The 121,191-nt window shown below is 44.5% G+C and overlaps 3 protein-coding genes across 4 annotated transcripts in view; all 3 read right to left on the minus strand.

Moving 5' to 3' along the window:
- The window catches only part of LOC115652425 (alcohol dehydrogenase 1-like), a 7,320-nt gene extending 1,143 nt beyond the window's left edge, over nt 1-6,177 (minus strand). Inside the window, exons 1-7 of the mRNA XM_030564426.1 lie at nt 5,587-6,177; nt 1,593-1,694; nt 1,209-1,350; nt 916-1,003; nt 610-829; nt 262-522; nt 48-183 (exon numbers count right to left, since the gene is read on the minus strand). Of these exons, the coding sequence (XP_030420286.1) occupies nt 48-183; nt 262-522; nt 610-829; nt 916-1,003; nt 1,209-1,350; nt 1,593-1,694; nt 5,587-5,604 (967 nt within the window). The 5' untranslated portion in view covers nt 5,605-6,177. The remainder of the gene's footprint in view (nt 1-47; nt 184-261; nt 523-609; nt 830-915; nt 1,004-1,208; nt 1,351-1,592; nt 1,695-5,586) is intronic.
- A 14,309-nt stretch (nt 6,178-20,486) lies between these two features.
- On the minus strand, nt 20,487-32,551 carry LOC115652424 (alcohol dehydrogenase 1-like). The gene is made up of 9 exons (XM_030564425.1): nt 32,149-32,551; nt 24,171-24,272; nt 23,784-23,925; nt 23,391-23,478; nt 23,085-23,304; nt 22,737-22,997; nt 22,522-22,657; nt 22,300-22,438; nt 20,487-21,445 (listed from the first exon to the last, which is right to left on the minus strand). Exons 1-9 carry the CDS (start codon nt 32,164-32,166, stop codon nt 21,421-21,423), a joined length of 1,131 nt encoding a protein of 376 aa, XP_030420285.1. The 5' UTR covers nt 32,167-32,551; the 3' UTR covers nt 20,487-21,420.
- Nucleotides 32,552-40,151: 7,600 nt separating this feature from the next.
- Nucleotides 40,152-120,613, minus strand: LOC115652426 (alcohol dehydrogenase 1-like). Of its 2 annotated transcripts, XM_030564428.1 has the most exons (12): nt 120,563-120,613; nt 97,730-97,930; nt 84,348-84,518; nt 82,373-82,464; nt 69,331-69,432; nt 68,666-68,804; nt 53,736-53,823; nt 52,912-53,131; nt 51,704-51,967; nt 49,062-49,197; nt 45,464-45,602; nt 40,152-40,859 (listed from the first exon to the last, which is right to left on the minus strand). In XM_030564428.1, exons 4-12 carry the CDS (start codon nt 82,388-82,390, stop codon nt 40,835-40,837), a joined length of 1,131 nt encoding a protein of 376 aa, XP_030420288.1. In that variant the 5' UTR covers nt 82,391-82,464; nt 84,348-84,518; nt 97,730-97,930; nt 120,563-120,613; the 3' UTR covers nt 40,152-40,834. The 2 variants fall into 2 exon arrangements, with proteins under 2 accessions (XP_030420288.1, XP_030420287.1); XM_030564427.1 differs by lacking the exons at nt 84,348-84,518; nt 97,730-97,930; nt 120,563-120,613 and having other exon boundaries at nt 82,373-82,520.
- Between the last annotated feature and the right edge of the window lie 578 nt (nt 120,614-121,191).

Below are 121,191 nucleotides of genomic sequence, written 5' to 3' on the forward strand. Positions count from 1 at the left end.
TGTTTACTCCAGATTTTTAGTGAGCAATCAGAATTGAATCTCCATACCTCCAATAATACTCCCTTTCCAGGTACGTCCAGTAAACAGCAGCATAGGATCAAAGGATAGCTGTGATCCTGAAGGAGGTGCTCCAACCATCACACAGGTGCCAGAGTTCATGTGGCAGGATGCCAGGGCAGCTACCTGGTTAAAAAAAAAAAGAAGCTGACAACATGACATGGAGTGAAACTTATGAAACAACTGCAGTGTGCATTTACATACCATAGTATCTGTGTGGCCAATGACTTCAAAGGAATAGTCCACACCATGGCCAGTCATCTCAACCAGCACCTCCTGAATAGGTTTCTTGAAGTCCTGAGGGTTGATGCACTCAGTGGCTCCTAACTCTCTAGCCTTGGTAAATTTATCTTTGTTGATGTCGATCCCAATGATCCGGGAAGCACCAGCTGATTTACAGCCAATAACAACAGAGAGGCCAACTCCTCCCAAACCGAAGATGGCACAAGTTGAACCAGGTTTAACCTGCATAACAACAAAACAGGGGACTCTGTAAGAATCTATCCATAGATTGAATTGTACTCCTGGAACATGGGGGGTGGGGGCGGTAACCTTGGCAGTATTGATGGCAGCACCATAACCGGTAGAAAATCCACAGCCAAACAGACAGACTTTATCCAGAGGAGCATCATCATCAATTCTTGCAATGGCAGAATCAGGCATAACTGTGTATTCTGAGAAGGTGCTGATCCACAGGAAATGGTGAATTGCTTTCCCTTTGCAGGTGAATCTGCTGGTCTTGTCCGGCATGAGGTTCTGGGATTCATAGAGGCTGTTAAGAGACGTAATATATGATGATGAGTATTGTCAGAAAAACTGAGGGTGAGATTCAGGCAACAGAAGTTGAAACAAACTCACTGTGTCTTCAGGCAACAGTTGGTGTCAGGATTCAAACAGGAGCTGCATTCCCCACATTGGGGAAGACACAGAGGGATGACTTTTTCTCCTGGGATGGGAGGGAGAAGAATATCTTGTCTTTGTCAGTAGGTGATCGAGAAGCACTGTTTTTAGTACTTTAAAAGCATTGTGCAAGGAATTTATTCACAAAGTTAAATTGTGGCTAAGCTTTGAAACATACAGTAATGGTCTGCTCCTGCACCACTGAAGTTTTACCATTGACTTCAATGGGTGCAAGAGCAAGCCCTCCATACCTGGTTTCACACATGTCACTCCTTCACCAATACTCTCCACAATCCCAGCTCCTTCGTGGCCAGGAATAACTGGGTAATCTATATTTGGAAAAGAACCTTTCAGAACATGGTCATCTGTCCGACAGATCCCTGTGGCCACTATCTGTATGGAAATGAAAGAACACATCTTGTGAAACAGTCATGTTTGCAAAGCTCACTGAGGCCTCTGAAGAGATGTACCCCTTGTGTCCAATAACATGACTGAAACAATGGGGAAAGTTACCAGGTGTCAATCAGCTGTGAAGCTGGATGAGTATTTTTGAGCTTGGTTATTTGAATATCAGGAACTTGAAGGGAACACATTTTTGCATCTTGTTTAGACAACTAAAAACAAAAGTAGGGTACCTTAACACGGACTTCATGAGCTTTCGGAGGTGCAACCTCTACCTCCTCGATAGAGAGTGGTTTACCCACTTCCCAGGCAACGGCAGCCTTGCATTTTATAACCTGTGAAAAATACAGTAGATTACATTTATGTAGGAACTGTTATGTAAAAATACACGGAGTGAATACATTGAAAAGCTACTATTAGGAATCCAGAATTAAACATTTTCTCCTGCAGTTACAATGCATTTGAGTCCCTTTGGAACTACTATTATCTGCGAAAAAGAACGAGGAGTACTCGTGGCACCTTGGAGACTAACAAATTTATTTAGCATTGTGGGCTATAAACTCCCTTCATCAGATTGAGTGGTGTAGCGAGGCACCCTGGCTCTCCACAGCATCTGAAAAGGATGAGCCAGTATAGATGCCGAGGTGGGTGGAGCCATCGCTGCCTGTCCCCGCCCCCTGGAAGTTAAGGGGCGGGACACAATGCTCAATTAGGTGCAGGCTGCTGGAGGGGAGAGATGCTGGTACTTGAGCTCCCACCGGGCCCAGCCTGCCCTGCGCCCACTATCCAGAGGAGTTGCCTGAGCTCCCCTATGGCCCATATCCTGAGGAGCCCATGGTCTGAGACCCACCAGACGAAGCCGGCGAGAGATGGGTACCTAGAGAGCGGGAGGTTGGAAGTGGCCCGGGAGTAGCCAACCCCAGTCTGACTCCAGGGGACCCCGAACCAATGTCAGTGTGTTGCGGCTAGGATCCTCACTGGCTGCAGCGAATCTTTGCCGCTGCCATGGCCCCGGGCTGGGACGCAGTCGAGTGGGAGGGCCTGCGTCCCACCCTCGGAAGGGTGGCAGACTCCCCCTGGCCTAGAGGAGGCCTTCTGTACTGTTTAACTCTGTATTTGCCCAGCCCCTGTTGAAGGGCCAGGACTCTTGATTTGCTTAGAGACTTTGTTTGCTCAGCCCCACTGAAGGGTCTGAGCCCTGGACAGATTGCTGCTGTGTAGCGAGGCGCCCTGGCTCCCCACCACGCCTGTAAGGGACGAGCCCCAGCACCGGACCCTTACAAGTGGAAAATACAGTAGGAAGATAGCTGTGTATATATATAAAAAATATATACAGAGAACATAAAAAGATGGGGTTGCCATACCAACTCTAACAAGACAAATCAATTAAGGTGAGCTATTATCAGCAGGAGAAAAAAACTTGTGGTGATAATCACCACGGCCCATTTCAAACAGTTGACAAGAAGGTGTGAGTAACAGTAGGGGGAAAAATTAGCATGGAGGGAAATAGTTTCTGTAATGACCCATCCACTCCCTTTGTCCTCACCCACAACTATTTCACATTTGGGGACAATGTATACACCTTCAAGAAAGCGGCACTGGTATGGATACCCACATGGCCCCATAGTATGCCACCATTTTTATGGCTGACTTAGAACAAGGCTTCATCTCCTAATGCCTCTACTCTGCTTGCACTATCCACCAGGATTTCAACAGTTTCCATCCAACCCTCAGCCTCAGCCTGGACCAGTCCACACAAGAGAGCCACTTCCTGGACACTACAGTGCTAATAAGTGATGGTCACATAAACACCACCCTATACTGGAAACCTAGACTGCTATACTTACCCACATGCCTCCAGCTTTCATCCAGGACACGCCACACGATCCATTGTCTACAGTCAAGCTCTAGGATACAACTGCATTTGCTCCAATCCCTCAGACAGACACACACCTGTAGGATTTCTATCAAGCGTTCTTAAAATTACAGTAACCACCTGCAGAAGTGAAGGAACAGATTGACAGAGCCAGAAGAATACCCCAAAGTCACCTACTACAGGACAGGCCCAACAAAGAAAGTAACAGAATGCCACTAGCTGTCACCTTCAGCCCCCAACTGAAACCCCTCCAGCACATCATCAAGGATCTACAACCTATCCCTCACTCTCACAGACCTTGAGAGACAGGCCAGTCTTCGCTTACAGACAGCCCCCGCAACCTGAAGCAAATACTCACCAGCAACCACGCAACAAAAACAGTATCCCAGGAACCTATCCTTGCAACAAACCCTGTTGCCAACTCTGTCCACATATCTATTCAAGGGACACCATCACAGGACCTAATCACATCAGCCACACCATCAGGGGCTCATTCACCTGCACATCTACCAATGTGATATGCCAGCATGTGCCAGCAATGTCCCTCTGCCATGTACATTGGCCAAACCGGACAGTCTCTACGCAAAAAAATAAATGGACACAAATCAGACCTCAAGAATTATAACATTCAAAAACCGGTAGGAGAACACTTCAATCTCTCTGGACACTCAATTACAGACCTAAAAGTGGCAGTTCGGCAACAAAAAAACCCTTCAGAAACAGACTCCAATGAGAAACTGCAGAACTGGAATTAATTTGCAAACTGAACACCATCAAATTAGGCTTGAATGGAGACTGGGAGTGGAAGGGTCATTACAAAAACTAAAAACTATTTCTCCATGCTAATTTGTTCCCTACTGTTACTCACGCCTTCTTGTCAACTGTCTGAAATGGGTCATCCTGATTATCACTACAAAAGTTTTGTATTTTCCACTCCATGCATCTGATCAAATGGGTTTTAGCCCATGAAAGCTTATGCCCAAAGAAATTTGTTAGTCTCTAAGGTGCCACAAGTATTCCTCATTCTTTTTGCTGATACAGACTAACACAGCTACCACTCTGAAACCTATCTGGGGAAATATTTTATCCTGTATTTAAGTAGACAACACGTTGCCACAATGAACAGGTGCAAAGTTATTCATCTAATATCTTTCACTGCATGGCTGGAAGTATCACCAAAACAACAGTTTGAAGGCTCAAAGCCTTATTTTCAGAGGTATAGAGTATCTACAGCTCCTATTGACGTCCATTCTAGAAATCAGACCCTGAATCCTGTGAAGTACTGAGCATTAGGGCACTCAGCACCTCATCGGATTAGTCTTTATGAATTCAGCATTGCCACTTTTGGAGACTCCTACCAGATACAGAGAAAATAATCCTGTACCCTGGGCTTCCAAGACATTTCTGGGGGATAGGTGGAGTTAGGGACTGAAGTACCACTGTAACATTACTTAATGTGTCCGAATAAAAGCAAATCACGATGAACAGAACTCTTCTAAAAAGACCACTCATCAAAATAAATATTTATACCTATGGACCTTTCTGTTTTGTTTGCCTGTATCCACATCTATCCTTTGTTTCCATTTTCACATGATCTAGAAATTAGGGTTAAGATCCTCACCTCTGCCTTTAGACCCTTTTACATTGGGTATGGGGGTGAGGGGGCACACAAACACCCTCACATCTCCGTGCAGGCACCGTGGAGCTAAGGTTGCCATCCCAAGGCCCCTTTCCAAACACTCGCATGACAGGGCTGCAACACTGCTGAGTTTCTGGAGAGTGCTACCTGTGCCCAAAGCAGCACAGGATTGTGAGGGTGTAACAGTGGTTTAAAGCCACCTTAGCCCCAACACGCAGAGATTAAGTGGTTTCTTCAAGGTCATATAAGAAATCTTTGCCAGCGCTAGATTTCCCAAGTTCCCACCCAGTCCTTTAATGTGAGAGAAAATGTCTTCTATTGGACCAACTCCTGCTGGTGGAAGCGGCTTTCAGGCTTCACTGAGGTCCTCTTCAGGTCTGGAGAAGGTAACCAGAGTGTCTGACTAAATATAAGTTTCCAAAAAAAAGTCCCTGAGCACTCAGCTCCCCCCGCCCCAAACCACAGAATTACTGTGAGTAAAGCTGCCTGGAGCCTAGCCCAGGGCTGCAGCTGTTTGGCCCAGCTGCGGAGAGGGAAGGCGCTGGCGTTTGGGACCGTAGCACGGTGCTCAGCGCGGTGCTTGCAGCGATCCCCCATTAGGAGCCCGGGGCCAGGCTCAGCGGCAGTAACAGTTTGCAGCCCCGCCCGGACCGATCACCGTGGCAGCGGTGCAGGCTATTTGAAATACCGACGATCAGGCCGTTAGTCTTACTTTGCCGGAGGTGCCCATGGGGCGCGCGCAGAGCCGGCCCGGCCCGGCCGCTCCCTGCAGGCAGGCAGACTCCGCTTCCCTTTGCCGAGAGTAAAGCAGCTCCAGGCGCAGATCACCGGCTGCCAGGCGCGGCGGGTCCCGCAGCAGCCCAGCCCGGGAGACGCGGCCCTCCCGCCTCTGCAGCAAACCGACAGCGCCCGCCGCGCTGTCCCGCCAACCCAGGAAACTGAGCGGGGCCCGGACAAAGCAGCGCGTGGCAGCCGCTGCCCTTTGGAGGGAGGAGAGATCCGGATCTTCCACGCAGCGGTCAAAGTCTTCAGCTGCGCTCCCCGTTTGCTTTGCGGGGCCGCTGACCCTAAAAGGCACCACGCGAGTCTCAGCATTTGTTCCCGGGTTGAAATGGGGCCTAGGGGGTTGCAAAATTACCACATTTCCTCACGTTTAATTAACAAAACAAAAATAAATAAAAGCAGCATCAAATTTCAGAATATTTAGCCTTGTGAAATGTGGAAATGAGAATTTCTTAACAGTTCTGTTGCCGGCACAGAGGGTGCCCCAGGCAAGCAACAGTGGTTCGTTGCCCAGAGTGCCGTTGAGCCAATAAACACACCAGGGTGGAGAAGCAAGCAAAGTTTATTTGCGATCTCAAAGCGGTGCAGGGAGGCTGATGCCTCAAATCAAGCACAGCTAAAACAAGCAGTTTGTTCCTTTATATCCCATGAGAACTTTTCTTGCTGACTAACAATCCCCCGTTTCCCCTCCCTCTTCTGTCCGGATGCAGCATTCTCTTCTCACACACTCCTTTGTCTTCCCCCTTCCTCCCCCCTCTCAGCTGTTGAGACATGTGTACTGTATCTAAAAGCGGCCTTGAAACTTGCTTTAATTTAGCTTCAGTGTGTTACAGCAGGGAACTGGCTGTTACAATCAGAAAACTAACTGCTGACTTTACATTTTGCAGCTATTAGTACATTAGGTTACACCAGGTTACACAAAGTGTTTAACATGGAGGTACACTGGTTCATTGAGGCCTACAACAGGAGGGCTTCATTGACACTTGTGGTCTACCACCCTCCAGAGTTACCTAGGGTTATGCCTAGTGACACCAACTCCCTCCTTTGAGAATACTCAACAAACTTTTGGCTGAGTGTTCTCACATTTAAAGGCTAACGTGATTTAGCTCTAGGGAGCTGGAGTGCTTTACAGCAAGCAAGCGAGAGAAGAGTAACGATACACAACATCACACCAGTGAGCAGAAGGCGAGCAATGCCTTCCCCTAGTTCTCCCAGGTTGAGTAACCAGCCCCAGAGGGAATTAGAAATAGTGGGTTTTCTTTTCTGGGCCTTCCACTGTTCAAAAGCCTGTTTGGCTGACAGGATGTGCTTGTTAACATTCTGTGTGCTTTCTGGGACATAAGTACAGCATTTATTCCCTATAAGGGCGCACACCCCACCCTGGGAAGCCACACTTCCACCCAGGAAGTGTCCACGTATGTCTTCATGATCACAGATCAGATGGTATTCCTGATGCATCTGTAAGGGCAGTGGGCCAAGTCTGGTACTCAAGATCACTCCGAATGGCCATCAGCTGGTCATTCAGGAAATCCCGAATTCCTAAACATACTAGATCCCACTGCAATGCCTTCCCAGCCTTAGTTATATTCAATAACATAGTACTATATTACATTTGTCATTTAACTATTTTTAGGTACTTGTAAAAGGCATTAACATTAATAGCATACATTATTAGTCACTGGAATGGTTTTAATATGGGTAAAATTTCTAGTAGCAGAACAAACTCTTTGGGTACTTGTTATTTAAAATTCAATTAGAGAGAGCTATACATGCTGAAGGATTTATTCAAAACACAGGGCGCAGCTTGTAGAATAAACCCCCAAATCCAATTAATACCACATTCCCAAACATGGGTCCCACAAATGTCCTCCCGCCAGTGTATAATTCTTTGTTTTTTCACCAGGGTTAGTTTTTAAGGTCCTTTTTAGTCAGGAATTTCTGGACTTTGGCAATTTTAGAGTGTTCCTTCTTCTTTCCCGAAACAGTCATGGTGCAGCATTTTACAGGGGAGAGGTTACCAGCACATTACCCTGTAATGGTTTTGCTTTTTCTAGAAAAATTTAAAGGCACAATAGATCTGTCAGTGGCCAAGGGAGAGGTTACTAGCACTTTACCTTGTACTTTTTCCCTGCTGTCCAGAAGGCACAGTGGAGCTAGAAGGCAAAATAGGCTAATCATCAGTAGGAGAATTCTCCCGATGTGGAGGGGTTTTTTTGCAGTGAGAATCTTGGGTCCAAGCAGTCAGTCTTTGGCACTCCACAGTGGTGTTGGTAGGTAGCAGGACTTAATAAGGGCCTTTCCAGGGTGGAGCTAGAGCAGTCTTTCGTTGGTGGACCTTTACATCAATCCCGTCTCCTGGTTTCAAGGAGTGGCAGGGCTGCTAGGGTCTTTGGGTAGCGCTTTTTTTACCTGTGAGAAAAGAAACTTAACACATTTTATTAGTGCCTGGCAGTGTTTTTTAGATCTCATAGCTGCGTGGGCAAATTTAAGCCCTCCTTTTTCTGATTGTTAGCCAAGTCTTAACTGTGAGCAGTGTTCTTGAATGGCGGTAGTGTTTTATCTATAGCCTGAGCTTGCTATTTTATTTTATTTTATTTTATCAGTTAATTTATTCTGTTTTTTGTTCTTCTTTCCTTTTTGGCTTCTTTTAACCTGCAAAGGAAACTTCCACTTTTTACTTATACACCTTTTTTCCAACAATGAAGACATAAACATTGTCATTATACAGTACATTAGTTTTATTATTTAATATATGCCACACACACCCTTTTACTAAAATAACCTTATTACAGAGCTTTGGAGCAACAAGCCAGGACAAGCACACCCACTTTGAGGAGTTCACTCAATACAACCTCTAGTCCAATAGCCTTTCACCATCCCCAGCCCTCTGGCTAGAAATCTGAGGTAGCCAGAAAGATCCCATGTACAATATGGGGAGTGGGTTAACTTTTTATGTCTTTGCTTTCAAAGACTGTTGGTATGCACATTTTAACAACAATTGTTGCAATTAACAACTTGGCCAATGAAGTTTCTTTTTTTTACTTAAGGAAATGCATTAGACTTTAGTATATTACATTTTCCTGATTTATCCAAACACTTTGTATTTTAAGTTGAACAAAACAAGTATCTGCATTTTAATTTAAACCTTTTTATTTAATTTTAAAATAGACTATTCTATGAAAATATTAAACACAACAATTCCGGCCACAAGACAAACACCACAGGACAGAACATAGAACACAAAACATAATTCCTATTGTGCCAGTAAATGCATGGTACCTTGAATGCTGTTTAGCTGGCATCAGTTTTCTCTGGTTATCTGAAAGACAAAGAAACAGAGGTCTACCCACCCCCTCTGGGCAGACAATTATCGCTTGAAATATACAAATACCCTTGTTGACTTCAGGCAAAACAGAGGAATTACCCTATATTTTCTTGTATTTGTTTCATAGGCAGCCCAGGTTTTCAATTACATAACACTGTATACATTCTTCAGCTAATTTAACTAAATTGTTTATAGCCAAACCAAATGATTGCAATCCAATAATTTATTTGCCTGAATTTATTTACAAACATTTTACAGACACCAAGAACTTTCTTCTTTAGCATTTTTACAAAGTTTAACTGCTGTTTTCTTCAGCAACTACAGAGTTAACTTCTCACTCTCCCTTAAATTACTTGCTTGTCTCCCAACAGCCACTTTTATCAACTTAACTCACCATTCCAAGTAAGTCCTAGGTATTTTAAATTCCCATGCTTACACTAACTGACTTCTTCCTTCCGCTATACCCTGAAAGTTTTTCAACCTGTTTCCCAACCTCTCTGTCTGTTGCCTGCCCACCTGGGCCCAATCCTGCTTTTCTTGCTGAACCGTCCCTTCCATGGGCACCAACTTGTTCCACTACCAGTTTAGCTAGGAGGGTGGGCTTTTTAACTAGCCCCCACGCCTCCTGGTCTTTTCCCTTAAACATTCTTTCTTACAGGACTACCCGAGTCCTCCTTCCTGAGGCTTGTCACCTGGACAAAAACACATGGCCCATTGGGCAAAGGCCATTTACTTAACATATAATCCAAACCCCTTTAGAGGGTTTATCCAGAGACCCATCCACCTGTCTGCTGACACTTAAGCAGAAAAGAGAATTACACAGAGCAGAGGAACTTACAGTCTAAGCCAGACTTTTCCACTTCTATACACTGACCACTACAGGGGACGGACGGGACAGAAGGATCTCAGTTCAACCTCAGAGCTTCCTCGCACGCATGGCTTCCACTCCGAGGAATTACGAACGAAAGGTTCAGTTCCGCCCACACTCCTAACGCCCAAATGAAGAGAGCAGAAAAACAACAGTAACCAGTTAAACAGAACAGAACCAGAACCAGAACCAGAACCAGATAGCGTTTTCTTATCCTATTAGGGCTCACTTTTACTCATGCAGTTCTCAACATATAACACCAACAGTACCAAGCAAAGCAAACATAAAATAACGAGGGTAAAACAAATAGATGGTGTAAATTCCGCAGGGCTCCCCCCTCCTTAATTGCTTACCAAACTGTGACAAATTTCTGTTACCAATCTATCCCTCGTGTCAGGTGATCAGGCTGACACTACAGGATCGTTGGGGGAAGATAAAGAAAACACACTATATAACTGAATTTTAAAGCTTCATTAATAAAATAATAAAACAACAATGGAGAGTGTTGGGAACACTCCCACATCACTCAGGAAAATATTAATGCCCCAAGCCTCTTTCATACTCTCACATGTACGTCCAGACTGGCCACTTCTGTGTATAATGTTCAGAGAAGGGGGAGAGGTGGACGGGAGATTATCCTGTATACAGCTTGTCCAGAATTTCTAACATGCTTCCGCTCTTGGGAGGGCTGTTCTCTTACACCCTGGAATCTCCTGTGGCGTCTCTTTCAGAGATTCCAGTCCAGGTCGGCTGTCTGTGGTTTCTTTGGTGTCACCAAGCCACACCGGCTCTGGGGTCACAAAGGCACACTGTTGGATCTTACTGGACAGTTAAGCTTTGCAAATGTAATCTCAGTTCTGTAACTTGTATTGCCTTTGGTTCGCCTTTGTCTATATTTTTTTTACAGCCAGCTGGGGCCGAAAGCAGTTTTTCTTTGTACTTAGCATAATCTGCGTTGATTCTTGACCTTGAACGCAGAGCAACTTTCTTTTTATCCCTGGGCCAGGCTGAATTTCAAATTAACCCGTTCCTTTCCTCAATAGACAAATTTGCTCACGCTGTGTCAGGGCTTTTTTGATGATTAAACGCTCCTCTTAGATGTATGATCTTATTTAGATTGAAGTACCTTCTAGTGGGCATTGTTTAGATGGATTTTCACACGTGTAAATATTCCTATTCCCTAAATACCTGCAGGTTGATGAATCATAATGTACGTACATGTAATATGCTGGGGTACCTTTAGGGGGTGAGGTGGAATGTTTAGACTGTTCCCCCGCCCATTTTCCACTTACACACACAGGGAGGGTGCCCTGTCCGCGCTAGCGGCTCATAAACTAAGGACTTTTCCCTACAGGGTACTCACACAGGAGAGGCTAATGAGGATGGCCATGACCCTCCTACACCTCCCTTCAGCAAAGAGCGTCGGCTAGTCTCTGGGAGACGGCGCCGCTTACTCTGATTGCATCCAGTGAGATGATCAGACTGTCAGTAGCCCACATGGAAAGGAAAGGGGAAGGGAAGAAGGGTACATACACTCCTAGACCCAGGCAGCTTCCTCACCGGACGATGCCAGGCCGAGTCAGCCCACCATGGGTCGGACCTCCTAAAGATCCACTAGTTACCAGGCTTGCATTACAGTAGTCCTGGTCACGAGCTTTTGCTTCACAGGGTACTCTGGGCGTCTTCCGGTAACAGTTACTCACACTGGCCCCCAGTACCATTCTGCATCTGATCTTGCTTTTTAGCTACAACAGGGAGAGAGTGCACTAGGACATAGGATCTCCCCTTTTTAGACAGGTCCCTCCTTTGTCCCTGCACTATCCCTAACCTGCTTTTGAATCCTTGCACTCCGCCAGACAGGGGGAAGAACAGGAGCTACGGTGGGGGATTTTTACAAGAGCTCTCCATACAAACAGCTTCAGAAGCTACCCGTTCGCTGACAAAACAGGAGTAATTGGAGGATCGTGTTATAATTAAGTGATCCTTCCGGTGGCTACCTTTTCTGGTCCTCTAGTTGATATTGAGGCCAGTCTACTATACAGAACTTTTTAGTTTGCTTTTAGTTAATGGATCTGATCCAAGCACTTCCCAATTCGCTAGAATGCATTCTAAGGGTGTACATCATGCCCTGCCTGTACTCTGTCCCTGCCCCATATCCTAGGGTGACACTGGGCGTCCCCAGGTCCTAATAGACAAAAATCCAGACCACTGGACTGTTCCTACCTTATCCAAGGGACCGGTTCCTCACCGTCGCCCTCAACTGCTTCTCCACTACTTGAGCGCGTTGCTCTGTTGTGCCCTCTGGGGTCGCTCACACCGCGTCTCCACCGAGGCCCCAGGTGAAGTCAGCGGTGTGCACTGGGCGTCGGTCGCTGCCGCGATCTGTTGACCGCCAGGAGGGGTCCGGGCAAGGCTGATTTTAGCCTCGAAGCCCACCCAGGGATGCCAAAACTGCTGCAGGCATAGAGGGTGCCCGAGGGAAGCAACAGTGGTTCGTTGCCCAGAGTGCGTAGCGCCGATAAACACACCAGGGTGGAGAAGCAAGCAAAGTTTATTTGAGATCTCAAAGCGGTGCAGGGAGGCTGATGCCTCAAATCAAGCACAGCTAAAACAAGCAGTTTGTTCCTTTATATCCCATGAGAACTTTTCTTGCTGACTAACAATCCCCCGTTTCCCCTCCCTCTTCTGTCTGGATGCAGCATTCTCTTCTCACACACTCCTTTGTCTTCCCCCTTCCTCCCCCCTCTCCGCTGCTGAGACATGTATACTGTATCTAAAAGTGGCCTTGAAACTTGCTTCAATTTAGCTTCAGTGTGTTACAGCAGGGAACTGGCTGTTACAATCAGAAAACTAACTGCTGACATTACATTTTTGCAGCTATTAGTACATTAGGTTACACTAGGTTACACAAAGTGTTTAACATGGAGGAACATTGGTTCATTGAGGCCTACAACAGGAGGGCTTCATTGACACTTGTGGTCTACCACCCTCCAGAGTTACCTAGGGTTATGCCTAGTGACACCTACAGTTCTATTGTGAATAAACGCAGGGCAGCCTGTGATTGCAATTTAAATATGCACTGCCTTGTTCACCTAGTGATTATGTAATGGCTAGCACCAGGATTCCTGACAGCAAGTACTGGCCTCAGGTCTGCGTATGAAAGCTCCAGTAGCCATACATATAATTTCACAATCAGAGATGCTACCTGCTTTTTTGTTATTTATCACAAAGGTACTCAACCTTTTTCTTTCTGAGGGCTATCTAACATACTCCACAACTGCTTCTCTACATATAAAAGCCAGGGCTGACATTAAGGGGCAGCAAGCAGAGCAACTGGTGGGGGCCCCTGCAAAGCTAAGTTGTTCAGGCCTCAGCCACGGGTGGAGGGTCTTAGGGCCCCAGGCTTCAGCCCCACATAGTGGGCCTTCAGTTTTCTGCCCTAGGCCCAGTGAGTCTAAGACTTCTGGTTGAGAACTGCTGTTTTATCATATGTAGGCTTCCACTCTGGGACAGTTTCAAGTAAGGTGCCTGCATTTTAGCCCATCAAAAAATAACACCTCCTCAAACAAGCACATTGAAAGAAAAATGGATTATGGTTTTAAATGAACTAGGGCAGAAGCCAAGATTTTCAGAGCCTAGGACAGGCTGTAGAAGTTCCCATTGCCCCAGTCTGGGATGTAGGGGTTTTTAAACCAACTTCCAAAACCTCTGCTTCCTTCCCCAGGCTGAAGAAGAGTTCAGAGTAGCTCAAAAGCTTGTACCTTCCACCAACAGAAATTGATCCAATAAAAGATATTACCTAACCCACCTTGTCTCTTTCATATCCTGAGATCAACACAGCTACAGCAACACTGCAAAGAAGAGCCCAGTCTGTCTTTTCATGTGATAGGATTTTTATTTATCATTGTCTTTAATTACATTTGCCATTAGAATGTAACTGTGAGCAGTCAGGATGAGCTCTACCCTGACATCTGGTGGTGAATTTTGGGGAGTGTGGAAAGGAATTTCAGGTATTTGCATTGGCACAGCCAACTCACCTAGCATAGCCCAGGGCAGGCTGGGATGGGTGTTTTGACAGCGCTGGGATCCCCAATTTCTTTGTTATTGGGGCAGGAAGAATAAAGTGGTGTTACCCTGACTATGTGAATGAGGAACTATGAGACTGCTTTATGACAGAAATGACTCAGCCTCAATTAAGCGGCACTTGCTAGACAAGGGACATGGGTTCCAACCCCCAATGAATTGAGAGAGATTGGGGACTAGTGTGTGTACCTGATGGTATGGTACCTGTTTGTGGTGTTTCTCCAATGGGATGCCGCATTGTTTCCCTCCTTTATTAAAAGGATCTTGCTACACAGACTCCGTGCTTGTGAGAGGGGAAGTATTGCCTCCTAGAGGCACCCGGGGAGGGTGGTAAGTAAGTGTCCCAGGTGACTGGGTGGGGGCTCTAGCCAGTTATGCATGGTGTTATTGAAACAGAACCCCTGGATACTGAACCCGGCCCTTGTTGCTGCCAACTCAGAGGGGCAGAAGTGTTACATAACTGTTATTTCACAGAGCAGTAGTGGACACAGAGGGGAAAACTGCTACCAAAGCTTACCTGCCTGTAACAGGTTGGGACTCCCCAGCTGGCACCTCCTGCTGGTGACTCTGGGAATTAGCTCTGTCCAGTAGAGCGCCCCCTCCGTCATTCTGCCCTCCGTTGCTGTCTCTGGACCCACGTTGCTCCCTGCTTGGTGACATCCTCTTCAAGTCCCTTAGTCCATCTGGACACTCTTCCGGGGGTACACGATCAGCAGTTATACACTCCAGCCATCGTGTCCAACCACCCTCTGAGTCCAATCCCTCTTGTCAGAGATCTGGCGTAATCTAATGGCCGCTCCCTACGGCCAATGGCTGGGTGTACTGCAAGGAGTGAAGCGGGGGACCCAGGCCTGCCCTCTTCCCTGGGTCCCGGCCCAGGGACCCTCTGGCAGCAGCCTCGCTGTCCTCCTTCTCTCCCTTTGTCTGTCTGCTTTCTTGGGCCGCTTCCCCTACAACCTCTTGCACCCACTAGGCCCTTCCTTTCAAGGCCGGCAGGCTGGCAGGTTACAGGCTTAAGCTCCCTACCCTCCCCGAGCCTGGCCACCACTGCGCTGTCCGCGGTGCTAGTCTCCTCCCTTGGAGCCTGACCTTCCCCCATCAAAGGCCTGGGACAGACTGACTGCTCCAGGCACCCTTTATATACATCTGAGCCTGGCCCTGATTGGCTGTCTCCAGACTGGGCCCTGATTGGCTCCCCATCTGTGCAGGTGCCCTGGCCTGCCACAGCCCACTCTCACAGGGAGTGGGGCAGTCTGCCCCACTACACTGCCCTACAGTTTCCTTCTACCCCCTCAAACACAAGACAAAGGGGCCTTTGTGCTACCTGATAGGTAAGGATGGGACTTTATTCCGTCCCTCTTCCTTGCAAACTCTCTGCTCTAGCATCTTTCCTTAGCAGCAGGTCTGTTCTTACTCTGTTACCTTCCCAGGGAACAGCATCCTCCGAGATCATCTTCACTGCAGTATTAACTCAAATTATATCTCGAGCGTTGTCCTTAACCTGACTCCTATCCACAAACAAAAATCTCTAGCTCTAGTTAAGTGGTGCTTTAAACTCAAGCTAGCTGGCCCATAGGTTGAAGCTCGTGCTGCTGACTCTCTGTCTTATAATACAGTGGGGATGCAGCTACAGGTTATGGTTTAGATTAGAGTTACCACAACTCATCAGCCACTAATCCAATCGCTGTGGTAGCTCCAGTGTTGTTTTGCAGCATGGCTGCTCCAACTTGAGCTAGTTGCTTGAGTGTTCTAACTTGGGCTAAGTGTTGCTGACAGAGTGTTGTCCTCACTACAAGTAGGAGGAAGAGAAGCTGGTTACTACAAGCTCTCTCAGAGCAATATGAAGATATCACCCTGATGGCAACCTGCACAACACCCACTCTCCTCTTCCCGCCTAAGTGCAATGCATTATTATTACCATCATTTGTATGATAACCTAATCAAAGTCTGATACAACAATGAAAGCCATTTGTAGAACAAAGAACATGAAACACCGGGGAAATAATGCCTCTTGTTGCCCTATTTCTCTTTAAGCCCTTTACATGTACCAGACTTCACAATTATCCCCAATGTACAGCATCTCTAGCCAGTCCTGATGACTAGTGGATAGGCCACAGCGGTTCTCAGACTTCATTGCACCGTGACCCCCTTCTGACAACAAAAATTACTATACATGACCCCAGGCAGGGGGACTGAACCTGCGTCCGTCCAAGCCACACAGCCCCAGGGGGGAGGCCAAAGTCCAAGGGCTTCAACTCGGGATGGGTGGCCTGTAACCTGAGCCCTGCCACCCAGGGCTGAAGCTGTCACACTTCAGCTTCGGACCTGGGTAGTGGGGCTTGGGCTTTGGCCCCGGGCCCCAACAAGTCTAAAACCAGCCCTGGCAACCCCCATTAAAACTGGGTCACGACCCACTTGGGGTCCCTACCCACAGTTTGAGACTTGCTGAGAGAAAAGTAGTGAAACTCAGAAGAGACCAGTAAATGGCATTGAGGCCAGAGAGCACTTTGGAAGGTGGCTGTCCTGTGTATAAGTAGCAGGCTGGCGGTAGCGGTATAGGAGCAGACTGCACCGTTAAAAATGCCTGGGATGACCTTTTGTTGCGATTGTTCCATTATTTATAATCCCAAGTGTTCAAAAAGCATGAGTCAGGCCTCAAAACATTTATGAGGTTTAATACAATGTTTTGGGTTTTCTTTTTAATTTACATTCTGTTTTTAGAGCCTTTAGGAAGCACTGAGGTCACGTTTTCAAGCTTTTTTCTGCAATCATAGAGCATGTCTACACTGCAGCTGCGAATGTGCTTCCCAGCAGTGGTAGACACCAGACACACACTAGCTCTGCAGCATGACAACAACAGTGTGACTGAAGCAGCCTGGGTGGCAGTTGAGAGAGCCATCTGAGTTAGGGTTGCCAACTTTCTGACTGCAAAAAAACAAACACCCTTCCCCTGCCCCCACTCACTCCATCCTCCCTTCCTCCTATCAATTGTTCGCCCCCACCCTCGGGATGTGGGAGGGAGCTCAGGGCTGGGGCTGAGGGGTTCAGAGTGCAGGAGGGGGTTCAGGCTGGGACAGGGGTTTGGAGTGCAGGACGGGGTTCTGGGTGCGGGCTCTGGGCAGCGCTTACCTCAGGCAGCTCCCAGGAAGCAGTGACATGTCTCTCCAGCTCCTAGGCATAGGTGCGGCCAGGAGGCTCTGCATACTGCCCCACCCGCAGGCACTGCCCCTGCAGCCCTTCCCGGGGTGGGGGCAGGATCATACCAACCGCTTCCAGGAATCGGGGGAAGCCAGCCTTAGCCCCGCTGCACCACCACCTGGACCTTTAATGGTGCTGACTGGAGCCGACAGGGTCCCTTTTTGAGGGGGCGTTCTGGTCAAAAACTGGACACCTGGCAACCCTATCCTGAGTACGTACCCAGGAGATCGGGTGTGATTGCACTCAGGCATCTGCTATGCTGGCCCATACCACCATGGCTAAACTGCTATTTTTAGCACACTAGCTCAAGCTGGCTAGTTTCTGTGCTGGGAAGCATGCTCCCATCTGCTATGTAAAACATACACTTTAAGTCTAGGAACCTTTTTAAAAAACAAAATAAAATATTGAAGCTCAGATTCTTGTGTAAGCACTTGAGTCTAGGTGCTGGGGATTTTAGAAAAACACTAAATATTGTGAGCTCACAAGAAAAAATAGCAAGAGCTGAATAGTGCTGTGAAAGCTGTTGTGCAACCCTTGTAAATAATCTTTTGGAACACTGACAATGTGTGATAAATGGCTGGAATGCCACAATTGTTTACAGACCAGTCTAAACAATTCTGGTTCTTGTCTGAAATGGCTGCTCAGTTATGTTTCTCCATGTTACCTGAATCTGGTTTCTTCTTGCTGGGATGCATGCACCTGGCCCAACGTTACGATTCAGGCTTTTCTTATTGTATGACTTTTACAACACTAAAAATGTGGTAGGTGGTTGAGCCTATAAGAAAGTCACAATCTCTACTCGGGAGAGCTCACTCTTACTTTAGACATAATAAACATGATGTATCCATTATTGCCAGCTTTCACAATTTTGAGTCTCATCATATTTGGTGTTTTTCTTGAAGCTCTAATTCCTGGAGATGTGTGTTTATGTGAAAATCACAGCTTTCATTTTTTTTAAGTACATTTCTAGCCCAAACATTGTGGAGAAAAGCTTGAAAAGATGATCAAATGTACCCTACAAAGTTCCGAAAACAAGAAGTTTCCCGACCCATAGAATAATTAGGTACATTTTCTGAGCAAAGTGCACAGTAAGCCTGAACAGCGATATGGCAGTAAACAAGTAACGTCTAATTCTTCAACCTCGGAATAAGCTGGTTTTAATAAACCGTTACTGTTTAAAAATGTGAAATGAGTATATATTAACTCCTCCACAAAAAATCATTAACTGAGAGTTGTGGTTTCTCAGGGACATTTCATATTGATAGAATCAATACAGATCAAGGACTGCATCAGTTAAGGCTACGTTAACATCCAGAGCAACCTCAGTTCACATGCTTTACAACACAAATATCATAACAACATCCATTCTTAATGGGATCATTTTGAACGTCTACTTGCTTAAATAAGAAACAAAAATTCTTACAGATATTGACCGAAATTGAGTTCTCCTCTCATTCTTGCAAGTAGTACCAGATAATCCCATTCTTTCCAAGCTGCACAATCTCTCAGACTGCAGCCATATTCCACTGTCTGTTTTCCCTTTTTTATAAAAAGGAGTAAAAGTTCTCAGACATTGCTGTATTTAAACAGTGCAAATAACTATGCAGGGTTTGACAGAAACATTGTAATAATGCTAACTGATGACAATTTTCATTTAATTGCTTTAATTAATTTCCAAAGCTTTGGGCCCATGTACAAGTTTTCTGGATAAAAACAAACTGGAACAACGTCCAAAACTACATTCCTCTCAGATCAGCCCAACAACTAATTTAAACAAGCAGGAGTACAAGATGCATATGAATGGTCCGGATTTTTTTTTAAACATAGTTTGATTTCAGAGTTATGAAAGTTGAAACTGCAAAATGAGCAATATGTCCGATGGCATAGCACCCTCGTGTATCTAGATTTGTGACTTGGTTACATGTCATCTATTGGAGTTAACAATTCAAGCATTTGGTGTTTGGTTGTTGGCATTCTCAGTCATTACAAACCTCGCTACCTGAGTGACCATAGACAGATGGAGAGGGTTGGGAGTTCAAAGGAAGAAAAACAGAGAAATTAAAACACTTGCATATGAATAAACTTGGAAAGATTTTAGGACTCCAGTTGAGTGCACTGAGCATCTTGCAGGTTCAAGAGAATTTAAAAAGGCAAATGACAAGATATAATGACTGATGTTTAAAAGATTATATACTTGAATCAGAACTAATAAAGAAAAGAGTTCTCTAATATCCTGCTAATGAATACCATATATTGCAATTTCTTTCACTACACCATTGAGTATTACGTAACATATTTAAAGATTTAAACATTAAACAAGGATTCTCAAATTTAATTACACTGTGACTCCCTTCTGACAACAAAAAAATACTATATGTCCCCAAGGGGGGGGGGGCGGGTATAATTCCCCACTCTGAACCTTAGCGTCCAAAAGATGGGGTACCAGCATGAATTTCTCTAAGCTCAATTACCAGTCTAGTATTTGTAGTGCTGCCACCAACCAGGAATTCCAGTGCCTGGTACACTCTGGTCCCTCCAAAACCTTGCCTGCGGACCCGCAAGACCCAGCCCCTCTGGATCTTAACACAAGGAAAGTAAATCCTTTCCCTCACCGTTGCCTCTCCCAGGCTTCCCCTCCCTGGGTTACCCTGGAAAATTACTGTGATTTAAACTCCTTGAATCTTACAACAGAGAAGAAAATCCACCTTCCCCCTTCCTTCTCTCTCCCCCTCCCAGACTCTCCCTGAAAGAGAAAGTAATCCTGACAGAGAGAGAAAATTAACCTCTCTCTCCTCCTTCTTCCCACCAATTCCCTGGTGGATCCAGATCCAGTCCCTTGGAGTCTCACCAGAATAAAAAAAAAAAGAATCAAGTTCTTGAACAAGAAAAGCTTTTAATTAAAGAAAGAAAAAACAGTAAAAATTATCTTTGTAAATTTAAGATAGAATATGTTACAGGGTCTTTCAGCTACAGACACTAGGAATATCCTCCCAGCCTAAGTATACAAGTACAAATTAAAATCCTTTCAGCAAAATACAAATTTGAATTCCTTCCAGCCCAATACACATTTGCAAATAAAGAAAACAAACATAAGCCTAACTCGCCTTATCTACCTAGTACTTACTATTCTGGATTTATAAGAACCTGTATCAGGGAGATTGCAGAGAAACCTGGTTGCACGTCTGGTCACTCTCAGAACCCAGAGTGAACAACCACCAAATCCTAACAGCACACAGAAAAACTTCCCTCCCTCAAGATTTGAAAGTATCCTGTCCCCTGATTGGTCCTCTGGTCAGCTGACAGCCAGGCTCACTGATCTTGTTAACCCTTTCCAGGCAAAAGAGATATGAAGTACTTCTGTTTATTAACTCTTACTCATCTGTTTATGACAACCCCAAAGACTGAGCCCACCCAAGCCCTGCTGCCCCCAACTGGGAGGCCAAAGCCACCTCAAGGAGGGAAGCCCAAGGGCTTCGATTCCAGGTGGCGGGGATTGGGCTTCAGCTTCGGACCCAGGCAGTGGGGCTCAAGCTTTGGCCCCAGCAAATTTAACACCAGGCCTGGCGACCCCATGAAAATGGAGTTGTGACCCACTTTGGGTCCTGACCCACAGATTGAGAACTGCTGCACTGGAGTTACCTGTTCCTGGATTCTTTTTTTTTTTAAACCACCAATAACTTTCTTCTCTTGGATATTCACAAAACCAAATTATTTCAAAATGGTTAAAGGACCATAACTGAGGAAAAATTAACACCTCACTGGATGCTAGACAAAGACCTAAAGAAACATTTCTCTCTCATCTCATATAAAATCAGGAAGTACAACAATTAAAAAGAAAAAAAAAGAATCAAGGTATTTCACAACATACTGGTGTTTGAGATGTCAAATACTGTAGATTTCATATGCTTATAATTGTACTAATTAAACAGCGAGGATTCAGCACAGAAAGGGACAACAGAGTTAAGGATTTAAAGAAATCACCAATGGAGGATCCTTTGTAGGATACTCTGGTAGAAAGCAGATTCATTTCCTTCTTAAATGCCTCTATTTAAAAGACCTCCAAACAACAGTTTGTATTTCAAATTCTGTGCTTAGAGAGATTCTTCCTTATTAATCAAAATCTGTCCAGATGACTCCAGCTTTTGTTTGGTCCCTTTTTTCTCAGCTATTAGTAGCAAAGAATCATCTAAGACTTTCCACACTTTGTTTTATGATTTCACGATATAGATATTGCAGGGAGGACATTTTGGATGAGATGTGTCATGCTGTTGACAACTCTCAGGCCGATCCTAAAACAGCAGGACAGTGCGGATACTGAAACAGAAAAAAAAAAGGTCAGGTTAATGACTGATGTTTGAAACATCAGTCTGTAACTGCTAACAGTTCTCAAGATTCAGGATAACCTCAACCTCCATTATAGCCCTACCAACACGCTATTGGCTGAACTACAAAAGAGGTGATTGCAAATTTAGCTGAATAGAAATGCATAAGGAAACACTCCTTTCTCAGGTAACATCTTGTCTTTCAGATCTTGTTCTGCCATATAGTTCACTCACAAGCCCATCTCTCCTTTAGCCATTAATCCCAGAATTTAGAGATGGAAAAGCCCCATGGGCTCATTTAGTCATTCCCTTTCCAGTTCATGGCAGTTCCCAAGAGTAAGTTTCCTAGTGCTGCAGCCCTTATGCATATCGTATTTTGAATATGTGGCTTCCTTTAAGAGTAATTGTTTTGTCATTATTGTAGACCTCCCTAATGAAACCCTGAGATGCAATCCTCTTGTTTTCATGTCAGGAATGTATATTATCTTACCATGTAAACATTTAACCAGACTACTGAATGGTTCTCTCCCTCCCAGAGAGGGTAAGTTTTAATTTCTCTATCACTTATCAATTTGAAATCCGGCTCCTGCTGGTTCTACACTACATGCTTTCTGTAAAGCAGGCTCTCCTAAACTGTGGCTCAAAGACTGGGAGTGGATGGGTCATTACAAAAACTATTTCCTCCATGCTAATTTTTCCCCCTACTGTTACTGGTCTGAGAAGTTGAACCTTAATAGAGAAGGATGCTGCGAATGCTGGAACATAAAACAAAAGCAGGCAGTGACAATAGTTATGTTTGCTCAGCTGCATCATAGCACATATGTAAGTTTAATAAAACCCACGCACCTCTTTCCTGACTGTAACAATTCAAATCCTTCATTGATTTTCTCAAATGGTAAAGTGTGTGTTATTAGCACATCTGGATTAAATTTCTTCTCCATATAACCAGACACTAATTTGGGGATAGAATCCTTAGTCTTCCAACCTGGAAAAACATATGATGAGTACTGAAATCACTAGTTGTTTACTCCAGATTTTTAGTGAGCAATCAGAATTGAATCTCCATACCTCCAATAATACTCCCTTTCCAGGTACGTCCAGTAAACAGCAGCATAGGGTCAAAGGATAGCTGTGATCCTGAAGGAGGTGCTCCAACCATCACACAGGTGCCAGAGTTCATGTGGCAGGATGCCAGGGCAGCTACCTGGTTAAAAAAAAAAAAGAAGCTGACAACATGACATGGAGTGAAACTTATGAAACAACTGCAGTGTGCATTTACATACCATAGTATCTGTGTGGCCAATGACTTCAAAGGAATAGTCCACACCATGGCCAGTCATCTCAACCAGCACCTCCTGAATAGGTTTCTTGAAGTCCTGAGGGTTGATGCACTCAGTGGCTCCTAACTCTCTAGCCTTGGTAAATTTATCTTTGTTGATGTCGATCCCAATGATCCGGGAAGCACCAGCTGATTTACAGCCCATAACAACAGAGAGGCCAACTCCTCCCAAACCGAAGATGGCACAAGTTGAACCAGGTTTAACCTGCATAACAGCAAAACAGGGGACTCTGTAAGAATCTATCCATAGATTGAATTGTACTCCTGGAACATGGGGGGTGGGGGCGGTAACCTTGGCAGTATTGATGGCAGCACCATAACCAGTGGAAAATCCACAGCCAAACAGACAGACTTTATCCAGAGGAGCATCATCATCAATTCTTGCAATGGCAGAATCAGGCATAACTGTGTATTCTGAGAAGGTGCTGATCCACAGGAAATGGTGAATTGCTTTCCCTTTGCAGGTGAATCTGCTGGTCTTGTCCGGCATGAGGTTCTGGGATTCATAGAGGCTGTTAAGAGACGTAATATATGATGATGAATATTGTCAGAAAAACTGAGGGTGAGATTCAGGCAACAGAAGTTGAAACAAACTCACTGTGTCTTCAGGCAACAGTTGGTGTCAGGATTCAAACAGGAGCTGCATTCCCCACATTGGGGAAGACACAGAGGGATGACTTTTTCTCCTGGGGTAGGAGGGAGAAGAATATCTTGTCTTTGTCAGTAGGTGATCGAGAAGCACTGTTTTTAGTACTTTAAAAGCATCGTGCAAGGAAATTATTCACAAAGTTAAATTGTGGCTAAGCTTTGAAAAATTCTGTTCCAATACTGGATCAAAGAATTTTGAGAAGGCAACCATTTAAAGTCAGCACCAAAATCATTTAAATTCATCTGGCCATCTTCACCGCATATCCACACAGTAATGGTCTGCTCCTGCACCACTGAAGTTTTACCATTGACTTCAATGGGTGCAAGAGCAAGCCCTCCATACCTGGTTTCACACATGTCACTCCTTCTCCAATACTCTCCACAATCCCAGCTCCTTCGTGGCCAGGAATAACTGGGTAATCTATATTTGGAAAAGAACCTTTCAGAACATGGTCATCTGTCCGACAGATCCCTGTGGCCACTATCTGTATGGAAATGAAAGAACACATCTTGTGAAACAGTCACGTTTGCAAAGCTCACTGAGGCCTCTGAAGAGATGTACCCCTTGTGTCCAATAACATGACTGAAAAAAATGGGGAAAGTTACCAGGTGTCAAATCAACTATGAAGCTGGATGAATATTTTTGAGCTTAGTTATTTGAATATCAGGAACTTGAAGGGAACACATTTTTGCATCTTGTTTTAGACAACTAAAAACAAAAGTAGGGTACCTTAACACGAACTTCATGGGCTTTCGGAGGTGCAACCTCTACCTCCTCGATAGAGAGTGGTTTATCCACTTCCCAGGCAACGGCAGCCTTGCATTTTATAACCTGTGAAAAATACGGTTGATTACATTTTTGTAGGAACTGTTATTAAAAATACACAGAGTGAATACATTGAAAAGCTACTATTAGGTATCCAGAATTAAACATTTTCCCCTGCAGTTATTTACATTTAAAATATCTTTTAAGAATGACACCAAACGAGTGTGAACAGTGCACGGCCAATGCATTTGAGTCCCTTTGGAACTACTATTATCTGCAAAAAAGAATGAGAAGTACTCGTGGCATCTTAGAGACTAACAAATTTGTTTGGGCATAAGCATTTGTGGGCTATCAACCTCCTTCATCAGATAGAGTGGAAAATACAGTAGGAAGACAGCTGTGTGTATATATAAAAAGATATATACAGAGAACATAAAAAGATGGGGGTTTCCATACCAACTCTAACAAGACAAATTAATTAAGGTGAGCTATTATCAGCAGGAGAAAAACCTTTTGTGGTGATAATCAGCATGGCCCATTTCAAACAATTGACAAGAAAGTGTGAGTAACAGAAGGGGGAAAAATTAGCATGGGGGAAATAGTTTTTGTAATGACCCATCCACTCCCAGTCTTTGATCCCACTGAGGGTTACCAAAAGAAACTACATCATCTGCTCAAGAAACTCTCTGACAAAGCACAGGAACAAATGTGCACAGACACACCCCTAGAACTCCAATCTGCTACCCAGGATCCATAAACCTGGATGCCCCAGCATCTCAGGCATTGGCACCCTGACAGCATGGTTGTCTGGCTATGTAGACTCTTTCCTCAGGCCCTACGCCACTATGGATCAGTATCCCCGATAACGTTACGGCGAACGTGGTGGCTGAACTTTGTCCTCACCCACAACTATTTTACATTTGGGGACAATATATACACCTTCAAGGAAGCGGCACTGGTATGGATACCCACATGGCCCCACAGTATGCCAACATTTTTATGGCTGACTTAGAACAAGGCTTCATCTCCTAATGCCTCTACTCTGCTTGCACCATCCACCAGGATTTCAACTGTTTCCATCCCACCATCAGCCTCAGCCTGGACCAGTCCACACAAGAGAGCCACTTCCTGGACACTACAGTGCTAATAAGTGATGGTCACATAAACACCACCCTATACTGGAAACCTAGACCGCTCTACTTACCCACGTGCCTCCAGCTTTCATCCAGGACACACCATACGATCCATTGTCTACAGCAAAACTCTAAGATACAACCACATTTGCTCCAATCCCTCAGACAGAGACACATACCTACAGGATTTCTATCAAGCGTTCTTAAAATTATAGTAACCACCTGCAGAAGTGAAGAAACAGATTGACAGAGCCAGAAGAATACCCAGAAGTCACCTACTACAGAACAGGCCCAACAAAGAAAGTAACTAACAGAACACCACTAGCTGTCACCTTCAGCCCCCAACTAAAACCTCTCCAGCACATCATCAAGGATCTACAGCCTATCCCTCACTCTCACAGACCTTGAGAGACAGGCCAGTCCTCGCTTACAGACAGCCCCCCAACCTGAAGCAAATAATCACCAGCAACCACACAACAAAAACAGTAACCCAGGAACCTATCCTTGCAACAAATCCTGTTGCCAACTCTGTCCACATATCTATTCAAGGACCTAATCACATCAGCCACACCATCAGGGGCTCATTCACCTGCACATCTACCAATGTGATATATGCCATCATGTGCCGGCAATATCCCTCTGCCACGTACATTGGCCAAACCGGACAGTCTCTATGCAAAAGAATAAATGGACACAAATCAGACCTCAAGAATTATAGCATTCAAAAACCAGTAGGAGAACACTTCAATCTCTCTGGACACTCAATTACAGACCTAAAAGTGGCAGTTCATCAACAAAAAAATCTTCAAAAACAGACTCCAACGAGAAACTGCAGAACTGGAATTAATTTGCAAACGGAACACCATCAAATTAGGCTTGAATAGAGACTGGGAGTGGAAGGGTCATTACAAAAACTAAAAACTATTTCTCCATGCTATATTGTCCCCTACTGTTACTCACATCTTCTTGTCAACTGTCTGAAATGGGTCATCCTGATTATCACTACAAAAATTTTGTATTTTCCACTCCATGCATCTGATCAAATGGGTTTTAGCCCATGAAAGCTTATGCCCAAAGAAATTTGTTAGTCTCTAAGGTGCCACAAGTATTCCTCGTTCTTTTTGCTGACACAGACTAACATGGCTACCACTCTGAAACCTATCTGGGGAAATTCTTTATACTGTATTCAAGTAGACACCACTTTGCCACAATGAACAGGTGCAAAGTTATTCATCTAATATCTTTCACTACAAGGCTAGAAGTATCACCAGAATATCCAACAACAGTTTGAAGGCTCAAAGCCTTATTTTCAGAGGTGTAGAGTATCTTCCATTGACGTCCATTCTAGAAATCAGACCCTGAATCCTGTGAAGTACTGAGCATTAGGGCACTCAGCACCTCATCGGATTAGTCTTTATGAATTCAGCATTGCCACTTTTGGAGACTCCTACCAGATACAGAGAAAATGATCCTGTACCCTGGGCTTCCAAGACATTTCTGGGGGGTAGGTGGAGTTTGGGACTGAAGTACCACTGTAACATTACTTCACAGTGATTTGCTTTTATTCCGAAACATTAACAGAATTCTTCTAAATTAATGACCACTCATCAAAAGAAACATTTATACCTATGGACCTTTCTGTTTTGTTTGCCTGTATCCACATTTATTCTTCATTTCCATTTTCATGTGATCTAGAAATTAGGGTTCAGATCCGCACCTCTGCCTTTAGACTCTATTACATTGGGTATGCGGGGGGGCACACAGAGTCCCTAACATCTCAGTGCAGGCACCGTGGAGCTAAGGTTGCCATCCCAAGGCCCCCTTCCAAACACTCGCATGACGGGGCTGCAACACTGCTGAGTTTCTGGAGAGTGCTACCTGTGCCCAAAGCAGCACAGGATTGTGAGGGTGCAACAGTGGTTTAAAGCCACCTTAGCCCCAACACGCAGAGATTAAGTGGTTTCTTCAAGATCATACAAGAAATCTTTGCTAGCGCTAATAATCTGAACCTAGATTTCCCAAGTTCCCACCCAGTCCTTTAATATGAGAGAAAACCTAGGTGAGATAATGTCTTCTATTAGACAAACTCCTGCTGGTGGAAGCTGCTTTCAGGCTTTACAGAGGTCCTCTTCAGGTCTGGAGAAGATAACCAGAGTGTCTGACTAAATAAAAGTTTCCAAAAAAGAGCTATTTTACATCACAGACCACCTGTGCTCAAAATGGCATATGATGCTACCAAACTATTTATATAATTCCAATATTGCCAGACTCCAGAATCTCAGATGCTACAGTATCTAATTAATATAGCAAATAATTTACTGCGTTGAGCAATCCTATAGATGAGAATGCTAGCCCAGGGGGCAGCAGCAGACTTGAACGTGTGTATGGCATGCTGCAACAGAAAACTGCTTTTTTCTCAGAGAAATGTTCTCTTAAGAGAACTAAACGAAATATACGGTGAGAGTTCGAAAAGTCAAATGTGGTGGTGGTGGTGGTGGGGGAAATCAAAACGATTTCTAGGTAATAACAGAAGAATTTCCAGATGGCAGCACCAGGAGACTATTCAAGTGGCAGTGAGAGGTAGTTTTAACTGAGGCCTTGGCTACACTGGAGAGTTGCAGCGCTGGTGGTGGGTTTACAGCGCTGCAACTTACTCACCGTCCACACTTGCAAGGCACATACAGCACTGCATCTCCCTGGCTGCAGCGCTGGCTGTACTCCTGTTCTGCCTGGGGTATAACGATTGCAGCGCTGGTGATGCAGCGCTGCTCCGCCAGTGTGGCCACCAAAAGCGCTGTAATTGGCCTCCAGAGTATTCGGAGGTATCCCAGAATGCCTGTTCAGCCACTGTGCTCATCAGTTCGCACTCTGCTTCCCTGGCCTCAGGTGACCCGCCCTTTAAATGCCCCGGGAATTTTAAAAATCCCCTTCCTGTTTGCTCAACCAGGTGTGGAGTGCAATCAGTGAATCTTTGCAGGTGACCATGCCTCCACGCTCCAAACGAGCCCCAGCGTGGAGCAATGGCGAGTTGCTGGACCTCATCAGTGTTTAGGGTGAGGAAGCTGTGCAGTCACAGCTGCGCTCCAGCTGTAGGAATTACGATACCTACGGGCAGATCTCAAGGGCCGTGCTGGAAAGGGGTCATGACCGGGATGCGGTGCAGTGCAAGGTAAAAGTAAAGGAGCTGCAGAGTGCCTATTGCAAAGCCCGCGAGGGAAACCGCCGCTCCGGTGCTGCCCCCACGACCTGTCGTTTTTACAAGGAGCTGGACGCGATACTTGGGGGTCACCCCACCGCCAATCCGACGACCACGATGGACACTTCAGAGCAGGGGGTGGAGGGGGAGGAAATCGAGACTGAGGGTACTGGGGTGGAGGGAGACACCCCGGAGTCCCAGGAGACATGCAGCCAGGAGCTCTGCTCAAGCCAGGAGGAAGGTAGCCAGTCGCAGGAGCCGGTACTTCGTGAAAGACAAGCAGAGGAGTGCGTTACCGGTAAGCGACTTTTATTTTCAGGATGGAAATATTTCGGGAGAGGAGGGAGGGCTAGGGCTGCATGCATGCCTAGATATGGAATAACCCATTGATGTGGTCTATCACGTCGCAGTAATCGGCCTGGGTAATCTCTTCAAAAGTTTCAGCCAGAGTGTGGGCAATGCACTTGTGCAAGTTTATAGGGAAAGCCACTGTGGTCCATGTCCCAGTCAGGCTAAAGCATCTGCGCCACTGTGCCGCGAGGGGTGGGGAGGGACCATTGCTGCACACAGGCAAGCTGCATAGGGGCAAGGGCGGAATCCGCATTGCTGCAGAAGACTCTCCCACTCTTCTCAGGTGACCCGCAGCAGCGAGATATCTTCCAGGATTAACTCCTGTGGAAAATGTTGGGAGAGTGTTCAGTGTAGATGCCCCCTGCAGTAGTTTGCTTTCCCCAACGCACAGAAACCCCTGCACATCCCTGAAGCAATCAGTCCCCCTTACTCACCATTTCCTGGCTCCTGTGGGTTAAGTGCGCTCTGTTTGGTATGGAAAAAGTATGTTAAAGTGAAGACTGTAATCTCCTTCACTGTGTGGGAATAATTGGGTGAGATTATAAACAATGCAGCCTATGTTAACTGTTGCCATTTTTGCCTTTCGAAAAGTGTCCTTGACTACTCGACTGCCCGTATCATCCACTGCTCAGAGGCTACAAAACCTCAGGAAGAAGCCGCGAAAAAGCAAAGAAGACATGCTGAAAGCAGCTATGGATCACTCTGCCAGAGAGAGTAAAAAACTGCAGGACTGGAGGAAAAGGGAAAGCAGGCTCCGCCAGAGATACGCAGCAGCTAAGAAGAAAAGCACAAAGCAGCTGTTAAGCATCCTGGCGCGCCAAGAGGACTCTATCCAGTCACTCGTAGCCATGTAGGCAGAGCACTACCGTGCCAGCCCCGCCCCCCATCCCAAAGCTCTTTCCCTTGTGCCCCAATGTCAGCTCCAAACCCCCTTCCCCAGCATCCAGGTTATTACCACCACCAGCTGCCCCCAACACCTGTACGTTCAACAACCAGCTCTGAGAACTACAACCCTTACCCTCTGCACTCAACCCCCATCACCGTGCAGTATTTTCATCCTGATGTGCAGCAGTCATTGCACAGCACTCCAGACAGGACATATTCAAACCTGTGACTGTACAGTTCACCACCCCACCCCCCTGCCCTTTTAGGTTCTCAAAATGTTGTGTGTCTGTCACGAAAGTTATTTTCTTTTCAATAAATGAATTTTTGGCTCTGAAAACTGTCTTTATTATTGCAGAAAGTGAAAGATATCATAGCCCAGGAAAGAAATAGGCACTACAAATCATTTTAGGAAAAACAGATTCCTACTAACGTTGTAACCACTGCACTTCACTCCCGTGCAAGGCACCCAACATTACTGTTGGTTTTCAGTGTCAAATTCCTCCCTCAAGGCATCCCTAATCCTTGTAGCCCTGTGCTGGGCCTCTCTAGTAGCCCTGCTCTCTGGCTGTCCAAATTCAGCCTCCAGGTGTTGAACCTCGGAGGTCCATTCCTGACTGAATGTTTCACCCTTCCCTTCTCAAATATTATGGAGGGTACAGCACGCGGATATAACCGCAGGGATGCTGCTTTCCCTCAAGTCTAGCTTCCCATACAGAGATCTCCAGTGCCCTTTTAAACAGCCAAAAGCACACTCCAGAGCAATTCAGCACTGGCTCAGCCTGTAGTTGAACCGGTCCTTGCTCCTGTCAGCTTCCCTGTATACGGTTGCATGAGCCAAGGCATTAACGGGTAAGCGGGGTCTCCAAGGATCACAATGGGCATCTCAACGTCCCCTACTGTGATCTTCCGGTCTGGGAAAAAAGTCCCAGCCTGCAGCTTCCTGAACAGGCCACCGTTCCGAAAGATGCATGCATCATGCACCTTTCCAGGCCAGCCTGTGTTAATGTCAATGATACGCCCACGGTGATCCACAAGCGCCTGGAGAACCATAGAGAAATACTCCTTCCGATTAATGTACTTGGATGCTAGGTGGGGTGGTGCCAGAATAGGAATATGCATCCCATCTATCACCCCTCCACAGTTAGAGAAACCCATTTGTTCAAAGCCATCCAGAATGTCCTGCACATACCCTCGATTCACGGTTCTTCTTAGCATGATGCGATTAATGGCCATGCAAACTTGCATCAACACGATTCCAACGGTCGACTTTCCCACTCCAAATTGGTTCGCGACCGATCGGTAGCTGTCTGGAGTTGCCAGCTTCCAGATTGCAATAGCCACCCTCTTCTCCACCGGCAGGGCAGCTCTCAATCTCATGTCCTTGCTCCGCAGGGTGGGGGCGAGCTCCTCACACAGTCCCATGAAAGTGGTTTTTCTCATCCGAAAGTTCTGCAGCCACTGCTTGTCATCCCAGACTTCCATGACGATGTGATCCCACCACTCAGTGCTTGTTTGCCAAGCCCAAAAGCGGCGTTCCACGGTGCTGAGCATTTCCGTGAATGCCACAAGTAATTCAGTGTCATATGCGTCAGGTCACTCGATATCATTGTCGGACTGTTCACTGTCACTTTGGAGCTGAAGGAATAGCTCAACTGCCAAAGGTGATGTGCTGGCGACACTCATCAGCAAAGTCCTCACCAGCTGTTTGAAGTGCGAGTGTGGCCACACGTACTCCACATCCTGATGTGGTTTAGCTTGCAGCGGTGGGAGCCGCGCTCCCGGCGCTGGGGCACTGTATACACTGGCGCTTTACAGTGCTGTATCTTGCAGCGGGAGCGCTCAGGGGTGTGTTTTTTTCACACCCCTGAGCCAGAAAGTTGCAGCCCTGTAAAGCACCAGTGTAGCCAAGGCCTTAGTTTTCTGATTTACCAGCCTGCCATTTCCACATGCTGGAATGTGCCCGCTGGACTATGGCTGTTTCTACCCACTGCCTTCAGGGGCACTTACAAATCAAAGTCCCTGACCACTCAGCTCCAGCCCTTCGCCCCAAACCACAGAATTGGGGGGGGGGGTCAGGGCACTAATGATTAATACAGCATTTACTGTGGCCGGCTATTTGCGGGGTGACTGATTAACGCTAAGTAAAGCTGCCTGGAGCCTGGCCCAGGGCTGCAGCTGTTTGGCCCAGCTGCGGAGAGGGAAGGCGCTGGCGTTTGGGACCGTAGCACGGTGCTCAGCGCGGTGCTTGCAGCGATCCCCCATTAGGAGCCCGGGGCCAGGCTCAGCGGCAGTAACAGTTTGCAGCCCCGCCCGGACCAATCACCGTGGCAGCGGTGCAGGCTATTTGAAATACCGACGATCAGGCCGTTAGTCTTACTTTGCCGGAGGTGCCCATGGGGCGCGCGCAGAGCCGGCCCGGCCCGGCCCGGCCGCTCCCTGCAGGCAGGCAGGCTCCGCTTCCCTTTGCCGAGAGTAAAGCAGCCCCAGGCGCAGATCACCGGCTGCCAGCGCCCGCCGCGCTGTCCCGCCAACCCAGGAAACTGAGCGGGGCCCGGACAAAGCAGCGCGTGGCAGCCGCTGCCCTTTGGAGGGAGGAGAGATCCGGATCTTCCACGCAGCGGTCAAAGTCTTCAGCTGCGCTCCCCGTTTGCTTTGCGGGGCCGCTGACCCTAAAAGGCACCACGCGAGTCTCAGCATTTGTTCCCGGGTTGAAATGGGGCCTAGGGGGTTGCAAAATTACCACATTTCCTTACGTTTAATTAAGAAAACAAAAATAAATAAAAGCAGCATCAAATTTCAGAATATTTGGCGTTGTGAAATGTGGAAATGAGAATTTAACAGTTCTGTTGTGAAGAAACGCAGGGCAGCCTGTGATTGCAGTTTAAATATGCACTGCCTTGTTCACCTAGTGATTATGTAATGGCTAGCACCAGGATTCCTTACAGCATGTACTGGCCACAGGTATGTGTATGAAAGCTCCAGTAGCCATACATATAATTTCACAATCAGAGATGCTACCTGCTTTTTTGCTATTTATCACAGAAGTTCTCAACCTTTTTCTTTCTGAGGCCTACCTAACATATTGTAAAAACTCCCAGACCCACTTCTTCCACAACTGTTTCTCTACATATAAAATCCAGGGCTGACAGGGCCTTCAGTTTTCTGCTTTAGGCCCAGCGAGTCTAAGACTCCTGGTTGAGAACTGCTGATGTATCACATGTAGGCTTCCACTCTGGGACAGTTTCAAGTAAGGTGCCTGCATTTTAGCCCATCAAAAAATAACACCTCCTCAAACAAGCACATTGAAAGAAAAATGGATTATGGTTTTAAAAGAACTAGGGCAGAAGCCAAGATTTTCAGAGCCCAGGACAAGCTGTAGAAGTTCCCATTGCCCCAGTCGTGGATTTAGGGCTTTTTAAACCAACTTCCAAAACCCCTGCTTCCTTCCCCAGACCTGAAGAAGAGTTCAGAGTAGCTGAAACGCTTGTACCTTCCACCAACAGAAGTTGATCCAATAAAGATATTACCTAACCCACCTTGTCTCTCTCATATCCTGGGATCAACACAGCTACAGCAACACTGCAAAGAAGAGCCCAGTCCGTCTTTTCATGTGATAGGATTTTTATTCATCATTGTCTTTAATTACATTTGCCATTAGAATGTAACTGTGAGCAGAGTCAGGATGAGCTCTACCCTGACAACTGGTGGTGAATTATGGGGAGTGTGGAAAGGAATTTCAGGTATTTGCATTGGCACAGCCAGCTCACCTAGCATAGCCCAGGGCAGGCTGGGATGGGTGTTTTGACAGCTCTGGGATCCCCAATTTCTTTGCTATTGGGGCAGGAAGAATAAAGTGGTGTTACCCTGACTATGTGAATGAGGAACTATGAGACTGCTTTACGACCAAAATGACTCAACCTCAATTAAGCAGCACTTGCTAGACAAGGGACATGGATTCCAAACCCCTAGTGAATTGAGAGAGGTTGGGGACTGGTGTGTGTACTTGATGGTATGGGCCTGGAACATTAATTGCACAGTCTTTTCTCTCAGGTGTTAAAGAGTAGAGCTAAATTTGATACCATTAGGAGTCTATCTAAAGGCTGCTGAGCTGAATTCATGTTGGGCTAATGGTGGACAGCACTGGGACTCCCCTACTATGAGCTGAAATTGCTAAGAGTTGAAATCTCTAAAGAGCTGGAATTACTGAGCTGAGAGCACTGAGTGCTGTGCTAACTAGTGGGGGAGTCTGAAGACCTATTGCTAAGTGGCTGGCAGAGTAGAGCAGTTTGCAGCATGTTGGAGCAACCCATGGAACAATGAGTGGAGTGGAGCGGTTTGTAGGGATGGCTGGAATGGCTTGTGGGCTGCCTAGAGGAGTGACACAGCTGGTGAAGTGGAGCTAGTTGTAGTGAGGGCTGCAGCAGAACTCCATGGAGAGGCAGAGCTGTTGGCCTTGGCCCATTTAAGGTGTCCATTACCACCCTATGTGGCCCCCTCACTCATTTCCACCCAGGCTGAGGGGGGTAAAACTCTGCAGGTAAACTTTTGAACTCTGGGGTGGCACTGACCAGAGACTTTTGGGTTGTTGGACTTTGGGGTGATTGGACTTAAGACCCTAAGGGCGAAAGGACATTGCCAAACACACTTGGAGGTGGGTTTTTTGCTTATGGTTTGTTTTATAATCCTGTTTGTGGTGTTTCTCCAATGGGATGCCACATTGTTTCCCTCCTTTATTAAAAGGATTTTGCTACACAGACTCCGTGCTTGTGAGAGGGGAAGTATTACCTCCTAGAGGCACCCGGGGAGGGTGCTATGTAAGTGTCCCAGGTCACTGGCTGGGGGCTCGAGCCAGTTATGCATGGTGTTATTGAAACGGAACCCCTGGATACTGAACCCGGCCCTTGTTGCTGGCAATTCAGAGGGGTAGAAGCATTACATAACTTACTTCACAGAGTAGTAGTGGACACAGAGGGGAAAACTGCTACCAAAGCTTACCTGCCTGTAACAGGTTGGGACTCACCAGCTGGCACCTCCTGCTGGTGACTCTGAGAATTAGCTCTGTCCAGTGGAGCGGCCCCTCCTGGTGGTGTCCCATCTGTCGTTCTGCCCTCCGTTGCTGTCTCTGGACTCACCTTGCTCCCTGCTTGGTGGCCTCCTCTTCAAGGCCACTACCCTCCAGCGTGTCCCTTAGTCCATCTGGACCCCCTTCCGAGGGTCCATGATCAGCAGTTCTACACTCCAGCCACCGTGTCCAATCACCCTCTGAGTCCAATCTCTCTTGTCATGGATCTGGCGTAATCTAATGGCCGCTCCCTACGGCCAATGGCTGGGTGTACTGCAAGGAGTGAAGCGGGGGACCCAGGCCTGCCCTCTTCTCTAGGTCCCGGCCCAGGGACCCTCTGGCAGCAGCCTCGCTGTCCTCCTTCTCTCCCCTTGTCTGTCTGCTTTCTTGGGCCGCTTCCCCTACAACCTCTTGCACCCGCTAGGCCCTTCCTTTCAAGGCTGGCAGCCTGGCAGGTTACGGGCTTAAGCTCCTCAGCCTCCCCGAGCCTGGCCAGCACTGCGCTGTCCATGGTGCTAGTCTCTTCCCTTGGAGACTGACCTTCCCCATCAAAGGCCTGGGACAGACTGACTGCTCCAGGCAGCCTTTATATACATCTGAGCCTGGCCCTGATTGGCTGTCTCCAAACTGGGCCCTGATTGGCTCCCCATCTATGCAAGTGCCCTGGCCTGCCACAGCCCATTCTCACAGGGAGTGGAGCAGTCTGCCCCACTACACTGCCCTACAGTTTCCTTCTACCCCCTCAAACACAAGACAAAGGGGCCTTTGTGCTACCTGATAGGTAAGGATGAGACTTTATTCCATCCCTCTTCCTTGCAAACTCTCTGCTCTAGCATCTGTCCTTAGCAGCAGGTCTGTTCTTATTCTGTTACCTTCCCAGGAAACAGCATCCTCCGAGATCATCTTCACTGCAGTATTAACTCAAATTATATCTTGAGTGTTGCCCTTAACCTGACTCCTATCCACAAACAAAAATCTCTAGCTCTAGTTAAGTGGTGCTTTAAACTCAAGCTAGCTGGCCCATAGGTTGAAGTTCGTGCTGCTGACTCTCTGTCTTATAATACAGTGGGGATGCAGCTACAGGTTATGGTTTAGATTAGAATTACCACAACTCATCAACCACTAATCCAATCGCTGTGGTAGCTCCAGTGTTGTTTTGCAGCATGGCTGCTCCAACTTGAGCTAGTTGCTTGAGCGTTCTAACTTGGGCTAAGTGTTGCTGACAGAGTGTTGTCCTCACTACAAGTAGGAGGAAGAGAAGCTGGTTACTACAAGCTCTCTCAGAGCAATATGAAGATATCACCCTGACGGCAACCTGCACAACACCCACTCTCCTCTTCCCGCCTAAGTGCAATGCATTATTATTACCACCGTTCGTATGATAACCTAATCAAAGTCTGATACAACAATGAAAGCCATTTGTAGAACAAAGAACATGAAACATTGGGGAAATAATGCCTCTTGTTGCCCTATTTCTCTTTAAGCCCTTTACATGTACCAGACTTCACAATTATCTCCAATGTACCTGGTTTGCTAGATTTACAATAGCGTAAGGAACCCGCTGCCCACAAAATGAGGTGCAGGGAACGGACCAGTTAGAGACTCAGTTCAGCATCTCTAGCCAGTCCTGATGACTAGTGGATAGGCCACAGCGGTTCTCAGACTTCATTGCACCGTGACCCCCTTCTGACAACAAAAATTACTATACATGACCCCAGGCAGGGGGACAGAACCTGCGCCCGCCCAAGCCACACAGCCCCAGGGGGGAGGCCAAAGTCCAAGGGCTTCAACTTGGGATGGGTGGCCTGTAACCTGAGCCCTGCCACCCAGGGCTGAAGCTGTCACACTTCAACTTCAGACCTGGGTAGTGGGGCTTGGGCTTTGGCCCCGGGCCCCAACAAGTCTAAAACCAGCCCTGGCAACCCCAATTAAAACTGGGTCACGACCCACTTGGGGTCCCTACCCACAGTTTGAGACTTGCTGAGAGAAAAGTAGTGAAACTCAGAAGAGACCAGTAAATGGCATTGAGGCCAGAGAGCACTTTGGAAGGTGGCTGTCCTTTGTATAAGTAGCAGGCTGGCGGTAGCGGGAAAGGAGCAGACTGCACTGTTAAAAATGCCTGGGATGACCTTTTGTTGCGATTGTTCCAGTTTTTATAATCCCAAGTGTTCAAAAAGCATGAGTCAGGCCTCAAAACATTTATGAGGTTTAATACAATGTTTTGGGTTTTCTTTTTAATTTACATTCTGTTTTTAGAGCCTTTAGGAAGCACTGAGGTCACATTTTCAAGCTTTTTTCTGCAATCATAGAGCATGTCTACACTGCAGCTGCGAATGTGCTTCCCAGCAGTGGTAGACACCAGACACACTAGCTCTGCAGCATGACAACAACAGTGTGACTGCAGCAGCCTGGGTGGCAGTTGAGAGAGCCATCTGAGTTAGGGTTGCCAACTTTCTGACTGCAATAAACCAAACACCCTTCCCCTGCCCCCACTCACTCCATCCTCCCTTCCTCCTCCTATCAATTGCTCGCCCCCACCCTCGCTCATTTTCACTGGGCTGGGGCAAGGGTTTGGGGTGTGTGGGGGAGTGAGGGCTCCAGCTGAGGGTGCTGGCTCAGGGGTTTGTGAAGGGGCTCAGGGCTTGGGCAGGCGGTTGGGGTGTGAGGGCTCCAGCTGCGGGTGAGGACTCTGGGGTGGGGCCGTGGATGAAGGGTTTGGGATGTGGGAGGGAGCTCACGGCTGGGGCTGAGGGGTTCAGAGTGCAGGAGGGGGTTCAGGCTGGGACAGGGGTTTGGAGTGCAGGACGGGGTTCTGGGTGCGGGCTCTGGGCAGCGCTTACCTCAGTCGGCTCCCAGGAAGCAGTGACATGTCTCTCCAGCTCCTAGGCATAGGTGCGGCCAGGAGGCTCTGCATGCTGCCCCACCCACAGGCACTGCCCCTGCAGCCCTTCCCGGCGTGGGGGCAGGATCATACCAACCGCTTCCAGGAATCGGGGGAAGCCAGCCTTAGCCCCGCTGCACCACCACCTGGACCTTTAATGGTGCTGACTGGAGCCGACAGGGTCCCTTTTTGAGGGGGCGTTCTGGTCAAAAACTGGACACCTGGCAACCCTATCCTGAGTACGTACCCAGGAGATCGGGTGTGATTGCACTCAGGCATCTGCTACGCTGGTGCCCATACCACCATGGCTAAACTGCTATTTTTAGCACACTAGCTCAAGCTGGCTAGTTTCTGTGCTGGGAAGCATGCTCCCATCTGCTATGTAAAACATACACTTTAAGTCTAGGAACCTTTTTAAAAAACAAAATAAAATATTGAAGCTCAGATTCTTGTGTAAGCACTTGAGTCTAGGTGCTGGGGATTTTAGAAAAACACTAAATATTGTGAGCTCACAAGAAAAAATAGTAAGAGCTGAATAGTGCTGTGAAAGCTGTTGTGCAACCCTTGTAAATAATCTTTTGGAACACTGACAATGTGTGATAAATGGCTGGAATGCCACAATTGTTTACAGACCAGTCTAAACAATTCTGGTTCTTGTCTGAAATGGCTGCTCAGTTATGTTTCTCCATGTTACCTGAATCTGGTTTCTTCTTGCTGGGATGCATGCACCTGGCCCAACGTTACGATTCAGGCTTTTCTTATTGTATGACTTTTACAACACTAAAAATGTGGTACGTGGTTGAGCCTATAAGAAAGTCACAATCTCTACTCGGGAGAGCTCACTCTTATTTTAGACATAATAAACATGATGTATCCATTATTGCCAGCTTTCACAATTTTGAGTCTCATCATATTTGGTGTTTCTCTTGAAGCTCTAATTCCTGGAGATGTGTGTTTATGTGAAAATCACAGCTTTCATTTTTTTTAAAAGTACATTTCTAGCCCGAATGTTGTGGAGAAAAGTTTAAAAAGGTGATCAAATGTACCCTAAAAAGTTCAGAAAACAAGAAGTTTCACGACCCATAGAATAATTGGGTACATTTTCTGAGCAAAGTGCACAGTAAGCCTGAACAGCGATATGGCAGTAAACAAGTAAAGTCTAATTCTTCAACCTCCGAATAAGCTGGTTTTTATAAACCGTTACTGTTTAAAAATGTGAAATGAGTATATATTAACTCACCCACAAAAAATCATTAACTGAGAGTTGTGGTTTCTCAGGGACATTTCATATTGATAGAATCAATACAGATCAAGGACTGCATCAGTTAAGGCTACGTTAACATCCAGAGCAACCTCGGTTCACATGCTTTTACAACACAAATATCATAACATCCATTCTTAATGTGATCATTTTGAACGTCTACTTGCTTAAATAAGAAACAAAAATTCTTACAGATATTGACCGAAATTGAGTTCTCCTCTCATTCTTGCAAGTAGTACCAGATAATCCCATCCTTTCCAAGCTGCACAATCTCTCAGACTGCAGCCATATTCCACTGTCTGTTTTCCCTTTTTATAAAAAGGAGTAAAAGTTCTCAGACATTGCTGTATTTAAACAGTGCAAATAACTATGCAGGGTTTGACAGAAACATTGTAATAATGCTAACTGATGACAATTTTCATTTAATTGCTTTAATTAATTTCCAAAGCTTTGGGCCCATGTACAAGTTTTCTGGATAAAAACAAACTGGAACAACGTCCAAAACTACATTCCTCTCAGATCAGCCCAACAACTAATTTAAACAAGCAGGAGTACAAGATGCATATAAATGGTCCTGATTTTTTTTTTTAAACATAGTTTGATTTCAGAGTTATGAAAGTTGAAACTGCAAAATGAGCAATATGTCCGATGGCATAGCACCCTCGTGTATCTAGATTTGTGACTTGGTCACATGTCATCTATTGGAGGTAACAATTCAAGCATTTGGTGTTTGGTTGTTGGCATTCTCAGTCATTACAAACCTCGCTACCTGAGTGACCTCAGACAGATGGAGAGGGTTCAAAGGAAGAAAAACAGAGAAATTAAAACACTTGCATTTGAATAAACTTGGAAATATTTTAGGACTCCAGCTGAGGGCAATGAGCATCTTGCAGGTTCAAGAGAATTTAAAAAGGCAAATGACAAGATATAATGACTGATGTTTAAAAGATTATATACTTGAATCAGAACTAATAAAGAAAAGAGTTCTCTAATATCCTGCTAATTAAACAGAGGGCCAATGCCACCTCAGGGAGGGAAGCCCAAGGGCTTCGACTCCAGGTGGCGGGGATTGGGCTTCAGCTTCGGACCCAGGCAGTGGGGCTCAAGCTTTGGCCCCAGCAAATTTAACACCAGCCCTGGCGACCCCATGAAAACAGAGTTGTGACCCACTTTGGAGTCCCGACGCACAGTTTGAGAACTGCTGCACTGGAGTTACCTTTTCCTGGATTCTTTTTTTTTTAAACCACCAATAACTTTCTTCTCTTGGATATTCACAAAACCAAATTATTTCAAGATGGATAAAGGACCATAACTGAGGAAAAATTAACACCTCACAGGATGCTAGACAAAGACCTAAAGAAACATTTCTCTCTCACCTCATATAAAATCAGGTAGTGCAACAATTAAAAAAAGAAGAATCAAGGCATTTCACAACATACTGGTGTTTGAGATGTCAAGTACTGTAGATTTCATATGCTTATAATTGTACTAATTAAAACAGCAAGGATTCAGCACAGAAAGGGACAGCAGGGTAAAGGATTTAAAGAAATCACCAATGGAGGATCCTTTGTAGGATACCCTGGTAGGAAGCAGATTCATTTCCTTCTTATATGCCTCTGTTTAAAAGACTTCCAAACAACAGTTTATATTCCAAATTCTGCACTTAGAACGATTCTTCCTTATTAATCAAAATCTGCCCAGATGACTCCAGCTTTTGTTTGGTCCATTTTACTCAGCTATTAGTAGCAAAGAATCATCCAAGCCTTCCGCACTTTGTTTTATGATTTCACCATATAGATTTTGCAGGGAGGAGATTTTGGATGAGATGTGTCATGCTGTTGACAACCCCCAGGCCGATCCTAAAACAGCAGGACAGTGCGGATACTGAAATAGAAAAAAAGTCAGGTTAATGACTGATGTTCCAAACATCAGTGTATAACTGCTAACATTTCACAAGATTCAGGATAACCTAATTCTCCATTATACCCCTACCAATACGCTATTGGCTGAACTATAAAAGAAGTGATTGCAAATTTAGCTGAATAGAAATGCATAAGGACACACTCCTTTCTCATGTAACTATATGGCAGATCTTGTTCTGCCATATAGTTCACTCATGAGCCCATCTCTGCTTTAGCCATTAATCCCAGAATTTAGAGATGGAAAAGCCCCATGGGCTCATTTAGTCATTCCCTTTCCAGTTCATGACAGTTCCCAAGAGTGAATTTCCTAGTGCTGCAGCCCTTATGCATATCGTATTTTGAATGTGTGGCTTCCTTTAAGAGGAATTGTTTTGTCATTATTGTAGACCTCCCTAATGAAATCCTGAGATGCAATCCTCTTGTTTTCATGTCAGGAATGTGTATTATCCTACCATGTAAATATTTAACTAGACTACTGAAAGATTCTCTCCCTTCCAGAGAGGGTAAGTTTTAATTTCTCCATCACTTATCAAATTGAAATCCAGCTTCTGCTGGTTCTACACTACATGCTTTCTGTAAAGCAGGCTCTCCCAAACTGTGGGGCACATCCCCCTGGGAGAGCCTTCTTTTTCGTCTCAGCTTTCATTTGGAAAAAGTGAGTCTCTAGCTGTTATGGTTGTGAAGTACACCTTCAAAACATGAGCATAACCAATGCAGAGATGCCTGCCTAAGTTTGCAGAGAGCCAAGAACAGTAGCTCTGAGGTTTGAGCTGCTCTGTTCATTTCAACAGATGGTAACTATTTCACCGATCCCCAAAAGATGTAACAAAGGAGCAGAAGAATCATATTATGAAGGGCTGCAGCAGTATCTCCTAAAGTGTGAGGAGGAGGCATGGAAGACGTACAGATTAAGGCCTGGTCTACACTAACGCGTTTAATCCAATTTTAGTAGTGTTAAACCGATTTAATGCTGTACCCGTCCACACTACAAGGCCCTTTATATCGATATAAAGGGCTCTTTAAATCGGATTCTGTACTTCTCCCCAACGAGAGGAGTAGCGCTAAAATCGGTATTACCATATCGGATTAGGGTTAGTGTGGCTGCAAATCGACAGTATTGGCCTCCGGGCGGTATCCCACAGTGCACCACTGTGACCGCTCTGGACAGCAATCCCAACTCGGATGCACTGGCCAGGTAAACAGGAAAAGCCCCACAAACTTTTGAATTTCATTTCCTGTTTGCCCAGCATGGAGCTCTGATCAGCACGGGTGGCCATGCAGTCCCAAATCTAAAAAGAGCTCCAGCATGGACCATACGGTAGATACTGGATCTGATCGCTGTATGGGGAGACAAATCTGTTCTATCAGAGCTCCGTTACAGAAGACGAAATGCCAAAACATTTGAAAAAAATCTCCAGGCTACACAGTGCTGCATGACAAGCGTAATGGAAAGCCAAAGAATCAAATGGATGCTCATGGAGGGAGGGAGGGGGTACTGAGGACTCCAGCTATCCCACAGTCCACAGGCTGAGCTCCCAATGCCTGTAGGTTCAAACACATTGTCCGGCATGGTTCAGGGTATGGCTCGACAATTTACTCCCTCCCCCCACATGTGAAAGAAAAGGGAAAGAAATCGTTTCTTGACTTCTTTCAATGTCACCCTATGTCTACTGAATGCTGCTGGTAGACGCGATGTAGCGGCAGTAAAGAGCAGTGTCCACTCCTCTCCCTCCCCCGTGGCAGATGGTGCAGTAGGACAGCTAGCCGTCCTTGCCATCAGCCCATGAGTGCTCCTGGCTGGCCTCAGGTGAGGCTGGCCGGGGGTGCTTGGGTAAAAATAGGAATGACTCCCGGTCATTCCCAGTAGATGGTACAGAACGGCTGGTAACCGTCCTCATCATAGCAACTGGGGGCTGAGCTCCATCAGCCCCCTCCCTTTCCTGTGTGAAGAAAAGATTCTATACTGCCTGGACTATCATAGCAGCGGGATGCTGGGCTCCTCTCCCCCACACTGCTTCATGTCCTGCCTGGACTGTCATAGCAGAGGGAGGCTGCCTCCCTCTCATTTTATCTCACTAACAAGTCACTGTTTCTTATTCCTGCATTCTTTATAACTTCATGACACAAATGGGGGGGACACTGCCACGGTAGCCCAGGAAGGTTGGGGAGAAGGGAAGCAATGGGTGGGGGTGTTGCAGGGGCAACCCCCGTGAATGGCATGCAGCTCGTCATTTCTGCAGGATCTGACATGGAGCAGCTGTGCTCTCTGATACACTGGTTCTCTAGTACACTTGCCCCATATTCTAGGCAAGAATGACTATTTTTAGATACCGTAAAGGAGGGATTGGCTCGGGGAGTCATTCCCATTTTTGCCTTTGCGCCCCTGGCTAACGTCAGCCAGGGGCACCCATGATAGCAGCAGACGTACAGAACGACAGATAACCGTCATCTCATTGCCAATTTACAATGGCAGCAGATGGTACAGAACGACTGATAACCATCTCTGCTATCATGCAAAAGCAAGTGAATGCTGCTGTGTAGCACTGCAGTATCGCCTCTGTCAGCGGCATCAGGTAGACATACAGTGACAGTAAAAAAAAAAAAAAGCTGAACGGTCTCCATGGTTGCTGTGCTATGGCGTCTGCCAGGGATATCCAGGGAAAAAGGGCGCAAAATGATTGTCTGCCGTTGCTTTCCCAGAGGAAGGAATGAGTGACGACATTTACCCAGAACCACCCGCGACAATGATTTTTCCCCATCAGGCACTGGGATCTCAACCCAGAATTCCAGGGGGCGGGGGAGACTGCGGGAACTATGGGATAGCTACGGAATAGCTACCCACAGTGCAACGCTCCGGAAGTCGACGCTAGCCTCGAACCAGGGACGCATGCCACCGAATTAATATGCTTAGTATGGCCGAGTGCACTCGACTTTATACAATCTGTTTTACAAAACCGGTTTATGTAAAATCGGAATAATCCCGTAGTGTAGATGTACTAAGATATATAGGCATTTAACAATGACGACAGGATTGTTGGCAGGCATGAGAGAGTGCAGGCACAACTGGTTTCATTTTCCTGAAGCGGGGCTCAGCTTTCAAAAATGTGGGACACACTACTATAAGAGCAAGGGACATTTCTAAATGGTGGGAAAAGAATACCCAGATGGGTGCAGCGAGATACGGAAAGAATTCCAATTAGTAGGTGAAGATAAGATTATCATTCTAATTGAACTTTGGCGAAAATAGCCCTAACACCTTTGGGGAAGGAACAACATAGCCAGTGTTAGGACTATTACCCTGTTTCTGGCTCCCATTTATGTTTTGTAAAGATAAGTTGCTCACTGTAATAATTCAGCATCTTGTTAATAACTAACAATTTGAAAATAATTTAATAACTGCTCAGCTGAATCGTACCGCTTTCTGAAAATGCCTGTCAAAATTCAATGAGCCTAACTTTATTATTAACACGACACTCTTATTTCTCCCACCACACTAGGATGTAGAATTTGAAAACGAGCACAAAAATGGGAGCCTGCCTTAGCACCACTGAGCCATGGGGCTTGCAATCCTGTGGGCTGGATTCAAAGCCCTGACGAGCTGGATCCAACTTGTAGTTTGCCCACCTCTGAACTAGAAGCTTCTTTGAATAAAGCTAAAGTGTGAAAGGACAAATTCTTTTCCTCTGTTACACAGATGTAAGTCCAGAGTAACTCCACGCAGTTCAGTGGAGCTAAAAGGGACTCGCATCACATAAGAGCAGAATTTGGACCTAATTCTCAAAATGTGTATGATTTGCAGACATACCTTAATGCTTGAAAAAGGGGAGGCTCCAGTCATAGTCAGATGTGAATGTTACAAGTTTGTTCCTCTCCCCCCTACAAATGGTTATTTCCATCAGGTGCAGCTCACCAAAGCCAGTGATTCTGATTATATCTCCCATGAAAATACAGCCTGAGTTTACATTAACTATATTAGAACCCATAAAGTCTCACTTTGGAAATAAAAAAAACATATGAGGTTTTGTTGCTGCTGTTCTTCTTTTCCAAGAGCCCTTGAAGCCAGCAGGAGCCTCATATATGCTTACAAGGACAGAATTTTAAATGAATACAGTGATTTAAATTCTCTTCCAGGGAAAGAGTTTTGTTTGTTACTTTGTATTGTTAAGGAACAATGATGGATCATGACCTCTTCTTTTGGAGAACACAAAATACTTGCTGAAACATCATAAGTCACTTACCAAAAAATTGAGGCCCTCCAATAATACAGCACGATTTAAAAAGTTAAAATGACCTCTGATGAGCATTTTTGGCCATGAATGGAAATGTACAGAGTATGGAAGATAACTCGAGGTGCAACTTCAGGATCAAGAACCTGGGATTAGCATTTGTCTTTTGGACACAGTACAGTGGTGCTAACCTTGATTTTTGGGGGTGGAGGAATGTAATGGAGCAGGGATAAATTCTTAGAGCCCACTCTTGTCAGTGCTCGGCTTTTTATTGCATTGTGTGACAGTGAATTTTACACGGAAATGGTATTTACAAGATGAATAAATAAACAACTCTCACCTCTTCCCTTCCCGCAGTAGTTCAAATCCTTCGTTGATTTTATCGAAAGGCAAAGTGTGGGTTATTAAAGCATCCAGGTTGAATTTTTTCCCCATGTAGTCTGCAACTAGTTTAGGGACAGAATCTTTGCTCTTCCAGCCTGAAAGACAGAAGATTGTACATTATCAGCAACATACTGCCACTGAACTAAACGTGAAAAAAATATTCAAATGTTGCTGAATATTATAGCCCTGAAGACTTAAATTAAGAGGTAAGCTCTTTGGCAGAGCAATGCATCAATCGAGACTTTGTTGGGACTTGTCAATGTATATTTATTTACCCACGGAACACCATGTGCAAACAAAAAACATTGTTAAAAAGGAATTCTATTAAGATATTAAGTTGAAAGTATGTTTCAGTGGATCAAGCTGGCACCCTAAAAACAATTTAAACACTTTCTTTATAAGAATTCTACAGTTTTTAAACAAATTCAAAATTTTGAATGTCTGCAAATTATACATTATAGAATCCAGCCAGTTTCTTTCCTGTCGTACAATCCTTTCCCACTCAATATCACTCCATTTGACTTACGTTAGCTACGCAAACTAACCATGTACCCCTAACATTTGCAAGCATACAGACAAAGCTCACTGTGGAAGTGATTTCTTAAACAGAAAACTGGATTTTATAATTTCCTACAGGCATCACTGAAGTGGGATGTATCAGAGCTACAGGGCCCCCTTCAAGAGGCACCAAATGACCTATGGACCCTAACGTATTTCAGAACCTCAAAGTGTACTTAGAATTCACAGTGTGCCATTGTCATGGTATAATTCCCCACTCTGAACCTTAGCATCCAAAAGATGGGGTACCAGCATGAATTCCTCTAAGCTCAATTACCAGCTTAGAACCTGTAGCGCTGCCACCAACCAGGAATTCCAGTGCCTGGTACACTCTGGTCCCCCCAAAACCTTGCCCGGGGACCCCCAAGACCCAGACCCTCTGGATCTTAACACAAGGAAAGTAAACACTTTCCCTCACCGTTGCCTCTCCCAGGCTTCCCCTCCCTGGGTTACCCTGGAAGATCACTGTGTGATTCAAACTTTTTGAATCACAAAACAGAGAGGACAATTCACCTTCCTCCCTCCTTCTCTTTCCCCCTCCCAGACTCTTCCTGAGAGAAAGTAATCCTGGCCCAGAGAGAAATCAGCCTCTCTCTTCCTCTTCCCTCCTTTCTCCCCACCAATTCCCTGGTGAATCCAGACCCAGTCCCCTGGGGTCTCACCAGAATAAAAAACAATCAGGTTCTTAAACAAGAAACTTTTAATTAAAGAGAGAAAAACAGTAAAAATGATCTTGTAAATTTAAGATGGAATAGGTACAGGGTTTTTTAGCTATAGATACTGGGAATACTCTCCCAGCCTAAGTTTACAAGTACAAATTAAAATCTTTTCAGCAAAATACCAATTTGAACTCCTTCCAGCCAAATACACATTTGCAAATAAAGAAAACAAACATAAGCCTAACTCACTTTATCTACCTCGTACTCACTATTTTGAATCTATAAGAACCTGTATTAGGGAGATTGGAGAGAAACCTGGTTGCACGTCTGGTCCCTCTGAGCCCCCAGAGTGAACAACAACCAAAACTAACAGCACAGCACAAAAAACTTCCCTCCCTCAAGATCTGAAAGTATCCTGTTCTCTGATTGGTCCTCTGGTCAAGTGACAGCCAGGCTTACTGAACTTGTTAACCCTTTACAGTCAAAGAGATATAAAGTACTTCTGTGCTATTAACTTTTTTATCTGTTTATGACAGCCATTTAGTTACAAATTCTTTTTTCACATATCTTTTAAATACGCCGGAAGAAATGGAAGATGGGGGGGGGGAAGCCAGTGTTGTCATTTGAAATTGGTGATAAAAGTTCTAACAATTTACTCTGCACTTCAATTCATTTTAACCTGGGTCACTCCGAATAGTTTATTTTTTTCTGATAACTTAGAACTAATGTTTAATTTTCTAAATTACTTTCTATAAGAGTTATTTCAATCACGGGGGCCTAAATTAGGGACCCAACACCCAGATCATCAAGGTATTTAGGTGCCTAATTTCCACTGGGGATCTGGGCTCAACTCAGTATTTAGGCAATCTGAATCTTATTTCTATTGGTATGATTTTCAGATGTACCAAAAAAATCTCATGGTCAGAGGTGTTTTGAAATAAAAAACCAAGTTATAAAATGAGAATTAGAGTCAGGTGCCTCCCTCTGATGTTTAACTGTAAACAGACAATAAAACTGTTACTTCAGGGTTTGTGAGAGAACAGACTATGAATCTGGTGGAAAACACATGCCAAAAAGAAAAGACTAAGAAAGTGTGTTCCAATGGATCACAACTAAATGAGCGGTTTGGATGAGTTCATTGTTATCTGGGGATGGGTGAGCTGGACGAAGCAAGCTTTACCATGATGACTGGTACTCCCCCCTTCTCCTGGGGCCCTGGGATCCACCGTGACACTGTTGGGCCTTCATATCCTGATCTGAAAAGGCATGCTGATATGGCCAGGCCAGACCAGGCCAGAGAGAAGGAACCAGATGACATTGCCACCTTCACAGGCTTCAGCTAAATCCTGAAGAACACCTGGAATGTGAGCCAGGGGTTCTTGCACTGACCTCCTCCCTTATCTTTTGTTTTCGTTCCTCACCTTATTTCTCCTCTTTCCTAGCGCTCTGATTTTGCTTCCTGTTGTCCAGTAAGTCTGGCGTATCTATTACCTTAACTCCACCTTAGCGCAGCTGTGATCCTGTGACCAGAGGCAAGTAAAAGCAACACCTTTTAATAGCTGGACGCTGGTAAAACTTTGCCAGGTCTTAAAATGGCTCATAAACGACGTGTGTTGCAGACTTTTTCTCCGGCAGCAAGACAGCACGTGAAAGACAGCACCAGCCACCAAAGCTACATTTTATAAAAAAAGCAGCTTTGCTAGCCTTTTCTTCCTCCATTTAGTGTGCATGTCTTGTTTTGTCTTAAGAAAAAAAGGATTGGACTTCAACAGCATCTCCAGACCATATAACATTCCCCTCCTCGTGCCCCTCTGCCCCTCCAAAAAAGGACAGTTAATACCACCTTTAATGCTATCAGAAAGACTATTAAGCAGGGTTTCTACCTATAAAAGCCAGCTACAGAGAGAGGGAATAAGGGACATCGTTCAAATGAAAGCTTTACTTAATACTTTATCTTTCAAAAGCTGTAATAGTTTTTCCTCTCTCTTCTGTGTGTCTTTAATAAAAGTGTAAAAGATTTCTAACTGTGGTTGTTACAGTGGGAATAAGTCGGTGATAACTTTACATGAAACCTCAAATCATATCTACATAACTGCTTAATGCTGTAAAAATGAACAATGGTTTCATTAACATCTTTATCCCCTCTTGGGCCCAAGATACTCTCTGATCAGCAGAACAGAGCTCAACGTCTCTGAAAAGCCAGACCCTTTAGTCGGGAGTCTAAATACAGATTTAGACACCTACTTATGGCACCCAAATTTGAAAATAATTGGTCCAAGAATCTGTGATTTTCATAAGCACACAACAGTGTTTAGTCACTTCTTCTCATGTGCATACCTCCAAAAATAGACCCCTTCCAGGTGCGTCCAGTGAAGAGCAGCATAGCAGGGTAGGTGATCTTTGATGCTGACGGAGGCACTCCTACAATCACACTCATTCCGTAATTCATGTGGCAGGATGCCAGGGCAGCTGTCTGATTTAAAACAAAGAAACATTCTATAATCAGACAAAGGCAGTTATCTATTAGCAACATTATGAAATCATCTTCCACTCCAGGCTGCTTATTGGTTGTGTGACTGAAAATATAAAGTCCTTTTGATATCAACAAGAAATAAAATAAATATTGTGGCCCGTATCGGCCCATCTGCCATTGTGAGGTGAGGAGGGACAAAAAGCCTGATATTGAACCAAATATTGATAGGTGAGAGGAGCCAAAGAGGGTAGTGCTGCCTCCTTAGCAGCATTCCTCACCATTACCACCCAACCTGCAAAGGCTTCTCCATGAAGGATCTGGGTGGACTGGGATCCACGGGTAGGCAGGAGTCTATCTACCTGCTCTTTGAGGCACTGTCCCCTCTCCAAAGTTTTGGGGGCTGTAAAGGGTAAGTTAATGCTGACGCTGATCCTTTCAGCATTATTCTACCTACTTTAATGCTCTGTGCCAGGGTCTGCTTTAGGCCGATTTGCCCAATTCCCAGGAATCGGGCCCCGCGCCTAAGAGGGCCCCGCACCTTAGACATTTTTTATCTTTTTAAAACTTACCCCGGGTCCCTGGCTGTGATCTGCTCAGGGGTCTTCTGTGGTCCTGCTCCCTTGAGCAAAGCGCAGGCGGGAGCGCGGCAAGCCCCGCGGCCCCGGCTGGAGCCCCGGCCGGAGCGCAGCAAGCCCCGAGGCCCTGCTCTCCCGGCTGGAGCTCTGGCCGGAGCGCGGCAAGCCCTGAGGCCCCGCTCTCCCGGCTGGAGCCCCGGCCAGAGCGCGGCAAGCCCTGAGGCCCTTGTCTCCTAGCTGGAGCGCGGCAAGCCCCTTCGCCCCGCTCTCCTGGCTGGAGCTCCGGGCCTTTAAATAGCCTCCAGAGCCCTGGGGTAGTGAGGGACACCAGGGGCTATTTAAAGGGCCAGGGCTCCAGCTGCCTCTGCCACCCCGGTGCTTTAAATAGTTGCCAGAGCCCCACCACCCCCATGCATTCCCCAGGGCTCCTGCGGCTATTTAGAAGGTCCGGGGCAGGGTAGAAGCTGGGGAGCCCAGGGCCCTTTAAATACCCCCCAAAGCCCTGGGATAGCAGGGAGCTTGGGGGCTATTTAAAGGACTGGGGCTCCAGCTGCCTCTGCTGCACCCCCTGCCCTGCCCACACCAGCCCCGCTCCCCCTGCCTGCAGCCAGCTCTGCACCCCGTGCCCATAGCCAGTCCCTGTCAACCCCCCTGCCGTGTCTCCAGTCAAACCCTGCCACACACCCCTGTGGACCTGCCCAAAGCCAGCCAGCCCCCCACACACTGCTGCCCGCACCAGCCCTGCACACCCTGCCTTGTCTCCAGCCAACCCCTGCTGCACCCCCCTGCCTGAAGCCAGCAAGTCTCACACTCCTTTGTCTCCAGCCCTGCCAACCCCTGCTGCATCCCCCCGCGGCCCTGCCTGAAGCCAGCCTGCCCCACACACCCCCTATCTCCAACCAGTCCCACACCCCTTGCCCTGCCTGCAGCCAGACCCTACCTCCAGTCAGCCCCTGCCCTGCCTCCAGCCTGCCCGATGTCCACTTGTGCCCTGCAGTTCCTAGGGCAGTAACTCTGCACACCTGCTTCAATGAGGGGGGCAGGGAGCAGCTGGGACCCACACATGTGAAACGGCAGTCATTAACAACCAATCAACAGAATATATGATGCAATGTACATAATATATAATTGTATTTATATAGTTATGGAAAGTAAATAATACATGAAAGAAATGAAAGGCTTTTTTTTCCACTTTTTTTTTTTTAAGTCATGCCTGCCAGGGCCTCACCGAAAATGTTCGAATTGGGCCCGGCACTTCCTAAAGCTGGCCCTGCTCTGTGCTCCTGAACCCCTTCTGTAAGGAGGTTTCTGGATAACAAGGACATTCTCTGGCAGCATGGCTCCTGGCTTCCAGGTGCCACTGTGGTGGTACAGGGTTTTTGTGCAGATGTTTTCATGTTTCTGCAGATTGGAAAGATTTGCTGGATTGGGGGTGAACCCCAGTGCTGCTGCCTTGGGTAAGGGGGAAAACTACTGCACTCATACCAAACAGAGGAAAGCAAAGGACTCTCTGTAAATGCAATCCTCCACTCAGTTATACCAGTTTTATACTAGTGTAACTCTATTAATTTCAGTAGAGATCAATGGAGTTACATGCCATAAAACTGGTGTAATAAGGCCCTCAGAATTTTCTGCCTCCTTACTGAACATGGCCAGCATAGGGGATGGTATATTTTCTTTTTCAAAGTTTCTACAAAGTTCCCCCTCCCCACCTTCCTCCTGCCATCCCAGAATATCAGTGTGAGGGCGCAGCATGTGGATTCCATGATTTTGAATTTCCACTTAACGCCTTGCAGGAGGCACTCAGCACCTCAGATTGGGTCCTTAGTGCATCAAGACACAAGATAAGCAACTCTTAGCTGATTAATTTTGCATTAGCCTCTGGACAAAAGCTGATGAACATCATCATCGTACATCTTTCGAACACATACCATGGTATCAGTGCGTCCAATGACTTCAAAGGAATAGTCCACACCATTACCACCAGTCAGCTCCTTCAGCACATCTTCAATGGGCTTTGTGAAGTCCTGAGGGTTGATGCACTCAGTGGCTCCTAACTCTTTAGCCTTGGCAAATTTGTCTTTGTTGATGTCGATCCCAATGATCCGGGAAGCACCAGCAGCTTTACAGCCCATGACAACAGAGAGGCCAACTCCTCCCAAACCAAAGACAGCACAGGTAGAACCACGTTCCACCTGCATAATCATAAAAACATCAGACTCTCTTAGAACACAAGTGATGTATAGTGAGTCCACTGCATGAGTTATCTAGCAAATCTCTTCATTTTAGGCTCCATTTGTATTGGATACTACACTTGGGATGAAAGCATTTTTGCTATTCAAAGTACAGGTTCCCATTATTGGATTACAATTGGATAAAACCTACCACAGCATACATTTGAGAATAGGTTTGTATTAGAGATTTCCCAAGCCACAAATTGTGCTTTAAGATCCAGATTTCTCATGCCCTCCTGTGTTTGGGGGTGTTCAGGTTAGGGCTTTGGGCTCAGCCCATTCTGGAGATGAGGCCAGCTGTAAAATCGGCTACTCATGTGGATTTGGATTCGTAACCCTCCATATAAACATTGGGGCTCTTCACATCTGTGGCATTGCTTGGAGCCTCTTTCTACTTTTCATTAAGTATAGCCAAAAAAGAAACCCGAACTGGGCCAATTTTGCAGCATGAAAGCTGTTGCCACAGAAAAAACTGTCAAGCCCTGAAGAACTCCATGCTTACAGGGAACCAGTGATTTCATAGAAGGGCTTTATTTATTTAATATAAATTAAAGGAAACCTTTTTGCAATTCAGCAAATGTAAGATTTATTTACTCCTAAAAATGAGCCATAAGGTAAATAAATAAAAACTAACATACTAACAGAGAAAACCCTACATGCTATAATAATACTTAGCTTTTGTATGTAGCTTTTCATCTGTAGAACTCAAAAAGTGTCTCACAGATGGGGAAAGTGAGGGAGGCACAAAGAGGTGCTATTTCTTGGCCACGGTCAAACAGCATGTCAGAAGCAAAGCCAGTTCTCCTGACTCATCAGGCTGATGCCCTCTTTACTAGACCCACACAAACAATCAGCACTATCCCAACAACAGAGCTTGTCCTTTAAATACACGTGCTAATCCTCACCTTGGCAGTATTGACGGCAGCCCCATAACCAGTGGAAAATCCACAGCCGATCAGACACACTTTTTCTGGAGGAGCACCTGCATCAATTTTGACAACTGCTGTCTCGTGCACCACTGTATATTCAGTGAAGGTGCTTGTACTAATAAATTGATGAATCTGTTTTCCTTTGCAGGTAAACCTAGTGGTGCCATCCTTCATTAAGCTGCGAACTGCACCAATGCTATTCAAAAGACAACCAAAAATAAGGGTAAATTCGTTATTTTAAATGTGGGTCAGTTTTGCATGACTGATATCAAATTACTTAGGATAATTAAGGCTGCAAGTCTTTCATGGAAGCGTGGAGCAGCTGGGCACCGGCCAGTGCTCGTGTGACCCTGGGGCCAGCCGCACCAGCTGCTGCTTGGGCAGCCGGTCTGAGGCTGCCCCGGAGCAGCGGTGCAGCACCAAGCTGCCACTCCCCAGCAGCGTTGGCAGGGATCTGGGCCACCCCCCGCCTGGAGCAGCAGTGGTGGTGGTGGGACCCCAGGCTACCTCCTATCCCGAGCATTAGCATGGGCCTGGAGCTCCCACTCCACCTCCTACCCCTCATCATCATCATCATCATCAGTGGGGCTCCGGAGCACCCCCCACACCTCCTGGAGCAGCAACATCTGTGGGAGTGCCCTAGCCAGCACCTAAGATTTAGTTAGGGGTATTTTTAGTTCAAGTCATGGACAGGTCAGGGATGTGACTTTTTGTTTATTGCCTGTGACCTATCCATGACTTCTACTAAAAATACCTGTGACTAAATCATAGCCTGAATAATAATAATCAATGAAACTCACTCATTTGTAGTGCACAGATTGCCCTTGGAGCTTACACAAGAGCTACACTCTCCACACTGTGGAACAAAGAGCGGGATGACTTTGTCTCCTAGAAATAGAGCAGAGCCATTAAAAATTTCAGTCAAGCAGATAGATAACACTGAAGAACACACATGTAAAAGATCGTAGTGGGTACAGTTATTACACAAACACGTTTGCAGGAAGAGTACAATGCAGACTTGAGTTCTCACCACAACCATTTCAAACAGAGTAGCTGGTAAGTACCTAAATGTTTTTCCTCACCAAGACTCAAAATTCACTGCAAAATGTATTAGTACCAAGTTCTGACTGGGAATTCTAACACAAAAAATCATTAGGAAATTCAAACAGATGGTATCTATCAGCTGCTGTGGATGTGCTGGAGACATGGTATGTGACAAAGCTTTGTTGCCTGTTCATAATTTGTGATGCTGTTTATGAAAAATTTAATGACTCATCTACCACATTTCCCCTTTCTCATGGGGCAGAGGGGGGAAAGGGGGAAATGAAGTACTGTTAGCGTGGAGAATGAATTAAAAACCTGTAAGTAACAAAAAGGTTTTCAGTTGGTCATAACCATCCTTCCTTTCTTTACCAATAGATAGTAGGGCGATCATGAAACTTTTTGTTGTTGTTGAAAGCCGTTTTATTAAGGCAAAGTTACAACAGAACATTAACATACATCACACACTGAATATTGATGCTAAACAAGTAAAGAATCCAGCTAAAGATTCTGGCTGGCTGGCTGCGGAACCCTCCTCCTCTGAGTACACTAGGAAGAGCGACCACATTTCTAAATATCTATCCTCTTTGTGCCTCTTCTCTTGTGTACATATGTGGTGCAAAAGCTTTTCCATCACAAAGACAGTCCATATTTTACTATACCAAAATTCCAGAGAAGGAGTCACATATCCAATAATGTGCAATATAAAGTCTAGCTGCTAACAATAAAGAAAATTAATTTGTTGTTTTGTTTAAAATGAAAACCCTTTACTGGAGCACTACACACACGTTAGGGGATATCCAGGAAGCCAACATTTTGTCATCAGATGAATCTTTATTAATTCCCTCCCAAAACTGTTTAATTCCTATATGCAACCATTACATTCTGTTGTAACATGAGTCATGGTATGGAAAAGGTCGAGAACTACTGGTGGGAGCTTAGAGGTGCTAAATTAAATAGGCCTTATAGGTTCTTTTGTAACTCCATACGAAAGGCCTGCATTAACAGGAAATGAAGAATTAATTGAATGTCACTTGTGTCTTGAGTCTCTGTCCCATATCTAGTCATGCTGCTGCAACACAGAGATGCAGACAGGTAAGCAACTCCCCAGAAGATCACACGGGGAGAATTTGCATGTCAGTGAGTTTACCAGCTCTTTGATTCTCTCTGCCTTCTCCCATGCAGTCCACTACATTTGAAACCCATTCTCTCTAATTCAATATGATTTCTTCCCTCTAGACTCTGCTTCAGGCACTTCCTACATAAGCATCTAGTCTCTCCTCATTGAGGAGTTAGCAAGCCAGATGGTGTAAACTCTTCTTTTTAAAAACCAGTAATGCTCACAAGAAGTGCAGAACGTCAGTGCTCAAAACACATTGATTTCTGTCCAATCCTCATCTCCTTCTTGCATTATTTCTGTGTGTATAGTCTGTAAATTCTTCAGGGCAAGACTCTGGTCTTCATACCTATAGAACAGGGGTAGGCAATTTATGGCCTTCGGCACATGAGCTGATTTTCAGTGGCACTCACTTTGCCCGGGTCCTGGCCAGTGGTTCGAGGGGCTCTGCAATTTAATTTAATTTTAAATGAAGCTCAAATGAAGCTTCTTAAACATTTTTAAAACCTTATTTATTTTACATACAACAATAGTTTAGTTATATATTATAGATTTATAGAAAGAGACCTCCTAAAAATGTTAAAATGTATTACTGGCATGTGAAACCTTAAATTAGAGTGACTAAATGAAGACTCGGCACAGCACTTCTGAAAGGTTGCTGACTCCTGCTATAGAATGTACAGAACCTAGCGCAATGTTGGTATTTTATAAATAATAATAATATCAATATCAACTGTTCCACCATTATTGCAGCCAACAATAGATGGGGCAACAGGCCCTTTGGACATTCTCTGAAGCTCTGGGACAGCCAGGGTTGGATGATATACAAGTACATACATACAGGGCCATCCCTAGATGCGGTGCGGGACCAGGGACATAGGCACCAAGTTCCTAATCTGCCAGGTGGTGCTCCCCCCGGCTCTGCCCCTACTCCATCCCTTCCCCCAAGGCCCCACCCTGCCATGCTTCTTCGCCCCTGTTCCACTGCAGCCATGCCCCTTCCTGCCATACCTCTTCCCCGCCCAGTTCCACCCCCTCCCCCGAGCGTGCTGCACCCTCACTCTTCTCCCCTTCCCACCCCCCCATCGCCTTCTGATGCCATGAAATATCTGATCCGTGGGAGGTGGGAGGTGCTGAGAGGGAGCTGCTGGTAGGGGGACTGCTGGTGAACGTTGCTCACCTTCTCGACCCCCCGCCCACTCGCTGCTCTCCTCTTAACTGTCCGCCCGCCCCCTCACCTCTCTCCCTCCACCTGCCGCTCACCTTCTCACCTCGCTCACCCACCCACCTCACCTCCCCACTCCCTCATGATTTTATCAAAGTGCTGGGCCCCACAAAGCACAGGGTCTGGGACGGTCACCCTCTTCACCATACCCAAGGGACGGCTCTGAATACACATATACACATACCAATCAGTTGCACACATACAAAATAGGAAAAGACTGCCTAGGAAGGAGTACTGCATAAAGGGATCTGGGAGTCATAGTCAATCCCAAGCTAAATATGAGTCAACAGTGTAACACGGTTGCAAAAAATGTGAACACCATTTTGGGATTATTAGCAGGAGTGTGGTAAGCAAGATTCAAGAAGTAATTCTTCCGCTCTACTCTGCACTGATTAGGCCTCAACTGGAGTATTATGTCCTGTTTTGGGCACCACATTTCAGGAAAGATGCGGACAAAAATTGGAGAAAGTCCAGAGAAGAGCAACAAAAATGATTAAAGGTCTAGAAAACATGACCTATGAGGGAAGATTGGGGAAAAAATGGGTTTTTTTAGTCTGGAGAAGAGAAGACAGAGGGGACATGATAACAGTTTTCAAGTACATAAAAGGTTATTACAAGGAGGAGGGAGAAAAAATGTTTTTGTTAACCTCTGAGGATAGGACAAGAAGCAATGGGCTTAAATTGCATCAAGGGCGGTTCAGGTTGGACATTAGGAAAAACTTCATGTCATGATGGCTAAGCACTGGAATAAATTGCCTAGGGAGGTTGTGGAATTTCCATCATTGGAGATTTTTAAGAGCAGGTTAGACAAACACCTGTCAGGAACTGTCTAGCTAATACTTAGTCCTGCCTTGAGTACAGGGAACTGGACTACAAAACCTCCTGAAGTCCCTTCCAGTTCTACGATTCTATGATAGTCCAATTCGGAAGTACAGCTATTTCCTCTTTACTGGGCCCTCCACATCCAACTATTATACATATCAGCTTAGTGGACTATTTGCCCATCACTACCACCCAATGTACAGGGAGTTGATGGAATCAAGATGAACATACCCACACAGATCAGTCCCTAGACCAGTACTCCCTTTTGATAGCCATTCTCTAACATTCCCTACCCATTTCCTGTTCCATCTTTAGTTTGTCTCATTACTTTGGTCAGACACATGGCAGTATATTCCAAAATTTCTAAAGGTAATCGACCTCTTCTTTTACAAAATTCCTGTAAGGCAAACTTCTTTAGATCATTTAATCACTAATCCTTTCTGCACCAGCTTTTGGGTATTTAAGCCAATTCATTTATTTACAGTTTATCTCCACTAAATATATATATTCACCAGACAATCTCAATTAGCAATGAAACAATTCACTCTCATATTATGTTTAAGTCAAAAGTTCTTGTGCAAACACTAGCAAAGAATATCTTAAATCTTATTGTGGCATTATTGAAGAAAAACCATTCTGCACAATATTGGCTGCCTTTCCAGTAAGTCAGGAGGAAAGGCACTATCTTTAGATGAGCTAATTGATGAGCTGCTACTACAGACAGCAAATATTCTATTATCATGCCACTTTTGTCAGAAGGGGGGGCCTTTAAAATGCATGAGATATATATGTTCGCATATGAAAAGTTAGCCTACCCAAGACCATGAAATGCACAGTGTGTGGCAAGTTTCACTGCCATACTTCCTGATCTAATCATTAACATTCATTGTACTTTTACATCTTAAAAAGTGCAATGCAAATGTTAACTAATCTTTGTGAGCAGCTGTCATTCAATTGCCAAAGAAGAATTAATTTTTAACACCTATGGAGGCATGAAATTTAAATATTTTTCATGTTTCTAATCTATATCATGGAACCCGTTACAAGAGCTTAATCTGAAGATTCAAAAACAGGAGCACCTGCTACTTTGCGGGGATGTCTGCAGGCCCACTCGAGAGTACATGAACAGGGCAAAATCTACATGTGTCTCTCTCGAATTTTTAACATATAAAAACCTAATGCCTTAAAATTTTGGAAATATGTAATGAAGGCATTTTTAAATGGGCTACTTTTAATATAATCAAATGTTACCATCTTTTCCAGCCACTCTACTTTTGCCAACCTTAATTCTGACTTCTTGTTGTTGAGCTATCTCTGTATAAAGATATTAATCATTTCTATTACCTTTGATAATTGATGAGTGATAGGTAAACAGTTTTTATATTCCACGGAATTGATTACAGTCTGTTTTGCCAAAACAAACTTTACAGGCCTGTTAAATTTTCTTGTAGTTATGTAATATGCTTACAAAGGAAAAAAAACACCCACCACACAAAGAAAGCAGACCACTGTAGATAGTGAAGACACTCCCAGAAAGAAATGCCAATTCATCCATTTTAACATATTATACACTTCTCAGAACTTCAGATTCAACAACCAATACAAACAATCCAAGATAAAATTAAGATTCTACTCCATTTTTCATTTTACTGAAACTTATTGAAGAACAGAAGATAGTAATGAATCTATCGCTGTCAAAATTAAAGTTCTTAATATCACCTTATCTATGCTACCATAGCACTGTAATAGGGGTAGTTAATTGCATGTGGATTAGAACTTCTGGTTTCTTCTTTTTCCAGCTCAGGGAACCTTCTGTTATGCTTCAGGGATATTTGATGAGGGCATTTGTTTGTCTTTCTGATCAAATTAAAATTCAACAGCTTCAGACTGATCCACAAATTTGCCTTCAACACTTAAAAATGTTCTGCAGGTCTTTCTTAACTGTCTGGTAGGTTAGGAGCTCATGGATTTAGTCATCAATAAGGGTAGTTAATTACATGAGGATCTGAATTCTTCATCTTCTCTTTCCCAACCCAGTAAACACTCCCTTGAACAGAGATACTTAAAGGGTCTCTGTGTCATGTCATTACAATTCAACAGCTTCAGACCGGTGCACAAATTTGCCTTTATCAATTAATAAAACCCTGTGGTAGGCATTTACTTGTGCAATACATTTACTAGGAATCCTGGTTATGGAAGCAATGATATTTACAGGTTTGGACCTTAGTTATAATCATACTTTCATACTAAAGAAATGTGAGACCTCTGCAGAATAAACCCTTATATTCTTAATGCGGCTGTAACTACCACAGTACTATAATACTGGCAAAGTCAAGTCAGAACCAGTAGCTGAATTGCTGACCCAGAGTGGCATGGGAATTCTTAAAAAAATAAAAATCTGCTAATTTTCTTTAATAAGGTAACACAAATCTAGCTCACTGGTGGAGAAATACACAATGGAACCCCAGAAAATAACATTAAGATTAGACATTATTTTACTGCAATGTCTGACAAAAGAATAAAAACTTTTCCCCAGAATGATGGATTTCAGAAGAACATGGCTACTTTTCCTAGCCCAGTCTCAATAGGCAAACGTCAAAAGATTTCAGAGGATTACATGCCGCACAATGCCTAACTTTAAATGGAAGCTGTTGGGGCTTTCTAGTGCCAGATTATCTAGGGCAGGGGTTCTCACGACAATTTGTTTTGTGGTCTCAGTGTATGGCCACCAACTCTTGCTGGCGACTGCTCTGACAATTTTTCCTAAAATACTTAATTAACTTTAGGAGAAACAAATAAATAGGCACATAAAATCCTTGTAATTTATTTATTGCTAGCTAGTAAGTCTGCTGTTGTGAAAAGTGATTTTTGTACATTTGCTAATATCACTTTTCACAGCCTCCCAGCTAGCTAACAAGTCTCTGCTCCGAAAAGGGATATTAACACTTTTCACAGCAGACTCACTCAGCCCTGGCAATCCTGGGAACAAATTAAGCCCTAGGTGGGGGAGGTGGATAGATAGGCAGCAGGAGCCAGGGGTGATGAGGGGTTGCAGAGGTGAGCCAGAGCCTGAAGCCTGAGGGATGGGGCAACAGGAATGAGCTTGAAGCTCTGGGGCCATAGCCTGAAGCCTCGCAGCCAGGAGAAGGGGCCTTGTGACCAGGGGACAAGGCCAGAGCCTGAAGCCCCATGGCCGGAGCCTACCACTCCACCATCCCAGGGCTGAAGCCCAAGCCCCACCACCCCTGGGAAGGTGGGGAACTCACAGGCTGCCTGCTCCTCCAGGGTTGTGCCCCAGGTGTCTCAGAGGCGGGGGGCGCGGAGGGCCCAACCCCTGCTGGCAGCCCTAGCAACCAACACCAAGATGGCACATCCAGAAGTAACAGGGAGGGGCAGCTGTTTTGCCCCCCACAATCACTGCTCAGGAGGCTGTAGTCACAAGAAAAGCCCCCAGTGGCTGCACTTGAGAAACACTGATTTAGGGAAATAAATCATAGGGAATTAGAAGATAGAGAAGACAGAAAGCAACCAATTTTAGATAACTGTGATCTGGACTTAGTAATAAGACTGCTGAAAGAAACCTTCCAGTTTTTTTTGTTACAACCTGATGGAATAGGAGATTGATAGATCTCATTGCCAACTGTCCTCTGAACTGCAGTTAGCACAGACACTTCCCTTTCTTTCTTTGTCTCATGGGCCACACCAAAAGGTCTGTGTGCCCAAAGCAACAACAGAATTCCAAAGTAAAAAGTTGTTCTGATGATTTGTCCAAAAGTACAGCCTGACCCCACTGAAATTTTTTTTTCTAAGAAACTATGATTTTCATTCAGCCTTGGGACAACTAAATAAACAAGGACATATTAAATTTTTAAAAGCAAGCCTGTGCTGCTGCCTGCAAGATCCAAAACATCTTGAAACCACACAGAAAAGTACTTACTAAATTAGATCATATTTCTAAATACTGCTTTCAAATGACCCGTGTGTATCATAAACATACTTGAGAGTGTGCACTGATTATATAGCATATTATTTTAATATATATGTATATATATACACATGTGTGTTTATATATGGCATACACAACATACATAGTACTATGGTGCACTATTAAGTTTTTCGAGCACTGTATCTATCGGGTTTCCGGGAAGTGGGCGAGCGGAAGCCCACTGCTAAAGGATCCCCCCCCAGCCTAAGGGGACCCCACTGAAATTACATGGTAGTTAGAATCAAAAGTATTATGTTTATATCAATTCTCTGGATCAAATGATTGTCATACACTCTATGCCAGGCTCAAAAGAAAAGAAAAGGTGTTTCTTTGCAGCCAAAACTTGTCCAACAGTTTGCACGCTTATCTGAAGCTTGTCCAATGCAATTTGATCTGGAAATCTGACGGGAATAAGCTCTCTCAGAAGATTTCCAGTCCTTTCTAATTCCAGTAAGAATAGAATAGATGCTTTTGCATTACTGAAGCACTTACATTGCCAGAATAGCCAGGAAGTACAGAGACATGGGGGGAAAAGTAACTAAATATTTTAATCTTTAAAAAATGGTTTGGATTCAGTTCAAGATTCAGACACCAATTTAATATTTCACTTTAAACATTCTGTGCAGCCCTCCTCATAGTTCAGAGTTACTGGGAAAAGAGTACAGGCATTGGTGTCCCAGCTTGCAGTGTGCAGAGGAAGATGAAAACTTCCTCCTGGGGCTTGATATTTACCAGCTCTATGGCACAGAGAATACGGTGAAAGAAGCAATAAACAATGAAAATGTGTTCTCTGAGAGAACAGACACAGAAACAAAATCTTTTGTCTGGCAGATGAATTAAGTACCTGAATTAAGATACTTTCTGTGCTAGTGTCACTTGAATGCTAAGCGTGAAACTGAGGTCTGGTCTACACTAGTCTGTTATTTTGGAATTAGCTGAGTTAATTCGAAAAAAAAAAAAAGATTCCGTCCACATGACCAAACTGGCTTTTTCAATTTAAAGGGCTCAAATCCATTTCTGTACTCCACCTCGGCAAGTGAAGTAGTGCTTAAATCGAGATCACAATCCCGGGTTAAAGGTATTGTAGGCACAATTCAACGTTATTGGCCTTCAGGAGCTATCCCAGAATACTCCCTTGTGACCACTCTGGACAACACTCTCAATTCTGATGCACTAGCCAGGTGGGCAGGAAAAGCCCTGGGAACTTCTGAATTTCATTTCCTGTTTGGTCTCCATTAGCACAGGTCACTGTCAACTTAGTCCACCATCACAGGCAACCATGCAGAGTCCACCATCACAAGAGATCACACAGTCCCAGATTTGCAGATAAGCTTCAGCATGGTCTGAACGGGAGGTACTGGATCTCATTGCATGTTGGGGAGACAAGTCTGTTATGGCAGAACTACATTCCAATAAAAGGAACGCAAATATGTACACTGAAGTCTCCAGGGCCATGATGGAAAAAGGCTACTCCAGGGACACAGAGCAGTGTTGTACAAAAATCAAGGAGCTCAGGTAAGCTTACCAAAAAGTCAGGGAGGCAAATGGGCACTGTGGGTCACAGCCCCATACATTCCACTTCTACTGTGAGCTCCATGCAATTATGGGGGGTCACGCCACCACTACCCCACCACTGTCCATGGACACCTGCAAGGGGGGAGTTGCACTGAGCGAGGAGGAAGAGTCTTGGAGGACAAAGAGGAGGAGGAGGAGGAGGAGGACAGTGCACAGACGGCAAGTGGGGAATCCGTTTTCCCCCCTGGCCAGGAACTATTCTTAACGCTGGAACCAATAGCCTCCCCACACTCCCAGTGGGGGCTCCCAGACCATGACCCTGGAGAAAGTACTTCTAGTGAGCGAGAGCCTGATTGGAGCCACGTGGTGGGGGGTGGGGGGGAAACCCAGCCATGCTGGGCTGTTTGCTTTAGTTTAAAGGGCTCATCCCTGCCCAGAGCCTCATCAGAGCCACGTGGTGGGTGCGATGGGGGGAGGGGGTGTTGTGTGAAGTGATCATCCCAGAGAGCCTGCAGGCCCTCCTTTATGGCAAACCCACCAGGCATTGCTTGCTATAGGAAAGGGTGCCCAGCAGTTTGAAAGCATTGAAATTAATATAAAAGAAGCAGAACGCTGTGTGCCCCTAGGCTGCCTGCAAGCTGAATTCTGTTGCCCGGCTGTGTGTGATGGCTTACTCACACCAAAGTGTCCCCTTTGTTCTTTGAAATGTATCTTTTAAAATACTACCCTCCCTTTTTCTCCTCCCTCAGGTACAAATGTTTCAACGCGGCCCCTATCTACTCCATCCCAGAGGCTGGTCCAGATTAAAAGGCAGAAAAAACAAACTTGGGACAACATGTTCGGTGAGCTCATGCAGTCCTCCTGCACTGATAGGGCCCAGCTGATTGCATGGAGGCAAACAATTGCAGAGTCCCATAAAGCATTATAGGAACACGAAGAGAGGATGGACGCGTGCAGTGAGAGCAGGCAGGACGCTATGGTCAAGTTTATGGAGGAGCAAACTGACATGCTTTGCTGTATGGTGGATCTAATGCGGGAAAGGCAGCAAGACCACAGACTGCTGCTGCAGCCCCTGTATAACTGCCCTCCTTCCTCCCCAAGTTCCATAGCATCCTCACCTAGACGACCAAGAACACGGGGGGGGAGGCTATGGGGACCCACACACTCAACCCCAGAGGATCGCCCACGCAGCAGGAAGCTGGCATATGCGAACTTTTGATTTGGTTTCTGGACTGGTCCTTCCCTCCTCCTCCACCCCTCTAACCCAAAACCCCCCTCCCCGGTCTGCCTTCTGATTTCTTTCAATGTGTTGTGCAACAAATAATAAAGAACAGCTTTTAAACAATTTAGACCTTATTTCCTTTCATATATAAAGGGGGCGGGTTGTAAGGTGGATAAGGAACTGGTTAAAGGGGAGACTCCAGCGGGTCATACTGAAGGATGAACTGTCAGGCTGGAAGGAGGTTACTAGTGGAGTGCCTCAAGGATCGGTTTTGGGACCGATCTTATTTAACCTTTTTATTACTGACCTTGGCACAAAGAGCGGGAATGTGCTAATAAAGTTTGCGGATAACACAAAGCTGGGGGGTATTGCTAACACGGAGAAGGACAGGGATACTATTCAGGAAGATCTAGACCACCTTGTAAACTGGAGTAATAGTAATAGGATGAAATACAATAGTGAAAAGTGCAAGGTCATGCACTTAGGGATTAATAATAAGAATTTTAGATATACGTTGGGGACGCATCAGTTGGAAGCGACAGAGGAGGAGAAGGACCTTGGGGTATTGGTTGATAGCAGGATGACTATGAGCCGCCAATGTGATATGGCTGTTAAAAAAGCAAATGCGATTTTAGGATGCATCAGGCGAGGTATTTCCAGCAAGGATAAGGAGGTGTTAGTACCGTTATATAAGGCGCTGGTGAGACCCCATCTGGAATATTGTGCGCAGTTCTGGTGTCCCATGTTCAAGAAGGATGAATTCAAACTGGAACAGGTCCAGAGACGGGCTACTAGGAAGATCCGAGGAATGGAAAACCTGCCTTATGAAAGGAGACTCAAAGAGCTTGGCTTGTTTAGCCTGGCCAAAAGAAGGCTGTGGGGGGATATGCTTGCTCTATATAAATATATCAGGGGGGTTAACGTTAGGGAGGGATAGGAATTATTTAAGTTTAGTACTAATGTAGGCACGAGGACGAATGGGTACAAACTGGATATTAGGAAGTTTAGACTTGAAATTAGACGAAGGTTTCTAACCATTAGGGGAGTGAAGTTCTGGAACAGCCTTCCGAGGGAAGTAGTGGGGGCAAAAGACTTATCTGGCTTTAAGACTAAGCTTGATAAGTATATGGAGGGGATGTTATGATAGGATAGTTTAATTTGGGCAATTGATCTTGGATTATCACCAGATAAGTCTGCTCAATGGTCTATGGGGAGATGTTGGATGGGATGGGAATTGAGTTACTGCAGAGAATTCCTTCTTGGGTGCTGGCTGGTGAGTCTTGCCCACATGCTCAGGGTTTAGCTGATCGCCATATTTGGGGTCAGGAGGGAATTTTCCTCCAGGGCGGATTGGCAGGGGCCCTGGAGGTTTTTCGCCTTCCCCTGCAGCGTGGGGCATGGGTCGCTTGCTGGTGGATTCTCTGCAGCTTGAGGTCTTCAAACCAATTTTGAGGATTTCAATAACTCAGTCCTGGGTTAGGGGTTGTTATAAAAGTGGATGGGTAGGGTTCTGTGGCCTGCCTTGTGCAGGAGGTCAGACTAGATGATCATATTGGTCCCTTCTGACCTATGAGTCTATGAGTCTATAACTTCAAGAGAAACAAACACAATTGTCACAAAATTGGCGTTCAAAGCTTCTCTGATGCAAAGCACACCCTGCTGCGCTCTTCTAATCGCTCTGTTGTCTGGCTGTGCAAAATTGGCTGACAGGCGAGTTGCCTCAACCTCCCACCCCGCCATAAATGTCTCCCCCTTACTCTCACAGAGATTGTGGAGCACACAACAAGCAGCAATTACAGTTGGAATATTGGTTGTGCTGAGATCTAACCGAGTCAGTAAACTGCGCCTGTGCGCTTTCAAACATCCAAAAGCACATTCTACCACCATTCTGCACTTGCTCAGCCTATAGTTGAACTGCTCCTTACTACTGTCCAGGGTGCTGTGTATGGCTTCATGAGCCATGGCATTAAGGGGTAGGCTGGGACCCTGAGGATAACGATAAGCATTTCAACATCCACAACAGTAATTTTCTAGTCTGGGAAGTAAGTCCCTTCCTGCAGCTGTTCAAACAGACCAGAGTTCCTGAAGATGCGAACGTCATGCACCTTTCCCATCTATCCCACGCTGATGTTGGTGAAACATCCCTTGTGATCCACCAGTGCTTGCAGCACCATGCAAAAGTACCCCTTGCAAGTTTATGTACTGGCCGCCCCAGTGTACCAGGGCCAAGATAGGGATATGTGTTCCGTCTATCCCGCCACAGTTAGGGAACCCCAGCCATTAAAGCCATCCACAATGGTCTGCACATTTCCCAGAGTCACTACCCTTGATAGCAGCTGGTCAATGATTGCATTGGCTACTTGCAGTACAGCAGCCCCCACAGTACATTTGCCCACTCCAAACTGATTCCCAACTGACCGGTAGCTGTCTGGCATTGCAAGCTTCCACAGGGGTATGGCCACTCGCTTCTCAACTATGAGGGCTGCTCTCATTTTGGTGCCTTTGCGCGTCAGGGTAGGGGACAGCAAGTCACAAAGTTCTATGAAAGTGGCCCTACGCATAGGAAAGTTTCGCAGCCACTAGGAATCATCCCAGACCTGCAACACTATGTGGTCCCACCAGTCTGTGCTTGTTTCCCAGGCCCAGGATCGGCATTCCACAGCATGAACTAGGCCCAATGCCACCATGATCTCCCAATTGCCACATGCTGTGCTTCTAGGAATGCCTGTGTCCATGTCCTCATCAGTATAGTAATTACATTGTTGTCGCTGCCTCACCTGGTTTTGCAGATACTGCACATAGTGCTGGATAATGCGTGAAGTATTTACAATGGTCAAAACTGCAGCGGAGATCTGAGAGGGCTCCATGCTTGATACACTATGGCACCTGCATGGGTAATCCTGGAAAAAGGGCATGAAACGAGCTGTTCAGTTCAAGATGGCTGATAAAAGGCGGTAAATGGTTGTCTTCTGTAACTTTCATGGAGTCGGGAAGCTCATTAGAGCTGCAAGAGTGAGACAGCAGAATTTGCAGCAGAAACATGAGCAGAGTTTGCAGCGGAAGCTGTGTGGCTCTGTTCACGATGGCCGAAAAACGGCTGGGACTTGTTGCCTTCTGTAGCTTCCATGGGAACCCACGACCGACAACATGGAAAAAGCAGCGGAAGCTGTGCAGCTCTGTTCATGATGGCTAAAAAATGGCATGGAATTGTTACCTTCTGTAGCTTCCAAGGGAGCCCAGGACAGACAACATGAAAAAAGTGGCGGACACTGTGAAGCTCTGTTCATGGTAGCCAAAAAAAAGGCGGGACATAGTCAGATGAAAGAGTAGACAAAGATGAGAGGATATGCGAGGTGGATTCATAGTACCAGGAAACACCGTGCTGCACCATCTGCTGGTAATATGGCATCTGCCGTAGCTTTCACAGAGGGAGGAGTGAGTGACGGCACACAACCAGAAACACCTGCGAGAATGTTTTTTTCCCCATCAGGCACTGGGAGCTTAATCCACAATTCCAATGGGCAGCAGAGACTGTGGGAACTGTGGGATAGCTACCACAGAGCACCACTCCGACATTCGATGCTAGCCTCAGTTCTGTGGACACACTCCACCGAATTCAGGCGCTTTAGTGGGGAACACAACACCGAATGTATAAAATCGCTTCCGAAAATTCATATAAAATAAGTTTGAATTAATTTTGTCTGTAGACGTACCCAAAGTGTGAATTTCAGTACCATTAAAGTCTGATGACCTGGGCCCTGATTTAGCAAGGTATCTGAGCACATGCCTAACAAAGTAGTCACACTGAAGTAAATGGGACTATTTATATGCACAAACCTAGGCACATATTCAAATTCCTTGCTGAATGGAAACCATAACGAGGGTCTGAACTCAAGATGGTAGCTCACATTTGGTTCCCTTTGCGTGAAATACAAATAAGCACCTCTTTTGACTGCAGGGGAAGGGGAGAGCACTTTATAGTCAGATAAAACTAGAAGAGCAGCAAAGAGTCCTGTGGCACCTTATAGACTAACAGACATATTGGAGCATGAACTTTCGTGGGTGAATACCCACTTCGTCGGATGCATGAACAGGCAAAAACCTTTGAAATATGAAAGATCATTTGGGAGTATAGCAAGAAAGACAAACAACATATTTCTGCTCCAAAATATCCTTGACAAGCCCCTGTGAAGGTTGAACGTTGGATTACTTGTTTCCTCTGCAATCAAGGAGTTCATACATGTAGGTGTCTTTGATATTGGAGCAGGGTATGTGAATACTAGTGTGGAAGTAGGGAAAGAATTGACAAGGATTTGCAGGGGATCTTAATGCATATCAGTTTGTTAGCAAGAGTTAGGCCAGCTGTAACTCTAATGACGTGAGACTTGTAGAAGGGAGGATAGTGTGAGGTGAGTGGAAAAGAACTGTGTGAGATGTTGTCACGACCTTGCACTAATAACCAAATATGTAGACTTGTGTCTTCTAGAATTGAGAAAAATAAGATAGCAGGATGTCCTATGTATAAACAAAATGCAACTGTTGCTTATTATTGTCTGAATTATTGCTTGTTATTGTCTGTAACAAAGGTATAAATGCTTGCTGTAATTGTTTACCTGTTGAGAGACCTGTCCAGGACTGGGGCGACCCTATGTCCTAGGGCACTCCTTCCCTCTATTGCAATTGCTGGAGAAATAATAAAGTATTTGGTTTTGCTGCACCCAAACAAAAAGGGAGAACTGAGTTTTTCTCCGACACTAGGTGAGAATTACTTATCATTGGTTAGAGCTTGATGCTTTCTTATACCTGGTTTCACACAAGTCACCCCTTCTCCAACGCTCTCTACAATACCAGCTGCTTCGTGGCCAAGAATTATTGGAAAAGGCACAGTTAATGCACCACTCATAACATGGTCATCCGAGCGACAGATCCCTGTGGCCAAAATCTGTAGGGAAAGCAAAGAATATTTCAATATGTAAGGAACCAATTTTTCAGATTTTACCTGTGTGATATGATATAGAAGTGAAGATGTATTTTGTATCCAGAGAAGCGAGCATAACCATAATAAACCTAAGACATGATCCCTAAGACTGCTTATTTATCACAGCCATGACTCATGACAGAGATCATAACTTTTAGTGTTTTTGCAAAGCAAGTTATGGCCTTTGTCATCTGCCACACAAGAGTCTTCCATAAACGTTTACTCTTTTTCAGGTCCATGTAGCTTGAAAGCTTGTGTCTTTCACCAACAGAAGTTGGTCCAATAGAATATATTACCTCACCCAGCTTCTCTCTCTAATATTCTGGGACCAACACAGCAGTTTTAAATAGCCTGCATAATTCAATACGAGTACATCCGATAGTAACCACTCTGGCGGCAATATTTGTAAGATTGAGCCCTACATTTCTAGTGCACCAACATAACTGGCAACACTACAGTATGTAATTTACAAAGTTCATCTTTCTCCTACCTTAATGCGAACTTCGTGTGCCCTTGGGGGGGCAACTTCCACCTCCTCAATGGAAAATGGTTTCTTAGGTTCCCAGGAAATAGCTGCTTTGCATTTAATGACCTATGAAAACAGCAAGGAAAATGAAATGGCATTTGTGTATGTAGCACCTTCCCCAAGGTGTGGTGCAAGCCTCCTCCCTGGTGCTTTGTACTTAAGATTTGCTTCTCCCCTCTATTCACCAGGATTCGGTCTTAGGTTCTTTTTCTGACACCTGGTGTCTTCACCCAAGGTGACTCTTCACCTTGTCCCTTGGGAAAATGAATTATGCTATCTCTGCTGGTAAGCAGTATAAAACTTATGTAACCCCTTCAGATTTAGAGAGTATGGCTGCTTTAAAACCTTGTCCTGAGGCAGAGGAAGTGCTATTGTTCCAAGAAGAGGAAGTGCTGATTGCCCAAGCGAGAGCGAGTTGAAAGAGAGGACAGGAACATGTGGGTATCTGTACAACAAGCAGACCCTCACATAGCGAAGCAACTGAGAACCAGCCTGATGCCTGCGAGAGACAGAACTGCTGACTTGGGACACCCCAGAATGGGAGCCAGGAGGAGCACCATGCCAGTAAGGAATCACCTCAGAAGGACAAAACAAAGCTGGTACCTAGTATCACTGTCACTCAGACAGACTGTATAGGGCCTTGAGTACTGAGGAGTATGACTACACTGAGAATATGGAGAAAGGTTGTAACCAGTTAAGTGGGAGGGTTGTCGCTCTGTCGAGAGAGGGAAAAGAGGGCACTGGAGGGGTTGTTGGGGGAAGTTTACTGGTGCTGAAGATGACCAGGAACACTCAAGATTCACTGTTGGACTGGAACTCTGCCAGGTATTCCTGAACCCTGAGTCTGGATGCAGTGTTCAGCATCTGTCCTTTTATACTGTAATAGCACTGGGCTCCTGGATCTTTGTATTGGATGTAATCATTTTACTTCTCCCTCTATATTTTCCCTTGTTTTTCTTCCATTCATCCTTCTGTAAATAAATATTCCCCTTTTCTATATTCATTGTACTATTCCACTGTGCGTGCACGCGTGTGTTTAGTGTGTGTGGGGGGAGGAGAGAGAGAAGGGTAGAACAAGTGTCTCTGGGATGGAAGGGAGTTTCCCTGCTGCATTCCTGCGGGGGCCTGTTCTTGGCCAGAGCCCGCCCCACAAAGCAGACTCTGTCTGGGCCACGAGGGCACTACAGTTATGCCCAGTACACAATAAACAATACATTCCAGGAAAGGAATGACACACCCAAAAACACTACCACCACAAAAGGGGACTTTATTTGGAGCTGGAAAATAGGATCTGGGGAAGAAAAAAGTTAGGGCTAACTAAGTATTAAAACATCAGCAAATCAACCAATTCTCCACCTACCAACACTCAGATCTTCACCATCCCTAACTCCCTTCCTGGCATCTTCCCCAGCAGATGGTACGCTAGAGACGAGTCTGGGGACACGTGCAGCAGCACTGTGAACATTGGATGGCTGAAACAAAAAGATTCCTCTTGTGTCTTCTTGCTGGGTCAGGCAGGCTCCTCTCTTGGCTGCCTGGTCAGAGTCCTACACCATCACACTGTCTTAAGTTCAGTACAGTTAAGGGTCTCTGAATCATGCTGGTTTTCTAAAATTATATGACTCAAAGGCGTAACTACTGTGTCATCTGTCTGTCCATTAGTTTCAATGAGTAGCTGTGGTTGGTTTGGAATTTTTGAGTCATCTTCTGCATCCACCATCTGTAGAGTTTTCTCTGTTGATTGTTCTTTCTGAGGAACAAACTGCAGACGTTGATGGGTTATGCTGAACTCTACCCTATCAGTCTTGATCACATATGATTTTGGTACTGAATTCCTTTTCTTTAGGACAGCTGCAGCTGTCTATCCTTTTTCTCCATCCAATCTGATATAAATATAGTCATCAAGTTCTAGACCCAGAAATTTTCTAATTGAGCGACATTTGTTCTAGCAGTGTTCATAAGCTCTTTTGGCCTTTTCATCCAATCTGGCTACTCTCAAGCGAGGAATGGCTCTTCCCGCTGTAGGATTTTCTTGGCTGTTTACACAGATCTCTCAGCCTTTCAATCTGCTTGTGGATCATGTAGGCTGCTAGTAATAGGATCAAAATTATATTTTGTTTGGAACAACTTAAATTCTGCTGCAGTGAATAGTGGTTTGTTGTCTATCACTAGTTGCTCTGGAATACCAAAGTGAGCAAAAGCGAACTTCAGTTTCTCGATAACACTGTGACGAGGTATATGTCTTTCAAGTACATTATTTCTATATACATGGAAAAAATAGTCCACAATGACCAGGTAATAATGTCCTCTGAATCTGCATTAATCTGCAGCTAGTCTCTTCCAACATCTGCCTGGTAAAGGTCATGTTATTCAAGGTTCTTTGTGTCACATTGGTCTGTTAATTCTGCAGTGTTCACATACAGATGCTTTATTCTTTAAGTCCTTGCTGATGCCCAGCTGTCACACTGACTGGTTGGCCGGTTCACAACATTTAGTTACTCCTTGATGTCCTTCATGGATGAGGTTTAGTATTTCTCCTTTCATTTCATTTGGAATTGCAATTCCCTCTAATTTTCAGTCCACTTGACTCATTTACTTGTACATGCACTGCAAAGTAGTCTCCTGTTACTTCCTTAGAGTCCTTTAGATACTTCGGTCAGTTGCCCCTAATGTAACTTAGAACTTCCTGAAGTCGTGGGTCTGCCAAGATTGCTTTTTGTAGCTTGAGTAGTCTCTCTTCTGACACTGGTCTATATGTGTCCACAGCATCCACGTATGCTTCTGCATCATCTTCGAGCTCATGGGCAGTTGAATGTGACTCCACGGGCTCCATGACTTAGTGTCTGCTGCTACCAAATTTTTCCCAGAAAACACTTAGCTATTGGGTTAAATCTCATTAACCTTAGCAACAGATGGCATTTCAGCAGTGCTTGATCCAGGTCTTTTCCATTAACAAGTGTTACAAATGGTTTATTGTCTTATCAGTGTGAAGAAATCAAGTTTGCACAGAGATCTGTAAAAGTTCTCATATGCTTGCGCATATCAATCTGCGCATATCATTTTTCTGCTTCTGAGAGTGTACAAGAGCAAAATGCAACTGGTTTCCACTCAGAGCCATGTTGTTGCAACAATTCACCACCTACGCCATAGCTGCTTGTATACACACTGACCACTGTGGATTTGTTAACATTGTTGTACTTGAGAATGGGAGCTGTTGAAATCTTTTTTTTTCTTTTTGAAGGCTATTTCTTGAATAGGCCCCGTGATGGGGAATACCTACCCCACTGGAGGGGGTTAATCCCATGCTATGGGCTGAGGTAGCCATGACCCTTCACACCTGTTGGTCATGCTCTGACTGGAACCTCAGTATAAGAGGGAGCAGCAGCTCAGCTCAGTCTGGGCTGACTGCTGATGAGGGTAGAAGTGCACTGCAGGCTCCTTCTGGGAGAGTGCCAGAGCCACCAGACGCCAGTTCCAGCCAGGTTGGTGCCTCTACTGAACCCTAGTTGACTGCTGAGGTTGACAGAGAGAAGGCAGTTATTGCCGAGGGATCCCCCTGGACTGGGAGAAGGTGTAAGAAGCAACCTAGGGAATGGGATGGTAGGAACAGGTGACCAACACTGAGCAGCAAGGTATCAGTTCCCTAAGGCCCTGGTTTGGATGGAGCCCGGTGGAGAAGGGAAGGTCCCAGTCTCCTTGCCCCATCTAACACACCACGGACACCATCACCGTACAGGGAGGTGAATTGGGCCAGTGAAGGCCATTACTTAGACTTTGGCCACGAGGCCTTACTTCCTGAACCCCGGGACAGTCCTATTGACTCTGGCGATTGGGTCATGTTGTCCTGGGAAGGAGAGAAGCTACTTAGACATTAGCCACCAAGCCTATGGTCCTGAAGCCCAGGCCTGCCTTAAGGAACTTAGGCCACAGGGCCATACTGCCCTAAGGGGCTGATGGGGTATATCTGCCCCTTAACAGGCCACCATAGCCAATTTCAGTGGTTTTGTCACTGTAGAAAGGTTTTGTAGGTATCGACCAAGGTAATTTACCATCCCCAATACTCTCTTAGTTCTGGTACATTAGTTGGTGCATTCAATAATCTAATTGCTTGTACTTTCTCAGGGCTAGGACAGATTTCATCTCTCTTTGTCTGTCCCAAAAAACTTGATTTGGGGCAGCTGAAAAATGCATTTTTCACTGTTGAGTTTTAATCCAGATAGACTGATCAGGCTTAGGACTTTGAGGGTTTTGTGTTTTTCCATCAAAGATCCATGCGTTGTCCATGAAAACTACATCCCTATTTGTGTTAGTTACCAATTCTGCCATCTTTCTTTGGAAATGTTCAGGTGCACTGGTGATCCTAAAAGGTAATCTTTGGAAGCAAAATCTTCCAAAGGATGTGATAAAGACAGTCAGTTTAGCATTTTCTTGGCTAAAGGAATTTGCTAGAATCTACTCAAGGTATCCAGCTTAGAGAATTCTGTAGCTCCTTTCACTTTGCAGAGCAAGTCATCCAGTGGTGGGAGGATACATTTTTTTTTTTGCAGCTACTTCATTAAGTAAGTAATTTATTTTAATAACTGGTATTACTGAAACACAATATGCTGTTGGCTCAGAGATTTTCTCAATTATACCAATCCATTCCATTCTCTTTAATTCAGTTTCCACTTTATGGTGTGGTGAGGTATGTGCATGCTGCATGGATCAGCATTGTCTCTTGAGGTTATTTGTACTGGAGATCCTTTCTAAAGTCCAGTATTTCCAAATATTCCATTGAGTTCCTGCACCTGTCTCCCTTGGCTCATCATGGCTGCTGGCATGCGATTTGTTGATCATATACATTCTGAATGCATAACTTTTGTCTTGGGGCTAGTCAGAGCTGTGTCAGGTGACTTCAGCTCTGGGAGGAGTTGAAGGTGATTGTTTCAAGAGAAACAGAAGGAAAGAACAAAAACAATTGAGGATAATGGCAACCAATCTACCAAATAGCACCTAGAAGGGGGGAATAATTAATTAATACCCTGCTCCTCCCTCCACTCCTTGCAGAGATGTGGGATGGCACATCCCAAGATTACAGCATCCTGGCTCAATCATTCAGGGAGGGTTCATGTTCCTCTTGCACTGTGCTGAGTGGCAGCTGGCACATGCCAAGCACTGCATATTCAGCTGCTGAGCTCAGAGGCTGGAAGCAGCAGCACAATGAAAGGTATCTTTGTATTCGCTCCTAATGATTCCCATGCATTTTCTGCAGACACTTATTGCATAGGCTTTAACGAAGGGATTTAAAAGGAATAAGATTTCTTCTCCCCCACCCTTCCACCCCAGCTAGAGCACAACTTTCTGCATAAATGGAAAGTGCAACTGGTGGCAAGTAGCAGAGCAGGGAGGAAAGATAGGGCTGAAGAAGGGCTGCTTCTGTTCTGGGCACCTATAGTTCTAACCTGTGGATTCCTTTTGTGCAATGCAAGAAATACTCAAGTTACTAGGACATTGCAGTGCTGTGCAAGGAGATGCCTCAGGGCTGCTCTCAAGCTTCATATACGAAGCAGGGCTTTAGTGCACAGAATCACTGTTAATTTTCATTATAGAAAGTTCCAGGCTATTTTAAATTAAAACTTAATGTCCCTTATAGTGTTCCTCATTTCAAGGTGTGTTGTGTCTCATTTTGAAGGTCATTGCCCCACATTTTAGAGTCTGCAGCTTCAGAGGCATGAGTTTGGCACTCCAGTAGCTGGCAAACTCCAGTCTGGGTTTACATGTGTGGGTCAGATCCTGCATTTCTTTTTTTGCAATCAAAACTCCCAGTGAAGTCTTGAGTGTATATTGGTTTGGGGAGTACTACCAGGAATGCAGGATTGAGTCGTTCTGCATAAGGGTACATCTATACTACCTGCCGAATCAGCGGGTAGTAATCGATCTATCGCGAATAGACACCCGTACTCCCTCTCGGCAGGAGGAGTAAGCAGCATCGACGGGGGAGCCGCACAGTCGACTCACTGCCGTGAGGACGGTTAGGTAAGTCAAACTAAGATACTTCAACTTCAGCTACGCAAATAGCGTAGCTGAAATTGCGTATCTTAGATCGATTCCCACCCCCGCAGTGTAGACCAGCCCTAAGTGAGAGGATACACTGAAAGAAGATATCGTATAACAATTTTTCTAGCTCCTAGAGCTCCTTTTTTAGCATCTTTCTGTCTCAGATAGCCTTCATAAAGAAGATTTCTGAACATCTCCCCATACACAAGATAGTGATTTGTAGTAAGTAGTCTGTTATATGGTTTGTTGTTTTGGCGGGAGGTATTTCCCCCCTCCCCCGCCCCCAACTGTTATATCATGGTGGGCAGCCTAAGTCAAAATGCAGTAGCTTTTGCATTTTGTGACAAAGATGCTGAGGTCATCATGATATCATCAAAGAATGAATTCCAGAGTCATAGTCAGTTGCTGAGAAAGCTTTGTCTTCTGCACAGACATATTTCATGCTTGAGGCTTTGATCTATATCCATATTCATGCAGGCTACAAACCACACACTCTCTAAAAAATTGCATCCAAAAATACACACACACATACACACAAAGATACAAAACCCATGGTAAATATAACCAACTACTTAGCAACTAAATTGTATATTGACCTCCTTTCCCCCATATTTTGTTTATATTTTAATTCTTTGGTAGGAACCTTGCAAGACATATTTGCAAAATACTATACAAGTAAGTTAAAAACAAACTTCTTTAAAATTTGTTCTGTTGGCAATATTATTCAGAAGGAGAAGTTCAAATATAGCTTCAGGGTTCTAACTGTTGAACCCAGCCAAAATAACCCATTTTTAGATCCTATCCCTCTACTCCTTTTTCATCATTTAAGAAATCAGGAACTTTATCTCCCGTTTGGGAGGAGGCTCTCCCTCCAGACCCGCTTATTTATAATAGGAGAATGTTAAAGGTTTTGATTTTCAATCCCTGACTGTGGCTCGTTGGTGTACAATATGCATGCACTTGAGCTAGCCCTTTGCAAATGCAAATATTTGCACTCACATTAGACAAATACCTGGATCAGCAAACCAGGAACCAAATTCAGTCCCCAAATGTAGATCAATTGATGCAAAACCGTGGTTGCAACTCCCTTATGCCTTGTTTTGTTGGTTTCTTCTCGCTCACTGAGGGGGGGCTCTTCCTCACTTCTGTACTCCTAGTTTTTTGTTTGCTCACTTTCTTCCCACTTCTTTTCTGTGTGTGTTGTTCTCTTCTTCCCTCTTAAAAGGCCACACCTCTCCTGCTGCTCTGCATGTAGACCAGGGACTAGACACTAGAGCAAAACTAGCCTTATGTAAATCAGGTTAACTCTGCTCCTGGCTGCTCTTGCAAGACAGGAACATTGAGGGTAAGTCTACACTACAGGATTATTCCGATTTTACATAAACCGGTTTTGTAAAACTGATTGTATAAAGTCGAATGCATGCAGCCACACAAAGCACAATAATTTGGTGGTGTGCGTCCATGTACCGAGGTTAGCGTCGATTTCTGGAGCGTTGCATTGTGGGTAGCTATCCTATAGCTATCCCATAGTTCCCGCAGTCGCCCCTGCCCATTGAAATTCTGGGTTGAGATCCCAATGCATGATGGTGCAAAAACAGTGTCGCGAGTGATTCTGGGTAAGTGTCGTCACTCATTCCTTCCTCCATGAAAGCAACAGCAGACAATCATTTCGCGCCCTTTTCCCTGGATTGCACTGGCAGATGCCATAGCATGGCAACCATGGAGCCCGTTTTGCCTTTTATCACTATCACCGTATGTGTACTGGATGCTGCTGACAGACGCGGTACTGCAGCGCTACACAGCAGCATTCATTTGCCTTTGCAAGGTAGCAGAGACGGTTACCTGTCTTTCTGTACCTTCTGCTGTGCCATTGTAAATTGGCAATGAGATGACGGTTACCAGTCATTCTGTACTGTCTGCTGCTGTCATGGATGCTCCTGGCTGACCTTCGCTGAGGTCGGCCGGGGGCACAAAGACAAAAATGGGAATGACTCCCCAGGTCATTCCCTCCTTTATGTTGTATCTAAAATTAGAGTCAGTCCTGCCTAGAATATGGGGCAAGTGTACTAGAGAACAAGTGTATCAGAGAACCAGAGAGCACAGCTGCTCTGTGTCAGATCCCACAGAAATGATGAGCCGCATGCCATTCTAGGGGATGTCCCTGCAACAACCCCACCCGTTGCTTCCCTCCTCCCGCAACCCTTCTGGGCTACCATTGCAGGGTCCCCTCATTTGTGTGATGAAGTAATAAAGAATGCAGGAATAAGAAAGACTGACTTTTTAGTGAGATAAAATGAGGGGGAGGCAGCCTCCAGCTGCTATGATAGTCCAGGCAGGACATTAAACGGTGGAGGGGAGAGGAGTGCAGCATTCCGCTGCTATGATAGTCCAGGCAGTACAGAATCTTTTCTTTAGACATGAAAGGGGGGGGGCTGATGAAGTTCAGCCCCCAGTTGCTATGATGATGACGGTTACCAGCTGCTCTGTACCATCTGCCAGGAATAAACAGGAGTCATTCCTATTTTTACCCAGGCACCCCCGGCCGACCTCACCTGAGGCCAGCCAGGAGCACTCACAGGCTGATGATGAGGACGGCTACCAGTCCTACTGCACTGTACCATCTACCACGGGGGAAGGGAGGGGAGAGGATGCTGCTGTTCATTGCCCCAGCACCGTATCTACCAGCAGCATGCAGTAGACATACGGTGACATTAAAAAAAGTCAAGAAACTAATTTTTCCCTTTTCTTTCACTGGGGGGAGGGGGAGTAAATTGACGAGATACACCCTGAACCACCCCAGACAATGTGTTTGACCCTACAGGCATTGGGAGCTCAGCCAAGAATGCAAATGCTTTTTGGGGACTGTGGGATAGCTGGAGTCCTCAGTCCCCCCTCCCTTCCTCCATAAGGGTCCATTTGATTCTTTGGCTTTCCATTATGCTTGTCACACAGCACTGTGCTGTGGACTCTGTATCATAGCCTGGAGATTTTTTTCAAATGCTTTGGCATTTTGTCTTCTGTAACGGAGCTCTGATAGAACAGATTTGTCTCCCCATACAGAGATCAGATCCAGTATCTTCCGTACAATCCATGCTAGAGCTCTTTTTGGATTTGGGATGCATCACCACTCGTGCTGATCAGAGCTCCATGCTGGGCAAACAGGAAATGCAATTCAAAAGTTCGCAGGGCTTTTCCTGTCTACCTGGCCAGTGCATCCGAGTTCAGATTGCTTTCCAGAGTGGTCACAGTGGTGCACTGTGGGATACCGCCCGGAGGCCAATACCGTCGATTTGCAGCCACACTAACCCTACTCCGATATGGTAATAGCGATTTCAGCGCTACTCCTCTCATTGGGGAGGAGTACAGAAACCCATTTAAAGAGCCCTTTATATCAACATAAAGGGCCTCATTGTGTGGACAGGTGCAGTGTTAGATCAGTTTAACGCTGCTAAAATCGGTATAAACGCATAGTGTAGACCAGGCCTGAGCAAGGGCAGCATCTGGCTCCTCCCTTTGTGCTTGGGCAGGTTTGTCCTTGGGGGAATTTCTAAAGTGAAAAGTGGCATGAGAAAAATATGGAATTCTTTCATCAACTTCTGACCTTTATTAAATGAGGGGAAGACAGAAAAATCTTCAAGTTAAATCCAGGATTCTTGCTGCATGAAATATATTGAAATATTTTAAATTAACTTAGTTTAAAGGGGTCACTGAGTTACTTCTCTGCTGACATTTCCAGAATCATATTTCTGTAAATTATGAAAATTCATTTGAAAGAAAAAATAGACTTGACCAAAAAAAGCCCCTTAAATTTAAATACCATTGTCTCTTGTTGGACTTTTAACGCGTGACTACTCTACTTTTAAAAGTTCATTCCACTGTAAAAGATTCTACCTGTAGGCGTGACTTTTAAAATGGGAAATGCCACTGGAACCAAGAATTTCTCTCAAAAATATTAGCTGGTTAAAAAAGGAAAAAAACTAGTTTAACATTTTCAAAGTTTTAAACTTGTTTTAATTCGAAAGGTTTGGAAATTGATTCTTTGTTTTTATTAAAATCTGTCAATTTTTTAAAAAAATTCAGAAGTGTTTACATAAAGCATTATTCAAATCATCATAAGGGTTATGGATATTTATTGTTTACTGAAAAGGGGGTTTTCAGCAAATGAAAAATTTGGACTATTTTGACACTTTCTATTAAAAATTCTAAATATTAGGAAGACATGACATTTTTAGTGAAAAAAGAATGTCTCAAAAGATTGCATGGCATTTTTTTTTTAAAAGAACTTTTCAATGAAAAACTTGGTTACTAGTATGACTAAAATTAAAATGGACTTTTAAAGCATGCCCATTATAAAAGCTAGCTAGTGTAATTATAGAAAACACCACAACATTAAAAAATGAGCAACTTCAGCCCCAATCATGCAAAGATTTAAGCATGTGCTTAATTTTACACATTGTGATTGGTCTCATTGAGTGCACTAGGATGACTCACATGGCACAATATTGCCATTGACATGAGTGCCAGCAGGATCAAGCCCACAGTCCACCAAGTTAAGCACGTGTATACATTTTTGCAGGACTGGGCCTTGATATATAATGCTGCCAAGCTCATGCCAAGGCCTCTAGGCCTCCCCGAACCCTCACAAATGCACAGCTGAAAACCAGGCTGGCTCAGCTGTGGGTTAGTGTTGTTAAAAGAGATGGTTAATTTATAAGAATGTCTTTAGACCTGATGAAATATTTGTAGGATGTACTGATCTCACTTATAACCTCCATATCCCATGGTATAAAGTTACATTGAGTGTTTACATGTAAATCTGTAACTGCATAACTCAAACAGGAAAGAAGCATCAATTAACGTAAAGTGCTGGTCCTTCACACAAGAAGGGCCATTGAAACCAAATAAGCCACTGTGAAACATTAAAAGGCCAGAGACTTTGTTGATTGTCTCCCTCCTCTCACACGTCCACCCATGAAGAAGAGATGGGCACAAACACTTGTCCCATGAGTTTGAACTCAGGGAGAAAGATATAAAAATCCCTGACCAGAAGGAAATGCATCACTATGGCGCTTGGCATTCAGAGAGGGCTATATTTCTAAACATAAGCAAGAGATCCTCAAGCTGCTTAGCTCAGATTAGCTCTCAAGAACATGGAATGCTTGCGTATCGCAGCAGCATCTATAACCTTTTGGAACCTAAGATGGTAACTCATTTGTTCACCTGCTTTAACCTTGTAAACAACATTTCTTTTTTTAGTTAATAAACCTTTAATTAGTTTATTATAGGATTGGCTACAAGTATTGTCTTTTGGTGTGAGATCTAAGGTGCAATTGACCTGGGGTAAGTGACTGGTCTTGGGACTGGGAGTACCCTGAATATTGCTTGTGATTTTTTTTTTTTTTTTTAGTGTAAGGGACCATCTATCACAAAAGGCAAGTTTGCCCGAGTGGCAATACAGACTGGGTTACGCCAGGAGACTTTCTGTAACTCCATGGTTAAGTTGCTATAGCGCTTGGAGTTCACCCTTCTTGGTTGGCGACATCTAAGTGTAGAACTCCCAACGAATTTGGGGTTTGAGCCCTGCTTCCTCACAGTCTGCCCCGAGGCTGTCACTCATGCTTATCAGCTACTCCAAACAGCTTCACAAATGCAAAAGGATTTTATCATCTGAGCGGTGAAAAAATACCAATTTTTGTTTAACCAAAATACAAAATAAGAAACATTTCCAATTAGTAATAAATCCTATTATCTAAACAAAAAAAATTGAGTTTTACAAAATAATAGCAGAGTGCAACAAAATAGTCCAGCCCCAGCACACTGACTTAAGATGGGAATGACTGTAATCTGTTATAGAGACAGACCTAATAAAAATGCTCCATGAGGTCTGCAACTTCACATGTCAGATATAAGGATGTCCAACATCAGTTTACAGCTGAGGTCAAAGATCACATTTTAAATAGAGATATAGGGCACAAGTGGGTGGAGTGGGGAAGCTGGACGTACAAACAAACAATATAGTCTCAACAGAACTTTCTTAATGAGTCTTTCAGTCATGTGTCTTCTTCCTTTAGGTGTTCCATCTGGCAGGGCTCATGTTCATCTATCAAAATCCATTATTCTTATATCAAGGTTTCTTAGTACCTTTTATTAAACGTAGGAAACCAAATCTATCAATGCCATCTACAACAGCATGGAAACTACAGAGCCTAGTAGAGGTCTAAATACTCATTCATTTATCTTTGCTGAAATTATACATTTTACATATTCAGTATTGAATAGGAAAATATTCAATAAATGATTTTGATCAGTAAATAATATTTACACATTAAGTTTCCCAAAGGAACCATAATTTAGCCCTATTTTGCAGTAGTTGTTCATTGTTTATTTAAGATACGTATTCAGCATGGTTAAATTACGAGTGCTGTGTGAACTTTGGTTCTGAATGGACATTTCTACAGTTACATTTGCAAACTTAAGACTATATAAACTTAGTCTTGATTTTTTGTATTTAATTATTTTTAAAGGAAGATAAAATAGAAAAACACTATCCCTATGCCCACAGCTTAAAGCGCGTTCTGATCCTTCAGAACAAAGGTGCTACACTGCATAAATGTATAATTTAATTAGGGCTTAATAAAAAATGAACCTGAAATATATTCAGCTAAACAATCAGATATGAAAATAAATGCACAAACAAAAGGGTTTCATTTTGATTTTGCTGCTATGTCTTGATAGGGTGTGTTTGAAAAGCAAAGTTCTGCATTTAAACTTCGTTGCTCATTCTCAGCATAGTGCTTATTTTCTTGGGCAGCGCAGCAAACACTCCATACCATGTTTATTCCAACCATTATTTAAGAGTTCTCTAAATTATTAAAATATTAAGAGTCACAAATTTAAAATCAACAATTCGATACCAGTTTCTTTATCACCTGCAATGAGGAGAACTTTCTTAAATGAATTGCTTGCTTACTTTGCCTGAAGTGCTCATTGCTGTCTGTCTCTTTCACAGCTTGCTAACTCTGGTTTCTTGCTTGCTCTGATTTCTCTTGCTGATAGTCTGTCCTGCTGGATAAATAGATTCGAAGTTGTTCCTGCAATTTGCTGCTGTGAATACGTGACTTGGGGCCTTTTAACCAAGCCTATTTGCTCCCTAACCCCACCCCTCAAACATCCAAAGCACTTAACAGAAAAACTAAACCACTCCTCTAACGAATCCCTACTCTCCACTGACCTTTTGTAACATTAAACAATTAGAATTGTGCTGACAAGGTGTTTACTGTATTATTACAGTGCATTTATACAGTGACACAAACATACATGGTATTATGCAAAAAATAGGGCATGCCAGATAAAGAACAGTGTGCTTGTCCTTATGAGTGGGAGACAGATGTAAGCCCACTGAAGTACAAGGCATACAGCTCCACAGGGGAATTCAGATCTCTAGTACCTCTCTCACCTCCTGGTCTTGCAAAGGATTTGATGGGCGCCAATGAGGCAACACACACCTCCTTAGAGAGATGCAGTGAACTGGGAAAAGGAAAGCAGGGATTGCTCTGAGGCAACCCAGTCTGACTCTCAGAATGGTACTGAGAAGTACCAAAGGGATCATCACCAGGCCTTCTCAGCCAAGAGGGGGACACACCAGTATTGCAAGTGGCTGATAAAGGGGATCAATTTGGTGAAGGCTTAGAATTCCTCCTCAGCAGCCTCAGAGAGGCGCATATCCTAAAGGCCAGGAGGTTTGTTTGCTCATTTTGTTTTGACGTGAGCTATTTTATTGTCAGGGTTCGGAAGTCAGGACCTGAGTGAGAGAAGATGCCTAGATGGAATTTCCTCAGAAAAAGAGCTATCTGCAGGTAGGGAATATCTTGCTGATGCTTATTAGATGGCAATTCAGTTTAGAGAAATTCTTCCTGGAGACATTTGTGCTGGACGCAGATCCTGCCCTATCGAAATTGTGCCATTTAGTAAAATTGTATTGAGTCAGTTTTTCTTTACCACTTGTCTTGGATGAGTTTGACTTGACTTGCAGAAGTCAAGCCTTGTGGAGAAAAGGGATGCCTACAAAACTCTAGATAATGGCTAAAGCAGCAGTCGTAACACTCCTGCTGCCATTACAAAATATCATCTAATTGTTCCACTGTTATCTTGTTCTCCCTCTTGCTGTCTCATGTCATATGCAAATCCCATATGAACTTTGGGGCAGGAACTGTCTATCAAGTATGTATGCTTCTTAACACAATGGGGCTCTGATCCCTGATTGGGGCCTGTTGGTACCATTGTGACACCAACAATAATAATCCTTCACTATACATGTGGTGGGCCCCTTACTGGAGAAGACCTATTCCCTGCTTTGTAAACCATAGTTGCTGTTGCTGTCCGGCAGCAGAGAGTGGATGTCTTAAAGTCCACACTGAAAGTTACCCAGGGTTTAAAGTGTTCCTACCCCTAAAGGCTCCTGGCCAACCCACTAAGATGTCAGTTAGTTGTGATATTTGTCATAGATTGCTGTCTACCTTCTATGAAGAGAGTGCTATGTATAAAGGATATGGGGGCAGAGTTAAGGTTGTTTGGAGTTCTTTAATAAAGCTGTGTGAACAACAGATTTTTTTGGTTTACTGACATTTTTCAGGTTGAACAAATTCTGTCTGAACCAAAAAAGTGTTTTGTTTTCAGTTTTGACCATTTTTAAAATAAAAGGAAATTTCAAAACAAAAAAGTTATTTCAAGCCAAATATTGAAATGTTTACATATTTGGATGTTTGTCTGGATTATTTTATGTGAACAATTTGGCATTAATTTGTAAAATGTTCAGTGTCACTAAATCTACATTCCCCCCCCCCCAAAAAAAAATATTTGCCAAAAAATTTCACCCAGCACTGCTCCTTAACTCTGCATTTACTTAATCACACACACCAGTAGGTACATAATCAGTACCTCCTCACCTGTTTTTGTGGGTGCGCCCCTTGGCATGAGTATACCTGTATCCCCAGCTGCCATCATCTCTTTCTTGTCTTGTTGTTTACTTCCTGTGTATTTCTGTCTATTTCTCTTTTGATTCCCTCTCACCACATTTTTCTTCTTCCTTCTCCTCCCGCATTCATAGCTGATCTGAACTTCACAGAAAACAGAGAAAAAATTTTGGCTTTCAGAATATAAAATTTGAGCCCTACAACTACGTCCTTGTAAACTTGCTCATGAGGCTTACGTTATGGGGCCCAACATAAGCCAGGAAGAAAAAAGGTTTCAGGAGACTAACTGCTGCTTCAATCCACAGCACTAGAGGCATGCTCAGGATAGGAGCAGGGTGGACCTGGGTTCATGCAACTTTTCCTGTCCTGAATGTGCCATTTTCCTGCCCCATGGCTTCATTCAGCTGTTCTGATGCCTCATTGAGGTCCATGCCGTAAATTAGAATAGACTGGCTTATGGGCTATTTAATGCATACCTATTGTTGGCCTACTAAAGTCAAACAGTGCCCTCTGCTGTCTCTCTGACATTCATTAACTTATGGAATGGCCTCTAAGTAAATAGCAGCAAAGTTCATTATCATGATGATCAACATAAATCAATGATTTAGCCAAAGGTGCCTTGAACTGGTTGGACTTTCTAACTACCCCAAAGTAATTCATAAAGCTCAGTAGCTCTGTTCAGTAATCCCATAGTTTCTATCTTCACATTTCAGGAATGAACTTTGTGATACAAGTGAACAAGTGGAAAAGCTGGTTCCTTAATTTAAAAAAAAAAGAAAGTATAATCTAATCACACCCCAGTGAGTTTGTGACAGAAGAAGTGGAGCTGCTTGGTAATATCTAAGAAGAACGAGCTGCAATAATCATCATCAATAACGCAACCTGATCAATGAAGGAAACTAACTGTCTAATTATGACAGGTTTCAGAGTGGTAGCTGTGTTAGTCTGTATCAGCAAAAACAAGGAGTCCTTTTGGCACCTCAGAGATTAAAATATATTAATTTGTCCACAAGGAAGCCTTGTTGTTTTTGTCTAATTATGGTGGTTTATTAGCATTTCCTATACACTACATCAGCCTAACTTAATAGTGGGCTATGGAAAGAGCAAACAAGAAAGCAACACAATAGTCCTAGATAAGAAGCGTCAGGCACAGACTTGAAAGACAATGGGGCAAGAAGTTAGCTTCAAAGATCCCCACTCCAACATGTTGCAAGAACAGTTAAATACTCCTCAAGAGAAGAAGGGGAAGGTCACTGATCAGAAGCTGCCTAGGGAAACAGACTGAGGCCTTGTCTACACTACAGAGTTGCAGTGCTGGTGAGGGGGTTGCAGCGCTGCAACTTAGGATGTGTACACACTTGCACAGCACGGGCAGCGCTGCAACTCCCTGTTTGCAGCGCTGGCTGTACACCCGGTCGAGCCTCAGGTGTAGAGGATCCAGCGCTGGTGATCCAGCGCTGGTCAGCAAGTGTAGACACCCACCAGCGTTTTTATTGACCTCCGTGGCATAAGCAGGTATCCCAGCATACCTTAGAAGCCTCTCTGGTAATCATGCAAACTCCACTGCCCTGGGCTCACCTGACCCCTCCTTTAAATGCCCCAGGAATTTTAAAAATCCCCTTCCTGTTGGCTCAGCCAGGTGTGGAGTGCAATTAATCAATCACTCACTCAGCGACCATGCCTCCATGCACCAAACGAGCCCCAGCATGGACCAATGCAGAGCTGCAGGACCTCATAAGTGTTTGGGGAGAGGAGGCTGTGCAAGCACAGCTGCACTCCATAAGGAGAAATGATGATACCTATGGGCAGATATCGCAGTCCTTGATGAGAAGGGGCCATGAACAGGACGCGTTGCAGTGCAGGGTCAAAATTAAAGAGCTGAGGAGTGCTTACTGCAAAGCTCGTGAGGGAAATCGCTGCTCAGGAGCTGCCCCCACGATCTGCCGTTTTTACCAGGAGCTGGATGCCATACTTGGCTGTGACCCCACTGCCAATCCTAGGAGCACGATGGAGAGTTCAGAGCAGGGAGAAGTGGGGGAGGTTGTAGAGGACGGCGACAGTGAGGCTACTGGCATGGAGGGAGACACCCCGGAGTCCCAGTACACAGGCAGCCAGGAGCTCTTCTCAAGCCAGGAGGAGGCTAGCCAGTCACAGCAGCAGGAAATTGATGGTGAGGAAGAAACTGAGGATCGTGCTCGGGGTAAGTTGATTTTTATGTTTTGGGAGAGGAGGGTTTTGGGTATGGCTGCCTGCATGCATGCCTAAACGTGGAATAGCCCATTGATTTGCTCTATCACGTCTCTGTAATCTGCCTCGGTAATCTCTTGAAAAGTTGCAGCAAGAGCGTTTACAATTTGCTTTCTCAAGTTGATCGGGAGAGCCACCGTGGTCCCTGTCCGGCTAACTCGTCCGATCCACTGTGCAGCGAGGGGTGGGGGGACCATGGCTGCATACAGGCAAGCTGCATAGGGGCCAAGGCGATATCCACATTCCTGTAGAAGACCCTCCCTCTCTTCCCAGGTAACACGCAGCAGTGATATGTCTGGCAGTAGGAAACCCTGCTGAGAATTTAGGGATACTTGAGCGCAGGGCGCCAGGTTCATGTTTCCCCAGCCCATTGCACTCTGTTGTTAACCCCCCCTTCCAGCACGTAGCCAGCCACGCGGTGTGCTCCGGTGTCCCCCCCCCCCTCCTCCCAGCACGTAGGCATCCACGCCGTGTGCTCTGGCGTTATGCACCCCCCTCCAAGCAGGCATCCAGCACCGCGGTGTGCTCCGGTGTTATGCACCCCCCTCCAAGCAGGCATCCAGCACCGTGGTGTGCTCTGGTGTTCCCCACCCCCCCTCCAAGCAGGCATCCAGCACCGCGGTGCGCTCTGGTGTTCACCCCCCCCAACACATAGGCATCCACGCGGTGTGCTCCAGTGTTATGCACCCCCCTCCAAGCAGGCATCCAGCACCGCGGTGTGCACCGGTGTTATGCACCCCCCTCCCAGCAGGCATCCAGCACCGCGGTGCTTCCCCCCCCCCACCAGCAGGACGGCGTGAACGCGGACCAAAGCCCAACCCCTCCCCCCCAAGCAGCTCACCACCTTCCTGTTCACTACTGTCCCCTCTTCAGGACACCAGCTACCTCCTGTACCCATTGCAGATAAACCCCAGTGACCCATTGGTCAATTCCCACTCCCAAGGGAAATCAGGGGAAAACCACTCACCCCATTGCTCACCATGACTTTTAGCTTCCCTGCCCTCTCTGTGTTATGTGAGGTATGTGAGAAGGATGCTACCAAAAGTCTAAAAAGTCCTTCACTGTGTGATAATAAACAATGTAGCCTCTGTGTATTACATGGTTCTCTCTCTCTTTTTTCTAGTGACCTTGACTACTGCAGCCGGATCACCGGCCTCACGTAGGTTGCAGAACTTGAGAAGGAATCCCAGAAAATCAAAAGAGGAATTGATCAAATCTGTTATGAGTCACTACAACAGAGAAAGTAGGAAGACACAGGAATGGAGAGAGAAAATGTATGAATGGAGACAGAGTGTACATGAATGGAGGCAAACAGAAAGCAGGAGAAAGGAATTGTCTGCCCAAAAAACCACAAAGCAGATGATAAGCCTCCTGTCTCGCCAAACTGAGTCTTTCGAGTCTCTCGTAGCCATGCAGACAAATATGTACCGTTGTAACCCACAGCCCTCCCAAAGCCCTCTTTCTTGTTCCCCAGTATTTCCACAAAACAACTTTCTCCAGCAGCCAGTTTCTTATTACCCCCAGCTGCCCCCAACACCTGTACGATCACCTACCAGCCCTGATAACTATAATTCTTACCCTGTTCACTCCATCCCCATTACCCTGCAGCATAGTAATCCTGAAGAGCAGCAGACATTGAATAGTGATCAAAATAGGACATATTCAAACCTGTGAATGTACAGTCCACCACCCCAACCCCCTTGCCTTTTATGTACTGTATGTTGAATAAAGGATTTTTTTTCTTTTTCATTACGTTATATTATTGCTGGAAGTGGTAAATACTGTACACCAAGGTAAAGCAAAGCACATCAAATGCATCAAACATTACAGTTGGCTCTCAGCATCAAATTGCTCCCTTAAAACATCCCTAATCCTTGAAGCCCTTTCCTGGGCCTCCCTATTAGCCCTGCTCTCTGGCTGAGCAAACTCATCCTCTAGGCGTCGAACCTCGGAGGTCCATTCCTCACTGAATCTTTCACCCTTCCCTTCACAAATATTATGGAGGGTGCAGCACGCGGATATAACAGCGGAGATGCTGCTTTCCCCCAAATCTAGCTTCCCATAAAGACAGTGAAAGCCCGCTGGTGAACGGCCAAAAGCACACTCCACAGTCATTCTGCACTGGCTCAGCCTGTAGTTGAACCGGTCCTTGCTCCTGTCAAGCTTCCCTGTATATGGTTTCATGAGCCATGGCATTAAGGGGTAAGCGGGGTCTCCAAGGATCACAGTGGGCATTTCGACATCCCCCTACTGTGATCTTGCGGTCTGGGAAAAAAGTCCCGGCCCTCAGCCTCCTGAACAGGGAACTGTTCCTAAAGATGCGTGCATCGTGCACCTTTCCACGCCATCCTGAGTAAATGTCAGTGAAACGCCCACGGTGATCCACAACCGCTTGCAGAACCACGGAGAAATACCCCTTGCCATTAACGTACTCTGATGCCAGGTGGGGTGGTGACAGAATAGGAATATGCGTCCCATCTATTGCCCCTCCACAGTTAGGGAAACCCATTTCTGCAAAGCCATCCACAATGTCCTGCACATTCCCAAGAGTCACGGTTCTTCTTAGCAGGGTGCGATTAATAGCCCTGCAAACTTGCATCAGCACCATTCCAACGGTAGACTTTCCCACTCCAAACTGGTTCGCCACCGATCTGAAGCAGTCTGGAGTTGCCAGCTTCCAGATTGCAATAGCCACCCGCTTCTCCACTGGCAGGGCAGCTCTCAATCTCGTGTCCCTGCACCGCAGGGTAGGGGCGAGCTCAGCACACAGTGCCACGAAAGTGACTTTTCTCATCCGAAAGTTCTGCAGCCACTGCTCGTCATCCCAGGATTGTAGGACGATGTGATCCCACCACTGAGTGCTGCTTTCCCGAGCCCAAACGCGCCGTTCCACGGAGCTGAGCACGCCTGTTACTGCCACAAGCAATTTACTGTCTTCACCGTGAGGCGATTCAATATCATCGTCTGACTCCTCACTGTCACTCTCACTTTGCAGCTGAAGGAATAGCTCCACTGCCATGCGTGATGTGCTGACAACATTCATCAGCAAGGTCGCCAGCAGCTCAGGCTCCATTTATAACAAAAAACGCAGAAATCGCGCTGCAGAATCACAATGCCGCCGAACTGCTCGAAATGTGTAGCAAAGCACCGCGGGGCGTTGGAACAGGAAGCGGAAAGACCCTCACACTTCCTTCCCCTTCCCACAAGCCACAGCACCGAAATGGGACGAGGTGATCTGTGGGATAGCTGCCCACAATGCACCACTCCCAACAGCGCTGCAAGTGCTGTAAATGTGGCCACACTGCAGCGCTGGTTGCTGTAAGTGTGGCCACTCTGCAGCGCTGGCCCTACACAGCTGTACTAACACAGCTGTAACTACAAGCGCTGCAAAACTGTAAGTGTAGACAAGCCCTGACACAGACTCTGTGGAAGAAGCATAAAGAAGTTTGGCCTTCCTAGATCCAGGCAATGGCTTAGAGAAAAATCTAGATGTGTATAGTCTGTTTTTTTTGTTTTAAGATAAGTTCTCCTTTAAATATGTTTGTTCTAAATAAATAATACTTTGCTTTAAGGAAGCTGTTTGGTCACTGTATTGACCATTGTCGTTACTCCTGGGGAGAACAGAACCGCAGGCAACAAAGATAAAATCAGGCCTGAGGAGCTAATCATGGGTTATTACAATGGAATGCAACCCAGGCCTGGTCTCAGTGAAAGAATCATGCGATTCCACCCCAAAAGATGTGACAGCCCAAAACCTAGGCCTGAAGGGAGGAGATTTTTAAGAGATCAGGAGGGGTGAGGGGCAGCAGTTAACCCGGCAGCACTGTTAGCGCAGGGGTTCTCAGACTTTTGAACTGGTGATCCCTTTCACACAGCAAGCCTCTGGGTGTGACCACCCCTTATACATTAAAAACACTTGTTAAATATATTTAAAACCATTATAAATGCTAGAGGCAAAGCGGAGTTTGGGGTGGAGGCTGACAGCTCTTGACCCCCCCCCATATAATAACCTCACAACCATCTGAGGGCTCCCGACCCCCAGTTTGAGAACCCCTGTGTTAGCACATTGTCAAGTACCTTTCATCATGGTGCAGTTTGGATTCATGCTGGCTCGGCAAATCTACCCATGCTGAGTGCAGAACAAGAACAGAGGTGCTATTGTGTTTAACAGATCCTGTATTTATTTGTTTTTTAATTCTACGTTGTTTTTTAAAAAGCGCTATGGTCCTTTGGAGCACTAATGAGGTGGAGGGGGCTCACACAAGCCCCTGGGTAACAGCTGGCATGTGGGCCATGTAAAAAAGAATCTGACCATAGAGGGGGTTATTTAAATGAATGTATTTAACACTATTCCTTGCACAGCACCTTTGAAAATGTGAATAGATACAAGCCAGCTCCTAAGGAGGACTATACAGCTGCGCTCCATGTCCACAGCAGGAGGCTGGGGCTACTGAACATATTTATGTAAAATAAAAAAAAAGTCAGCTTAGTTTGTGATGCACCCCAACGCATTACGTCAATAGCCCTTCCTGAAGTCCTTAGGCCAGGCTCAGGCAGAGATATGTGAGACTTAGGCCATGGCTACACTAGAGAGTTGCCGCGCTGGTGAGGGGGTTACAGCGCTGCAACTTAGGATGTGGCCACACTTGCAAAGCACAGCCAGCGCTGCAACTCCCTGGTTGCAGCGCTGGCTGTACACCCGGTCGAGCCTCGGGTGTAGGGATTCCAGCGCTGGTGATCCAGCGCTGGTCAGCAAGTGTGGACGCCCACCAGCGCTTTTATAGACCTCCGGGGTATAAGGAGGTATCCCAGAATTCCTGTCCACAACAAACCGGAAGAAAGGGAGAGCTCGGAGTTCAGCCAAACTGCTTATTTAAAAAACAAACACAGCTCCTGTTTGCTGAGCGAGCGGAGGCAGGCAGGGGAATTACTTTGGAATGTTCACAGCTGTTTGCTTGAAGAGAGAAACAGCACGCTCACACGGCAGAGGGGGAGGGAGGAGTCCGTGCTGAGCAGCTGCTTATCTGGTCTGACGGCTATTTAGGAGTACATAATTTGCATTTAGTGAATGAGAGAGGGGTGGCGGAAGGGAGTCAGAACTTTTAAAATGATTGAAGGTAGGCACTGTGTGTCTTCCAGTCCTTAGAACTTGCAAGGCAGGGAGCTGAGAACAGTGTTAACTCCAAAAATCCATTCTCTCTGTCTCCTCCACGCTCCCTGTCACATTCCACCCCACCCTCCTCTTTTGAAAAGCACATTGCAGCCACTTGAATGCTGGGATAGCTGCCCACAATGCACCATTCCCAACAGCGCTGCAAATGCTGCAAATGTGGCCACACTGCAGCGCTGGTAGCTGTCAGTGTGGCCACACTGCAGCGCTGGCCCTACACAGCTGTACGAACACAGCTGTAACTACCAGCACTGCAGAACTGTAAGTGTAGCCATGGCCCTTGAGACATAAGTTGGTTACATTTGGGTGCAAGCAATAATAGGGTTTGTAACCTGCCCCCAAATTCTAAGCTGGCTTTGCTTGTTAAAATATTCAGCTCCCTCTGCAGGCATATGCTGCAAGAGGTGTTGCCACCAGCTAGGTGCCCATAGCAGACTCCACATTGTCGCTATGACTCTCACCAGCTGCTCCAGCATCACACCAGGGAAAGACTGGAGGAAACTGCTACTGTCTCCAGCTGAGCTCTATAGCCATTATAACCAGCTCTCCTCCAGCTGCCTTTTCTCCCAGACCCAGCATGGAGTCTGAAGACAGATCCTGAGAGGAAGGCTTACAGCCCATCCCCCACTGGGGTAAACCCAATCCCATCACCTCCACACACCAGGTAAGAGAGAGCTCCAGTCAGTCAATCAGGTGTAAACTTGGTTTTTAAAATGTTCCTAATTAATACTAAATTTTTAAAGGTAAGATTGCAATAAACCAAACTTAGTTTTCAAATTCAAGCCTCTAGATCAGTTAGACAGACAGACAATTTATTTTAGTAGATGTCCCTGGACGACACTTCGAATGACAGAATCAAACTTTATTCAGAAGAAAAATAATTAATTAGTTAAGCAAACAGGCTAACAATTACTATTTACACAGGTACTACATTAGTATTAGCATTCAAACATGGAATGGCGTATCAACGGATAATTAGTCCACTGACAACAGAATAACTCTGTAACCAGGCTAATAGTATCCTTCTGGTGTTAATTGTAGCTCTCTGCAATTTAGCAAGGCTACCCCTTTTAACAACTATTATAATACTAATTGACATTAAACCTATTCATTACCATATTCACATTTCTGCCACCTCTTCACTGGCTCTTTACATTACACATTATTTAAAAAAATATCTGCACCAATGGCCTTCCCATGTGATCAATATAAATAGCATTTTAATTAAAAAACATTCAAAATTCTCAAAAATACTTCTTAAAAAAAACATACTAAAACCAAAACATAGCTGCAACATCCGTGGTAATGTGTTTTTCCATTGGATTGTCTCCATCATCTCTAACTTTTACTCATGCTAACAAACAATTCCCTATACTCCTCTACGCTTAGCCTAACAATCTAATTTCTACTTAGGCCTGGTCTACAGTATGGGGGTAAGTCGACCTAAGTTTTGCAACTCCAGCTATGTGAATAACGTAGCTGGAGTCAGCTCCCATTGACTTATCTTACACTTCTTGTTCCGGTGGAGCACCAGAGTCAATGGGAAAGTGCTTTAGGGGGTCTTCACTAGACCTGCTAAAATCGACCCCCGGTCCATCAATAGATGCATCGTCGATCCCCGATAAGTGTAGACGTACCCTTAGTTCTTAACCTAACAATTTTTTGCTACACAGGTATGAGTTGTCTACCTCAACGACCAAAGGAGAACAGCATTCTGCAATAGATGACCCAGCCCATCACCAGATGGGAAACTGCTCCCCATGTGACCAACCTTCCTACAGCCAGCAATTGCAGGACATCCTGTCTGCCAGTGGAATGAGGGATGCAGAGATAAAGCGCTGGAGTGGAAGAACTAGAGGTCTTCAAAAGAAATTAATAGGCAGCAGGTTTAAAACAAAAAAGTAGTATTTCTTCACACAACGCACTGTCAACCTGTGGAACTCCTTGCCAGAGAATGTTGTGAAGGCCAAGATTATAACAGGGTTTTAAAAAGAACTAGTTAAATTCATGGAGGATAGGTCCATCAATGGCTATTGGCCAGGATGGTCAGCAGTGATGTCCCTAGCCTCTGTCTGCCAGAAGCTGGGAATGGGTGACCGGGGATCACTAGTTCTGTTCATTCCCTCTGAAGCACTTGGCATTGGCTACTGTCAGTAAACAGGATACTGGGCTAGACAGACCTTTGGTCTGACCCAGTACAGCTGCTCTTTTATTCTTAAAGATTGAGAGATTTGGAAAGGAGCAGGGAACGGAACTGGTGTGTTCTGATGAAGTGAAGGCAGAGGTAGAACACTTAGAGGGTGCTCCTTGTTGAAATATTAGCAGCATGTCACAGGATGCACACATCTTTAAATAAAAGTCTTAATGACTAAGAACTCCTCTTTTCGCCAGAACACCCACACCCACATAAAAATTATCAATCATCTCTTATTAACACAATGACAATTTCCATTCCTCTGAAAGCCTGGGGAAAAAAAAATCTTCACTGACGATTGTGAGAAGTTGCTTTGAGTCCTTGTAAAGCTTTAGAAAACCCGACCAGGCCCCATATCTAGGGGCTGGTGGTTTCTGGCAAACCCAGGGTTGCTGGGGGGAAGCGGGACAATTTGCCCCGGGCTCCACAGGGGCCCCCACAAGAGTTTTTAGGGGCCCTTGGTGCAGGGTTCTTCACTTGCTCTGGGGCCCCTGGAAAACTCTCATGGGGCCCGGGCCTCTGGAACTTCTTCCGCTCCGGGTCTTCAGCGGCAATTTGGCGGCGGGGGGGTGTCCTTCCACCCTGGGACCTGCTGCTTAAGTGCAAGGTTTTCAGCGGCAATTCAGTGGTGGGGGCCCCCCGAAGACCCCAGGCCCCCTGAATCCTCTGGGCAGCCCTGGGCAAACCCTGCAATGAGATGGAGAGACTCTTGCTCTACAACAGCCTCTCTAAGGATACTGTATCATTTCCTTTCCCCTGGTCTTTACATCTCTTCCTCACAGTCCCTCTTCCTCAGATTCTCTCTCTGTTTTTCCAGTCAACTCTTCTCCAAGCCCCTCCATCTTTCTTAGTGCAAAGACACTTATACCCATAGTATGATTTTGCAGGGATTAAAAGGGTTTCCTTGCAGTAACTTGTCCCTGGTTACTAATTTAGTTAGGGATGGTGCCTCCAGCAGATTGGTTCTTAAAAAAAGAGGCAGTTTACTTAGGAAGAGGGTGGAACGGATAAAGAATTAGTCTAAACCCTACACAACCAACAAAGCAAATCAATGACTAATGCAAACAAATTACATCAGCTATTCAGAGATCCTTCTGCCCAGTTCCTCTAAATAATGCTATGTGGAGGCAGCAGGGTTAGGCATGGGTCAGGGAGGGCCGGTCACGCACAACCCAGCTCAGGTCCCCCTAAGAGCAGTGTCTCCCCATGTCCTCCAGGCTGAAGGTAGATGCCAGCAGGTGGCCTCTGTGACGGGTTGAACCCTCCTTCTGGGATGCCACTTGATGTACTGGAATTTCACTGAGCCTGCCTGCTCCACTAACTTGGGCTCCCTCTCAATGTTTTGCTGAATTAGGCTCTCCAGCCTCTGGCACCACACTCACAGGTAGGGACGCACCAGCTGTAGAATCACACAGAGTCTGCAAACAGCTCTCTCTGGGAAGGGTCAGCTATGAAATCACCAAGCACTCAAGTGCAGCTCCCCTCTGGAAACTACACCCAAAATAATATTGTCTTGCACTGTAGAGAAATCTAAATAGTGTACACTTATAAATTCTCTCCCTCCCTCAATGTGGAGGAAGATATGCACTTCTCCCCCCCCCCCCCCGTTAGAATTAGCACAAACTGGGTTTATTAATAAACAAAAACAAGTTTATTCACTTAAAATCTGCCTTTTATAGTTATTATAAGGGATAGCAAGCAGAACAAGACAGATTAAGCAAATAAAACAAAACATGCATACTAAGCTTAAAATCTTAAAGAAACTGGTTTCAAGAAATAATTTCTCACCCTAAATCTTGTTTTAGGCAACTTGCAAAGTTTCTGTAGCTTAGAGTTCCAGGTATTTCTCTTTACAGACTAGACTCCTGTCTTAATCTGGACTCAGCCCTTGCCTTTCTCACCACTCAGTTCCTTTGTCTCTTCAGATACTTTGAGCAGTCTTTCTTCTTGGGCAAGAAGGCATAGGGACATAAGATGATAAGAATGGCTGTACTGGGTCAGACCAAGTTCCATCCAGCCCAGTATCCTGTCTTCCGACAGTGGCCAATGCCAGGTGCCCCAGAGGGAGTGAACTTAACTGGTAATAATCAAGTGATCTCTCTCCTGCCGTCCATCACCACCCTCTGACAAACAGAGCCTAGGGACACCCAGAGCTGGCACTTCCATTTAGCCTAGCCAATCGCCTAGCGCGCCAGGATTATTGGGGGGGCAGCATTTTGTCGGGGGGGACAGCAGGCGGCTCTGGTGGACCTTTCGCAGTCGTGCCTGCGGAGGGTCCCTTGGTCCCGCGGCTCCGGTGGAGCTGTCGCAGGCATTCCTGAGGATTGTCCACTGCTTCCACGGCTCCATGGACCTCCCGCAGGCACGGTTGCGGCAGCTCCACCGGAGCCGCAGACCAGCGCGCGGGGCAGCGAAATGGCCATGCGTCTAGGGCGCTAAAAACACTAGTGCCGGTCGTGGGGACACCATTCCTTACCCATCCTGGCTAATAGCCATTAATGGACTTAATCTCCATGAATTTATCAGGTTCTCTTTTAAGGCAATGGAGAAGAGTCCTGTTTGCCTTACTCCCCAACCTGAAGTAGAATTTACATAAGGCGGGAATCTTTTGTTTCCCAGTTTTGACCCCCCTCCCCCACCTTCTGGTGGAAAATTATTAGAAGTGCAAGACCGTGTTTAGTACCAGGTGACAGGACCACCTGATCTAGTAGTGTCACAGCTGTGTCCCCGGATGCCTCTCAGGAAGGAGAAAGATTAGAATCTTCAAAGTCTTATTGTTTTTTCCTAATGGCCCATCAAAGCTGGTGGCCTGTTGTCTGGTGGGTGTCTTCCAAATACACACACAGTTGTAATTGTTACATAGTTAATATTCCTAGCTTTAGATACAGAAATGATACATGCATACTAATTGGATAATCACATTCAGTAAATTACAGCCTTTCTGGTGATACCTTACAGGACTCATCTTGCATAAAATATCTTAGTTAGACCGCGTTCATATCATAACACTATTTCTATGAAGAATATGGAGTGTCACACCACAGCCTCATCCCTTTTCTTGATATTAGTTTTTCCTGATAGGGACATACTGGCAAAAAGAGGTGGGATCTCCAGGTGGAGCTTTCCTTGTGTATGTCTGCACTGCAATTAAAAACTCGCTATTGGTCCATGCCAGCTGGCTCGGGCTCAGGGGCTGTTTAACTGCAGCGTAGATATTGGGGCCTGGGCTACAGCCCAAGCTCTGGGACCCTCCCACCTTGCAGGGTCCTAGATCTCAGGCTTCAGCCTGAGCCTGAACATCTACATTGCAGTTAAACAGCCCTTAACTTGAACCCAAATCAGCTCAGAGATTTTTAATTGCAGTGTACCCATACCATACTCCACTGCAGTCAGGCACCATCTAAGACCAGAAGAAATCTGTGCTATGTTTCTCTTCTGGCCTCTTCTCTCAACTGTGCTTCTCTCATTTGTGTGAATCTCACCGGTTTGATTATACTACACTCTCCTGAAACACTCCTTTTAGGGCAGTTACAAGAGCCTATTTTGTGTTTGGTTGCTTGTGATTAAAAACAAGACTCAAAATATAAACACACCCTCCACATAACCACCCTACCACTCCCATCACTTTTGTCCAAGGAAACCCACAGTACCAGATTTACAGATCCTAATTTTCTTTGACAACATGTTAATTTCAGCATATCCAATGTCTGTAAAAGGAAGAGTTCGCATGCTAAAGATACTTACAATGGCATCTGACTGTGTGTGCAGGTAATCAGAGGTGAACGTTCTCTGCCCTCACCCATCCGACAGACAGCAGCATGTCTTCCCCTCCCCAGTTGCATCTCATTGGTGCATGCTGTAGGTCCCTGTGATCCCTTGGTTATTGTGGAGTTCTTTCTCTTGGGAATACAGCTAGCGAGTGATGGTTCCTGACGCAGCCTTTTTCTATATATTAAATATATAATTTGGGGATGAAAGTTTGTTATCAAAGTTCCTTATCTGCATTCATTTCCTGCAACATTTGTTTTGCACCTAGCCTGCAGGAGTTATCTTTAGCATAATATTGTAACCAGAGCTAAAAAGACTTAATTCTTTGTTGGTGAGAGGGTTATGTTCAGAAGCACAATTATGCACCACATTTTTTTTTAAGTGACAGATCATTCACATATGCAAATATTAAAATATATATGGGACTCAGCCTCCAATTTGAGTAGGTTTTATTGTATTTTAGAATGTTTACTGGTTTCTCAGTGGTTTACCCACTTCCTGGGTTTATGCAGTTTATATTTAATAAACTTGCATATTTCTTCCAAGACAGAAATTCTTGTGGCTCAATAAAGGTTTACTCTTCAGTAATGGCTTTAGGGATTTTTTTTTTTTAATCTGAGGAACAATGACCACACTCTACAAGGCAAGGACAGGAATCCTCAGACTAGTGATTAGCCATAAATTGAAAGTGTGGCCTCTGTTCTTAAAGTCGGGTACTAACTTTCAATTATCTTTTCCTAAAACTTACTGAGGCCCAAAAAGTTCAGGTTTGGGTTCCCAAAGACAGTGATGGATAGATAAAACTCCAACAACTCTGTAATGGGGCGAGACTCATCCCTGCAGCATCCCCTGTTGGTCATCCTGGGAATTAGCTCTTTTGACCTGGAGCACCCTCTGCAGGCTGGTGCCTCACTGCCCTGGCCCCTATGTCCCTCCTGGACCCTGGTGCCCCTCCTGCCGAGGTTCTGCCCCCTGCAGAATCCCACGGTCTTTCTGGGTCTCCCCTCCCCAAACAACCCCCAACCCCACCTCACCTCAGTGGCTACTGCCAGTCACCATCTTGCCTCCTTTCACTGGGGCTGACTGCAGTCTGTATAAGCCAATCATCACAGGAAAAGGGGGTGGGGTTGGACCAGTTGCCTGCGTCTACCCTGGGCTACACCCTTGCACCTTTCTGACCTTTGACAAGGCCGCAGCCTGGGGCTTTTCCAGGCAGGAGCCCCCAGCTCCCTTGCCCTATTCCCAGCCCTGCTCCCCTCAGATATTCTGTTCAGCTTCCCAGAATCCAGGCCCTTCTCCCTCTAGAGACAGGGTGAGGGACTGTCCTTTTATAAGGGCCAGCTGAGAGCCCTAATTGGGGCATGGTCACAGCTGAGGCTGTTTCCCCAATCAGCCTTTCTCCAGCCACAGTCCTCTCCAGGGCTGCTTTTTAACCCCTCCGGGCAAGAGCGGGGTGACTACCCCACTACATTGACCCACGCTTAGTTTGAGGTTGTACATACGCTGGCTCCTTCCTACCTTTCACCTCTAATTGCACATGACAATATGCTTGCTTATTAGAACAAAGCTCAGGGAAGAAATTAAGCAGAAGGAAGGCTTCAGGCTTAAGCTGAAGCCATGCCATATTTAAGATTTTGTTTAAAATATGACAAGCTGACTATGACAGATTATGCAAGTTTTGACAAGATGATAGAGCTGAATTAAATAAACACGGAACGGTGAGCATTTATTTTGCGAACACAAACAAAATAGTAAACAATATCTAAAAAAAGCCCAACTGTTCCTCTATGTACTATATACTTTATTAGCAGGTGGGAAGTTTATGGCGGAAGCATTTTACTGCTTTTGAACTCAAAAGAATCTGTTTTGTATTTTCCAAGTGAATCATTTTATTTTAAGAGGTCAGCTAATCAGAGGCAGGAGCAAAGTGGATTGTACAGAAATAGCCACATTTTTTATATTATATATACACACACATATACATATATACACACATACACACACACACACAAATTGAAATCATCTGGAGTGCATCGGACAGACAAACCAGAAGGAAAACAAGTATCAGAGGGGTAGCCGTGTTAGTCTGGATCTGTAAAAGCAGCAAAGAGTGCTGTGGCACCTTATAGACTAACAGACATTTTGGAGCATGAGCTTTCATGGGTGAATACCCACTTCGTCAGATGCATGTATGGAAATTTCCAGGGGCAGGTATATATATGCAGGCAAGCTAGAGATAATGAGGTAGTTCAATCAGGGAGGATGAGGCCCTGTTCTAGCAGTTGAGGTGTGAAAACCAAGGGAGGAGAAACTGGTTCTGTAATTGGCAAGCCATTCACAGTCTTTGTTTAATCCTGAGCTGATGGTGTCAAATTTGCAGATGAACTGAAGCTCAGCAGTTTCTCTTTGAAGTCTGGTCCTGAAGTTTTTTTGCTGCAGGATGGCCACCTTAAGGTCTGCTATAGTGTGGCCAGGGAGGTTGAAGTGTTTTCCTACAGGTTTTTGTATATTGCCATTCCTAATATCTGATTTGTGTCCATTTATCCTTTTCCGTAGTGACTGTCCAGTTTGGCCGATGTACATAGCAGAGGGGCATTGCTGGCATATGATGGCGTATATTACATTGATGGACGTTCAGGTGAATGAAACGGTGATGGTGTGGCTGATCTGGTTAGGTCCTGTGATGGTGTCGCTGGTGTAGATATGTGGGCAGAGTTGGCATCGAGATCCCCAGTGGCTTAGCCTGGATTAGCCCTATAGGACAATAGAGCTTGCTGATTGTAGAAGTCTATTTTACCTGTTGAAATTTAAGACTGTAACTTATTCAAGTGTCTATGTTTGCTTGCTTAAATCTCGTAAACAGCGTTCTAATTTCCTTTTCCTATTTAATAAATCTTCATAGAGATTACTATAGTGTGAAACCTAAAGCCAAATTGACCTGGGGTAAGTGAGTGATCCTTTGGGATTAGGAAAAACCTGAATATTGCTGTGATTCTTGATGCCAGGGGCCATCTATCACAGAGATATACTCACCTAGGTGAGAAGTCAGGCCTGGTCTACACTAGGCGTTTATACCGAATTTAGCAGTGTTAAACCGAATTAACCCTGCACTCGTCCACACAATGAAGCCCTTTGTATTGTTAAAAAGGGCTCTTAATACTGATATCTGTAATCCTCCCCGACGAGGGGAGCAGTGCTGAAATCAGTACTGCCATGTTGGATTAGGGTTAGTGTGGCCGCAATTCAATGTATTGGCCTCCGGGCACTATCCCACAGTGCACCATTGTGACTGCTCTGGACAGCAATCTGAACTCGGATGCACTGGCCAGGTGGACAGGAAAAGCCCCGCGAACTTTTGAATTTCATTTCCTGTTCGTCCAGCGTGGAGAGCTGATCAGCACAAGTGACCACACAGAGCTCATCAGCACAGGTAAGCATGCAGTCTGAGAACTGAAAAAAAAAAAAAAAAAAAAAAAAAGCTCCAGAATGGACCTTGCGGAAGGTACTGGATCTGATCGCTATATGAGGAGATGACTGTGTGCTAACAGAACTCCGTTCCAAAAGACGACATGAAAAAACATTTGAAAAAGTCTCCAAGGCCATGATGGAGAAAGGCCACACCAGGGACTCAGTACAGTGCCGTGTGAAAGTTAAGGAGCTCAGACAAGCCTACCAGAAAACCGAAGCAGCAAACAGAAGGTCTGGGGTAAGGCCGCAAACATGCCTCTTCTACGCTGAGCTGCATGCAATTCTAGGAGGGGTCCCCCACCACTACCCCACCCCTATCCATGGATTCTGAGGTAGGAGTTATCTCAGCCACGACTGAGGATTCTGCGGACAGGGAAGATGAGGAAGAGGAAGAGGAGGATGAGCTTGCAGAGAGCACACAGCACTCCGTTCTCCCCAACAGCCAGGACCTTCTTCTGAGCCTGATGGAATTACCCTCCCAGCCCTCCCAAGCCACTATCCCAGACAATGAAGCCATGGAAGGGACCTCTAGTGAGTGTACCTTTGTAAATATAAAACATGGTTTAAAAGCAAGCGTTTTTTAATGATTAATTTGCCCTGGGGACCTGGGATGCATTCGCGGCCAGTACAGTTACTGGAAAAGTCTGTTAACATGTCTAGGGATGGAGTGGAAATCCTCCAGAGACATCTCCATGAAGCTCTCCTGGAGGTACTCCAAAAGCCTTTGCAGAAGATTTCTGGGCAGCACAGCCTTATTTCATCCTCCATGGTATGACACTTGACAATGCCATGCATGTAGCAAGTAATCTGGTATCATTGCATGACAAAGCCTTAGCAGCATATGGTCCCGGTGTTTGCTGGCATTCAAGCAACATCCGTTCTTTATCTCGCTGTGTTATCCTCAGGAGAGTGATATCGTTCATGGTAACCTGGTTGAAATACAGGTATTTAATTAAGGGGACAGAGATGGCCATTCTTACTGGGCTGTTTGCCTGTGGCTGAAAAAAAATCCTTCCCTACAGTTAGCCAAGCAAGGGTGGGAGGGTGATTGGCGCTGAGTGTTTTCGCGTTTAGCTAGCAGGGATCTTCCCCGATACCAGCCACACGGTAGGGGGAGGTGTAAAGTGATCATCCCAGAGAATTGGAAGGGGGCGGAGTTTGGTTTCTGCTGCTGCACATTAACAGGAAAGATGCAGCGCTCAATGGGCTTTGCTTGGTATTTGGGAAAGGCAGTTGCCGGATATATGAAGGCTGCAGAAACTGAAAGACAATGCTTTGAGAGAATTCTGTGTCCATGTCCTCACTCTCGTCGCTGCTCTGCCGTAGCCGCCGCCTCCTTCCCTGGTTTTGCAGGTCCTGGTTCAGCATAGACTGCACGAGAATGTGCGAGGTGTTTAAAATGTCCATGATTGCTGTCTAGAGCTGAGCAGGCTCCATGCTTGCCGTGGTATGGTGTCTGTACAGTTCACCCAGCAAAAAAGGCGCGAAACGGATGTCTACCGCTGCTTTCACGGAGGGAGAGGTAAGGCTGTACCCAGAACCACCAGCGACAATGTTTTTTGCCCCATCAGGCACTGGGATCTCAACTCAGAATTCCAATGGGCAGAGGAGACTGCGGGAACTATGGGATAGCTACCCACAGTGCAACGCTCCATAAATTGACGCTAGCCTCGGTACATGGACGCACACCACCGAATTAATGTGCTTAGTGTGGCTGCGTGCTCTCGACTTTATACAATCTGTTTCAAAAAAACGGTTTCTGTAAAATCAGAATAATCCTGGAGTGTAGACATACCCACAGATTGGAGTATTGTGACTCTGTGTTAACACTGTTAAAATATCTGAAGAGTTTGCCCTTGGTTGCGTGACAGATCCAAACCAGTGGGGTACAGGAGTCTGGTAGAGGGCAAATATATACTGGTCACTGGATGAGTAGTTTTCTGTTCCCTGAGTGACCAGAGCAGGGGCTGTACTAGAGTAATCAGGAACCTGCTAGAACCAATTAAGGCAGACAGGCTGATTAGGACATCTGCAGCCAATCAAGGCAGGCTAATCAGGGCACCTGGGTTTAAAAAGGAGCTCACTCCAGTCAGACGAGGGGGAGCCAGAGGAGAGGAAGTGCGTGGTTCTCCCCAAACCTCCCAACTCCTGATCAGACACAGGAGAAGTTGACCCAGACTGTGGGGAAGATCACTGAGGTGAGCAATTCTGCCAATAAGCGCAGGACCCATGAAAGGTAGGAGGAGGAAAGTTGTCACAGTTGATAAAACTTAACTTTCAACACAACCTGTGATTGTTGGAATTTCCTCCAAGACCTCTTTCCTCTTGGCTTTCCAAGAACTCAGTTTGACTCCAGCCTTCCCTTACTTGGGTATTTTTATTTGGCATGCTACAACTAATTAATTAACTAACACAGGGGGAATGAATGCAGGTGACATCAGAGTTCCAAAGCTACACAGAATCCCTCTCCCTTTGTATACATCTCATTGCATTTACTATGCATTGCATCACATGTTTTTAGCTTGGCTTGGCAACTTTGCAGGAACCAATCCCTATGCAGCATGCACTGTCCATAGTTTGACTTCCTCTCTACCTCATCTCTACATTCCTAACTTATTTTGTCCCTTGGTATCTAGTTAAATGGTTTTTAACTTGTTGTCTGCAGACCATGTCTAAGATTTCCAAGAGGTCCCGCACCTCCATTTGAAAATTTTTAGGAATCTGCAAATGAAAAAAAAAAAAGGTTGAAAACCACTGGTCTAGTTCATAATAAATAGTTCCTTAGGTCTTCACCCTCTTATGTTAGTTGACATTCTGTCCCTTTAGCCTACTGACCTTAGGTAAACAGAAAGTTTGCGCTATCGTCCAAGAAATGAGGCCTCCCTCCACATGTTAATTTTTCATGTCAGACCAGGCCACAGCTACAACAGCCTTGAGGTTGGTACCTCTGCTCCAGAATCATGGGAGCATCAATTATATTATTTTACTTTAAGGGCCCTTAGCAATTTTAAGTGTCAGCCACAACATCCACAAGGAAGAAAGAAAGCCTAGCTTACATTCTTTGAGATGAGAAGACGATGGAAAGGGATTGAAGTGTGATCTGGTATTTTTATTTGTTTCCAGCAGTGCCCACTGTGTGCTGGGTGCTGTACTTTCAGAAGTTTCATTTTGCTACTATCCAGCTTCTAGCAGAGATATGAAGTTTATGGCTTGACCCTAGCAGGATTGTTTCGGGGGAGGGAGGGAGGATGGATTTGTTTACAGCTTATCTTTACATTCCAATCGCTATATAGTCCCCCAGAAAAACACATGTACTCAACTCTAATTTGTCTAAAGATTCCCCTATGGACATAAGCTGAGAATTTCTAGTAGTATAAGCCAACATCAAACTGAACAATAGAATCACATGATTTTAGTAAGGTTACCTAATGAGTTGCAGATTGGAGCTACTGCAAATCCCCAAGAGAAAAGTTTTAGTCATCAGGAGTTCAACAAGAATTTCTCTCTTCATCCAAAAAATAAATTAAGAGGATGTTATAATTTTCTGAACACCCCCGCAAATATTAAAACATTTAAAACTTCCAAGGTAAGGCTGCACGTAACAAAAATCCCCAAATATGTAAAAGCACCTTTAAAGGTCACCCATATGATCATCTTAACTCAGTCACCTATGTAGCTCAAACCTGAGAACCAGAGCCTCTGAGACAACCTTATGTACCATCATTCAGGTTTCTCTCTCTCGATTAGAAAAATGAGACTATTACATTTTTAATTGTGATGAATGTATGCGATAGCTACCAGAAACCTACCTCTTTGTGCATCCGGTCATGCACTCAGCTAATGTGTATGATATACTTAATTTTACAATATGTGCATAATCATCCATCTAATGATATTTGTCTAATAACATCTTTAAGTAATTGCTACCTGATCTTCCTCAAAACCAGTGAAAGACATTTCTATTTGTTAAGCACTACAGGAGAGGGGACACTCATAGGCTAAAGCTCGTTCAAAGAGGTGACAATGCCAATAAGTATTAGGAAAGTCTCTGAAAAAGTGAACAGGGATGTTTCTAAACCCAATGTCTGAGTTTTTGTAAAATTCTGCACACATTTTCCAGAAAAAAACCCTACCCTGGAAAGAAATGCTAGATGGCTAGGGAAATTTGAGGTTAGTTAGTGTTTAGAGAAGTTAAAAAGCAAGAGGTTGAAAAACAGCCTCACATTGCATCCCTGTGCCAATACTTCCACCACTCAATCACCCAAAACATCTGTTGGTCTTCTAGTCCATTGGAATGACAGATGCGCAACACCTCCCAGAATCATGCTCAAGTTTTTTTTCCTGTTTCTCAGATTATAAACTTTCCCCTGCAGTTTATAGGTCTTTTTCCTGTACAGCACAGAGCACACTGTCAGCACTCAGCAAATATATATGTGCATATATAAAGGGCCTATGATGTTATGCTATATATTTTATGCAGTTTCTTCAATATATAAAAATGTAAAGAGCCTTCTAGAAACTGTGCTGAGAACTGCAGTCAACTCATGCTGTTGATTAGCCTTTCAGCTTGTAACTCAGGAGAGATTCTCCTGCTTTGGCCAAACCAAGAGGGGTGGCAGTTTGAGGCTCTATTCTGCTATCACTATGAACGTAAATTCCTGGTAAATATTACTGTGAGCATCTAAAGACTACCAGACAAAACCCAAATATGTAATATCTCACAGAAAAAATTACAGTAAAAAAATGTCAGAAGAGTGAGCAAACTTATAGCACTTTCCCTAGATAGCTTTTGGAATGGGTTACAGCAGGGGTAGGCAACTATGACACGTGCGCCAAAGGTGGCATGTGAGCTGATTTTCAGTGGCACGCACACTGCTCGGGTCCTGGCCATTGGTCTGGGGGGCTCTGCATTTTAATTTAATTTTAAATGAAGCTTCTTAAACATTTGAAAAACCTTATTTACTTTACATACAACAATAGTTTAGTTATATATTATAGACTTCTAGAAAGATCTTCTAAAAATGTTAAAATGCATTACTGGCACGCAAAACCTTAAATTAGAGTGACTAAATGAAGACTCGGCACAGCACTTCTGAAAGGTTGCCGACCCCTGGGTTACAGTATTGTACAAACTGATTTATGTAACCTTGCTAAAAACTAAGTGGGCAAGATCTTCATCCCCACTCCAGCTCTTTACAGAGAGTAAAAAGGCTGGAGCGTGGTACAGGAGCCCTAAAAACACATTTCCAGTCCTCTAAGATGTCTAAATTATGCCAGGAACCTCTCCAGCTCCTGGAGTAGCCAGGATCAGAAGGGCTCAAATGTGGCTTAAAGATAGGGTGATCAGACAGCAAATGTGAAAAATCAAGAGGGGGGGAAGAAAATTGGATCCTATATAAGAAAAAGACCCAAAAATCAGGACTGTCTCTATAAAATCAGGACATCTGGTCACCCTACTTAAAGCCTCCACCTTTTGAGCTAAGTCCCAACAAGTTCAACACATTCAAACAAGGAAGGGCTACAGATTTTTCCTCAGATGGCTTTTATCCATCATCTCTATTTGCTTTGTCTTTGTGCGTACAGTGTACATATTTGTCAATTCGGTTTACGTAACCACTTACGTACACATAAGCTTTAAGTCAGCAAACCATGAAAGTGATCCAGAAACAAGATATTTCCTTGAATGTGTAAAAGTAGTATTATTTTTGCTCCTCAGACTAGAGCCAAATGTTTTCTCTAACTCCCCTTGTGCATCTTTGTTCATGAACAGCCTCTCTCTCTGCTTAAGGGGTAAGGAGCAGGCTGTGCAAGGGCACACTCTACTGTCGGCATGGATTGGAGCTCTGCTCACTGTGCTTCTCTCTACAGCACTAGTGACATTGGTCGGGGGTTATGGGGACCTTATGGACTCATCCATTTGTAGATCCAAAGACCAATAGACTCTGCACTGCATTCATGCAAGGGTTCTAGTTAGCCCTATGACAATTCCATTTTTGTCCCTTTTTACTATGCTAACTTGGAACTGAAACAGTTTGCCTTCACCTATCGTATCAGGCAAGAAACCTTTGGTCCCAACAGAACAATGAATTTGACTGCACCACATAATTTAAAAAAAAAAAATAGATCTGATCTTATAATGCTAAGTGTAGTGTACTTAAATTTTTGCCAGGTTCATTTCCTATGACAAAAAGCAACAAGAGTTACTCGCAAAACCCGTTTTTTTTTTTTGGGGGGGGGGGGGGGGGGGCTGGTGTTTGCCATTAATGTGGTTGAACAAAAATAGAGTTCAGTTTTTTCACTTGATAACCTATGATTTACTATAGCAGCTGTACAGCAAACTAAGCAATAGCCAAGTTGAAGCTACAAAAGGGTTACAGTGGCCACCACTAAAAGCTTATATAGTATACTGTATATATATTGGAGCAAGACTGCAGTTAGGTATTTTGTTGCAATTGTTTCCTTGAAGATTATATAATATGTTGAAGAAATTTGAACTGAATAGTAATAAGGAATGCCACCTATTTGCCCAGCCCATGGAACTATACTTTAATACCTAGAATTTACTTGTAATGAAGATGTACATTTCCTTGAGCCCACTCATTCATGTTCTCTCTCTCTCTCACACACACACACACAGAGTTTAAGTGTAAACCTACATTCTCATGCCAATGTTGAAGCCTTTACCAAAAAAAATCAATAATGTGTACATCCATAACATGCAGTACAGAAGATCTGCCTTTGAATCTCCTGGTGTAGTGACGATCTTAAGTAAGTCTACACTGCAGCGCTACACTGGTGCAGCTGCTTGGTGCTACAGGACAGAGAGCGCTCTCCCATTGGCATAATTACTCCACTTCCACAAGAGGCAGAAACTACTGTTAGTGGGAGAGCATTTCCCACTGACATAGCACTGATGTGAACAGTGCTTAAGTTAATGTAACATGCATGACTCAGGGGTGTGAAGGTGTGACTTTTTCACACCTCTGAGCAACATAAGTTGGCATCAACTTAAACCACAATTCATCATCAGCCCATACGTCACATTCCCACTTCCTTCCTCACAGCAGTCTCTTGCCGCAGAAGGCTTTTTCTGTGTAGAGAGGAACCCACTGGAGATGCTTCCAATTCCCACTGATTTCTCTGTACCACATCTGCTCTCACTCATGATGGTTCACTTTCACGTAGCTCTTGTTCTGTGGCACTGGTCACATATTAGTTCAGCTCTCCTCCTTCACATTTCTGAGGGCAGTTACTCAGCACTGTTGCTTCACACCAGACAGTCTGTTCCATTTAGCCAACCTGCATCGATATATGATGGGTTCTTCCTGAAGAAGTGCCGTGATAAATGAAGGGGGGGGGTAGGGTAGCTCCCTTTCATGGACACCCAGCCAGCCAGCTAGCTATAAAATCCCTGTTAGTAGCTGTTCTCTACTTGCTTTACCTGAAAAGGGTTAAAAAGGAAGGGAGCAGGCACCTGACTAAAAGAGCCAATGGGAAGGCTAGAACTTTTTAAAACTGGGAAAAAACTTCCCCTTTGTCTGTCTGTCTGTTGTTCTCCCAGAGAGTAGAGACAAGGTTGGAACTATGCTCTAAAAAGCTTTGGGGCAGGTACGAAAAATCATGAGATCACACCTAGAAACTACTCATTTAAAACCCCAGATATGTAAGTAGACTAGGAAATGTATAGAAAGACACAATTAGGTTTATTTCTTTATGGTTTGTGGATTCCTCTGTGCTAACCCCAAATGCTTTTGTTTTGCTTGTAACCTTTAAGCTGGACCTCAAGAAAACCATTCTTGATAATTATTGTATTTGCTCTTTTTAAAATCTAGCAACAGCCTAAGTTTTCAAATTTTTTTGTTTTTAATAAAATTTACCTCTTAAGAGGTTTGTGCACATGTTTAATAGCTGGTGGCAACAGCTGAGTTCCTTTGTTTTCTTTCTCAGGTCAGAGGGGTAAAAGGACTTGAGGGTACTCCATGGGAAGGAATTCTCAAGCGCGCCTTTCTGTGTTCCCAAAGTGTTTTTTTCACTTGGGTGGTGGCAGCATCTACCCATCCAAGGTCAGAGAGAAGCTGTAACCTTGAGAGTTTAATACAAGCCTGGAGTGGCCAGTGTTGATTTTTAGAATCCTTGCGGGCCCCAATCTTCTGCACTCAAAATGCCAGAATGGGGAATCAGCCTAGACAAGTACTGTGGCTTATAACGGCCTTATAGGGAAATAGTAACAGGCACTTTTGGGTGGCAGCAGGATACCCTTGAGCTCTCTTGGACAGCAATAGCACCAGCTCTAATAAGTTCTATCCAGCCCCTTTTCTTAGAGCTCATAGCTCACTGACTGACAAAATCACAGTAAAAAACCAGCATGGCTCTTGGTTTCTCCAGGAACAAGTCTTTAAAAACAAAAAAAACCTTTAAGTTTTCTTTCCTCATTTCCTTCTTGGTTCTGGCATTCTTTATTGTGTCTGTAACATACAGGGTAACCAGACAGCAAGTATGAAAAATCAGAACAGGGGTCGGGGGGACAATAGGCGTCTATAGAAGAAAATGCCCCAAATATCAGGACTGTCTCTATAAAATAGAGATATCTGGTACCCTAGTAGTATAGGAGCTATTTTCCAGGGTGGTGAGAGTACTTATTATTGTAGAGAAAGTATTGCAGAAAGATGAATTTCACTGCATTCAAGAATGAAAGAACCCATGTTTAATCTCCCCTGGAAGGAAGTTCTGCAGCTGTAAGCCAACTGCTGACAATCTGCCCGCAGGAGCCTCACTCTGTTTGCAGGCAATTCCACAAATCTGTGTGCCTGATGAGCATAATTGTCACGGTCATAAGAAAAGACAGGGAGATACAGAGAGGGAAAAGGGTCCTTGAGAGATACTGGATCCTTCCTGCTGAGGGCCCTGAAAAATCAGTATAAAGACCACTGAATCCAATCTAGTATTGGCTAGGGAGCCAATGCATTGGGCTGGTGTGTTCCTATCAAACAGAGTTCCTTAGGATGTGCAGTGAACAATGATGAACCAGTTGGAGCTCCTTTAAGGCTGCTTTGATCATTCATAGGTACAATGAATCACAACAGTTGAGCCTGGATATCCCAAATGTATCTCATTGTGGTCAGTTCTATATCCAACAGAAGAGATCTCTTGGCTCACCGTAGATTAATAAAAGGTATTCCTAGCAGCCATTACTATCTAGCAGTCTAACAGCAACAAGGAGTCAGACCTGGAGGTTGAGAGGACTATGAAAACCTCTAGAACCAAAGGCCTGTGACATCACTTTCTCACTGAAGTTTAAGGCGATTTGGAGTCATACATTAGGTATAGTAGTCAAGGAAACAGAAGACTTATTTATTTTTTAAATCAGCAAAGTATCTCTGGAGACAGCCCAGGTAACAATCAATCACCACCTTCTATTATATCAATCCATTTTCTAGACACTTATGTTCAGTAGTAATAACTATATTCCAGATGCCAATCCCCTGACTATATTTAAATGCCTAACTGGTCAATGCCCGGAAACATTTTATACCTGACCACCCCCATTAATTTCCCCTGGAGTTTCTGTGACATTTTTATGTCTAACAATTTAGATTCTACAAACAAACTTGTTGAAATTAATTGTGTACCTAGGTCACTTGTGCTGTCACAACTGTCACGAGGGCATCTCTGATTTTATTTGTTTCCCATAACATTCACTTTGCATGCACATCATGAAATCATGGGACTTTGAAAATCTAGCCCAAAGATACTGCTATGCATCATAACATGCTACGTTTCCAGTCTCTAAATAAATCAGCTATTTCTGATTCAGTAGTAGAGTATGTCATTTCCCCCCCCCCATGGAAAAGATATAGCATAATGCTATATAATAGAAAAACGACTTCTGAAGCACAGTAGCTTTTATCGCTGCGAATAGAAGGTACAGAATAACCACCTGGTATTCCTTACTTAGGGGACATTACAGCTGTGTGCAACTAGAAGATGTCATAAAAAATGTACAGAACACTAGAGAGAATAAGATTCTAGAACTCAGACTTTCAGCAGGTCACAGGACACTTCTCTGCCTGTTACTAAGATGTTCAATGTACCATAACCACCAAGGAGCCAGGAAGCATAAAAGAGCAAAAGGAATAAGTTTGAGAGAATCAACTCAGATAAAAGGAGTTATTTAAAAAAGATTGTACTGTCCGTTCAATTAAAATATTTAACCTAGAAAGGCAAAAATATCTAATACGACAGAGGAAAGCTTCACCTGCTGTAGAATAAAGAAAGGCTTTACTGACCTGGTATTTTGCTGAAAAAGCCATCCTCTTGCAAGATTTTGCTTGTCAGGTATTTTGAATTTCTTTATATTAAACCATTTTAGAAAATTTCAGATGTAGATGGTAAGTACTTAAAATCACTTTTTTTTTTAAATAAATGTCACTGACAAAGTATAGACATCAAAAACTTGTCCATGAAAACCTGTTATTCTAAGAGAAGCATCCAGACAGAAAGTTACTGTTGGAGTAAATATTATACATATGTACCCACTGTCACACCCAGTTCTCTCTCTAGACAAAGCTAGCTTTAAACATTGCAAAATGTAAGTAAAAAAGTTTGCAAACATTTATTTATGTAGAATAATCAATACTGAGAAGATTTTAATTATAAGATGTGATTTTAGGCTTGGGGGGGGGAGGCTTGTGTTTGCCACATCAAAGGAAAAAAATAGATATATTAAATGACATCAAAAAACCTCTACATTACCCAGGGGTAGCCCTAGACTATCTGCCAGCACTTGGCGCCCTAGGCGAACCATGCAATTTGTGCCCCCACCCCCAAACCCCAAGGGCAGATCTAGGCTGAGGTTTTTGGTAAACTGGGAAACATTCTGCCCCTTCTCTCTTTTAATGTTTAAGTGGTGGTGTTTTTTAAAAAAAAATAAAACAAAACAAAGGCTTAATTATTTCATTTGTCAGTCCGTCCGTCCAACCAACATTTGAGATCAGAAAAATAGACACGAAATTTTTAGAATAGGTTTGTACATGACAGCTAGCTGACATTTCAGTCAGATTTCAAATAAAAATGCATTAAAAGTGTTATAATTTTTATTACTACAAATCCAAAATCATCCATTACGCTATCCTGCTTTAACTGCCATTACCACCACATCCAATATAGAACAAAATAAGAAAACTTTTCAATGAACTTTAACCTGTATTTACAAAACACTCCAAATAAAAAACCACTCTGTGCTCTTAAAACTTTACTTTTCTTGCTCTAAGTTTTGAAAATTCAGTCACTAGTTCTTTTAGATACAGTTTTCCAGCTATTTCATGCTCTATTGACATTGTGGCAAGTCCAACAAGTCTCTTTTGCACCATTGTTGAATGCAGATATGTTATCAATTTTAACTTTGAGAAGCTACATTCCCCACTAGCTACAGAAACTGGCAAAGTTAAAAGAATGCATAGAGCTATAAAAATGTTTGTTTGAAAATAAACTCAGACAGTTTTCCAAACAAACTTCAGTACTTCTTCAGGAGTGGAATGTTTTTTAACCTCTTTAGCCCTATGTCAGTAAGTCTATTAAACAAAAAGCAAGGTCCAAAAGTCCCCTAGCTGAGGCATCAAGCCACTTTTCTAACAAGTTTAAATATTCTTTCTATAAAATAGGGCCTCCTTTATATTTAGTATATCTAAGAACGGTTCAGTTTGCTATGAGAGCAAAGAACTATTGGGCACCTTCCTGGTATCTCCTGAAATATTTCTGTACAGAAGCTTGTAAAATCTTCCAGGAGCACATCCTTTATGTTGGCAGAACTGTCAAAGATATGTATTAGGATAACTCAACTATACATACCCAATTGCTGGAAAGAGTCCCATGTGCATAGCATAGTACAAACATTACTTAAACACTCTAAATGCAGACCCAAGAAGACTTGTTTGATGCTCTAAATCTCTAGGACCGGCCAAGTATGCTTCAAAATCTTAGGGCCCTCTGTCTACTTCAGTGCCAGGGAATGTAACTAGAATGTGTAATCACAAATATTAAACATATTTGATCCCTGGCAATTAGCCATATTCTTGACATCCTGCGAGATCACAACTAGTCTTGCTTTAACACTTACTAAGGCAGTCAGCTAGAGAATGACTTGGCATTGTGGCTCACCACACTAGCTTATGTTCTGGCTTTGGAACACAACTGCTGTCTTGTTGCTTCTCCACTAAATGGAGTGGATAATGGTGACAGCTAGAGCAAGGCATGGGCATATTTTTTGCATCTCTCTGTAGGACTGTATCTGGCACATGCTTGCTTAAATCACAGATGGGGAGAAGCATCTACAGAGGATGTGGAAAAAGCTAATGTACTTAATGCTTTTTTTGCCGCTGTATTTGCGAGCAAGGTCAGCTCCCAGACTACTGCACTGGGCAGCACAGTATGGGAAGGAGGTGACCAGCCCTCTGTGGAGAAAGAAGTGGTTCAGGACTATTTAGAAAAGCTGGACGAGCACAAGTCTCTGGGGCCAGATGCGCTGCATCCAAGAGTGCTAAAGGAGTTGGCGGATGTGATTGCAGAGCCATTGGCCATTATCTTTGAAAACTCATGGCAATTGGGGGAGGTCCCGGATGACTGGAAAAAGGCTAATCTAATGCCCATCTTTAAAAAAGGAAGGAGGATCTAGGGAACTACAGGCCAGTCAGCCTCACCTCAGTTCCTGGGGAAAAAAAATCATGGAACAGGTCCTCAAGGAATCAATTCTGAAGCACTTAGAGGAGAGGAAAGTGATCAAGGTCAGTCAGCATGGATTCACCAAGGACAAATCATGCCTGACCAACCTAATTGCCTTCTGTGATGAGATAACTGGCTCTACGGATGAGGGGAAAGCAGTGGATGTGTTACTCCTTGACTTTAGCAAAACTTTTGATATGGTATCCCACAGTATTCTTGCCAGCAAGTTAAAGAAGTACAGGCTGGATAAATGGACTCTAAGGTAGATAGAAAGCTGGCTAGATCATCGGGTAGTGATCAGTGGCTTCATGTCTAGTTAGCAGCCTGTATCAAGTGGAGTGCCCCAAGGGTCGATCCTGGGGCCGGTTTTGTTCAATACCTTCATTAGTGATCTGGAGGATGGTGTGGATAGCACCCTCAGCAAGTTTGCAGATGACACTAAACTGGGAGGAGTGGTAGATACACTGGAGGGTAGAGACAGGATACAGAGGGACCTAGATAAATAAGAGGATTAGAGAATTCTTTCCTGGGTGCTGGCTGGTGAGTCTTGCGCACATGCTCAGGGTTTAACTGATCACCATATTTGGGGTCGAGAAGGAATTTTCCTCCAGGTCAGATTGGCAGAGGCCTTGGAGGTTTTTCACCTTCCTCTGCAGCGTGGGGCACAGGTCACTTGCTGGAGGATTCTCTGCACCTTGAGGTCTTTAAACCATGATTTGAGGACTTCAATAACTCAGACATTGGTTAAGGGTTTGTTATAGGAGTGAGTGGGTGAGATTCTGTGGCCTGTATTATGCAGGAGGTCAGACTAGATGACTATAATGGTCTCTTCTGACCTTAAATCTATGAGTCTATGATTGGGCCAAAAGAAATCTGATAAGGTTCAACAAGGACAGGTGCAGAGTCCTGCACTTTGAATGGGATTCTTCCGTCCTCTGTTACAGACTAGGGACCGAATGGCTAGGCAGCAGTTCTGCAGAAAATGACCTGGGGGTTACAGTGAACGAGAAGCTGGATATGAGTCAACAGTGTGCCCTTGTTGCCAAGAAGGCTAATGGCATTTTAGACTGTATAAGTAGGAGCACTGCCAGCAAATTGAGGGAATGTGATCATTCCTTTCTATTCAGCATTGGTGAGGCTTCATCTGGAGTACTGTGTCCAGTTTTGGGCCCCACACTCTACAAGGAGGATGCGGAAAAATTGGAAAGAGAGTCCAGTGGAGGGCAACAAAAATGATTAGGGAGCTGGAGCACATGACTTATGAGGAAAGGCTGAGGGAACTGGGATTATTTAGTCTGCAGAAGAGAAAAATCAGGGGGGATTTGATAGCTGCATTCAAACTATCTGAAAGGGGATTCCAAAGAAGATGGATCTACTCTGTTCTCAGTGATAGCAGATGACAGAACAAGGAGTAATGGTCTCAAGTTGCAGTGGGGGAGGTGTAGGTTGGATATTAGGAAACACTATTGCACTAGGAGGGTGGTGAAGCACTGGAATGGGTTACCTAGGGAAGTAGTGGAATCTACTTCCTTAGAGGTTTAAAGTCATGCTTAACAAAGCCCTGGCTTGGATGATTTAGTAGGGGATTGGACTAGATGACCTCCTGAGGTCCCTTCCAACCCTGATATTCTATAATCCTTAAGATGTCTTGAAAAAGCCTGAAGTTCGCTACACAAATCTGTAGCATCAATGTCTTTTGAATTTTCATGAGTCAGTGCTGACTCCAGATTTATACAAAATTCTCTTATCTGTTTTGCTGTTTTCTTTTGCAAGCTGTTGATATCATATAGAAAGCCAAATACTGACTCTACTGGCTGCACCTGTTTGAAATCTTTCATCAACCGAGTGACTAGCAGTATCAAGGACTGCAAAGTAAAAATTCACTTTGAACCTTTGTTTTGGGTTCTGAATGGGTGTGTCTCATCCTTCATATGAAAACTGCTGTTTCTTTTGCCAAATGTGAACTGACTCTGGTTCAAATTCTGTTGGAAAGTCTATTTCTTCTGCAAGCTCCAGAGAATCTACCAGTGTTCTTTCAAACTCTTCATCCCTACAGAATATTTTGTTTGCTGCAGTTTTTGAATAGCAGAATGTATGTTCAAGTTCTCTTCTTGAAGCTGCCTACTAGTGAGGTTAATCTCAAAAGGATATTATACCACAAAATGAGTGATGTCACAAATTTGAACTCTGAAAGGCCATTTGCAAGAGCTTCTGAATGTGCTGTATTTGCAGATGATCCAGTAAAAGTAGTATCAGAAATTTCAGTTAGAGCATCATAAACGTTTCCAAGTTCATAGCATCAATATGACTCTCCCATCTTGTCTGAGTAAGTGGTTTCACAGTTAGAGAATTCACATGGTGAGTCAGAATCTCTGAACCATGTGTTGAGTCTGAAAAGAACACAAAACCAAAACAAACAAAAAACAAACACGTTGCACCAGGTCAAAGAAACTGCTTGCCTCCAAACTGCACCTAGCAATATAATTGACAACCAAATTCAGAAAATGCACACTGCAAGGAACAAGAAAGGCCCTAGGATTGATTTCCATCATTCTCCTTTGCACACTATTGTCTTTACCCTTCATATTACTCTCATTTTCTTAGCCTTGGCCATGTAAGTTTTCAACAGATAATGACATTGTTTCAAGCTCTTGTAGAATAAATGCTCCAGTTGCCTCCTTCAGTGGTACAAACCTCAAAAAAATGTTCCTTTATGAGCACTTCAACATTATCTTCATCTGCAGACTTTTCCATATCCACAAAAAGAATGATCGTCATTTGTTCAACATGACTCACATCTAGTGTACAGTCCAGTATTATTGTAAAGTATTTTGCAGAATGGGCAGCTACTACAATTCTCTTTTTAAATGGCATTTGCTAGGATCTGAATCAGTTCATTTTGCCTATTTTTTCCCTAAGTAATGAACCTGTGTTTCATGATCAGTTATTTTACGTAGATGCTCCTTCATGACTGGATCAAAAAACTAGGTATTCAACAAATTTTTTTTTTTAAAAAGTTTCCATTTACCAGGAGTGTATAGTTTTCCCATTTCTGCTGCAGCCGCAGTAGAACTCTCACTAAAGCAATCAGATGCTCTAATATTTGCTGCCAATCATCTTTTTTCCTTGATCACACATAAGTTTTCCTTATTTTTCCTTTTTTCAATCATAATTCAAGTTTTCCAATTTTGAAAACATTCCAAATGTTCTGTTCTTCTTTCATGTGAGGAGAAAACTGAAGATGCTTTTCCAGTCCTTCGAACCATTTTCAGTAAGTGATGTACCAATAGCTTGATTTCTAAACAACTTGCAGCAAAAGCAAAACACAGAGAGTCTTTCGACACTGAATATTGTAACCAGTTTCGATGAATTTTCTTCCCCATTAAGGAGTTTCCTCTTGTAATGCTGAGTAGAGAATTTTCTTTTATTTCCATCCTTAGGGAAGGAAAATTCATGAACTTGTCCGGTTCATGTTCCACTAGAATTTGCCACACAGTCATCACATCTGCACCATGAAGTTGGGTCCCCATATGGTAACTTGTCTGCAACTTCCTCAACCTTTCTTCCTTCTACTTCATTTACTTAAATTTATGCATGTCTCTCTGAAGGTGAATAAATTTTCTCCACTTCCATATCAGTCTGATACTTCTAGATGAAGGCAGCTCACAGCAAGTTTCCATCATCTTGATGTTCCAAACTGCTTCCATGCAGATGTGAGCTAACCTCCTCTCCAAGCAGAATTCCTTCGTCTGGATGCTGTGAACTGCTTCCATCTTTATTTGGAAGAAGGACGATATTTCACGAAGGATCCTTGCTGTTTTCCTTGGTCCTTTTCCTTCTCAGACTTTCATTTACAATATTCAACTCCTGAGGGCTCTCTTTTTCCTCTTTCTGCCATGTGGCATTTGAATATTGTTATGTACTAACTGTGCTCCCGACTGCAAGCATTATAGTGTTAAGGATGGCTGACACACCACATGGTTGGAGATTTAAACCACATTGCAGCTATCCCAAAATGTCTTTTCACTGCTTAAAGGTTCAATTAGTAACATACACTCACTTACCTATTAAAACAGTTAGTTTCAACATTTACAACGAAATAAAACGTCCTTTTTTGATGTTATAACCCAACACCGGTTGTTTGGAAAGTAATCCTCTTCCTCATGGTTGGTTATTTGGACTGTGATGTCACCACTTTTGTAGTCTATTAAGCGTTAACACTGTTATTTTTCTTTCATGGACCTTATTTACTACATGTGAACCAGTTATAACAAAGAAAAGTTTGTAATTATACAGCCCGATAATAACTCTAAGGTTTAATAATGCTTAAAGATACTCACATTTTGAATTTATAATGCTGAAATAAGTTATTCTTTATTCTTTGGCACCAAGAAACACAATTTTCCGACAGTATTTGCTCGATTCTTAACCATCTACCCGTGACGTGTTAAATGACCATTTGACATGTAACAACTTGCAATATCTCCGCTCTACATGAATTTCTGGCTTTGTGACCTTGTGTGTCACTAGCATTGCAGCGCTTGCCGCTGGCAGATGTGTTTCACTGTGGATGAGTTATTGCTTATCAAAATTGCGGAGAGAATCATCTTGACCCTATGTTGCAAATTGAAAAAAAAAAATCACTAAAATATTTATTTTTGCAGTAAATAAAAGATTTGACATTAATTTCTCTACATTTCTGAGAATTTATTAATTATAATTCCTATTCCCCTCTGTACATGCACAGGAATTGAAATAATGACATCTTCGTTATTTTATTTGCATTTTTCCCCCCATCTTTCTCATTTTTTTCCTCAAATTTGGCTCCCCATTTAACTTGGCATCCTAGGTGACTGCCTAGTTCACCTATATGGACGGGCCACCCCGACATCATCTTATTATATAGTTAGACAACATCTTTTGATCTATTTCCCTGGTAAGAAATAGCCAAAAAACATTACCAAAAAAACATGCAAGACAGACTATTAAAATAGACTTGTTTCATACAATGATTTTACAGATAAGTTTTGTAAAAAGGATTTGAAGCTAAAAAAATGTCAGACTGTATAATGACAAACATTATGCCCCTTGAAAGCAATGATCTTATAAAGCTTTCAGATTTAAAAAAAAGTCTAACCAGAAGTTACTAATTAATAAAACAACAATTCATTGACTAAAACAAAAGTACTCAACGTGTTACAGAAATAAGACATTTGCATGATTTAAGCTAGGGTTCTCAACTTTTCTTTCTGAGGTCCCCCCCAAACATGCTATAAAAACTCCACAGCCCACATGTGCCACAACTAGTTTCCTGCATAGAAATGACAGGGCCAGTGTTAGGGGGAGGCAAGTAGGGCAGTTGTTTGGGAACCCACACTGCAGGTGTCCCCGCAATGCTATATTGCGCAGGCTTCAGCACCTTCTGGGTGGCAGGGCTCTGGGGCCCAGGCTTCAGCGATATGCTGCGGGGCTTCGGCTTTCTACCCTGGGCCCCAGCAAGGGTAACGCTGGCCCTGCTTGGCGTTTGCCATGAAAACGGCTCGTGGCTCCCCATGGGGCCCCAGACCCCTGGATGAGAATCACTGATTTAAGCTATTCTTCCCCTAGATTACTGAGAATTCATGATCCAAAATGATCAATCCACTCTACAAATCAAATCTTCAGGACTTTGAATAGATTACTTTATGATGAGAGAAAAGTCAAACTCCAGGAGCAGAGGAGGATGACTGTTGTAAAGCCTGTGCCAGAGCCACTGGACATTATTCTTTATCTATACTGGTAGGAAAAATCCATAACTAGGCACTTCTGTAGTTCGAATGACTACTTTCCAATTTGGTCATGGTATCTAATGGTCTCATTTTTAATTATATAGAACAATTAACTTTTCTGCTGCCCTGTTTTGTTACTTGATTGCATTTAAAGTCAGAGGAGTTGAAAGCTAGGATGACATGCTGTTATGATGCAGCCATGTGAAAGAGCTTATTGGTATTTACGAAGCCTTGTTCCCTTTTTGACAAAAGTTATGGGATAACAATATGCTTGGACAGATTACGTTCCAGTTGAAAAAAGGTCTTGTGTGGATTAGTATGGACTTAAGATAGAAAAATGCTCCATAGGGCATGCACGTTCGTATTTTTGTTCTTTTTGTGATTTACTTGAGCAAAGAATTCAGTCAATAAGCCCTCACCCTATTATGGGAGAAGGGAAAACTGGACTTGCAAACCATTTCCAGCTCTGGAAAAAATACATATCAGATTAAGAACATGTGTAATCGTGTATGTGCATTATAGGATTCAGAATAAAAAAAAAATCTTCCTTGGAATACATAAATTAGTAAACCACTAGGCTGCTTTGAATTGGTGCTATGCTGCTAGATGTGCCATCACACAATTTTTTTGCAACTGGATTGCGTTTTTTTTAAGTCTTCACATGGACATTAGCATCAAATCATACACTTAGACAAGTATAGTAAGCTATTCATCAGAGAGGACACTATGCATCACAGTGCAACACAGAAGGCTGCAGCTTCATATTTTATATAGTAATCTGAGGAAAAGCATTTCTTTAAAAATAGTGTGCAAATTTATAATTTTTGCAAAAATAAATATCATAGGGTCTACTTACCTCATTTAGATCAGGAGTAAATTAGTGGAATTACACCCGTGTGAAACTGCTATAAAGGAAGATGAAAATCAGGCCCACAAAAGCTATATTAAAAGATTTCAGTGTTAATTTCAACTGTTGGAGAAGATCACCATGGATCTGTACAGTCAAATCTAAAAGAACACATTTTCAGTAATGCAATAATGAAGTTAATTTTAGCCCTGTGGATATGTGATGATAATCTGGATATGCGATTGAATGTTAATTCACTGATAAAGATAATACTAGATTTTATTCCATTATCACTTTCCTTTTCCCCTCCCCTTTCTGCTTTTCTGTTATTTTTCTCCTTCACTTGTTAGTTGTGGTCTCTACTGAGGCATTTTAGATAATTTTAGACATTTTACATGAAAAAAAAATGCTAAAGAACCATTCCACAAGATCGTTTCTGCCCTGCGTAATTTTAAAGATGGCATCTTTCCTAGCGCACTAACCTTGTAGTTCAGATCAGCTGGGACACTCAAGCTAACAGTCCCTAGATTTGTCTGTCTGGGGAATAGGATGATCACCTTAGAAGGCCTTCAACTCTGGAATTCACTTTCCCTTGTTATCAGGCAGAACCCTGAGTTTGTTGACCCTCTGAGCATGTT

The sequence above is a fragment of the Gopherus evgoodei genome, chromosome 5 (genome assembly GCF_007399415.2).
Source record: "Gopherus evgoodei ecotype Sinaloan lineage chromosome 5, rGopEvg1_v1.p, whole genome shotgun sequence".
Taxonomy (NCBI): Eukaryota; Metazoa; Chordata; order Testudines; family Testudinidae; genus Gopherus; species Gopherus evgoodei.

Excerpts from the sequence above, each read along its gene's own strand:
- LOC115652424 (XM_030564425.1), bottom strand. Across the intron at positions 23,926-24,170 it reads CCCATGAAGTTCGTGTTAAG|ATAGTGGCCACAGGGATCTG; the intron begins GTACCCTACTTT and ends ATTTCCATACAG. Across the intron at positions 22,439-22,521 it reads GAAAGGGAGTATTATTGGAG|GTTGGAAGACTAAGGATTCT; the intron begins GTATGGAGATTC and ends ATGTTTTTCCAG.
- LOC115652426 (XM_030564428.1), bottom strand. Across the intron at positions 53,824-68,665 it reads GGTGACTTGTGTGAAACCAG|GAGACAAAGTCATCCCGCTC; the intron begins GTATAAGAAAGC and ends CTCTATTTCTAG. Across the intron at positions 51,968-52,911 it reads CTGCCGTCAATACTGCCAAG|GTGGAACGTGGTTCTACCTG; the intron begins GTGAGGATTAGC and ends ATGATTATGCAG.